Genomic DNA, 144,179 nt, shown 5'->3' with positions numbered 1-144,179 from the left:
TTATGGCAATAGTTGCAAGCAAAAATTTAACAAAGGATGTGCTGGGATGATTGGTTTTCACAATCTGACCTATATCTTTATGCATATTTTTTCAGGAGTCTGTATGCTATTGGTAAAGGGTGCAAACGGTTGAAGTCTCTTACCTTGAATGATTGTACTTTCTTAAGTGACAAAGGCTTGGAAGCAGTTGCAGTTGGTTGCACTGGGCTCACGTATCTTGAGATTAATGGCTGCCACAATATAGGGACATATGGACTGGAGTCTATTGCAAGATCTTGCACGTACACTTTTCTCCTCGTGCTTTATTTTGAATTTCTTTTCAACCTTTGTGTTGAATTTTAGTTATTGAAGGCAAAAAGACCTAGTGCTTACTTTTCCCCTTTCTCCTTGTTCTCTGAATTCAAGATAGATTCTTGTAAACTGCTTATATTTTTAAGGTCGTATGCATGAGTGGTTGTGCATTTGGGGAGAGTATTTAGCATGAGAAGCACTTATGTGAGTATCTAGTAAATGTTTAGAATTACATTTAGAGGTTTCAAAAAAAAATAAGCATTAAAAGAAGCAGCTCAAAATTGGTGCTTATAGAACTACTTTTGCACCTAAGATTTTAAGCGCCATGTTAAAGGAAAATATGCTATTCTATCAAATAGAAATGCTTGCTTGAGTTTAATTTGTATAAATTAAACAGAAAAAATGCTTCATAGAACAATTATAGCAGATTATGGAGGGAGTGCTTATATTAGATTTTTAACGTGATTTTCTTTGAACGCATTCTCTAGCAAAGTATTGTACTCCCAAGTTGGACCAAATTGAGTTCTCTGTTATTCCAAAGCTCATGCGACAATCATGTTATTCTATTTCTGTCAGTATTACCTCATGAAACAAAATGCTATACTTTTCCAAACTCCAGGGGATGGTTTCATCCATGTTTACAGCCAGATTTCTGAATCTATTGAGTTAGATAATTAATGCGGAATGCATATAAGTTCCACCACTTTCAAAGAGGCTTACAGTAGGATGTAGGCTGATCTAGTATTAGAATTTGATAGATAGAAGCGTGAAACTACCTTTTAATGTAGGATAATATGTTGAATCAGAATGGTAAATTGCAATTCTCTTATGTTTTATTTTGATTGCAGATTTTAATTTCATCATATATACTTCCTTTGAAAATGATGTTATTTCTTTCATGAAGATGTGGGCAGTAAATTTATGTTTGTGTTCATAGACGATTGGCAGTAATTTCATTGTCTTTAATGAAATCCTGTCTTTTTTCATTGTTTAGTGTCCTCCAATTTCTTTCATCTCTTTTTCTTTAAAAATGAAGACTGAAAACCTAATCTATTAGGACTAGCAAACTGTTGAATGGTAGTTGATTGGTTTCACTGATAGATTGATTACTGCTATTTATGTTATGCTTGGCTCATCTTATTAATACTCCCTCCGTCCCATTTTATGTGAGGTACTTTGACTCGGCACGGAGTTTAAGAAAGAAAGAAAGACTTTTAAAACTTGTGGTCCAAAATGAATGATAGAAATTTGTGTGGCTGTAAATCGTTTCATTAAGGGTAAAATAGACATTTTATAGTCAAATTGTTACTTAATATAGAAATGTGTCATTCTTTTTGGGACTGACTAAAGAGGAAAGTAAACACATAAATTGGGACAGAGGGAGTAATACTTATGAAATTCATGAATTTTATCCATTGCTTGACCTGATAGTTTGTACCCCTCTAAAATTCTGTCCTGGTCCTATCTTGAGTCTTTTGTCCTTCCTTTTTCTAAGAAGTCAAAAGGTCCTAATTTGAGTTTTGGCTTCATAATGTAGGCATCTGTCTGAGTTGGCCTTGCTGTATTGTCAAAGAATTGGTAATTTCGCATTGTCCGAGATTGGCAAAGGATGCAAGTTCTTGCAAGCTTTACATTTGGTAGATTGTGCAAGTATTGGGGACGAAGCCATATGTTCTATAGCCAGAGGATGCTGCAACCTCAAAAGGCTCCACATCCGTCGATGTTATGAGGTGCTTTAATAATTTCTCTCCCTCATTACTTAGGGATTTCTCTCTTGTTCTCTAGTGATGTCAAAGTTACACGATATCTTTACATGCGGAGGTGTTGCATATTACTGGAGGCCTATGCATTTTTTTGATCAGTAAAGATTCAAAGATATCATTAATTACCAGCACCGAGATGGTGCTGCACATGTACTCTAGGGATCCAGAAACATCAGCAGAACTTTTCTAATACATCAGCTGACAAAAGCAAGAGCATTCCTCCAGTTCTAGTGTTTTACTATGTACACAAATCAGATACTAGATACCTGAAGGCACTGAATTAATCTAAGAGACTAACTTCATCTGATATGAATCATTCTCCAAACATAAAACCTCATCCGACATGAATCCAACTTTACAACAATACGAGAGTTAAAGACAAATAGTTGTATTTGATTTTGCTAACAGATTCTGCTTTATTCGTGAAGCACCTTAAGTTCCTTTCCTTCCATATTGCCCCATGTAGTGCACGCTGGTACTGTAGTTCGTACGCTTTTCTGTTTCTTATTGATGCCTATTCCATTCCTACTGAGTGGAAGCTCCCTGGTAGTTCTTGGCATTCTCCACATAAGCTTAGAGATGTGCAGGAACATTACTATAGTTGTGAGAGTAATATGCAATGTAGAAAAATGTGACAGTTGTCTTCCATCTCTTTCTTACAAAGTTAGCACTTGCTGCACAAGTTTATCTTCTTTTTTTAACTAGCCTCATATGCTGCCACGCGAGTCAATCTTCCTTCAACATTTGAAATCTGCTTCCAAGGCCATCTCAGGTTATGTTCACTTCCTGCCCTTTAAGTCCCTTTAATTGAACACATCACTGTTATGTGCCTTCTCTGTAGACTATATTACCATAGCATTCAAGAGACCTGAGTAGTCCATGGGAGGCCTAACAACACTCCTTGTTTCCCCTTTTTCATTCTTTCCGATCTATTGTTAGTGAAATCTGATTTGTGCTGTTCCCTTTGCACTTTATGCCCAAAACTCAATTGTTTTACTTGATAATACTGCTCTTTTCATCTGATTTGAAGGTTGGAAATAAGGGAATTATAGCTGTTGGCGAGAACTGTAAATTTCTTACAGACCTTAGCCTCCGATTCTGCGATAGGTACATGATTTTCTCTTTCTCAACTAATATTGCCTTCTATTTTTTTTTGTTTCTCAATCATCAAGTCTTGGCTGATAAAATTGTCAGACAGTCTCTTCCTTGCTTGCATTACTTCCTTGTATTGTCCTTTAAATTTATACTTGAATGCTCTTTGAGATGAACATTTATCTTTGTGTCTCTTTTCTTTTTTGATATGGGAATTGTTGTGCTCCTTGTGGCGCCTTTGGTGCTGCAAGAGGTCGCTTGTCCATTTGAAGATGAAGATTGCCTAGGCACAATTTTCTCTGCTTCTTTAAAACTTCCTGGCCCATAGTCTGACGGAAAATGTTCTACACTGCGAGATCAACAAAAAATTGTGTCTAGATGGTTATTTGCTTTAGTAACTTCTCCTTTATGCGTATTGTTGATTGCTTATATTTTGCATAGCATATACTTTGAACTGCTTCTTTATCAAAGCTTGCTACTTAACTACCGTATTACTGGTAATTTGGCTCTAAGAAGTCTTAGCCTCTATTTGATTACCAGAGTAGGGGATGAAGCACTTGTGGCTATTGGTGAAGGTTGCTCTCTGCATCATTTAAATGTCAGTGGCTGCCACCAAATTGGGGATGCTGGAATAATTGCCATAGCAAGAGGATGCCCTGAACTCAGTTACTTGGATGTGAGTGTACTCCAGGTGTGTCCACTTATACTTGCTCTTTTTATAGTGGGATACACATTGTATATGATGCATAGACGGTATGAATATGCTTAACATACCAAGGTTATTGGATAATTACATTAAGGTGATTACGTAACAACATTAAGTTATATTAGAACTACTTAGTGTAGGTAGAGCTTAAAATGGTTGCTTCCTCCTGAATCCTCCGGTTAACAAGTGCATTAGGAACCCCATATTATAAAGTCCCATATGCAACACACACACACACGTATTGCTCCCATATACAAGATGTTTGATAGACCAAAAAATTGTACTTTTTATCTCCATTTCGCACTGAATACTAGCGCATCAATTTTTGACAGGATTTGGGCGATATGGCCATGGTGGAGCTAGGTGAAGGATGTCCCTTGCTGAGGGATATTGTGTTGTCTCACTGTCGTCAAATAACAGATGTAGGTTTAAGTTATATTGCTAATAGGTGTACCTTGTTGGAAACTAGCCACATGGTCTATTGCCCTGGTATCACCGCTGCTGGAGTAGCCACGGTGATTACGAGCTGCACAAATATAAAGAAAGTTCTTGTAGAGAAGTGGAAAGTGAGTCCAAGAACCAAAAGGAGAGCAGGATCCATCATCTCCTATCTCTGTGTTGATCTGTAGATCTTTGTACACGTATTAGTGTAATCTATTCCTTGCAGCCTCCAATCGAAAGCAGCAAGGGTAAAACAGACTGTCGTTGTGGATAGCCAGTTTAAGTTGCAAATTACCCCGACATAGAAAGAGGGGTGTCGTGAGAGCTTGTGTTGCACTTTTCTTTTATCTGCTATGTTCTTTCAGTGTTTTGTTTTTTGTCCAAATCTCACAGTAATTTACTAGTAGATCGACTTCATTTTAGAAGGTGGGGTGTCTTGTTTCCCTCCCGATGTGTAGGAATATGCTCGTTGATCGTCTTTATTGGGGAAAGATAGCAAATAACCAGTTCTTTTACCATCAGTTAAAGCTTTAGCCAGCATTTCAGAATTATTCAAAGTTTCAAGTGCTTTTTAAGGCGGAAATAAAATTTGGACAAAAACTTTAGCGAATGTTGGAGATTATAACTTTTGAAAGAAAAATTTCAAGATGATGTCTGAGTTCAAATTTGAAATATCTTTACATGTGAACGCTTTCGTCTATGTCATCCGTTTATATTATAGGAAGAAGGTGAATATCTATGTATGTTCACCAATTGTATTCCTTGCCAAAACAATAAAAAGGCTCATATTTGCCAGTTGCCCCTAAAAATGTTCATATTTATCTTCAGTTATATCTTTTGGTCATATGTACTCGTATTTTTGGGGTCATATTTGTCCTCGTAATTATATGTTGTCCAAATATACATTTTGTAACACAAAGATATAAATAACGTATAGCGGTAAAGTTGACAATTTTTGGTAAATACAAGGAATATTTTATTTTTTTCTTAGCTACAGGAAATATTCTTTCACTCTCAACACATTTTTACACACAATTACTGAGATGACACTCAAAATTATTGAAATGACTACTCAAATGGTATAAGATAGTTAAACTTCAACTATAGAGAAGAAAAACAAGATTAATCTTGAAATGTATATTAATAATATTATAAGAGTCGGATTAAAAAGTAAAGTGTGCCACATAATTTGAAATGGAGCACGTACTTACATACTAATTTCTCTGTCCCCATTATTTATTTTATTTTCTAAATCTAATTATCTCAATTTATCTGTATTAATTTTTTTAATCTATTTAAAAATGAAATCTCTCTTTTTTTTGACAATTTTTTAATTTTGACTTTCCAAAATCATGAAATTAAATGACATTTTAGTACATTCTTCCCATATTTAATTTACAATCAGAAAATTCAACACTTTATATACTTTTTAAAACTTCATGTCATGTTGTTGTTTGGTGTGAGGTATAAAATATAATAATAGCAAAATGCAAGATTATTTAATTCTGTGTTTGATTGAAGATTTTAAATAGTAGGTGAATTATTAATCCCACTATTCATATTATAGTGATATGGTAAAACTAATGGCGGAATAGCTTATCTCGATAATTGATCGTGAGATAACTTGATGTTTCTAACCAAAGGAATGTTTAGTTTGATGGAGCTCCATTTCAGCGGGGCTTCTTTAACGCAACCCGACAGGACTCTATTTGGAAGACCCAAGAGAAGGCACTTCCCTTTTCCACCCGAGAAATGTCAAAATTGATAGCATCCTCCTTCCTTGTATCTCTATTATTCCTACTTCAATTTTCTTCTCCAGTATTCTCTATCAGGAAGGATGTTAGTCTTCAAAGCACATCTACCTGTAGAACTACCGTTCAAGGAAGATATTTGATTGCCGATGATATGGGTCAAGTCTGTGATGCACTCTCCATTGATCCCCATTCTCGCTGCTGCCGTGGGAAATCAGAGCGATTCTCTTGTAATGGTTGCAATCTCGTTTTACAATGTTGCAATTCCTATGAATTTTGTGTTTCTTGCTGTTTGAATCCGTCCAGGACACAAAAGGATCTGGCTGTTAATGTGAAGATATCTAAGCCGATAACAGCAGGGATGTATTCGAGTATTTTTGATTTTTGTACGGGAAGATGTCGTCATAATTCGGAAAGTGTGGTTCATGAAAATGCTTATCTTAGTGAATTTCATCATTGTTTCTCTATACCGTCTTATTCTTCTTCTGGCGGTGCTTCTGGTGTACAAACTGAAGTGAGGTTGGCTGGTATAAATGTTGTGATAGGAAAACAAGGTGAATCGTGTGATTCGGTATGTAAATCAAGTGGTCAGTCTTGTGTTCCTAATAAATTTGTGTTGCTCAATCAATGTGAAACGATGCATAAGTACTTGAGCTGTAAAGGTGGATGTTTGGCAAGTGTTGGAGCTGATCAGCCTGCTGAAGTAGTTGATGATGCTCCCAGAGATCTGAACCCTGGAGCCTGCTTGTACACCTCGCAAGCATCAGTGCTATCTTGTGATGGTTCACATCAGCATACCAAGAGGCTGTGCCCCTGCGCATAGTGTGGTGAATTTCCCTCTTCCAGTTTTTTCAATTTATGTGTCTTACTGTTGTTTCAGTCTGTTTCGAAGACGATGTCACTTTATATATTTAGTAATTCTTTAACTCCAGCGTCCAACACAATATATTTAAGACCACAAGGTTCAAAAGTATTAGTTAGTTTTTGATAATTTTGTACCAGTCAAACTAAGACACATATAATTCCTTAGGTTTATGAGAAATTAGTGAGGAATCTCATTATAGATTGTTGGATTTCCTTATCATTAGACTCAGAGTTTATCCATGACTAAGGTGAACTAAGGACGGTGTACTTACTGTTGCCCTCAGTTAAGTTTCTGAAGCTACAATTTCAGATGATTCTCTGCAAGGCGTTGGCTATTTACAGTTTCAAATATTTATGGACAAGTTAGTTGTTTATTCTAGTTTTCTTCCATATTTGGATTTATTTATTTTTACTTACCAGCAGCTTATATATCTTAACATTTACAAGCTTGGGGATGATCGTAACTTCTACTTTCATGTAAGCTTTTGTAATGTACATCTACATTTGTGAGGCCCCCTCCTTCCTTCCATATTGTCCACCAAATGCATGTTGGAGTTGTAGTTCCAAGTTTGTGCCCCTTTCTGTTTCTTACTGATGCCTCTTCCATTCCAACTGAGTGGAAACTCCTGGAAGTCCTTTCTTTTAGGAGATTATTGAATGATTGGGAGGTAGTAAGAGTTACAGAGTTCTTCAAGGGTACAACTGATGATGAAGATTTCATGTTTTGGAATAATTATGTAAGAAGGGATACACAGTTAATTCAGCATACAACATATTAAGCTCTACTGAGCAATAAAATACATGCTGGCCTTGCAAGAACATTTGGAGAGTCAAAGTTCCTTTCAAAGTGATATGTTTCTCCTGAATGGTCAGAAAACGTGCTTAACTTGTGGAAATCTGTAAAGAAGGGGAATCTAGTTAAGCTCAAGATGCTTCCTATGTCAAGAGAATGTAGAAAATAGTAGCCCTTTACTTTTGCACTGTGAAAGTGACTGACAGTTGTGGCAGATCTTTTTGAGTATGACTGGCCTGAAATGGGTCATGCCATAGTCTGCACGTGAAGCTGTGCCGGAGCAATGTGGAGGGGGGGGGGGGATAAAGGCAGAAGAAGTGATGGAAATCGATCCCAGCTTGTATATGGTAGATGTTTTGAAAACAGGAGCAGATCTATATAGAGAATTAAGATGTATTATATTCAGTCTTTGTATTTTTGGTGTAAAGCAAACTATGTAGAGAATACTGAATCATTACTAGAGTTTGTAGAATCATTGTAGCAATCTTGTAAACTTGTAAGCAGAACAAGTTTTTTTACTTATTTTAACTGTAAATATGGTTCCCAGCTTTTCCTTAATGCTGATGAATACAATACCATTTTCTCAAATAAAAAAAAAACTGGAAGTTCCTGGCGCTGTCCACTTCGGCTTAAAGAACATTACCATAGCTGTAGGGGTACTATTGCAGTGTAGAAAAATGTAACAGTTGTTTTCCATCTCTCTCTCAAAGGTAGCACCTGTTGCACAAGTTTATCTTTAGTTTTAACTAGTCGCATGTGCTGCCACTCAAGTCAATCAACATTGAGAGGAACATGTGAAATCTGCTTCCGAGTCCATCTCAAGCTATGTTTGATTCCTGCCTGTCGGATCCTTCAAAAAAAGTGTATATTTTTGGAGGTTCTGACACGGTGCGGCAGTATTTTTGGAGAGTTCGAGCAACATTGCCTGTAAATGTATTTTCTATGCCATTCTCTTCTTCTGAATAACAGACCTGCAACAGCTCCATATTGACCTTATAACTGGTATGATTAACTGAACACATCGCTGTTATCCTCTCCTCTCTTTAGGTTGTTATCATAGCATTCAAGAGACTTGAGTTAGTCCATGTTTAGCATATTCTTTCCCCTATATTCCTTCTTTCCAATCAATAAAAATATCATAACTGACTAGAAGTATTTTTTTGTGAAATGTGTTCTTCCTCGTCTCTGTCTCTGTCTCTCTCTGTTTAGAATCCTTAAGAAACTAGAGAGCTCTCGTTGACTGTTGGGTAACATTTGTAGAAAACCATATTCTTGTGTAGGTTCTCTCCTTTCTGGTATACGGCTTGTATATAGGAGTTTTTCCACAGTGATAAAATAGTTTACTTTATAAAAAAGAAGAAACACTCATGTTGACTACTCTAAAAAAAAAAAAAAAGTACTGACTGGATTGTAATTAAAGTGGAAGGTGACTTGATATTTCTTGGTGCTAGACATGATTTCTGAGTGGAAGATATAGAAGAAAACCGCGGAGGAATGAACCGGAAATAGGGGCTGATTTGTACATCGAGCATTTTTTGATTGGAAGTAGTAAACCAGGCTTCTGTTTCTTAACTATCTTTCAGAAGAAAATAGAAGCACTTGAATCAGAGAGAGAAACCCCAGCCATACATACACAAAGAATAAAAGAGGATGATAGTTAAGAGATGATGAAGAATGCAGAAACAGTTTTACGGAGAAAGACTGAAAAGAAAGTAATATGAACATTTCATATTTTTCTTAGTGGATGTCTTTGTTGCTCTGTAGATGTGTTTGTTGGTTTCAACTTTCAACTAGTTCTTGATGCTATTGTTTTCTTTGAGAACAATTTTTATCAGTAATGTTGTTTCAAACATTTCAATGTTTATGCTTAATGAATTTAAAATTTCTGAGTTTGGAGTTGCAGATCATTTTTAAAAAAAAGGGTTGCAGATCAAAGAATTGAAATTCAGGCTTTAGAGTTTAATCTAACATCTATCCTTTATATTTTGGGTTAACGATGTCGTTCAGTTATTTTACTGCTTGTAATTTCCCCATCAGATGGTGAATCTTTTAGACAGGCTTTATTGTGATAACCTTTTTTGGATAACCACTTCCGCTGTGGAATGGGGTTTCTTGAAGAGGCGGATACGATGTGGAAATCAGTTTTTCTTTCAGCAGCTGTTAATTGTCCCTAAATGATGTAATTTCTTTTGTTAGTGATATCTGGCTTGTGCTGTATCCATTGCACTTTATGTCCAAAAACTAAGTTGTTTTATTTGATTCTGCTAGTCTTTTCATCTAATTCAATAGCGTTTGAAATAAGGAAATTATAGCATTTGGTATGAAGTTGACCGATCCCTGGAACCACATTTGTTATACGTATATGTGGATAAATAGATAGCAATTCTTCCTCTCGATGATGAGGGACGGACAGAGAATCTGCTATCATCGGAATATCCGCTTCAGAATGTGATATCGAGGTTCAGATTATTTGGAATATAGGTCGATCTTAGGGGAGAACATTCGAATGGTTGAATTGATGACTTGTTTAGATCTCTTCGACTGGAACCTAAAGGATACTTTGATGCTCTAAATATCTTACAGACCTCAGACTTTGATTCTTTTTGATAGGTACATAATTTTCTCTTTCTCACTAACATAACCTTATATTAAATTTGCTTTTCAATCGTCAAGTTTTGTGCTGATAAAGCTGTCAGACAGCCTCTTCCTTTCTTGCATTACTTTCTTCTTCTGTTGTTTTATAGATTTATATGTGAATTCTCTTTGAGATGTGTGCTCCTTTTGGAGCCTCTGGTAGTGTAAGAGGTGGCTTGTTTATAAGAGGATGAAGATTGTCTAGGCATAATATTCATCTGCTGCTTTAATGCTCCTGTCCCCGACTCCAATGAAAAATGTTCTACACTGCAGCAAGAAAATATATGTAGTTGGTTCCTTGCTTTAACAATTTTTTTATTTCTTTCTTGGAGCAACTTTTCTTTTTATGTGTAATGTTGACGGCAGATACCTTGAACTGTTTTTTTATTTAAAGCTTGCTACTTAGGTACCGCTTTATTGGGTCTAAAGAAATCATTAAGCTCTATTTTATTTGCCAGAGTAGGGGATGATGAAGATTGCTCTCTGCATCATTTGAATGTCAGTGGCTGCCACCAAATTGGGGCTGCCCTGAATTCAGTTGCTTGGATGTGAGTGTTCTCCAGGTATGTCCACTTATACTTGCTCTTCTACCGTCTGATAAACATTGCATTGATGCAATGCCTGTGCACGTAAGCTAAACATATCTAAGTTCATTAGGCAATTACATAAATTGATTAGGTAACAACTTTAGTTTCATTACAACTATAGTACTTAATTAATATAAGCTTAAATTGGTTGATTCCTTACGAATACCAGCAGTTGATAAGTGGATCAGGAATCTTTATATAACACATGCAAATATTGCTTCCTTTTAAAAGAATTGTGTTTTAATCTTCATTCAGCACTGAACACTACTACCTATATTTCGATAGGATTTGGGGGATATGGCCTTGGTGGAACTAGGTGAAGGTATGTCCCTTGATGATGGATACTGTGATGTTGCTCTGTCGTCAAATAACAAATGAGTTTAAGTTATTATGTGAACAAGTGTACCTTGTTAGAAACTTGTCACCCGGTCTATTTCCCTGATGTTAATGCTACTGGAATAGCCATGGTGATAGCGAGCTTCACAAATATATACAAGGTTCTTGTAGAGAAGTGGAAAGTGAGTCCAAGGACCAAAAAGAGAGAAGGATCCATCATCAATCATCTCCTATTACTATTACTACTTTTATTTATAAGAGTCTAGAAGCAGGCAGCACTTGCTCAACATGCCTGCTTCTTTATAAGGGCTATTTTAGGTACTCAATAATTATAATGCCTCATAAATATTGTACCAAGTTGCTTTAGAAGCATACATATTTATTTTTTCCCAATAAAACCAGCTTGTTTGGGTCTAATTACATATTCACCCAGCAAAAGAATGCAGCTTTTTTTTTTACCGTGGGTCCCCATTGCCACATAATTGACATACCTTGGTTTTCTTTTCCATTTAAAACCTTAAAATAGCAAGTTTAAATATATTAAATAAATAATTTTTATTTTGTCTAAATAATAAATCTCAAGTTTTAATTTGTCTAATTTTAACTTCATAAAATTTAAAAAGTAAATAATATTTTTAACTTTGTGATCTTAAGTTAAAATAAATATGTATCAAAATATTTTTTAATTTTGTGATCTTAAAATTATATACAAAAATTAAAATTAAAGAGTCAAAAATTAATGTTTAATTTTTATATTTAGTGTGACCTTAAAATCACGTGAAAAGTTAAAATTAAAAATAAATAATAATAAAAAGAGAGATATTTTTTTATATGTTTAAATCATTCAACTTTTCATGTGAACGACTTGAAATATTAATTACTCTATTAAGGAGTAATATTTTCTCTACAAAACATAATAGAGGTAAAAATAGTGAACTAGAGTTATAATATACTATTTTTTTAGCTGCTTCTAACTTAGGGCATTTATATAATTTTTTGTTTTCTGTTGGATATTTAAAAATTACGTGATATTTTTAATAAATCATGATAATTAAATAATTAAAATATTTAAATTATAAAACAAATAAAGAATTCAATTGTCTCTCAAAATTATAGCGGTGCTACATAAATAGGACAGAAGAAATAACATATATTATTTGAAAATGACGTAAAAATATGATAAATCACAATAATTAACAATTTGAAATATTTGAAAGATATATAAAAATTTGGTTAATCTTGAAATTCTATTTGTGCAATGTAAATTGGGACATAAGAAGTAATTATTTGAAAATTATATAAAAAATTCTATAAATCACTATAATTAAAAACTTAAAATATTTAAAACCCATATAAAAATTTAGATAATTCTTTAAATTCCAACTATATCACATAAATTAAAATCGAAGGAGTAACATATATTGGGTCCGTGCTGGCACGGGCTCCCTTATCTAGTCTCTGTATAGAACTGTACAGACTATTGTGTTGGATAGCCCGTTTAAGATGAAAAATTATCTGCCATAGAACAGTCCTAGTGTTGTGTAGGTTCATACAATTTGACCCACTCATGAAGATGATGAATGTCACCGGATTGTGGTAGTGGTAGTGGAACTATTTCACCCTTAACCACAGGTCTCAGGTTCGAGCCCTGGGTAGCCTCAAATGGGCTTTGCAGTGCGCAATCCGGATTTAGTCAAAGCTCCAATGCGGGCTCCGGAGATTGGGTGGAAAACCAAAAAAAAAAGAAGATAATGAATGTCTGAACGTAATCGTAGCTAAGTAGTAGTGGTGTCATTAGAAGCACGCTTAGGCATGGGAAGGTAGCCCCATGCATTTTTATATTTCTATTACCTCATCAATACGTACCTCTTCCTCTCTCTTTTCAATTTAAAATAAAATAGATGAGATTGAAAAAATGAAAACTTTACTAGAGTTTAAATAAAACAGAAACATGACTATATATATAAACGAGAAGATAAAGGTTCAAAATTTTCTCTAGGAGTGACAAACATAAGTGGTGTATACATATATGCATTATCATAATATATCAACTCACCTTAAATTTTTCAAACTAAACTCTAAATAATTATTAACATTAAATAAATAAGACAAGTAAAAATAGTAGTCCTTTACTTCCGCCATATATTTTTTCAAACCTTTTCCCCCCGCTCACACCACTTTAAGATTATACGAATTTAGAATTTAAACTCGATATATTAAGCATGACAATTCACCTATTTCCCGTCAACATAAAAGTTTGAAACACAACAGTTCCGGCAGCTGGGAATTCATCAATGGTGCAACTCCGCCGTTTCATCCCTAGTGGCTCGACGGCTTTAACAATTCTGGTACAAATCTCGCTGCTGCTGCTCGAACACGTAGTGGACACTGACATCGTCCCCGGTCGGAAAACCTGAACCACCTTCTTCAAAATCCTACCAATGTCGTCCTCATCATAAATTGATCCCACACACTCATAACTGGCGTAACTAAAACCATCTTCCGGCGTCACATGAATGGTAGAGTAACGATCTCCGTCAATCCCATTCATGGAGTATCCACAAGGATCAAAAGCAAATTCACAAATCAAAGCACTCGGAATGATTTCTCCTATTCCGGTCACCTCTGTCATCTGTTTTCCGGTTGTATCTGGATTCTTAAAAAACTTCCGGGCAAGTACCCGGTCGAGATCCGTCATACAAATTTCCACTGTATACCGATCGTTGGGAATTGGAATTGGGTAAAACTTATCACAAGCACAGAAAACATGCCATGAATGTGAAGTGAATTTCGAAGGCATAACAGAGGCATTTCTGTAGCAAAGATGATTAGGTAATTGATCCTGCAAATAAGAGATTCTTCTTTGAAACTTGTGTGTGGGTACGGTTGTGCTTTCGGGAAAATGTAATTTCCTCGAGTGTACATACACTCTGTTATTATAAGTCCCATTTGGCACGCGAAATGGATGAACGGACGGATCGATTTCAGCAACTGGGTGGTTCCACAAGTTTTGATGATTATTTTGGTAGGATATACAAAGAGGCTTGATTCTGATAGTACATAAGAATCAAAATATTGATTCGAAACAGCTGACACTACTGTGCACTGCACAGCATGTAGTACTTGCTCCAAGTAATCAAAATCTAGTTGCCGGAAACCTCCCATTTCGATCGCAGGATCGTCGCCAGAGAAGTGTAGCTCAAGTCTCTTCTCAAATCCTTCAAATCCAGAAGCAGCCATTGATGGAATTAAACTTCCAACCAACTAAAATTAATCTAAATGATTTTGGCTAGAAAACAGGGGATTAGTAGTGATTTTTTTTTTGTAGAAATGCTGCTATACTTTTTATTTTTTTTGAGTAGGAAGTGAAGATGACAAAAACTGGAACAGGGAAGTAAGTATATATATAGGTGAAGAAGATTGTGTGTGGGGGTGGGGGAGATTGAGATGGGGCCATGCACCACGATCAGACTGCTCCATCTTTAATTAGAGGTTTCGAGTTTGAGCCTTTGGTATGAAAAAAATCCTACTAGAAGATTCACTCCCATCAGGGCTGGCTCTATGTATATTTTAATAAGGCATTGGCCTTAGGCCCCCAATTTCAGGGGCTTCAATTTTTACCAAGAATAAATTATGTGTTAATTTTTATAAAAAAAATATTGATTATTTACGATAAAAAGTAGTATATATTTAAAATTATTATTTTATTCTCTTCAACCCCATTCAAATAGAAGAAATCAAGAAAATATTGTTTTATTTTCTTCCACTCTCTACTAATACTCACATTATTTTCTTTTTAACTCCTTTTACACTCTCTTCTTTAAATTGTTGATAAGTTAGAGTAATATTCTGTCAAAAACATCAATTAATAGTCGAAAAGTATTGAACAAATTGAATTGTAAATTCTTTTTCCATTTCTTCTTAGATTTTCAAGCATTACAACAACCATAGTAAAATGTGGGGTAACCAAATTATCAACTTCATCAAAGCTATGGTTCTAACTCTTATATTTATTTGAAATCTGTCAACTTATTACTTGTAGAACTATGTTAACAATTCATAAAATGATTGCCCAAGTAAAATAATATTTTTCAACGTTGAATTAATAAAATCTTATTTAAAACTAATAATTGAAAAAGAAATCGAATAAATCATTTATATATAAAAAAAATATTAAGTAATACTTTGCACTTAAAAATGTAAGAAAAATAAATTTTAAATAAATGCATGTGAAGTTTATTTAGATTTTAGGTCTCTAATTAAGATTTCGCTTTAGGCCTTCGATTACGTTGAGCCGCCCCTGACTCCCATAATGGGTTCTACCGTGTACGATTTAAATTTAGTCGAAGCTTCAACGTGGACTCTGAATACGGAGTGAAAAAGAACAAGGAGAGATGGAGGGCATGGTGATGAGGCAACCAAGAATAATGATCTTAAGCCAAAAAAATGAATACAAGATGATGGTTATTTTTTGCGTGAGCGATCTTTTTTCAGACAACATGAATCCATATTTTTCTTGTTCCTCTCTCATATCTTGCGTTCAATTTTTTTCTTTTTGAAAGTACCTCATCTGTTGTCATGCAGTTCGCGTCGCAATTAAAAATAAAATAAAATTATTTCTTAGTGCTAAAACTTCAAATATTTGATTAAAGTGAAGAAATTTACTCATCCAACAATAACCCTAAGTAACATTTTAATTCAATTTTATTACTTAGGTACATTTCCATCTCTCAACTTTTCCTTTCCCGACAAACTATTTGGTAATAAGGTTTTGATTAGATATTAGAGAAGATTTTGATTTTGATTGCTTTCCTAAAAAAAACAAATACTTCATGTGACGATGTGGTATGTAGTGGAATTTCACTAGATATGTTGTTCTATTTGTTGATGAGGAACAATTGGAATTTTTTTTACATTCTGTGAATTTGGACACAAAAGCTTTAAGTTTCTTGAAATAGATTCTATATATTTGAAAATCACATAAAAAGTAATATATCACAACAATTAACAACTTAAATATATCTAAGTAAAGGCATATGTAAAAAAAATCCGTTTTAAAAGGTTTTAGTTGCCTCTCAAAATTCCAATCATACTACATAAATTGAGACAAAGAGAGTAATATTTTACTAAATATTATTATTTCATTCATCTCAACTTAGTTTTTGGCAATATTTTCTTTATAATTCATTCTAAAAAAACGTTGATAACTTTCTAAATTTAAAAAGTAAAAACAAACTTTTCATATAACCCTTTACGAGAAGCTTATACAGCTAAAAAAAATATTCAACAAACCTAAGATCACAAATTTTAAAAATCATATACTCGAAAAAGTAAAAAGATCAATTACGATGAATCAACGTTCCACCTATAATTCAAACAATTTATATTAGAATAGGTTCATATACTATGTCACAATATTATAAATATAATCTTTCGGAGTACAAATAGAAAGACAATTGTTCACAAGTCAAAATACCGCAACTGTTGTACTTCACCCCTGCATTAAAATGAAAATGACTAGTATAGCATTATTAACTATTCTTTAAAGATAAATAATTTTTTTTAAAACGTACATGATGATATATATCTTCAAAAAGTAAAATTAGAGGGGATTTGGTTATATCTAACATATGGCAGTATAATAAATAAATATATTTGGATATGGTTGACAATTATAGAGAGACCAAGGTACACTCGTAAATCACGTGGTGTCTTAGAAGAGAGGGACACAATTATAAAAAAAAAGTGCTTGAATATGTGACAACAATTATTGGATATATTAAGCTATGCCAAGGCATGCAAAGCCTTATATATTAGATGTTCTCAGGTGGACACACGCAATTAACTTGGGTTCGGAGAATTCAGTAGCTTATCTTTAGATGTTATATTTGTATTAGAAAATTAAATAAATATATATGTATATTAACTTGTGAAGTCCCTAATAAAATTAATTGACGACTCAATAATAAGAAAGGGATAATGTAAATGTTTTCGACACTAATGTTCTGGATTCAAAACTATTTTCTCTTCTATTCTAAAATTTAGAACCCCATGCTCTGCCTCTAGTTTCTCCTTTCATATTTAATATCTTCTTTTTGTAGTACTATCATTTACAATTTGTCTTTTCTTGAATAACCATAATTAAAAAAATTGTTCTTTACCAATTCAATTTTTTTATATAATCAGATCATTTTAAAAATAACTATAAATAGTTATTATATTACTAGAGTAATTTGCTATTTGCTTGTATTTTGTGATTTATAACTTACATCTTATCCTATATTAATTTACACCCTAATCTCTTTCCTTCATTATAAAACCATAAAAAGATGCTTTTTCTAACAATATACAAATTAAAGGGCATGGTGGGTGGCATATACCCATATAATAGTGACCACATCCAGCCACTATGTTGTGCATGCGCACCAACAAACCTCCCTTACAAGTCTCATACATCTACACGTATTACCCATCACCCACAACACACTATAATATATACTTAGCTTATCTTCCACCAAAAAGTAAAGTATTAATTAAAGAAAGAAACTCCTCTATATATCTCTTCCAGAAAATTAGAAACCTTTTTTTTCTATTTATTGTTTTATAATTATACTAAATTTAATTAAAGACAGTGTAGGTTTTTAAAAAAAATTTAAATGGAGATGTCTAGATGTCTTTGTGCAGAGATGTGAGAGGTTGGTCATTGATGGTTTTAGGAGAAGTAGAGATAGATCAAACTTGGGAGAGGTAATTAGATATGCAGTTTCAGCTTATCAAGGACATGATTTTAGATAGAATGTTGTAGAGAACAGATTATAGTAGAATGTTGTAAATAGAATGTGTTATGTCTTGTTATTTGTCCATATTGATTATATTGCTTCGGTAGTTTCTTGTCTGTCGATTTATGTTATGTGTTGTTGCTTGTAATTTGACTATCATTACCTCCATTGCTTTTTTTCTTTTGGACTTCTTTTGATAAAAAATTTTAAGCCAATAATTTATCGAAAATAGTCTCTGTACGTTATTGTTATTCTAGTATATAGGTTCTTTTTAGGTACATATATACCTGAGAGGAAAAAATAAATGCGACACAGATTGTGCATTGTACCACGTAAACGAGACATCATCTTGACTCTAGTATATGTGTGTCGACACACTACATAGCCCACCAATGGTCATATATAGGGAACCTTTAATACTACAAAGTGCATGTTTGTTTGACCATAATCGGAGGCGAAATTAGAATTTTTATTTTATAAATTCTAAATTTTATAACGGCAATTTTAAATACTCGTTCAATAATAGTTGTTTATTATATTATTTTGAGATGTCTAACAATTTAATATAAATACATTATTTGAGTAAAAATTATTAAGTTCGATTAAATTCATACATGGACTTCTAGCTTAAATGGATAAGGAGACAATTACATGAGTTTTGGAGATCGAAAGTTACTTTAGCTGCCGTATGTAATGAATTCCCCCTGTCCAACAATATTTGTCTATTATTGACTTTGCACATTATTTAAGAAATTATAAATAGAAAGGTAATTTTACTATATCACCCTTTGAATATAATAAATACAGTGTTTTGAAAAATGTAATAGGGAAATGACTATAACTGGTGATAAGGATAAATTATGAATTAAATGTAAAATTATCCATTGATTTTATAAAGTAGACAAATATTATAGTGGACAACTGTTGTTGAATGATCGGACGGAGGGAGTAATTGCTGCATGCGCAAATTTTCCCACATTTATGTATAACAAATATTCATATTTGACATAAGATTATATTAAAAAAAAAAACAATTGGGTCATTTTTTATATTCAAGCACTATATTCAAATATAGAAGGAGCAAGCATCAGCATTTTATGAGTACTACCGTTCCATGCGCGCATATTTTGTGCAGTGGTGCCCACACTCTTTCGATTGGCATGTGCAAATAAGATTAATTTATTTTCTTAATTAAATTAACTAATCTAATTAAAATTCAAAATGAAAACTACGTAAACATGATTAAGTGATAATTATGTTTATGAAAAACTAAATCTCATATTTATTGATTTAGAGTACGTTTGATTTGACTGAATTTAAGTGGTAAAAGAATACTTTTTAAGTGTTTGAGCTACCTAAATATATTATTTGTTGGAATAAAACTATTTGACATGAAAATAATCCCGTTGATGTATTTGGTAAAAAAATATTAAGTGTTAAAATGACTCAAATATATTTAATACTAAAAATGAGCATGTTATTGTCATATTTTAAAATTTAAATCAACTCAAACACGAATTAATTTGTGCACGTTTCAATTTAGAATTGATTGTATTAGATTATTTTTGTTAAACATGAATTATTTATTGAAAGAACATATAATTAATAATATTTTGATTAAAGTTAATATATTCCTCCATATATAGTTTAATTTCCATTTCCGTTCTGATTTAGTATGATAATTTTGAAGTATATTGTGTGAAACGAAATAGTAGTGTAATCTATGCCTAGTTAGTTTATTTTGATAACACAAAATTTAAAAGTTTAAATCTCGAGAATTTAATTATGTCACGTAAATTGAAATGAGAGGAAAGTGTAATTGAATTGACATGCATTCACAGTGGTGTAGCTACATGGTTGTCAGGGTGTCCAATGCACACCCTTCGTTGAAAAAGATATCGTATATACAAGTAAAATGATATACGAAATTATTAAATAACATATATAGAACAACCTTAACATAATAATTTGTTGTAGCTTCGTAATTTCATATGCTTGGAATGAAGCCGTGATCGTGTATTTGAATCTCAATTGTTATGCATATTGTCATGCTAGACACTATTGGGAACCAGATGCAAAATTTTAGGAGTTTGAATTACACAATTGACACATCATTAAAAGTAGACTCTATCCCCATAACTTTTCTATATAACGATATATTGATATGATTGTTAGAAACGTGGTAGATTTATCGAAGCAGGCAAAGACATGTTTTGACCTTTCAAGTAGTATTGATATTATATTGTCCTTAATTTACAAGTACAATTTTATTTCTTCATTGTCCCCATAGACATGCAAACAACATCATACTCTTTGGGTCGTTTGGTGGTATTAAAGAAAATAGTATACTCCATGTATTTAATTGTAATATTATGTAATTCCTTATTTGATAGTATTATCAGGCTATTTATATATTTTGTTTGTCTTTCGAAAACAATATCTTTACTTTTATGAGGTAATGATAAAATCTGTGTACGGGAGTAGATTGTTCGATAGCTTACCCACGAAGATGGATTTTATTCTGGTCGGCCACCATAGTACTAAGACTGAAAGCCTGCTAGGCAGTCTACACAGAAGGGAAGTCACCAAACGTGGGAAAGAGTACCTTTTTCTTACTCGAAGGAATCGCTACCATAGGATTTAAGACAAGGATGCCTTATTGTTTGGACTTTCATTAAGGATAGACCTAGGATTGAAAGAGTCGTATTCAAGATTTTGAGATGATAGGTGCACTATTACAAAAAGATTGATCTAAGATAAATTTGATCGGTTTGACATTTAGGTTTTTACTACTGAAAACGTTAAAATTTTAATATTATAGGTCTTATATATATATATATATATATATATGTCACGCCCCGAGCCTACACCCTAGGCGGGACTGGCACTCGAAAGCCATTGATGGCCCCAAACGAACCCTTGACCTGGCTTACTTAACTCAGTGGAAGACAATATTCATATCTATAATGAGCAATGAACTTAACTGAACTAGATAATAAAATAACTGAGAATGCTTTCAAGATTAAACATTCAACTTGGCCAAAAGTGGCAACCCAGGTCTTAACAATAAGAAATGATAATGAAAAGACTCAAAGGACTAACATCTGACTGTCTATGAAGCCTCTAAAACAACTGAGATGAATGTTGGGACAAACCCCACAACATCCTAATGAACTAGCTAGAAAGCATAGATCCTCCGGAATACAATGAGGCTCACCGACTGACTTTGAACTTCCCACTGGATCAACGGTGCGCTGGGATGCCGTGCCGATCCTAGTTACATGTGTTTGCATCATAAGACGATGTAGGCCAACTGACATCAGTATATTGAATGTACGAGTATGCGAGTTGGAATGCTAAAACAACATAGGCTTGAAAGGGAATCTGGAAGAAACACTTACCTTGGCTCTTCTCAACTCATGAATACTTAACTGAACTCATTTCAATATAAAGCAGTTTAAAACAAGTGCAATATAAAGAAAAGTTGTTTATAAACATGATGTCAACTCTATGTATATACAAGGATACAACATAACTCTGAAATGTATGTAAAAATACAATAAACTGATGTATATAAAAATACAATAACTTCTGTGGGAGTTTCTCTAACTGACAACCATCACATAAGAGCTATAGTGATGATACAACGAACTACCTCACACTGCCAGTGTATCCTATACCCGGCCAAAGGTATAGGACCTGAACTACTAAGTGGATCCACTAGTCTATTGTGAAAAGGGTTCATCTAAAAAGTATGACCCTTTTCTGCCCATGGTGGCTACATGGTTTTATAGAGACGTGAGTTATCTGAACTCATGCTCGCCCCCAATTCGGTGCTCAATACTACTCCCAAAATATACTAGCTCTTATGTTTAAAAACATACTTCTTCTGTGATTTGAGATTAGTGCTCAAAAACTTAGCTCAAAGGCTATCTTGGAAATCAAAGTTTCCCTTCTTGTTTCATTTAGAAAGCGATTACTTTTTCTGAAAACTAGCCCAAATGCTCTTTGGAAATCTCAGTTTCCGATCTTATTTAAATGTGAAAATATTTTTAATCTCTTTGGGATTACTTAGTCCCCATATACTTTTGAAGAAATGAACTTCTACTTTACTCTTTACTGAACTCAAAACTTAAGTCTTAAAACAAAGTTAAAACGTTTGCAAAAGACTTTTGGAAAACTCTAAGAACTTCTCTTGACTTGACTCTTACTTCTCTTGACTTTGATCCTAACTTTCCTTGAATTGGATTATGGATTCAAGGTTCATGATCTCATGTTTGTGGATGATTTCATGATGTTTAGATGTACCTTAAAGTGTTGGAATCAACTAGAAAATATAGGTACATTGCTAAGGAACACGTACGAAAAGGTGGGGAACAAATGGGGAGAACTGACGTCCCTAGCGCTCTGAGAGGAGTGGGGTGCCAGCGCTCAACATTCAGAGACCAAGTTAGGGTGCTCTGGCTGGCGCGTCGCCCCAGAGCCCCACATTCAGGGACTGCTTTGGGGCACGCTAGCTGGCGCGACGCCCCACCCCCTTCCCCAGGTGTTTGACGACTTTTCTTCTCCGTTTTTCAACTCTAAACCCTATAAACTTTAATGGTTCTTTCCCCAAACACATTTATACCCTCAATATATGATAGATTTAAACTGAAATTTCACCCAGAAACATGAATCAAATCACAAGAAACTTCAATAGCACAACCCACAAGAATTCAAACGAATTTCATCAAGAACTCGAAGGATTTACTTTCAAATCACACATATTTTGCTGAATTGAATCATGATTGGTGCGTGGGTGAACTAACTCAATGCTATGTGATCTCACATACCTTGTAGGGATCACCCCCGACGAATTCCACTCGCAAAGCTTGAACGTTCTTGGCGATTTCTTGATTTCTCTCCTCTTTTCTCTTCTTTCTTCTCCTCTCCAAGCCCTAGCGTAAATTCTAATTTTCTAAACTGAATAAAGTCTTGTTTTACCCCAATTAATTCCTACAAACGAAATAGGCAAATTAGGTAAGGAAAAGACTAGTATACCCTTCACATATTCGGATTTGGACTTTCCTTAATCCAACAGCCCAACTTCCAAAGGGTATAACTTAGTCATACAAACTCGGAATCGCGAAAACTTAGCGGCGTTGAAAAGATCATTCCAAGAACTTTCCAACCATATCTGGAAGTACACCTAGTTCATCCTGAGCTAGGAGTTATGGCCATTTGAAGTTGACCAAAAACTCACTTTTCCTAACTTAAACAATTTTCCAGATTAGTCACTATTTCCAAAAACGATTATTTCAAGTTCTTAGCTTCTTCCTAGCTATTTCAAATTGTGAGATGTTACAATATATATATATAATGCTGAAAGTGCTACCAATTATCACTTAGAGAAGTGTTATCTAATTTTAGAAAGAAAAATAAAACAAGATAAATATAAAATTCAAATTTCTAACTTCACGTAGAGAAGTGCACCTAGTTATAATTATCGCATTATTTGATACTCCGAGTGTGGGTTCACATATCGATATTCCAATATTTTTAAAAAAATATAACATACTATATATGATCTCGGGAAAGGAGCATGGGTTCACGTGAACCCGGTGACCCCCCCCCCCCCCTCCTTGGATACGCCTCTGGTACTTTCTATCCTCCCAGACCTTATTTGCCGGACTTCACTGGGTAGGTTGTTGTTGTTGTTATATATTCTATTAAGTATTATTTTAATACCTAATAAGTCATGACATTAACAATACGGGATATTATTTTTATTATAATACACCTTATTTAATATTATTCTTATATTCTAATATACATCCTATTCATTTAATACAACAAACACGACCAATTTGTCAATAAAAAATAATATCAACATTATTAATACATTTTATTCAATAATATTATTATTAAACATCCCTGCCAAACGATCCGACACGAATAAAATATTTTTTAATCTGATTTTTTACTATTACTTTAATTTGTAATTCTAGTACTACTAAATGATTCCTCTCTTGGCTTTCTTTCTCTATTAGGCCCCTAGTGTCATTAGTGGAAACAAAAAGTAATTAAGAAAATGTATGTGCTAGCTTTTCAATTTGTTGAATCATATATATAAAAATTAGGTTTAGCATCGACTAGTTATAGGCTCAAGGCATCAAGGCATGCAGATAGTTCTCGATAAGAATGTTCACGATTCAATTTATATATAGCTACGCTACTCCATGTAGAGGCAAATATCTCTCTCTCTCTCTATATATATATATAAAGGAGGAAATGGAAATCTGATGTGTCATAGTTCTTTGATCAGAATTTCTAACTATCTTTTTCTCATATTTTTGAGAATTTTCTCTTTATTTTAGGATTTAAAATATTATATTGAATTAATGTTGATCTATTTATATTATTCTTTATTATTACTATTGATATAACTGTAGCAATCAATGTAATAATTATTGAAAATTAGTTGGTTTCTTCTTCATTGAAATATAAGCGTTATTTTCTTTCTTTAATTAGACCTAATTATGTGATCATTTAATTAATTAGTAATCAGTTTTATTCTTCAAATTTTTTTCACCTTTTTAATACGTGTATAGACAAAGCATACATACCCATATATAGGATATTCTTTACCATACTAATTAGCTCTTCTCCTAAAATTATTTTGGTTTCCTTGTATCGTGTATGTTTCTATAAGGAAATGTAGAAATTAATGTAGTAATTAAGAAATTTAAAAGGTAAGTTTCATTGCAAATTAATAAATGCAAAAATGTGAAAAGTCATTACATTTAATGGCATTTTACCATACAAATTATTATGCTTTGTATTTACATCTTGTTTGCACATATAAATATAAGAAACATTGCAAATGATGGAGTAGCTCAATTAAGGTTGGGTGATGGTTATATTTGAGTGACTATTTTTGAAGGTGAAATTATCTATTTTATTTTATATGAATTGATGGTAAGTGTATCAATCGTCTTTTATTTATGCATTTTTCAAGGGAATTTATTAAAATATATGAGCGTTTATAAAATGTGAATTATGAAATATGATTTTATATTTTGCAGGGGCAAGTGTTACTTGGAGTCTCAAATCCATTTTCTTTTATATGAATATTTTTAAAGGTGAGATTATCATTTTCTTTTATATGAATTGATGCTACGAATATCTATCTTCTTTTATTTATGCATTTTTCACAAGGAATTTATTAAAAGATACGAGTGTTTACGAAATGTGAATCCTAAATTATGATTTTATATTTTTTCGGAGAAAGTGTTACTTGGAGACTCAACTAAAAAGATTGCTACAAAATTCACACATACAAAAGAAGTTAGAATATCTATTTTCTTTTCTATATACATTTTTCAGAAGTAGCATTCTAAAAGACACGAATATTTATAAAATGTGAACTATAAACTATAATTTAAACTTTGCAGGAGGAAGTGTTATTTGGAATCTAAACCTAATAGACACATTTTGAAAGTCAATAACAAAAAAAGGTTGCTAAAAAATTACACATACCAAAAGAAAGTGAGAGTATCTATTTTCTTTTCCATATACATTTTTCATAAGTAACATATTAAAAGACATGAGTATCTATAAAATATGAATTGTTAACTATAATTTTATAATTTTTAGGAATAGATGTAAATTCAAGTTCGAAGGAAACGTTTTAGAAGCTCATAAACAAGAAAATGTTGCTCAAAAGTTCACACAGCGAAAGATGTTATTTGTTAATTATGAAGTGCTTTTAATTGTGCATTTATCTTTTATCCTTTGTAATTACCCGAGGAAAAGGAAGTCATATTTGGGGGGAAAACAATGTGAAGAAAGAACAAGACACCAAAGAGTTTGCTTCAATATTTTTTTTATCATATAATTTCATAAGGCACAATGCATATGATCATAATGAGAAAACTTAGTAGGCATTAAGCCACTTTCATTGTACAATTTTTTTTAAAACAATTGTTATTTTCAAAACGAAAATAATTTATGAAAATTAGAGTTTTGTAATGCAAGTTCTAATTATTTTTTACATTTTGTCAACAATTTGAAGTGAAAATACATTTTGAGTTGAATTTTAAAACTTCGTAGTCAATATTTTTTTCGAAGTTGAAATTCAAAAATAAAATAAAAATATTAATGATCAAATGCCTCCTTTAATAACTTATGATTGGATAGGCATGAGAGAGATATTAATTTGTAAAGAAATGGAAAAATATTGATAGTTTAATTTTTTAAATTTCCTACCGGCCGTATGATATACATTAATTATTTTTCTAACAAAAATTTAGTTTCTTATTGTTTGTAGTTTTTCTGTTTCTTTTTTAAATTTAGTCATGAAAACTTAAAATAATAGAATGGTCAAATGAAGGTCTAATGGTCAAATAAAAGATATAAAACTTAAATACTAATTATAAACTTAATTAAAACTTGAAATCTGAAATATTTAGTCATTAGGATGACACTACAAATATATAGAATATTTTAAGTACTTAATTATTCTAAAAAGTTATTTAGTGACAAGAATAAAACCTACTGATGAGTTCAACTTGTATTAATGTTAAGTAGGCATGTGGAGCGACGTCATGCAAGTCACGCTTCATTAGAAATTCCAAAAAAAAAAATCAGTTTTGTTGTTTAATCACAATTAATTATACACCGATTATATTTATTTATAAGACAATAACCATAATTTTACATTAATACTAATAATACTTCTATAGTCGACTCGTCGCATTGGTGATTAGAGTTGAATAAATTAACTTGTTCAAGTCGGCGTTCGTCTTTGAAAATATGAATTATTTTAGTCTGTCAACTACTATGCATGTAAATACTAATTAGTCCTTTTATTATTGTCAAAACTCAGAATGAAAGCAGCGAGAACCACCATTAATGGTGGATTCTAGAACCTACTGAGCTCAAGATTAAGAGAGAGCTAATTGAGAAAGGCACATTTCTCATTTCTGAATTATGAAAACTAAATTAGAACTAGATATAGTGAGCTGTATATATACAGACTGAAAACTGGAAAATATCTAACAACTAGGACAGCTGGCAAACGGAAAGCTAACTAACTACAAAAGCTGTTAACTAACTAACTCTGTGAAAGTAACACTGTTTTATTTTAAAATATAAATAAAAGAAAAATGACTGAATTTTCCGAAAAATCGATTAAACTTATGGCTTAAGAGAAATCGAATTTCCAAAAGATCAGAGTTGCCACTTAATTTTTAGTAAAAAATCAAGAAAAAAAACTGTAAGGTTTTCAAAAGATTTAAACAGATAAAATCAATTGAAAGTAAAGGGTTCGAAGTTCAATGTACATTCCGAGAAGGTGTTAGGCCCTCGGAATGCCTGTTAACTCACGGTTGACCGGCGATTTGACCAAAACTGATTTTGAAATTTTAACTAAGTAAAAGAAAACTCATTTATTTAACTAATTTTTGAAATTTTTAACTGAGTAAAAGAACTAATTTATTTTAACTTATTTTTAAAAAAATTTATTAAGTAAAAAAAAAAACTCATTTATTTTAACTTATTTATTTATTACTATTATTATTATTATTTTTATCAACATTATTTTTTATTAGTGTCATTTTAAGTATCTTAAGGGGAAATGAACCAAAGGGAAATTTTTTCTAAAGGGGAATAACTAAGTGTTGACAAGACTAAAAATGGAGCTGAGTAATAAATAAAATATAAGAAAAGAAAAAATATTTTAACTTTTGAATATAAAGAGAAACGACTATCTTTGGGGAATTAATTAAATTAAAATCGGATCAAAGCAAGGTTAGTTAACACAATAAACAAATAAACAAAGAAATAAACAATTCATATTTGGGCCCTTGCCCAAATTCAAATCTGTTGGGCTGGCAGGCCCAACTTTTCTCCTCCTTTCCCAAGTCTAAAATTTGATCCTGCTGAAAATTCAAGTGGACTTCAGCCCAATTTGATTCTTCTTCAACCTACCACTTTAATTATATTGGGTTTTGGCCTATCTTTCACCCTGAATCAGCCGTATACAGTTACTGTATATCTGTGTATATGCTGTTTTTTGGGCCAATTTTCAGTGTATATCGACGGTGTATACCAGTGTATACAAGCTTCACGTATCAGCTTCCCTCATGTATATCAACCTTGCAACCTGTATTCCGAAGTTGGGCCTCATATTCCGGCATTTTAAAACCCGTATCACCACTTTTTGCCATGTATACTAGTGTATACCACTGTATACATCATGCATACAACCCTCTTTTGGGCTTTTTTGAGACCTGCAACCTGCTCCAGCCTTATACATTGTCCTCACTGCCCTGTTCGTCGGTTTCACTGACCTAGTTGACTCTGTAAGGGAAGAAATTGGCCTTTACGGCCCTCTCGAAATGCAAAGGAAAGAAAGACGGAGTCCAAGATGAACTCAAGACGAGTTTCGTGCATAGAAAAAAAAATAGTAAGGCAACATTAGTATTTGGAATAAAGAAACAAATGGGACATAACTTAATTCACATGAGAACTAATTGCATCAACAAAGCAAACAATTTGGCATTTAACCATAACAAGAATCGACGAACAAGGCCATTAAGATTTTACATTAACAGGAAAGCTAAACAAGGATGTAACCAAAAATTGGATAAGCAAACAAAAGAAAGAATATTGGCATTGCGCTGTTAGGAATTCAAACACGTAAAAACACATATGCACACAAATATGCAATTCAATGTGGGGTAAACATGGATGTAATAAGAGCGAATTGTATCATAATATATAAGTAGACAACAATCAGGTTGTAACTTAAAGTGGGTATAGAGAAAGTTCTAGGCAGCAACTGACAAATGGCAAGCGTTTTCGACGAGATTTTAAGTTAGATGAAAGCATAAACTTGAGTCAATCATGCTCAGCTAGGCAATAGAACAAACAATACGAATTCAGCTGCATTCCAGCAAGCATACGAGAGGAAAAATAACAAAGCAAACTCGAATAGAGAAACAGAGAAACGATAGCATCAAATACAAAATGGCATAACATATATCGTCATTAACACTAGATTATGAAAGCGCATTAGAAACATAAGCACAACATATTCAAACTACCAAAATCAACGACAATCCACAACACATGACCACAGGATGACGACCTCACAATACTAGAAAGAAACCGTGTCAAAATAGAGAAAGATGAAGGGAATGTCATAACGGAGGAGGCGCTACCTTCTTTCGGGCAGCGTGTCGGGACGAAAATGAGCCGACGGAGAAGCTTTCACCACACAAAACTCCAACAGACAGCAACAGATGGAAACCTCAAAGGTAAAACTCCTGAGCTCTTATCGTTAAGAGCCTATTTCTATGTATTTTGATCGATTGAAGCAATGTATGCGTAGTAATTTTTGCTCTATCTTTGTTCCTAATTCCAATAGTTTCGACTTCTATTTTTCCTTCTATGAGAATTGTTCCCAACTTTCTTCCTAATCTCTCCCACCCCACACAATGAAGAAGAAGGGGAATTTATAGGGGGAAGCTAGGGTTCGAAAATGGGGGGGAATGGAGGAAAATCTGGATAAGAAAGGGTTCATTCCCAATTCAAATTTCAAAATTCTTTCACAATTAAGGAGAGACACCTTTTCTTGCAATTTTTGCCCCATTCTGAAAGAGGAAAGGGGAGAAAATCGTGCCTCTTTCTCTGCTGTACCAGTTCTGGGTTTCTTGTCGCTGGAGGAGAAGAAGAACAATAGGGGGGGTCATTTTGGTCATGCTGTACGTTGTATTTGCTGTTGTTATTTGGAATTGTATGTTGGGGTGCTTATTACAAAAGAAGTGGGTATTGAATTTGAAAGTGGGTTGTTGAGAATTGTTATGAGAATTGGGCTGGCTACTGGATGTAATGAATTGGGCTAGAAATTAGGCCCAAAATTGGACTAAGAGGAGTTGAAGGAATTGGTTGGATTGGAATTGAGAAATTGACCAATTAGATTAATGACTTAGCTAAATTGAGTTAATTAGTAAATTCGACTAATAATTAAATATGACGAATTAATATAATTAATTAATGAGATTCTTAATCTTAACGAAATAAAATAATTAACTTAATAAACTAATGATTCAAAAATATAAACTACTAATTAACTTAATAAAATATTTAAGTAAAAGTAAAAATCTTTTTAAACGATTTTTGAATATTCCTAAAATAAACTAATTATATACATAATTAAGTAAAATATAATAATTGTCTAAAAATTATAATAAGCGACAACTTATTTAAAATAACTTGCAAACTATTTTTATTTTTTATTGAAATTTTAAAAAACAAGTAATTATCTTAAATCGTTTAAAATTGGAGAAGCTCAATGATCAATCTATATTGGGGAGGGTCAAAATTGGGTGTCAACAAACACTGTTTAAACTAACTAACTAATTATGCATAAACTTATTAATCTCAACACCCCCCTCAAGTCGGAGGTGAGGTGAACACTGCCAACTTGTCCATCATAGTAGAGTGTTTGATTCCTGTGAGAGCCTTCGTGAGGATGTCGGCCAATTGATCACCAGTGTTGATGTGATGCAATGAAATTAAACCTTCTTGAAGCTTGGATCTAACAAAATGGCAATCGACCTCTATGTGTTCGGTTCTCTCGTGAAAAACTAAATTCCTAGCTATGTGGAATGCAGTCTGACTGTCACAATATACTGGGGAAGGACCAATTGGAGGAACAGTCAACTCAGTGAACGATCGTTGTAGCCAAACCAATTCTCCAACAACCTTTCGTAATGATCTGTACTCAGCTTTTGCAGAGGATAATGAAATGGTCTCCTGTTTCTTAGATTTCCAGCTGATGGAACCAATGGTGCCAAGTTATATCAAATTCAGAAAGAGATCAATGATCTCATTCAGGGAGTTCTGGATGTCACAGCCTATTACACTAAGATGAAGAAACTTTGGGAAGAATTGAGTAGCTTATGCATCAAGAACCACTGCAGTTGTGCATGTAATTGTAGAGTAAAGGATGTCATGCACAAGGTTGAACAGGATAGACGATTGATTCAATTTCTTATGGGTCTTAATGAGGTTTACACAATAATCAGACGTAACATTTTCATGATGAGTCCACTACCATCTATGGCACAAGTTTTTGCCCTATTAATACAGGAAGAAAAACAAAGAGAGTTTAAATCAAACAACCAATTGTTTGTTAAATCTATCTCTCTTGCTGCTAGCTCTTTAGGGACCTCAGGATGCTCTTTAGCTGTTAATGTTTTAGGTACTTCAAAAGGTCAGATTTTCCAAACAAATTACTCCTCTGCTTCTCCAAATCATAGAGGAAGACCATTCTGTGACCACTGCAAGAGACCAGGCCACATTAAGGAGAAGTGTTATCTCAAAGGAGCAGTATGGACAACTTGCCTACCTACTTTAGCAATTTCAGGCAGAAAATTCAGGCAACATGCAGACAACAAATCCTGCTGTGAACTTTGCAGGTATCATTGCATGCACTTCTTCTATAGTTTTTGACAAACTTTCATGTGAATGTTATAAAACCAAAACTGACTTGTGGATCTTAGACTCAGTTGCATCACACCATATGACATTTAACAAACTTCAACTCACCAATATTTTACCATTACCTGAACCAATGTTAGTTAGATTACCTAATGGCTATAAGGTAAAGGTCACAGAGGTTGGAAATATGCAACGAATTTCACAGATCACACTGTACAATGTCTTATTCATTCCCTCTTTCAAGTACAACTTGATTTCAATCAATTCCTTAGCTCTACATCTTAAATGTGTTGTTTCTTTCTCTAACACATCTTGTCTCTTGCAGGCCCCTTCACTGAAGAGGCCTCTGGAAATTGGTAAAGCTCATGATGGTCTGTATCTCCTTTGCTCAGACTGTCTGCAAAAGAGCAAACATTCCACTTCATCTGAAAATCCTACTACATGTCTTTCACTTCATAGAACTTATAGGTTGCATTGTCAATGTAATTCTCATTCATGTTTACCTCATCAAAATGTAATAAACAGTTCATCTGACAATAAAGACAATCTTATTTCTGTTGATAGCAATGTTATTACCACTGGTGATGATACAGACTTGTTGTGGCATTACAGACTTGGTCATGTTCATTTTGTTAAAATGAAGAGTATATCCTCAATACCTGTGGTTTTCTCATCTAAACAGCATTTCTTTTATTCCATTTGTCCCATGGCAAGGCAGACTAGACTACCTTTTCAACAGAGCACTCATAATAGCACTGCTATTTTTGACTTAGTCCATGTTGATTTATGGGGGCCATACCAAACACCCACACATGACAACTTTAGATTATTTCTTACCCTGGTAGATGACTTCAGTAGGTCCATTTGGACACAGTTACTCAGTCATAAAAGCAATGCCCTACATGTTATTAAAACCTTCACAACCATGGTTGAAAACCATTTCAAAACTACCATCAAAGTAATTAGATCAGATAATGGGCTTGAATTCACCAATACTGAGTCCATCCAATTTTTTCAGTCCAAAGGTATTATTCACCAAAAGTCTTGTCCATACACATCTCAACAAAATAGTGTGGTGGAAAGAAAACATAAATACATTTTTGAAACAGCTAGGGCACTTCTTTTTCAGTCCAAACTCCCTACAAAATACTGGGGAGAATGCATTCTAACTGCTACCTATATAATTAATAGACTCCCTTCTGCACCTCTTAATAACAATTGTCCATTTGAAGTGTTGTATGGGCTGAAGCCTTTTTACTCACACTTAAGAAGTTTTGGTTGTTTGTGTTACCCAAAGATCTAAATTTGAACCTAGAGCATCTCCACACGTTTTTGTAGGATATCCATTTGGTATGAAAGGATACAAGGTCATGAGTCTAGCCACTAAAAGGTTGTATGTCTCCAGAGATGTCATTTTTCATGAAGCAATTTTCCCCTTTGCAGTGACTAAAGATCCTACTCTCTTCCCTTCTTCTCCTTTCCATCATCACTGTTTTACTGATCAGTCTGCATATCCCACTTCTGGTTCATCATTTGATCTTACTATCCAGTGTGATCATGAGACGTCAACTGACACAAATCCTATTTTACCTCCTGACCCTTCTAGTCCACAACATCATCCTTCTCCTAGCAACACCTCAACAACAACTCCCTAACAAATTTACCAACCTGATATGACAACCAGGAAGTCTCATAGGACTCACAAATTGCCCACATACTTGTCAGACTATGTTCACTTATACCTGTTTCACAACCCACAGACAATCACACACCAATAACTCCTACCACATTAACTGCTTGTTTTTCTCTCAACCACCATATATCTCCTGCAGAATTGGATCCTAATAGTCAAGTCTTTGCTTTAAATATTGTGAGCCATCTAGCTATGAAGAGGTTGCTCTTGATCCTGCCTGGCAAACAACCATGACTCAGGAATTTGTTGTTTTGCATGATAATAACACTTGGTCCCTTATGCCTTTGCCTATTGGTAAGAAAGCTAGTGGTTGTAGATGGGTTTATAAGATCAAACACAAGACAGATGGTAGTGTGGAAAGATACAAAGCAAGGTTAGTGGTTAAAGGGTATACTCAGCACCTTGGCATAGACTATACAAAAACATTGTCACCAGTTGTTAAAATGACAACTGTAAGAGCTTTGATTGTTGTTACTGCAAAGAAACAGTGAAATATTTACCAGCTTGATGTTAATAATGCTTTTCTCCATGGAGATCTGCATGAGAAAGTATACATGGATGTCCCTCCAGGTCTTACTGAAACAAGCAAGCAGACAATGGTATGAAAAGTTGACCGCAACTTTGAATTCAAGGGGTTACACTCACTCACTATATGATTATTCATTGTTCTATAAGAAAATGGGTTCTTCTACTGTTTTTCTAGGTGTCTATGTAGATGATATTATACTTACAAGAATTGATTCTGAAGAAATTGTCCATCTCAAAAGTTTTCTCCATGATCAATTTAGGATCAAAGACCTTGGGAGACTGCACTATTTCTTGGGTTTGGAAATATTATATAAGGATAATTGAGTCATTATATCGCAAAGAAAATTTGTACATGAGCTTAAGGCTCATGAGGGCAGACCATTAAGTGATCCTACCTTATATAAAAAATTGGTAAGAAAGCTGAATTTCCTCACTCATACCAGACTTGATATTGCCTATGGAGTTCAACATTTGAGTCAATATATGCAAGATCCCAGGGAACCTTATCTTCTAGCTGTTTTTCACATGTTGAGGTATCTCAAAAATGATCCCACCTTGGGCATCTTCATGTCATTTTCTCCTGATTTTGAGGTTCAAGCTTTTTGTGACTCCGACTGGGCAAAACTGAACTAGAACTAGATACAGTGAGCTGTATATATACAGACTGAAAACTGGAAAATATCTAACAACTAGGACAGCTGGCTAACGGAAACCTAACTAACTACAAAAGTTGTTAACTAACTAACTCTGTGAAAGTAACACTATTTAAACTAACTAACTAATTATGCATAAACTTATTAATCTCAACAATTATCATGATAAATATTCAAAACTCGTTAAAATATTTAAGGATTGATAAGTTCAATTTTTTTAATGAGATTTTGGAGCAATATGTTTTAAATTTATTTGTAGAAATATTAATTTTTTTGTTTTATTTACTGTTTTAATAATGAAGTTATAAAATTAAAGTTATATGAGACGTCTCGAGCTTGAGGTTTTACTCCTCGGTCCTAAAACATCACACCTTGTCTCCGCTTCTTAAAACATTGACACGGCCTACATTTCAATTAGTTTACCGATTGAAAATTTAGAGCCGTCAATATGGGCTAGGGCCGTTGGACCAGCCTTTCCTAACCCGTGATTTAATAGGGATGGGCTGCGATTTTTGGAGCACATTTAAGAAAAGGGCTTTTTAGCCCGGTCTGAATAAGTCTGTCAATTTGTGGGGCTTGAGAAAATATGGATAGGGTCGGCCCGTGGGCCAAATAAAAATTAATTAAAAAATAAAAATAAAATAGAGTATTAAAAATAACAGGAGTGTACATTCAAAATCCGTTTAAAGTTTGAATATTATAATTTAAATACAAATTATATTTATAAAATATGTACTACGTAAAATAAAGTTCCTAAAATTTCTAGGGAATCACTACATAGGCCATAACCTATGGAATATTATCATAGCTTTTTGTGTTTTATTATGATCATTGGAAAACAATTAGATTAATATTTTTATTTAGCTATTTATGTTTTTACTTGAAATCAAACTTAATAAATATTATATAGATAATTTTATTTGTTTATTTGATTAACAAGTAGTAACACTAGTCGATATTTATGATAATATTTTTAAATTATAATCTAATTTAAAAAATTATAAAAATATATTTTTAAGAAAAGAGGGCTGCCCGGCAAAGCCCGTAGCCCACGCACTTGTGGGCTGGGCCGACCATTTCCTGACCCCCATAAAAAATAGGCTAGCCCGGCCTGACCCATCAAATTGCAAAGCTTGTATGGGTTAGCCCGGATAGAGTGGGCCAGCCCATATTGACAGCTCAAATATATATCAGTTAGCTTAACAGTACATATTTACTAATAATAACAATAATTCTTAATTAAATAATTAGGATAATGGTTATATTATATATTATCCTAATAGAAACAGTAATCAAATTTGATTAATCACTCTCTCAGTCTCTCGTATGTTCAAATCTGATTAAATCATCGTGTAAGATGAAAAAGGTCAAGATATTTTGAAGAATGTCAAAGTGTCAAAGTTGCATAGAACAGGTCATATCAACATGTTCCAAGCTAATCCAAATCTGACTGGGAGAAGGTTTTGGAAATAAAGTAGCGCTTTATAATTTGTTAGGAGTTCTACACGAAGCAGGAATACTACGCGTGAGCTTCTAAGTTTCAAGAGGAAAAGGAAGCAGAGCACAAATAGGAGTTCCAGTTGAAATAGGTTTTGGATTCAAGTCCAAATCTATAAATAGGGCAATAATTTCTTTGGAGAAACTTGCGCACTTACATTGAGAGAAAATAAAAACACGATCAAGAGTTTTGTGAGAGTTTTGATATTTACTTGAGAGTGCTGCGAGTTGAGAGAAAAAGTTGTAAGATTGTGATCAAGAGTTTTTTATTATAATTAAGTGGTGTGAGTAGGTTTCGTTTAACAAGTTTGAAGAACGATAGAAGACTTAAACCTGGGGGTTTTTGTCTTAGGTAGTTAGGAATTAGAGTTTATAATTTCTTAGGTTACATAGTTGTGTAATCGTTGTGTTATTTGAAGGTGCAATAAATAATGCGAAGTTTTGAACGAGTTATTATATGAAATCATTTACTGCTAACTTTAAAATAGTGAGGAACAAGTAGTAAGTACATGTTCCTTTATAGAATTAAGGAGGTCATAATTCCAACAAGTGGTATCAGAGTGGGTTATCTTAATCAAGAGTCTAATAACTCAAGATAAATATCATTGTGAGCTCTGCACCTCCTCTCGGACATGATCAAGGGCAACACATCAACAGACCACCATTATTCAATCGTCAATACTCCTCATGGTGGAAGACAAGAATGGAGGACTTCATCCAAGCTGAAGACTATGAGCTATGGGTTAGAATCATTGATGGGCCTTTAATCCGCACTGTTAAGGATAGTGAAGGAAAAAATGTTCCAAAACCTAAAGAAAAATACGGAGAAGCTGACTACAAGATGCTGGGAAAAAATGCAAAAGTTAAATGCATTCTTGTATGTGGACTAGGACTTGATGAGTTTAATCGCATCTCAAGTTGTACCTTCGTGAAACGAATATGGGATACTCTACAGAATGCTCATGAAGGTACAACTCAAGTTCAAAAATTCAGAATTTCTAGGCTATGCTCTGAATACGAAGCCTTCAAGATGAAATTCGGAGAATCACTTCAAGACATGATCACCATATTTACTACTGTAGTAAACGAGTTAATCTCCTTGGAAAAAATATCCACCATTGAGGAACAGGTAGACAAAGTGCTTAGGACCTTGCCTAGATCATGGGAAATAAAAGTCACTGCAATCAGAGAAGCCAAGGATTTTGCCAATATGACTTTGGATGAACTGGTAGGTAATCTCAAAACATATGAGATAAATGTTGATAAAAGAAGTGAGGGAAGCAAAGAAAAAAAAATCTTGGATTCAAAGCAACTGAAAGTGATGAATCAGATATAGATGATGAAGACTTAGCACTGATAATCAGAAACTTCAAAAAACTCTTCAAAAGAGGCATAATTTCTGGAAAAAGGCACCAGCCACCAAAGAGAAGAGTACAGAGAAACCACAAAGTGGAGGATGCTTCAAGTGTGGAAAAACTGATCATCAAATTAAAGATTCTCCTATGTGGGAAGTAGAATGGAAAAAGGAAAGGGCTGAAAAGGAGAAAAAGAAATTTTTAAACAAAGAAAAAAAAACAAAGAGAACGAGCAAGCTATGTATGCAGCCTGGGGAATAGGTTCACAGATGTATGAAGAAGATGTTGATGGCATTGCCCTGATGGCCATAGAAGAATCAGAACCTGAACCTGACTCAGACTCTGAAGAAAAAGAGTTAAGCTTTCTTGATCTCAAAGATAAGGTAAAAAAATTCTCTAAGAAAAAAATACCTTTTCTAATGCTCACATCTATAGATACAATTCAGGAATTAGTTAAAACCAAGAATCAGATACTTGTTGTCCTAACAAGTTTAAAATTTGAGTATATAGATCTTGAAAAAACTCAATGTTGACCTAAAAGAGAAAAATAAGCTTTTATCACAAAAAGTTCAACAACTAGAGTATTGGAACATGTCCAATAAAACTGAGATCCTAAAACTTAAAGAAACAGGTAAGGACGAAATCTATGATAAGTCAAAAGATGAACTTGAAATTAAAAGGCTAAAAAACGAATTATGTTCTTAAAGAGAAAAATCAGCAAAAATGAGACTTGAACTAACTAGGACTAAATATGAGCTTGAACAAGCAAATAAATGGACTAACTCATCTATGATTGTATCATATCTGGGAAATAATCACTAAAATCAAAAAAATTGGAATAGGCTTTGATCAGCCCAAAATTGATAATCCTTTGTTGTGCATCATCTATGGTAACTCAGGTCACTCTAAGATCAATTGACCAAAAATACAGAGTCACCATTAACAATAAAACAAAAGGCACATTGTTAGGATCCAATTTCGAAAACTAAGGTTTCGAAACCAATTTCACAACTTTGGCAACTTTGTACATGTTTTGAAAAAATGAGTTATTTGGAAGTCGCCACTTAATTTTTTAGGAAAAATTTAGAAAACCCTTTAAAAAGGATAATTTTTAAAAGAAAAAAAAACATTTGAATAAATCAGAGTCGGGTAAGGTTTCAAATAATTCTCTAAGGAAGGGTTTAGGCATCTTAGAGAATCCGCTACCACGCGGTTGACCGACGGATTTAAAAATTTGGCTAATTTTTATAAAATAAAAGAATTACTTATAAAAACTTTGTTTGAAACTTAAATAAAAAAAAGAAAAAAAAATCCTTTGATGCTTGTGGAAATCTCAAAAATAATTCTAACTTGAAACTTTTATCCATGGTCATGTTTTGAACCATACAATTAATTCAAACTCATAAACATGGATTAAAGGACTTGTTTAACAACTATGAAAGGATATTAAAGATCCATAAGTCGTTCATACAAAATCCTAAGTTAAATTAAAAGACGACTAATTTATTTTAAGAAACTTAACAATTTTATCCTATTCAAAAAATTTGAACTAATTAAAAAGTTAGTTTAAACTCATGAACATGGATTCAAAGCTTTTCAACAACTATGAAAGAACATGAAAGGTTCTTAAGTTATTCTAATAAGCTTAAATTGTCTAACTTAAAATGAGTTTCGAAATTTGAAAACTTGAATAAAAATATTTCCTCAAGGATTCATCTAAATTAATAAAGGTTAGTAAGCAAATAATATAATAGATAATAACGCATCCAATATGATAAGAGTGATAAAAATTAAAAGAATTTGGACTTTAGTCCAAAAGCAATTGGCCGCTCATGCTTAGTTCAACTTGAACTTTTCAAAGTCCAACTTTAAACTTTTCAGCCCTTTAGGCTATTGATGCTGCTGTCTTCTTGGGTTTTATCCCAATAATAATAGCTTCCCGCGTTCCTGCCTTTTCAAGGCTGCTGGTGCTGCTAGTTTTCAACATTTTTACCGATTTTGCTCCTCGTTTTTCTGCCTTTTAGAGGCAGCTGCTGCTGCTGGTCATTTTATCGAAATTTTAAGTCCAGAAACTCAAACTTCAGCCCTTTAGGACCATTATTATTTCTCTACTAAGTTGCTGCCTTCGGTTTGGATTTTAACTAAACAATACTATCTTCCCTTTCACGATTCCAATGGAGGTTGACTCAAGAAGAGGAATATGCAAGAGAGAGGAGTCCATTGGACTCAAGCGGGTGAGTCATGCAAAGAAAAACAAAGGATGCAAAGATAAGTAGATGAACAAATTCTTTAATAATTAAACTAAGAGATAAGGTTTAAATATATCAATTCGGCAATTTGTCCTTCACCACAATTTGAACAATTTGCCTTAACATGTTGGAATTAGTCATAAGGGCATTAAAATTATAACTAAAAAAAACCAAAGAGAATTTAAAAAAAAATATAAGATGCACTTCTCATAGTGAATAAAGGAATCATAATATCCAATTACTTCATAAGAGGACCATTTAAACAACAAACAACACTTTGATACCACATGGTAAAAGCAATAAAATAGATTAAAAGTTTGGGAGACTGCCATACATTTGAGCAAAAGATCAGAAAAGATAAGGAAGGGGATAATTAAGTATTAGCCATAAAAAACTTAAGAAACTTTAGAAATAGTTAAAGTAACCCTCTAAGATAAACAAGACTACCAAACGCATACATAGCTATTTTAAGGCATTTCAGCATATAGAAAGTAAGAGGAAAACTAGATTTGAAATATGAATTCATACATCATGAGAACCGATTAGATAACAATCATATCTAACTCTCGAGTGTTAAACAAATGGGTACTGGAAACAGAAGAAAAATGCCTCAAGAAACTATGGCAAGCTATGACCAAACAGAGAAAAGGAAATGACCTTGCTATAAACAAAATTCTGGGAATACAAATAATTAACAGGCTGATTCAAGCATTTAGACTTCAAACAAATGAAAGCAAACTAAAAAGAAACAATCAAAATATCACAAGCCTTTGAAAAAAAAAGTGACAAGTAAAACACTTTAGACGATCATAACAAAAGTTGCACCTTTCAGCAAGACTAAATACACAATAGCAAAATGTCATACAAACAAAAACTTAATATGATTTTGAAGAGAATAATAGTTAGGAAAAAGATACAACATACTCATACTAATCAAAATAGTAAAGAACATGCTGAGAAATTGGAACAAAGGCAACATCTGGAAACAAAAATAGCATGGACAACATACTCGGGTTAGAAAATCAAGACGAAGCAAACTTGAATATAGAAAACGGAGAGGTAACTAAGCTAAATCGATAATAAACCTCTTTCAATCAGCATTAAGACTAAATAAAGGTATCCATGACGCAAGAAGATACAAAACTCCATCGGGAATAACAACACTTTAAGAGATTTTCCAAATCGGACGAACAAAACAATCACACATATCAGCTTAACGACTAAAATGCATGAATACAAAAAGCATAACTCTAACCCTATTCAACACCGATTATTCTTATCCGGAAGGTATAAATATATAAATTAATCGAGTTCAATGATAAGCAATTTTACTAATTTTAAGCTACTGGAAAGATACTTAAACAGTTAATGCCAAACACAATTTCAATGAACAAGACATAATAAAAAGCCAACATAAATACCAAAATAAAGAGAAGACTACCTGGTTGTGGGCAGCAAACCGGACGACGAGTTTGACGGAAGCGATTCCACCACCTCTTTAAACTCGAACAACCACAAAAAGCCACAAAATTTTAAACTATGGAAACCAAGAATTCTCAAAACTTTTAGAGTACTCCTTGGTCTCCAAAAATTCCCCCCTTTTGAACAGTGAAAGTGGTGGGTATAAATACGTCAACTTCTGGGTCGAAATTGAGGGGGAAAACGATATGGGAATAATGCAAAATCAAAATCCAAAATTCCGTAGCAGATAAGATTTGTGAGTTGGAGGAGGTACAAATTCGTACCAAATCAAATGGTTGAAAAGAAGAATTTGAGAATGGATGGATAAGAGTCGCGTGGCTCGTCTAGAAGCTTCTTGGAACGCTATCTCGTGATGGGCACGCACATCGTACGAACGAGACGAGGGAGAAGATGAAATTGAGGGGCGATTGGGGAATTTGGAGCTCATGTTTGCTATTCACGTTTTGATTGTAGTTGGAGTTGTGTTTGTATGCTGGGTCGGTGGAATAATGAGATTGTGGGCTAAAATGGGTCTTTTGGGCTGAAAAGTTGAGGTACCAATTGGATTTCAAAGAATTTCAAGAGGTCACAAGTGTTAATAGAAATTGATAGAGATGGGGAACAAAATGAATCACATATTTAATTAACTATTAAACTTCTTAATCATAACAATATAAAACAATTATTTCAAAATAAGACCAATACGTTGATTAAGTCTATTATTTAGAAAAATAAGAATATACTTGATTAAAACATATTTTTGGCATAACAACTTTCCTAATCTTTAATAAGTAGTAAATATATAAATCTAAATATTCATACTCATATATAGAGATGTAAAAAATTGATTTGAAGATGATTATCAAAGTATTTTTTATTTTCAAAAACAATTATTTCAAATTGTTTGAAATTGAAGAAGCTTGAAAATTAATTATAATTGTGGAGGACTAAAATTGGATGTCAACACACATATAAGACACCTCAAAGGAACTGGTATACTCAAAAGAAATCTAATCTACCTAAATGGATACATAAAGATCTTATTCATCCTTTTGATTCTAGTAAAGGACCCAAGTTAATCTGGGTGCCTAAAACTAACCTTTGAAATTCTATCAGGAAAAAGTGAGATAAAGCAAACAACATTGGTACATGGATAGTGCTTGTTCGAGACACATGACTGAAGATACATCACAATTTCTCTCACTTAATGAAGGAAGAGGTGGAATGGTAGCTTTTGGTGGAGGAAAAAAGGGTCAGATTAAAGGCATCAGAAAGATAGGCAGATACAATGAACACTCAATAGACAAAGTTTATCATGTAGAAGGTTTGAAACACAACTTGTTAATTATATCTCAATTGTGTGATAAAGGAAACGAGGTAATTTTCTCATCAACTGATGTTAAAGTTATTAATCTCAAAACACAGAAGATTGTTCTGACAAGAAATCGAGATAAACATGTATATACAGTAGATACCTCAAGGATATATGATGAAAAGTTAGTCTGCTTAAGTGTGATCGACAAGGATCCTTTGCTTTCGCACAAACGTCTAGGTCACGCTATCCATGTACAACTAAATAAACTCATCTCTAATGAACTAGTTATAGGACTTCCTAAAACAAAATTCAAAGAGCCAAAAGAATATGAAGCATGTACTCTAGGAAAGCAAGTAAAATCATCCTTTAAACTCAAATAGGCCACAGGTTCAACCAGATCCCTTGATCTAATACACATGAATTTATGTGGTCCCATGAGAGTCAAAAGCAGGGGAGGGAAAAAATATGTGTTTGTTTTGGTTGATGATTACTACAGGTATACTTGGACACTCTTTTTAGCTTCTAAAGATGATGCATTTGAAGTTTTTTGCTCCCTTATAAGAAAACTCCAAATAAGCTTGCAAAACAATTGATCTCAATTAGGTTTGATCATGGTACTAAATTTGAAAACTAAAAATTTGCTCAGTACTTTCATGGAGTTTATCATAATTTCTCTGCTCCTAGAACTCCACAACAGAATGGTGTAGTTGAAAGAAAAAATAGAACCCCTCCAAGAAATGGCTAGAACAATGATGGTCGCTAGCAAAATCATCAACCAATTCTGGGCTGAAGCCATCAATGTTGCGTGTTACACAATAAATAGATGTATGTCACGACCCTTGCTAAATAAAATCCCGTATGAGCTATTAAAAGTCAGAAAACCCAACATCTCACATCTAAGAATATTTGGATGTAAATGTTTCATTCATATTAATGGAAAAAACCTGTTAGAAAAATTCTATGCAAAAAATGATGAAGGAATTTTTCTAGGCTACTCCACACATAGCAAAGCCTATAGGGTACTGAACAAATGAGCCATGTGTGTGAAAAAGAGTATTCATGTTGTATTTGATGAGTACAATACTATGTCTAACCAGAACCTGCAGGAAGATGATGAAATCTCAGAGGTACCCGCTGATAATGCAAATGAACGGGAAAAAGAACCAAGTCTCCCCCACGAAAATGATGAAATCAGCATCCATACTCTTTACGACCAAGAAGGGAACTTAGAAAGGGTGCCTGAAGAAGAACAAGTAGAGCTAAATAATGGTCAAGATACAGAAACGCCAAATTTGGTCGTAAAAGATTACAAATATCAAGGGTCACATTCTTTGGACAACATACTCACTGATCTCACTTCTGGAATAACCACCAGATCAGGGATAAAAAATCATTGTGCCTTCAATGCATTCTTGTCTATGATAGAACCAAAGAAGATCACTAAATCCGTTCAAGATGCAAATTGGATAATAACCATGGAAGAGGAACTGAACCAATTCGAAAGAAGTAAAGTTTGGAACTTTGTACTTAAACCATCAAACAGAGCAATAATTGGTACAAAGTGGGTGTTCAAGAACAAGTTAGATGAACATGGTACAATAAATAGAAACAAAGCCCGGTTGGTAGTTCAAGGGTACAATCAAGAAGAAGGGATAGATTATGATGAAACCTTTGCACTGGTGGCAAGGTTGGAAGCAATCAGATTACTCATAGCATTTGCAGCACACATGGAATTCACCTTGTATCAAATGGATGTAAATAGTGCATTATTACTAAAAGAAGAAGTGTTCGTTAAACAACCCCCTAGCTTTGAGAAGATTGACTATCTTGACCATGTCTACAAACTTGAAAAGGCTCTTTATGGGTTGAAACAAGCTCCAAGGGCATGGCATAATAGATTGTCAAAATTCCTTCTAAGCCATGGATACTCAAGAGGTAAAATTGACAGCACATTTTTTTCTCATAAACAAAGGAAAAGATCTACTGATTGTATAAGTGTTCGTTGACGACATCATCTTTGGAGTAACAAACAAGGCACTCACAAACGAATTTGCCAACCTTATGAGCAATGAGTTTGAGATGAGCATGATTTGAGAGTTAAACTACTTTTTGGCGCTTCAGATAAAGCAAACATCTACAAGTACATTAATTCACCAGCAAAAATATGTCAAGGAACTGCTCAAAAGATTCAAAATGGAAGATGACAAACAAATAGACACCCCAATAGCCACAACCACTAAGTTAGACCTCGAAGGAACAAGTTCTGTTGTGGAACAAAATTGTATAGAGGTATGATTGGTTCACTTTTGTATCTTATTGCCAGCAGGCCTGATATTGTGTTCAGTGTGGGCTTGTGTGCTCTATTTCAAACCAACCCCGAGGAATCTCATCTCCAAGCTATTAAAAGAATTCTCAAATACTTAAAAGGAACAACTAATCTAGGACTATGGTATCCAAAAAGAATGAATTTTGGACTAGTAGGATATGATGATGCGGATTATGCTGGTTACCTAGCAGACAGAAAAAGTACCACAGATATGGCTCACTTCTTAGGAGCATGTTTAATTTCTTGGGGATCAAAGAAACAAAACTCGATTGCATCATCCACCGCAGAAGCTAAATATGTAGCAGCAACCTCATGTTGTGCTCAACTATTATGGATTAAACAACAGCTTAGTGATTGTGGTCTTAGTATTGAGCGTGTCCCAATCTTTTGTGATAACACAAGTGCAATCAACATTGCAAAAAAATCCTATACAACATAAGAGAACAAAACACATTGATATTCGTCATCACTTTCTAAGAGAATTTGGAAAAGGGACAAATCTCCATGAATTTATGTGCCACTGAACAACAAATTGCTGACATCTGCACTAACACATTTGCAAGGGAACACTTTGAAAGGAACAGGAAATTAGTGACTCAAGGGATCAAGACTTCAAAGGCTATCATCTTACAACTAAAGATATGTACACTACACTTCTAAAAGAGGACTAAGATATGATGACGTGTCTCCCTACCCGTTCCCTCATTAAAAAACTTTGTCTGATATATATGATGTAAACCACCAAAAAATCAAATCAATCACTCCAAACTATCAAATCAATTGTATTTCTCTCTTCCTCTTCTAAAACCCTTCCACTTCCCAATACCAACTTTCCAAAACACATCTCGCTTCTTCTTCCTTCACAAAAACCATATTCTCAATTATCTCTCAAATCATGACTTCACCATCTGAAAACCACAACCTTGCTTTTATACCATATGAGTATCAAGAAAGTCCATTCATCTTGCCCGATGTAATGCTCATTGACTCTTTTAGTGTAACACATCTTCTGTATCCCCTCATGGAAGACGCTTCGATTTAGGGGGAACAAAGATATCAGAGTTTAGTGTCTGACATTGGAGACAATACAGATTCATATTGTAAGGGGGAACTAAAATCATCCAAGGAATAGGTATATACCACGTATAGCGACGACGATGATACTCTGTTGGTTAAGCTGATCCCAAAACAACTTCGCCGAGCATCTGGAAAATGTCCACCCTCTAAGCCATCAGTGGCGATTCCAGTACAGGTTACTAGGGCGGTGCAACGTGATTTGGATGCAGTGCTACTCACTAAGTCAACCAAGAAATCCCATGGAAAGAAAAGTAAGTTTATCCCTCCAAAAAATCCTATTGATGTTCTTGACGATGTCATTGTAACTAAGAAAGATAGGAAAAGAAAAAGAATTGCGTCTATAGGGCATTCCAAGGAACAGGTCACGTTGTCTAAATCAGTACAAACTTCTAGTCATACTGATGATTCTGATGGTGATATTGTAGTTAAAGTTGAAACTCGTAAGGCGAGAATCTTGGCATTTAAGAAAAGAACTGTGATTAGGGGTAGGGTTGTTACAGGAATTTGGGGAAATGAAATGGGGGAATAGCTTATAGTGTTACAGGCACAAGGTTGGAGTGCTCTGTTTCTTAAGGGTAATAGAAGGCGTAAAATGGGTAGGAAAGAAACTAGGGAGTTTTATATCAATACGGTTGGGTCTGCTTTCTCTATTACGAGTAAGGTAGGAGGGATATCTTTCACCTTAACAACTGAGGTTTTGTCAAAAATACTGGGTGTACCAAATGTAGGATGGTGTCGTCAAGCGAACATGGCCTCCCTTGAAAAGACTTTTATCAGCTCTTGAGATATCGCGTAGGTTTGCGCATGATCTTCTGCTTGAGGTTTACACTAGGGTGGAAATGAGTCATGTTTCCTTTACATAAGCTCTTTTTTTATATAGTGCATAAGATCAATCTTCTTAGATCACAGAAGCGTACATTCATAGGATCTGTGTGTATGATGATAAAGACCATGGGCTTGGGTATGGATTTTGGTTAGGATAAGTGTTTGAATATTTTCACATTCCGGTTAAAGATTGTCAAGAACAAACTACAAAAGATGTGTTGGGGGAAATAGATCATGTTGTTATACCTGCTACATCTAGAGGGGATAATGCTCTTATGCAACGCTTGAAGGCATTGTTGACCACAAAGAATGTGGAAATTGATGCTCTTAAGGTCTCTCACTCAGCTGCTATGGATCAGCTGCATATTAGTTATGGGCTTGAGCATGCTGGGTTGGTCGAAGAAAACTCTAGACTCAAGGAAGAATTGGCTAAGACTCAAGCAGCACTAGAGACAGAGCGAACTTCAAACTCGGCTCATCTGAAGAATCTTGTTGATATGTTCGCTAAGGGTTTTCTGTCCTCATCTTCTTGTGTGCCGCCCTCTGTGTAACTTTGCCAACCTATGATGTTTCATGTGTTTTGAGTCCCATTTTAAGTTGTAATGTGCTTTACCAACTATTGTGGATGATGACTTTTGCTTCTTTCTTCTTTTGTGTAACTAATGACTAAAGTTTTGTGGTTTTCCTTGTTATGGTTTATTGGGTTATTACTGCTTTGCATGTTTTTGTCTGATGTCAAAAGGGGGAAAGCTTGGCTTGCATACACATACACATGTTACACGTACATGTTATTATGTTCAATGCAATACAGATTTAATACAAAGGATTGAATAATTTGCCATCGTTCAAAAGGGGGAATTTGTAAGATGAAAAAGGTCTAGATATTTTGAAGAATGTCAAAGTGTCAAAGTTGCATAAAACAGGTCGTATCAACATGTTCCAAGCTAATCCAAATCTGACTGGGAGAAGGTTTTGGAAATAAAGTAGCGCTTTATAATTTGTTAGGAGTTCTACACGAAGTAGGAATACTACGCATGAGCTTCTAAGTTTCAAGAGGAAAAGGAAGCAGAGCACAAGTAGGAGTTATAGTTGAAATAGGTTTTGGATTCAAGTCCAAATCTATAAATAGGGCAATAGTTTCTTTGGAGAAACTTGCGCACTTACATTGAGAGAAAATCAAAACACGATCAAGAGTTTTGATATTACTTAGGGAGTGCTGCGAGTTGAGAGAAAAAGTTATAAGATTGTGATCAAGAGTTTTTTATTACAATCAAGTGGTGTGAGTAGGTTTCGTTTAACAAGTTTGAAGAACTTGAAGAACGATAGAAGACTTAAACCTGAGGTTTTTTGTCTTGGATAGTTAGGAATCAGAGTTTATAATTCCTTAGGTTACATAGTTGTGTAATCGTTGTGTTATTTGAAAGTGTTATAAATAATACGAAGTTTTGAACGAGTTATTATACAAAATTATTTACTGCTAACTTCAAAATAGTGAGGAACAAGTAGTAAGTACGTGTTCCTTTATAGAACTAAGGAGGTTATAATTTCAACACATCGTGATTCGTGAGGTTAGATGGAAGTAAGTCAGTAACCGTGTACAGTAAGTCAGTAACCGTGTACAGGATTCCGATTGACTTTTAACTATACATCTTTTTTACCCTATATTTTGTTATTCTTTACTATTTTAAAAAATTACAAAAAAAATTATTTTCCTCAATTTCTTACATTTTTTCGGATACATTGGTATCACTAATTACCTCCATCACTTCATTTTTGAATTTCAAATTTTTTTCTCTTTCCAGTTCATCAATTGCAAGTTATTGAAAAGATAGTTCTTCTTCGTCCATTTTTTTCTTTTCGGTTCATTAGTTATCGTTTTTTTTTATAAAAAAAAATTAGCATTTTCATCTACAATTTCCTAATACATATGGATGATACTCCATCTTTTGGTATTGAGATTACCCAATTAGTCGAAGAAGGATGTATCTTCGACTTCAAAATCGACTGTGGAAAAAACACCCAAAAAAAGGTCGAGTTGTTGTTGGCTCCAATAAAGGCTTTGGGTCGAGATTCATGGGTGATGTCATTGTATAAAGTGAAAAAAAACTAAAGGAGTTGATACAAAGCAAAGGAGAAAGTGTAAAAGAATTTCTTCATCATTTATTTTTTCTTTCAACAAATCAGACAGTTGGTCAATTTTTTGTTGTTCATCTTTTTCTGATATATATGGGTTCAAATTTTTTAGGTATCTAGTTGTTTTTGTTTCTTAAATTAATGTATAATGTTTTCGTTTCAACATTATGATACATTATAATTTTATCATGCACAATGTATCGTGTTTAAATATTAGTTTTGATACATAACCTTAATTTATTGAAACACAAATTAGTATGTATCATATTCATATACCCCCAGAGTTATTCAACTAGAAGGCTATGTATCTGTAGACATTATCAAATATTATTATTGATACATAAACACTAATGTTTTATAACAATATCAGTTTGTATCATATTCATAGTTATGTATATGACACAAAATTGATAGATTAACTTGTTGATTTATTTTTTTTGATTTTTTGTTGTTAATCTTTTCCTGGTACATATGAGTTCTAGTCTATTTTCATATCTAAATGTCTCAACAAAATAGATATAATCATCATGTATCAGCTACTATTTTTGACTCTTTGAATTTGCTATGATTTGAGATAGATTTGAGAAGAAAATTCGAAATTTGAATTGTTTGAATTTGTTATGATTTGGGAGAGATTGACATCAATTTGATTTGCGTGATTTGGGGAACTGACGTTCTCAACAGAAAAATTGTCTAATGTATCAAAAGTTATGTATCCGGATGAATGAGGTATCCAAATGACACAGATTTGAAGGGATTTTTGTAAATTATAAAAGGATAGGGATAAGACGTAGTTTGTTGCTTACACTATGAGATTCCTAAAAATTAATCATTTTTTTAATAATAAGAGTGAATGGCTGTGTTAATCTATCTTTTCATCTATATATCGTTTCTGTGTGTATTTTATTTTATAATAGGAGTATCGTGTGTGTGAGAGAGAGATCAATAATAAACGTGTGATATGTGTTCGCAAATAGATTTTTATAATTAATCATAATCAATTAATATACATTCCTCACTTCATAACAGTGAAGTATATAAGTTCATGATATTATTTTGGGTAACTATCGAATGTGAATAAGTATGTCGAAATCGAGTTGAAGGAATTTCTCTTTCTCCTTTTTACCAAGTCATGAAACCTCTTCCAACAGTGTGTTATATAGCCAAAATAACATGAAACAAGAAATAGCACATGCAACAGGGTTAAGAATGATCTCTGTATGTTAGACCATTTTAGTATGTTCTAACGTTATAGATGTTAATTTGGTTTCTAAAAAGCACAAGCTAACTATATATATATATAACAAAACCTTACAATATGTCTAAATAGGAAAAAGAATGGATATCGAAAGTCGATAAGCCGACTCCAACTAATTTGAATGAAGGGTGGTTGATCCAAAGATTAAACCTTTCGTCCGCTCTCAACCCCCCCTCCCCCCCCCCCCCCCACCTCACTCCTATTTCACCCTCTCTTCATAGAACTAGTTGAACTAACTATAAAGAAATGGAAGTCGGATGTAACTCAACCTCAAAAGTTAGCTTATGAAGGAGAATTGTTTAATTTCATATAAGAAATCCATATTTTCCTCATTCCACCAATGTGTGACTTAACACCTCACTTTATGCTTAGGACTAAACATTTAAATGGAGCCTAACATCAATAAATCATAAATGGAATCCAACATCATTAAATCATGTAAAAATGGTGGGATGAATCTAACTTTAATACCATATAAATATGGATCTTGAGTCTAACTCAATCCAGCCCAAAAGCTAATGTATGGATAAAGAATATTGGTGGTGAATATGAATTGAAATGGTCTTGACTTTGATGGGACAACAGATATAGCATATGGGACTAGCTCAATCTCAAAAATTAATTCATGAGAAAAAAATTGTCCAAATCAATGAGTAATTACTTCTATTTATGCCGAAATTTATGTCTATGACCCTTTATGACGTGGGTTGACCTCTAGTCCCACATCCCCAAGGGTGATGAAGCCTATGGGGGCTCCCATGCCATTCTCACCTCCACATAGTGTTTCTAATGGATCTAAGGGAGCTATCCAATTGTGCTTACCCAAATCATGAAGGATGTCATTTTACTTTGAAAACTCAAAAATTGGACTACGCCACTTTTGAGAATTTGAAAATATTTGAAGTTTAGATTTACGTCGATAGACGAATAATTTAAATAAAACCATAACAAGTAGTAAGCTGTTGATCACTGAATATTAGTAGTATTTATAAGTATTATCTTACATTTTACAAGAAGAAACTGAAATGTTCCTCTTTCAACATCATCTTCAGTCATCTCTAACACCATTAACAGAGCAGCACAACATTCTTATATACTCATCTTCTTCCCCTCCAACCACTTTACTAATTCTCCCATAATTATTCCCATTCCCAATATTTTATCATATAGTACTATATATATATTACAATATTCCATTCCCATATTACAACAAAACCCTCCCAATATTGATCAATAAAAATAAATTCATATCTTACAAAAAATTTAAGAAAAATTAAAAATATATAATTCTTTTTCTAAATTTTCTCAAATTTCAGACCTTTTCATCTTCTCCACATGTCTAAAAAAAATCATGGAGAAATTAAGATCCCGAAAATTCGATAACTTTTATCGATATTTCCTCGATTCGGGTCGGATCATTTTCAGGGAACGTCATAACCGGATCCTCCTAGTGTTCCAGCCGGAGCAAGCGCCTCAAATCTCTACTGGCAAAGTCATCAGACTTGAAATCTTCTTGCTTTTTGTTGAAAAAGGAAGGCAAAGGAAGAGCTCTAGGCGACGGCGAATTTGAAAAAGCTGAACCGGCGTAGACGTCGGCCGACGATAACCCGACACGGATCTGCTCGTGCACCATTTCGGGTTTACCCGGTCTGGTTCCATACATTGAGTTCAGAGAATCCAAAGACTCGCCTCTCCTCAAAATCGTCACCTGTCCCATCACTACACCACCGTTAAACTTACCGGCGTTGTGAGTCGGTCTCAAATCCTCGGAACTCGCAGATCTCCTCCTCATCAACGGCTCAGGTTGGTTTTTCACCTTCTTCTTCTCAGATCTTTCCCTTTCCGTTCTGACCACCTGTTTCCGGTTCCCATAAGAAGACCTAGGGTTAAAATAGTCATTTCCGTTACCAAAGTTGTTTCTCCGACGATAACACGCCGACGGTGAAACTCTGAACCGTTGAGTTAATATATCCTGTGGCCGCAAAATCTCTGTTGCCATAATTTTTTTTGGTAATAATAAAAATCAAATCGTTCAAAGCATGAAGGAGAACAAACAAAGTCAACAGAGTTGTTGAAAATGGGTTAACAGGATTGAAAAAAAAGAAGGTTGAATAATTTCTGATTTTACCTGTTCCTTGTTGTAAGGGAAGGAGGGAAATTGTTTTTTGTGTATTGTTATTTATCTCTCTCAATTGTCAAGGAAAAGGGAAAAACAGTTATCTTCTTTTGGTTGCTCGGTTTTGAATTTGAAAAAAATTGTTTAGAGGACAGAAGCTTAAATACAAAGAGGAGAGAGAAAAAGGATAGAGAAGATGTGGGGGCGAGGGTAAAGGGGTTGTTTTATGGGGAGAATGGTGTATGCTTTTTTTCTCTTTTTAAAAAAAAGTTTTAAAAATAAATTCCTAATTTATTTTTTAAGTATTTTTTATAAGTAAATGAAACTCTCTAAAAAGAATCATACATAAATATGTCATTTAATTTGATATCATTTTATATTTATATTTTTCAATTTTGAATATGCACAAATAGATACACAAAATTGAACAAATATATGCACAAGATAATAAGGGTGGAGACATGAGAGTTAACATCCCAAAGGCAAATATGTACTCAAAATTAGATGATAAGGATAAATATGACGAATGATAAATATAACTCTTTTCTAAGAGTACAAGAATATGACATTTTTTTCATTTTAAAAGTATCTACTTTTTTTAATCACAATTTATATGATTTATTTTTTTAGTCCCAAAAAAATTGACTCGATTTTATATTTCATTTTACTTTCAAATAAATGATTTATAGCTACAAAATATTTATAACTTATTTCATATTACAAAGTTCAGTTTTCGAAAGGATAATACTTTCACCAGAAATATAATACTAATATCAACAAGACAAAGGCTTGATGAAATATAATACTCAATAAGATTATTTTTTGTTGTACCTCGTATGAAATGGTACTTCAAGTGATTCTATTAGTGCATGATACATAATTTGTCATGTATAATTAATTGATAATATTCATAAATTAATAAACTAAAATAGTTGGTTGCAATTTGTGTTTAGACAAATATCTTTCATGGTTGTAATGGAAAGAGAAAAGAGAGGGTGGGTTGTTTGTGGAGCTCAAATTTCTCATTGAAGGTGACGTGTGTTCCATTCCTTGAGGCTCTTGTCGATTAAATCTATAATTTTTGTTTTTGTTGATAATATCTACCACGTCGGCGTCTCAATGAAATTATTGAGTTTGAAATTTAACATATTGTAATAAATTGTGAGGTGATAGCACTAACGATGTAGTTAAGGAAAAAAATCCGAGTTTTTTCCTAAATTTAATAGAGTAGTTGTTATTTTCATGCACGTAGGTTAGGGGACAAAAAGAAATCATGCACGTAAATATGGAGAAAACTCCGAATTTTGCTCATAGAGAGGAGGCAAGATTCAGGTAGACAGCATGACAACCACTATTTCCCTCTCATCTCCTTCAATACTTTCTCTCTCATTCATTTTTGGTTTCTCTGGAAGAGGTTCCCATCCCTTCTCCCCTGCTCAGGCCACTCGGGGTTCAATTTTTGTTTGGTTAATTCATCGTCGTTTTCCCATGAAAACTACTCGTGAACCATGTGCTGCCCCATGGTATCTTCTATTCTGATCGATTTTAGTTTCCCTTGGTATGATTTTTGATGAGGAAATGTTGTAGGTTATTTTTGTATATTGTGTTAAGAAGTCCCACATCGGTAGAGAGATGGGAATTTGGTCTCCTTATATGGACTTGGACAAACCTCCCCTCATGAACTAGCTTTTGAGGTTGAGTTAAGCTCAGGTGCCATATCTTTACATGGTATCAGGGTCAGGTTCATTCCAATTTGTTGTTCACCGTTGTTGGTCCCCCATTTAGAAGTGTTCACGCTCGAGTTGAGGTTTGGGCATGCGGGGGAGTGTTAAGAAGTCCCACATCGATAGAGGGATGGGATGGGAATTTGGTTTCCTTATATGAACTTGGACAAACCTCCACTCATGAGCTAGCTTTTGAGGTTGAGTTAGGCCCAGGTGTCATATCTTCACAGTACCATAACAGATAGGTTGCCAACGTAATTAATTTTGTTTCTAATGCAAGATGTATACATTTGTGTCATTATGATGCAATGAAATATGCACACGCATGGTGGATAATATGAATAAAAACTTATTAATTTTCATTAGAAATGTTTTTTTGTTGTATATGCGTGAACAACAAATGTATTTTATTTTATGGGACTGCTGTATTTACAACTTCGGATTGATCTTTGAGTAGTGCTAAGGGGGCTACAGATAGATCGAATTCTAAAGCATATAGATGTAAGAGAATAGAAGCTGAGAGGATGAGTTGAGTACTGGCCTGAGATTTGAATGAAAATGGACAAAGAAACCATTAGCTTGATGTTTCAACAATTGCCCTACTACAATATATGTGTTTGAGTAAATGACTTGTCGAAATAACTGATAGTTCTAACTGTGTTACAGTGAGAATCCCTCCAATGGAATCACGGAAAAGGGGCTCTCGAAGGTGGGGCAAAATAAGCTACTTTTTTGTGCTTCCATTTCTATCTCCGCTGAAGGTAAAACTATATTTCTTCACCTTGGATGTTTTTTTAGATCATACTACTCATCTTGATCTGTTGATTAGTTTGTGTACATGTTTATCTTTGTAATATGTAACATGTCATCATGTTATGCTAGAATTGCGGTGTCTCACTGTGGGTGAAGGAAAAATAGAAAAGGATTCAACTGAAGAACCTCTGGACAAGGTTCAATCACGAGATGACGTAGCTGAGGAGTCTATCAGAGATGCTTCCGAAGATGATGCAGAGTCTACAACTTCAAAGTCCAGCAACACTTCAGATTCAGATGGAAAATTTCAATCCCAGTGGAAAGGATTCATTAAAAGACTAAAGATAAGTTCAGTCATGCATTTGCATACTTTCCATCCTAGCATACCTTCGCTGCCTTCTATTAAGATGCTACCGAAATGGAAAAGTAAGAGTACAGAACAGAGCATTCCAATGGCGTCTTCTCCTAATCTAGATACTGATTTACGTCACTGTTTTCAAGCGCACTGGAAGAATTTCCCACTTTCTGATCTTCAGAAAGCTACCGGCAACTTTAGCCATGGTATGAGTTTCTTTGTATCTCTGCTATTTCGTCTTTAGACGATTTAATTTTTATCCAAATATCTGCATCTAAGGCTGCCAACTTGAAAGAAAATATCACTTTGAACTTCAGAACAACTCAATTTTTCCAACTTTCAACTGCTTGTGCATGATGAGCTTATTTGTATCTCCCAAATGTTTAGTTAGTACTTTTATTTAGCAAATTACCATATTAAATAGCATATTGTGGTGCTCATTATTGTTTATGTCATTCTCAAAGAAAACCTGATCGGTGAGGGAGGTTCATCTGAAGTATATAAGGGACATCTTAAAGATGGCCAACTGGTGGCAATTAAAAGGCTGATCAGGGGAACTCAAGAGGAGATGGCAGCAGACTACTTATCTGAGCTCGGAATTCTGGTACATGTCAACCATCCCAACATTTCTGGTGTTATTGGATATGGAGTTGAAGGAGGGATGCACCTTGTCCTTCCTCTGTCTCCACATGGGAGCTTAGCAAATCTGCTTAATGGTCTGTTCATCATTAGCTTCTTTTGAATTTATTTCTTCTGTAGATTCTTAACCGTTAAATAGTTTTCTCTATTATGCATTACTCTTTTCAGGTGAAAAGGGTAAGTTGTCTTGGTGTTATAGGTATAATATCTCTCTTGGCACTGCTGCTGGCCTTGGATATCTCCATGAGGGTTGCCGGAGGAGAATCATCCATAGAGATATCAAGACAGCTAATATTTTGCTGACGGAAGATTTTGAAGCTCAGGTATCTCTTTGAACAAGTACTTGTGAAGTTAAAAGGTATTGTATTATGTTTCAGAGTCGCTTTGTTGTCAGGCATTTGAACACCTTTCAGTAATAATTGAATGTCATTTGTAAAAATTCCTCTCGTTCAATACCTAATCTCTTGATGGAACCTTTTTTTTTTACTTGTCCCAAACATGAAGTTTTCTTCAAACTGACATAGCTCAAGAACAATTTAGTGCATTACTGATAAAATACAGTGTTATTTGTTTCTGTTTTATTTTTTCGCTAATTAAGCTGTACTCTTCCCGTCAGTAGATCCACAGTCCATGGACTTCTATTAAAACAAAATCTACTTTGCGGCATTTTGATGTTCAACTTTTAGTTTTCTGCAGATATCTGATTTTGGACTTGCAAAATGGCTTCCTGACCAATGGACTCACCTCACTGTATCTCAGTTTGAAGGAACATTTGGGTCTGTGGATCATAATCTCAACCGGAAAAAACTTATGTACTGTAATGATCTCCCATAATGATATATCTTTCTAAATTCCATGACAGATACCTCCCTCCTGAATTCTTCATGCATGGTGTTGTGGATGAAAAAACAGACGTCTACGCCTTTGGCGTTTTGTTGTTAGAACTCATTTCTGGACGTCCAGCTTTGGATGAATCTCGTAATAGTGTTGTGATGTGGGTATGCAATTATCTCAATTGTATGTCCTTTAGTGGTTAGGAGGAAGATGTAGTATATTAAAATTGCCACTTCTTCTGGCAATGGATCATACTAAAACTTACTATGATAACCCCATGTTGCAGGCCAAACCAATGCTGCTTAGTAAGAATCACAGTGGGTTAGTTGATCCATCACTTGGGGATGCCTATGACTCAGAACAGATGAATCGGATGGTTATGGTGGCCTCTTTATGCATACAGCAAGCTTCAACAGATCGGCCTCAAATGAGCCAGGCACGTTATCTAAAATCTTAGGGGGCACATAACCAGTATGAATCATAGTAACTAGAGCTTTGTCCAACTGTGCTTGGAATGTTAAGCTAATTCCAAGACAACTTGGTTCCTTATTCTATAACATTAACATACCATGGCACAAGAAAGGAGAATATATATATATGTAATTTTCACTAATTTGATGCATGTCATATGCAGGTTCACGAGATGCTAAAAGGTACCAGAAGCATTCTTGAGAGAAAGAAAACATTCCAACATACAAATCGTCAAGACGATATATACCAAAAAGTGAATTTACTGCTTGACATGCCCTCACCAAAGTGTAAAGATGATCCAAATTACCAGCAAAGTCAGGCAGAGTTGGAGAAATATAATGTTAATCCCTTGTTACAGTGAAGATCTCTCATGTGATCGATCTGAACACTCTGGACAAACATCTCACCACCATGGAGCTGTCGGAATTCACAACACAGATGTCAGGTTATTCGTGTTCTATTCTACCATAACTGATTGAATCACCGCATCCAGGTCGAAATCTACTGAGAAATCCAAAATGAAAAGTGCGGCAATCAGTGTTTTCAAGTTTTGAAAGGTTTAGCAGGTTTGTTTAGCGACGTTGGCAGAAACATGTTGGACCCTACTATACATTGAATTCCAACATATTATATTGTGCATAGCAGACCCTTGTTCTGTTTGAGTGCATCCAGAAATAGGTTCAACCTGTGCGTTTTGACATGGCTAGCTAAGCAGTACCTGTATTATTTTGTATAGTACATGTTTTATATCAGCAAGTGCAGATTACTTTGTTAATAGGATTTAACTCAAGAATTGAAAGGCAAATGTGTTATCATTCAATGGTTTTTAGCCACATTGTTTGAACTTTCTAAAAATGTTGACAAATGCATATTGGATCTTTCAAATGTATATTTTTGGGGGTCCACATCACCACATGTATTCATTGATTAAAAACTGCTTTGACACCGGTATGACATATTTTTTAAAAATTCGAGCAATAGAGATTTCTGCGAATATAAATGGTTAGATTCATACTAAAGATTTAAATCAACCCCATTGGAAGTTGGAGTAAATGATTTATAGACAATAAAAAAGTTGGAAAAAAAATAAAAAAAGAAGAAGTTAATTTGAAGTGTTAGAGGACTACTCACAAAATTCAATGGTAGTAGGTCGGTTGCTTCAAAGGTGTTGAACAAGAGCGTGACGATAATGACGATGAAAACAAGTCATATAAGAAGTGCTTACTTTTAGTAAGTCAAGTAAACATTCTAAACAAATTTCATATACTTAATTTAGAGTCTAATGTGTTTTATAAGACCATCTCCAACCCCCACTCTATTTTACTCTCTATTCTCTATATTTGGAGAGTAAATGAGAGAATTGGGTCGCCAATCACACTCTAAAAAACTCTCTATTCTCTATTTATAGAGAGGTGAATAGTATTTCTCCAAATTTGAAAAATTATATTCGCCTCTCTATTTCATTTTTTCATTATTTTAATATTATTTATATTATTTTGTAATTAACATATTATATTTCATATAAGACTATTAATTAAATTTCTAATATTTGTAATTTTTTTTAAATGTAATACAACATTTTTAAAAAATATATTATTTAATATATGTTACTTTCATCCCGAATTAACAATATTTCAAAAAAAAAAATCAATTTTCGTCACTTTAACTGAAATTTGATATTATTATTAATTTTCACTGTAAAGAATGCACAAAATTTAAATGATAAGATGAAAATTTTAATTTAAAACTACAATACATAACATAATAATTTAAATACAAAATAACAATATAATACATAACATAATAATTTTAAAAATCACAACAATAATTTAGTAATCCGCCAGGTCGTTTTCATATTTAACAATATTCGTAAAAAAAATTAGTGTATGATCCAGAGAATTATTGTACTTGTGATTATGGTCATGCTTGTTGATTTATTTTTTCACTTATTCGTAGTTGTTTTTTTAAAATTTTAAATAAATATAATTTTATATTAAATAAAGAATTTGAAAAAAAAAATTATATTACATGAAAATTATATAGGGTGATTAGTTTGAAAAAAGAAAGAACGAATTTATATTATGAAAAGAAAATGAAATATAAATAGAAATAATAATATTATATTGAAGAGAAAAAAATATTCTTTTTTAAATAGTAAAATAGAAAATTGGATTGGAATTGGTTGTTTGAAAAAAATAGAAAACTTTATATTTCAAAAGTAAAATAGAGTGTAAGGTTGAAGATGTCATAATACTCCTTTTGTTATTTTTATTTAGATATTAATAATATGTAAAAGTATTTTATAATATTTCTAAAATTAAAAAATTTAAATTGACTGTATAATTTTATTGTCAAGTATTACGTATTCAAGTTAATTTGTTATGAATTTAAGTCCATTTTAGGGTGTGTTTGGTAGGAAGGTTTTCCAATTTTCTCATGTTTGATTGGGTTAAATGTTTTGGAAAGTATTTTTCAAATCAACTAATTTTTCTCAAATTTAAGGAAAATGACTTCCCTTCAAAACTTAAGGAAAACATTTTCCAAAACTCTCTTCCAACTTTCAATTAAAAAAAAATTGTTGAAAAAATCAATTTATTTGATCCCTACTCTCAAACCAGCCCCCTCCCCCTCCCCCCGCCCAACCACCCCTAAGAAAAAAAAAATTTAAAGTTTATTTTTAGATTCAATATTTTTACCCCACCCTCACCCCTACCCCACCCCCTACCACCACCCCTCCCAAAAAAATATTAAAAGTTATTTTTAAAAGATATTTCTAATTTCAATTTTTTATTTTTTTACACCCCCACCTCCTACCCTCGCCCCCCCAGCCCCCTATCAGCCCCCCACTCCCTTCAAAAAGAAAAAAATTTAAGTTTATTTTTAAAAAATATTATTTCATTTTTTCACCCTTACTCTCGACCCCCTTACCCAGCCCCCACCCACCCCCTACCAACCCCCCCCCCCACTCCCCAAAAAAAAATTAAGTTTGTTTTTAAAAAATATTTTCGACTTCAAAATTTCATCTTTTCACCCTTACCCTCGACCCCCCCCCCCCCGCCCTACCAGCACCCCACCCCCAAAAAAAAAATTAAGTTTGTTTTTAAAAAATATTTTCGACTTCTGAATTTCATTTTTTCCACCCCTACCCTCGACCCCCCACCCCCTACCAGCCCCCCCCCCCCCACCCCAAAAAAAAATTTAAGTTTGTTTTTAAAAAATATTTTCGACTTCAAAATTTCATTTTTTCCACCCGTACCCTCGACCCCCCCACCCCCCACCCACCCCCTACCAGCCCCCACCCCCCAAAAAAAATTAAGTTTATTTTTAAAAAAAAATTTCGACTTCAAAATTTCATTTTTTCACCCCTACCCTCGACCCCCACCCACCCAACCCCTACCAGCTCCCCCAGCCCCCCAAAAAAAAAATTAAGTTTGTTTTTAAAAAATATTTTTAACTTTAAAATTTCAATTTTTCACTCCTATCCTCGACCCCCCACCCCCTACCCCCCAAACAAAATTTTAAGTTTGTTTTTTAAAAAATATTTTTAACTTCAAAATTTTAATTTTTCACCCCTACCCTCGACCCCCACCCACCCCCTACCAGCGCCCACCCCCAAAAAAAAAATTAAGTTTGTTTTTAAAAAATATTTTCAATTTTCAACAATTATTTTTTACTCTAGTAAAAATAAAAGAAATTTTTCAAAAACATTTTTTATTCATAAATCAAACACTAAAAATCTTTTTCGAAAAAATATTTCTACTCACCAACCAAACATGAGAAAATAAGTCAAAAATCAACTTGTTTTTCCAAGAAAACATTTTCTAGGAAAACATTTTCCTTCATACCAAACACACCCTTAACCTTTTTCCCAAATTCAACCGCAAGCACCACATTTGTCACCTTTGTTACAGTCCCTTGGGTATCTTGTGTCAGTTTACTGCTTCAAGTCAACTGAATTTAGATTTACAATTAGAGAGCAAAATTGATCTCACAAATTTTGTTGTAGTGCATTTTTGCTAGTGTGAATTCATGAATAACTCTTCTCAGCTGGCGAGTTTCTTCTTCCTCATCTTCATCATAGCGTTCATACACGAATCATCCAGCTCAGCGATCATCAATCCATCTAAGTCCAAGCAAATTTCATGGAAACCTAGGTATTTTTGCTTCTACTACTTCTTAATTCCCTGTTTGTTGTTTTTTAATGGATTGATTTTCGACTGTTTACAGAGCTTTTGTATATGAAGGATTTCTTACGGATGAAGAATGCAATCACTTGATATCACTCGTGAGTTCTCATTTTCTCTTTTTAATTTTTTTTGGTAGGAGATTAAAGTTTTTGTGTGTGGATTTTTTGAATTTGGGGATTGTATTGTAGGCGAAATCGGAGTTGAAGAGATCTGCTGTGGCAGATAATGAGTCTGGAAAGAGTAAGCACAGTGAGGTTAGGACCAGCTCTGGAATGTTCATTTCCAAAGCTAAGGTTGGTTTTATGTATAATTTTGCCACTTTACTATTTTATCTTTAAATGCTGTGATTATGCAACTCATATTTTTCAATGTGCACATGCTAGTCTTTGCAATTTTCTGGATCTTCAGTTTTTGAGCTTTGATTTAGCATTTTCTATCACTTACATGATCCTGCGATAATGGTTTTTGATCTTTGACTATTAACAGTGGTTGCATATGTTAGTTTTCTCATCTCTGTATTCGAAGAAAACAAATTATGTTGTGTGTCCGCGTTTTCTTTTTGGGATGCAAAGTACCTTAAACATCTGCAGAACAAGATGAGGTTCCGTTATGTATCACATCATTCACATCTTTTACTAATGTTGAATGATACGGATTCAGTTGGCATCAATCCTTCTCATTGATCCACTTTTCCATACCCGCCCATCTCCAACATAGTTATTGTTGTTTTAATCTGATAATTGATGATTGCTCCCTTTAATGATTAGCATATGACTTATTACAGGCTTCAGATGATATCACTTGTTTTAAAGACAAACTCACTGCTTCATACTTGATAACTTCCGCATCTTTGATTTTGTGAAATCTTTTCTCATGCCACAGGATCCTATTGTCTCAGGGATAGAGGATAAGATAGCAACTTGGACCTTTCTACCCAAAGGTGTGGCATCCCCTAAACGATACTTCTATGTGAATTTTGTCTGAACTCATCAATAGTTAGTTGCATATTCAAGATTCTCTGTAATATGTCACCTATCAGTCTTGTCATGTACAAAATTAACTCACTTCAGTAAAATGTTTATAGTTGTATGTACATTAAATGATAATTCCTTCTTTTATACTATATATCATTTGACAAGTCAAACTGTAATAGGTTTTGCAGATGTTGAGTTTCACTAAGCTTTAAGACTGAGAATGACACAATTTGGTGTCGATTAAAGAGTGCAACCTACTAAAAGAGATGAAATCGATTTGGTTTAAAATATTATTTGTTCTGTTCACTGTTTATTGGTTTACAATGGATATATTTTTATTCAAAAAAACCTGATATGCTATATCTGCTATACTAAAAGTCTAAAAACTGTTAACTTTTCAACTACTCAAAGACTTAAGTTATTAATTACCTATATTTCAAGAATATTCTCCTTGAATTAAATTATGAACAACTTTTTTGACACTCATTCTTTGTTCTATCCATTAAGTTTGTCACTGTATCTGCTGGTTAGAAATATATGGAGAGACAACATTAAGTTACCCCAAGTACGTGATAGTTATTTCTTATTTACAGAAAATGGAGAAGAAATACAAGTACTACGATATGAGGAGGGGCAGAAATATGAGCCGCACTATGATTACTTTGTAGACAATGTTAATATTGCTCGAGGTGGACACAGGTTTGCCACTGTACTTATGTATCTCACAGATGTTGAAAAGGGAGGTGAGACTGTCTTCCCAAAAGCAGAGGTTAGTTTAGGTTTTATCTACTGTTGATTCCATTTTTCTGCTTCAATTACATTATGCATTTTGCTTATTGTGTTATGAGGAGCGCATTTATCTTTTAAGGTGCCCATTGTTAGCCTACCTTTACAATAGCTGCATTCTTTTATTTATGTGGTGGGTTTAAATGTAATATATTAATTTTGAAGTAGTGTTATTGAAATTTTGGAAGATTAAATACTGGAGGGTAAAAATATGCTGAATACCAAACCAAGATAATTTTGGGAACCAAGAGCTTTATAGTGTCACAATTGAAGGGCTCATGTGTGCACATCAGAAAACTGAAAAAAAGCATGGAGGTCCATTATAAAATGCTGAACTTCTGCTTCCAACTTCCGTTATGGCTTATTACGTTGCAGCGAGCTATACTATTAAAGCAGTGGTCTGAGCTTGGAAAATGTCGCGTTTTTTGCTTGGATATGTTTGGCTTGATTCTCTAGTTTGTTTAGTAGAGAAGTCTCTTTGTTCTTCTCACTATAAATTGAATGGTACTGATGAGATGGCATTTGCAATTTAGCTTCACAAAATTTATATACAGTCTGCTCTTGGCTTCTTCTTCTTCTTTGTTTTTAAATTTGTTACTACACATTCTTTACTCAACAATTATTGGAACTTTCTACAGGAATCTCATCGACGTAGGTCAATGGCAGCGGATGACAGTTTGTCTGAATGTGCAAAGAAGGGCATAGCAGGTAATCTATACGATTTCAAAATCTCTCAGAATTGTTGCATAGTTGTATTTGCTAAAACTTATTGTGCATCTTTCTCTGCTTTTTCGTATTCTTGGAATTTATCAGTGAAGCCACGGAAAGGAGATGCCCTGCTTTTCTATAGTCTCCATCCAAATGCCACTCCTGATCCTATTAGCCTCCATGGTGGGTGCCCTGTACTTCAAGGTGAGAAATGGTCAGCAACAAAGTGGATTCATGTGGATTCCTTTGACAAAACTGTGGGTATCGATGGAAATTGCACCAATGCTGATGAGAATTGTGAGAGATGGGCTGCTCTTGGCGAATGCACCAAGAATCCAGAGTATATGTTGGGAAGTGCAGGCCTTCCAGGATATTGTAGGAAGAGCTGCAAAGCATGTTAAATCAGTATGCTTCTCTCTCCCACTAAATTAGTGTCCAGAGTCGAGACAGTGACAGTACTTTGGTTTAGTTGTTTGTATTGTATGTTCTCAATCCAAAACAAGTTTTCTTCAACTTCCTCTTTTCCTTTTCGCCTGCTTGGCTTATTGACGTTTGTGCATCACATTGCATATTCTGTTTTGATCTGCTTCCACATACAGGTGCAAGCTTGCAAGAAACAAAAAATTTAATATAATATGATAGCTAGGACTAAGATATTTATATCATGATTTGGATTGACAAACATTGATAATAGAAAATACGAGCTTTTGTATTTTGTTTGATTTTAGGAGAAATAAAAGGATGGAGGAAAATGGGAAGAACACCTTTTGCGCAACAATGAATTGCATACCAATGTTAATAGGATCAAGTATGTTTGATTTTCCTTCTGTTTGTTTGATCATCGGATTTATTATTTGTATAAAAAGAGAAGCCGATAACAGAACCAGAACGTGAACATTATATGATTTTGATCGTACCTTTTGTTTATGAATTGGATCAAATCCTAAGTGGTCATCCACAAAATGGAGATTCATTTCTAGGCGCGGATTCATGATTTAAGCTCTATGGGTTCAACCTTAAAGATTTCTCATTGTATTTTAATCTTATGGGTCTGAACCTACTATTTGTTGCAATTTTAATATATTTTTACACATAAATTTATGTTCCACGTCAAAAGTATTGAGTTGATATGAACCAGAAAAGCCTTGCCTTATTGCTAAATGCTAATAGCACGGCAGGAAATGCAGTGCAGGACTATTTTTGATTTTATGTCACGGAAACGTAATGAACTAAATGCAAAACACTAACAAACTTTTTGAAATTACAATATAATCTCAGAAGTTGATCATATCACACTGATCAACAGAGCTACAGTTCCACGCTCAAATTAGATGATTCAGAATGAATATGATCTTATTATATGTATACATTTTTTTAAACATATGTATACATAATTCAAACATAAAACAAGATTTAGGCATTTACGACTCTACAGTTCTTCCTTATTTCTCCTTCACCACCCGCGAGGACTCTAATTTCTCCCATTTTCTTCATTGAACGACCAAAAAATGCTAAGAAAACATGTGGATTTTGCATCTTTCTTACAATCAGAGCAGAAAGGGAGTTGGTCATTAACGCAGCATCTGATCCAAGTAAGCCCATATGTTGATTCAGAGCCTCAAAATAATGGCTATCAAAAGAGAGAGAACTTTTGGGATCCATTTCTAGAATAGTTGCTCTATTAATAGGGTTAGGACATAATTTCCTCAAAGTTGTAGCATACTTGGGATTCAATGAAGGATCAACATCACCCTTTCCTGTGAAATTATAAAGTCTTCTAGCAACCAATGTGCAATGTGTTACTCCTATTGTATGTGCCCCTGCATATCATAATTAATTCATCATTAGTCGGGGTTGTTTGTTAGCTCGTTAGAGTTATGCAGATATTTTTAGTTATGAGTTAATTTATATTTAATTTTATCCAAGAGATAAGTTACTCATGTAGTAGTTATTCCGCCTTCTATCCTACATAAAATAAACATAGATTCTCTCATAACTTAAATATGTATTAGTTACGGGTTTCTAAATTGTAAACCAAACGTCATATTAATTTTAGGGTAACTTACAGAAATCTCACTAATTTAAGAGCTAATTACTTAAATTCGCGCTAGTTTGCAATATTACAAAATTTATCAGATTTTGGACTTCGGTTACATGTATCTGCTGCGTTCAGATATTTGAGATCAAAATTAGGTGTGTTCAGATACGTTCGGATATACATTGTATTCAAGTGGATTCACATGTATCTAACTCTCTCGCTCGCCTCCATCCCTGTATCTGGTATCCCAGATACATGTATCTAGTGTGATTCACATGTATCTGGGATACATATACTATCTCACTCGCCTGATCTATGCTTATTTTAGTGTATCTGGTAGCAAAAATACATGTATCTAGGTGTATTTGACTTGAAATCTCGTATGAAATTATTAATTAGTGAGAAAATATGTAATTATATCAAACTATAAGGAGAATTAGTAAATATGATAGGAATTTTTGTCTAATTATGTAGTTTTTCCTTAATTTTATACATGAATAACTTATTTCCAATCTACCTATCAAGCGTCGTATAAGTCATACAAAAATTAATACATGAATAACTTATTTCCAATCTACCTATCAAGCGTTGTATAAGTCATACGAAAATTAATACATGAATATCTTATTTTTATCTAGCTACCAAACGACCCTTTGAGACCCTCACTATATTTAAATGAAAACACACATGAAACTTTCACCACCACTCACTTAAAAGAAAAATCTTGATATTTTTATATATTTAACGAACAAAATTAAAACATTCATTTATTTTCTTAAATTTTGTGTCAGCAAGTATTACTACAAAATGATACTACTTTTCTTTCCTTAAAGAAACCATGCATGTTAGTGTAATTAATTGGAGAGAATAATTTAAATTAGTTACTAACCTGACAAAGTGATCAAATCAACAATGTCCAAGTTGTTGTCTTGAAATTGTCCCAAAAGAGTGGAAAAGTTTGCAGAAGCAGAAGGCAAACTGTCTAATGCTTCCGATGCAATCGATACCCTTCCATCTTTCCTCCCTGTTGGAACTTGCCACATTGATCTCCCAAACTATTATTAACAATATAGTAAACTTTAATTAGTACTCTGTTTTTTCTATTTTATACGGCACTCTTTCTTTATTTCTACGTATTTAATATAATTGCTAAAGTACTTTTCTTGTGTTAAAAGTTTTTTTTTTGTAATTTCTTACACTTATCAAACACCAATATATAATTCGAGAGAGTACGTCAATGCTCACCTTTTACTTCTTTGCCTATTTATTAATAGAGGCGAAATCTTAAGACTTGAAATTTATGAGTTTTAAATTTTAATTTTTTTAGTTACTGAAATTCCAAGCTAATAATATGCACATATTTAGGCCGAACATGTAGCCAATACTCCTAAATGTAGTGCTTTAGTTATGGATTCATCCGAACTCCGAGCCTAACATTGTTGGCTCAAACTTGGTATATATTTGTTAAAAATTCATTAAATCAAATATAAATAATATATTTTGAACTTAATAAATCGAATGAGTTATGATAAATTCAAACACATAATGTTAAAATTGTGAATTGTATATATGTAGGTGCTTACTTGGTATGAAACAACATCTCGAGCTGCCAATGTTAGAATATCAGCACAAGAAACTTGATTTGGGTAAACTTGTTCTACTTTCTTCTTTATATCATCGATAACCTCGTAACCTCCTACAGATTTATTTGGTATTGCTGTTTTTTCTCCACTATTAGTTGGAGTCGCGTCTAGTAGAATTGATGCATCACATCCCTACAATAATATTTTCAATGTATAATCTATTACGTATGTGCATTAATCAATGTAATTTAACATGTTATATATTTTTCAAGTAACTCGTTACACTTATTATGGACGAAACCATAAAGCACATATTGTTATCTTTAAGATGTTTTTATGGTGTAATATATATCGCAAATGGTTATAGTATAGAAGTTAAACTTTGCTTTCAAATACGTGATGTATATATAATAATTAACTCTCGGAGAAGGTCTCGATAGAGTTAACAGAAAAGATCAGCGAAAAATGTTATGGAGTGGTAAGTATAGTCTTCATTCTTAATCAAAGACTTTGTATTTGAATCATGAAAATGATAGTAATATTTTTTATAGGAAACAATTTAATACTTCCTAAGTAGGATAAATGACTAATCAAACCCCAATATAGATATCAGATTCGAACCCCCTTAGACAAAAAATTAATATTATTTATACCTGATTAAAAATATTTTTTAGGTATATATAACCCCTTGAACTTCTTTTGTATGTCACTTTTCATATTTTGAACCCTTTGGTAAAATCCTAATTTTGTCACTGAATATATATCGATAGGAGAAGGAAGATACTTACCCTAACAAAACAGTCATGATAGTGAAGTCGAAGTAGCTTTGCAGCCAAGGTTGGATCAGCAGCAACTTTGCTCCATGTTATTTCCTTAACAATCTTTTCAACTGAAGGGCAACTTTTGTGATAATAATTCATCTTCAGCTTTTTATTATCTGCATTGCAAATCCCCAAACACATTACACTAATAAATAGAACACAAATAATTGGCTTCATTTTTTACCCTTCAATTTCTTTCTATACACAAAGAGCTACCCAATTAATGTATACTATATACTAACTCAAAAATTAATATGTTATTGTTGGTGTTTGAATAGGCTTCTTTCAACTATATTTATAGGATGATTATTTCTATCTTCTTTTTATATTAGCTACTTCTTTGCACGATTTTATATACATAGCAAATAAAAAATTGATACATGTAGATAACTGAATAGTTTTGATATTCATGTGCTTCTTAATCATATATAGTTCATTGAATTATGCATGATAATTTAATTTCTTTGTATTAATTAATCGTTGACCCAAGAAACATATTTTTTATTGGACAAGAATATATAGAAAAAATAAATGAGTTTTAAGTTATATATGAGGATGCTGTTACCTAGTAGTAGAGTTGTCAAAAAGGGTCGGTCCAGCCTAATCCGGTCCAGGGGCGGCTCTAATAAATCGGTGACCTAAAGCCAAATCCGAATAGAGGCCTTAAATTTGAATATATATTTTTTATGAAGTTTATTATAGTCAACTATTTGATCTTTCTTGAGACATAGTATTCATAATTTGTTAAATTTCTATTACTTCTTTGCTCTTTTATAAAAAGTTTTTATTTTCTACAAATAATACTCGATATTTTTTTAAAAAAATACTTATAACCTATTTATTTATTTTTTAAAATGAGGCCCCTTAAATTTTGGGGCCTAAGGCAATTGCTTTTTTTGCAAAGCTGTAGAGCCGCCCCTGATCCGGTCAAGGCATTGCGGGCCAAGAAATTTGATGAGCTAGGGCGGACAGGCCTTTCATATCGAAAGGCCTGAAAATGCTCAACCCAATCCAACTCTAGAAGGACCAAGGGCTTTTTTTTTCTTTTTTTGATCTTTCAAACTTAAAATTCTATAACATCAAGAAAATGAGAAGATTTTCAAATCAAATATGGCAAACAATGGTGTTGTTTCAATAACACTAGCAAAAAATCTAGTGTGATTGACATATATCTAGGATATTATATGTTGAAGTAACCCATATCAAATAATACACGGAAGGAAGACAACCAATACTAGAAGAAGCACATAACAACACAATAATGTGTGATAACCAAAGCATAAGAAACAAGCAGTAGTAACTGAAATGACAATTAAAACAGAGATGCTACATGATTGTCAAAATCTATTAATTCATTATATCTTTATTGCTAGAATCTTAGTTTTTTTCCCAGAAGCAACAGAAATAAGGGACTTAAAACAGACAGATCTTACATGATTATCAATATACTAATTGCATACATTTATAAAACTGATAAAGCTTGGTCATGTCAGATCAGACACTGGCTTTTACTTTCACAATAGTTTCTCATGCAATGCAAAATGTTTCCATGTTCAAGAGTTCAAATTACTACGAAAACCATCCATCAAGTCGTCACTTTGTAAACATGAAAGGGGCGGGCGGTTGGCGCGCAGGAAAACAAAACGTTGAAAGTCGAAACAGCAATCAGTTGTGCTATCCAAGTCACTTTCTTGCAGTGTCCAAATTCAAGTCCTGGAGGTTAAGCAACAGATCGTACAAGTATTGTTTGTCAATATATGTAGTTCGTAATATCCATATATTATCACTACATATATAATACTATTCAAGCAGAAAAATGGCAAACTCGAACAGACTAGAGTTCGGAGGAATGGTGGGCTAGAGTGGGAGCTTATGCATGAGACAGAAGCAGATAAATGATAAGACTGAAGCAATAGATTAAATTAAACAGAAGATGTCAAGAGGGGAACTCTATTGACCTGAGCTCTGATAATATAGTACTTTGTTTATTTGAATACTAGGTTTCAATGGGTTCAATTGGTAAAGAGTTAATACAAGGGTCCATAATACAAACTCATATACAAGTACAGGGTCTATCAAACCATTTCGCCTTAAAACTAAGAAGGAACATTATTTCTTTATTAACCGCCACAAAAGGATCACCAAACAGTTTCAACTAGCAAATGGATTGAGAGCTTCTCTGACAGCTTTAGCTTCAGGAGAACTCTCCCAAGCTCTCTTCGATCTACAGTTACCTTATCATCTGATTCAAAGTGGATAACAACGCATGCATAGGTTCTAATTGAGCTGGATTTACTTGATGAAATCTAAATCAAAACCAGATGAAAATGTATAGGAAATTAAGTGAAAGAAAAAGAGAGAGAAAAAAGGATAGTAGTGATACAAAAATCAGTTTTGATGATGAATAACAGCCTAGCCAACCGCAATTTTGAGGTACCAATCCAAGAATTTCATTTTCGTCCCTTTACACCACCGCCCTAATTTCTGCAATTCAAGAATGGACACACAAGTCAAAGACTACTAATTTGAATATTTCTCATTCCATTGAGCTATGAACTAAGAAGAATTACACGCCAGAAAGTGAACAGGGGTGCAATGATCCTAAAGGAACAAATACACTTCCTTTAGCCTCATTTGCACTTTTGTCCGCCGGCTGTAAGTTCAATTTTTTGCATCATAATTTCAATTTTTAAGGGCCAAATAGCAAGGGGAAGTTATAGTGATACAAAACACTCTAGTACGTAACTTATCATATTTCTGTGCGTCCAGATACGTTCTCATATACATGTGTTTGAGGTCAAATTTGCTAAAGATAATACATTGTATTCAATTGGATTTTTGCATGTATTTGGGATACATAATAATTCTTGCTCGGCACTCTCGCATGTATCTAAGATACACATACCTAGTATCTAGGATACATACTAATCTCCCTACGTCCCTCCCCAATCTCACTGGCCTCTTGCTCGCCATGTATTTAAGATATATAATATACCTAGTATCTGAGATACATACAATTAATCTCGTTGCCTCCCTCCCCAATCTCACTGGTCTCTTGCTCACCACTCTTACATGTATCTAAGATACATATACCTAGTATCTGAGATACATACAAATCTCGTTGCCTCCCTCCCCAACTGGCCTCTATCTATATTGTAGTGTATCTTCCTCAATACATGGAAGAAACTCTTAATTAGTGATAAGATACGTAATGGATTCTTTCGAGACAGTGAACTTTTATCAGGCTAATCACGTGGTCAGAACTTTGAGTTCAAAATTTTTTTACTACGAAATCCTTCCAAATGTTTTCGCCTTCCCCAACAAAGATTACCTGACCTCAACATCACTGTGCTTAGTTTTAGCCTAGGAAAAGATTAAAACTTTATATGTGAACAAAGCTCTTCATTTGTAGGCCGTCTTATTGGTATGAAATTTTTATTTTTATTTCAACACGGATCTTTTGAGATTTGTATATCAACATGGTGTGGATTTCATGCGCCAAAGCTCAGTAGCATAAAGGAATAGCCAAAATAGATATACATGTATATCTTTAGATTTAATTGCAGGATTCGGCGAAAACAAGACAGCTCACGAGGCTTCCTCTCTGATGAAACAGAGTTCTTTAATTAGACAAAGTTCAATATTGCAAACTGCATCATCTTCAACTGTAAAACACAACCAAACGAGATAACCCTAATAAGCAAACTAGCTGAGGTTCTAAAGTTTAGTTCAGTCTCAAGCTTTCTTTGAAATGAGATCCTCAATCAGGTCTGCAGCATCTTGAACTGTTGCAATACTGTGAGCACTGTCTTCTTCCACGGAGATGCCAAACTCTTCCTCAAGTCCCATGACAATCTCCACCTGAACACGAAAGAAAATTCAACATAAATGATTTAGCCAAATCAGTGAACTTGTATTGACAAAAATTACAGATTATACATTGCATAATAACATGAAAACTATGTCCGTTAACTTCTGCAGTCATAAATAAATGTGTTCAGATATATAATCGAGTGTCATGCCCCAAGGGAAGGGCCATTGAGGCATAGTTACAGGAAGAGCAACAAGAGAACATTTCTGCTGTTAGTGCTATCCCTTAAAGATTATTAGTATTATTTTCTTGGGGGAGAACTCACTAGATTGGTACATTCAACATGGCTTATAACAATTAAATAGCCGTGCCAATATGCTAAGCGTAAAGGTCAACACATCACTAGGGATATCAAGGATGCTCCTTTTTTTTTTTGAATTGGTAATTAAGGATACTCCTTTTGTCCAAGAACTCCAGAAACAGTGTTTAAATATCGTCATACTTGTTTTTAATCACAGTAATGTATGAAACTATATCATATGGAGGAAGGACAAGCCTATAGATCTAGCACCTTGCGGCGATTCACTACTTTTTATCCCTTGTAATCAATTTGAATTCCTCTAAACCATATACAGGGAAACAAAATGCTACATTAGACATAACGACATCAACCAAGCCTTGTAACTAATTTGGCTGAAGCCCAAACTGAAATTAGTTTATTGTTCTAACCATTTTTGCGGAAAAGACTACAATGCATTGCAACAAATTGCCTTAGTGCCAAACTACATACCGTATCAAGAGAATCAGCACCAAGCGCAGCAAACTTTGAATCTCCACAGACTTCAGTACCAGCAGAAAGAGCCAGTTGTTTCTTCACAATGTCACACACTTTGTTGACAGTCTCTGGCTTAGCCTGCAGAGATACAACTCTCATTATTTTTAATAACTTGCATATGAAAAAGAAAAAAAAGCTATATTTTGAATTACAGACCACAAAATTCCATGTCACATGTAGAACAGGAAAGTGAGAAAAAAAAAAGATAATCTTTAGGATGAAGAGGTTAATCACAAAACAGTCTCAATAAATATAGTGTCAGTACTGATGAAAATAGTTTGATTTAAGAGACGTGAACATAAAATGTGCACAAATGCTGTAGATCAGCTAAGCAGAATTTCCTGCTTTTTCTTGGGCAATAGAAAATTCAATTACACTAAATGCACCCTGAGATCTGAAATATCACAAAAAGTCCTGTTAAGTTTTTGTTTAACAAAGCCTTTCTTCCCTTAATCGCTAGAAGCACACCCCCTATCAGGAGCAACTAATATCCTTCTCTCAATTTTACATTTGTTCCTTTTATTGCTTTTCTTAGGTTTCTGTTAAAAATTTATTGCCCAAGGGAAAAGTGGGCAAGTAGCAAAAATGAACAAATGGAGGATGGCTGCACAGTATTGATGAGGGAAGGATCCTGGTCAGTTTGCTTATGTTTTAGAAAGAAAGTTCCTTTTCCTTTATTAATTTAGAAATAAAATAATTTTAAAAGAGAATTTCCAGAATGAAATATGGTTTGTCACAACAAACTATCTCTTTAATTATTCCCTTTTTTCCCTAAAACGAATTCCTCTGTTTGTGCATTTATCAGTAGAAGAGTAAGAAACAAACGATCAAAACAAAGCCACAGCTAAGATACTACCAGGAATAAGGAAACCTACCATGATAAGATACTAAGTCGGGTGGTATCCACTTTATTTTAATTTACTCATTCTATAAATTTATAATAGCTACTTACTGATTAATTAGTGATCTCCACAAAGCAACTTAAGATAACTTAGTATCTAATTCACAAATTTAACCACTAATTGTTGGTGCTTAAAATAAAATACAGTATCAGTTTTGCTCATAGCAAAACAGGCCGTATTGCAATGAATCACAACAATTATGGTTAGAGGTCAACTAGAAAACACATTTGCACAAAAAAGAGAACACTCGGTTACAAGACAATACCGCACAAGTAATACTGAGGCGACGAGTGGCTGGATTCACTCTGATGGAAGAGTAGCTAATCCCCTTGAATGAAAGAGAAGATGTCTTCAAATTCGAGACACGGTTAAGTTCCTGCATAAACAAGAGAACAAAATGTTTAATTATTTCCCTGACACAGATTAGGGGGAGAGTGGGAAACTGGTTCTCTACTCTTTTAGAAGCTCAAATATTTACCTGGAATGACGGACTTAATATATGGCAAAGAGTTAAACATTTTTTGTGTTTCATTGATTACTTCCTCAAAATAAAATTACATGAGAATTTTGGTTCCTCATCCTTTCAATTTTCATCAGCCATAGAATTAAAAATCCCGAGAGAAACAATAGGACAAGTAACTTCAAGAAACAAACAAATTGACAGTGAAAATCTATTGTAGAGCTTAATTATAGATACAACAATATTTACACCATCAACTAGTCTTTACATGTTGCAGTATGTAGGGATGTTCATGGATCGGTTTTTGATTAAATCCAAAATCAAACCAATTTAATCTATTTTTAAATATCTAAAACCAAACCAAATAGAAAACATTGGTTTGGTTCGGTTTTTCGATTTACAACTAGCTCATGATAAATTGATAATAGTAAAGTAACCGAGACACAAGACAATTGTTTCAAATGAACATTATGAATCAATAAGTTTCTCTCTACTATCACAAAATGAATACATCCAAATCTTCTATTATTTTTCAACATTATTCCAAACCTTTAGCATGTTTAAATTGCATCTGTAGAGACAATATACAAAAATAATATCCTATTGAGAATATCATTAACTAATAAAAGTGTGTTCTCTATGACAGCTTAAGTTTTTAAATGAGATGGTCACACACTTCAACGTTATACCACCTGAGATTGAATCTCACCGCCACCCAAATTAAAAAAAAAATCACGTATTTGGCCCATGAAAAATATTAAGGCCCGCAAGTGAAGGGCGTGTTGACAATATTATTAACTAATAAAGTGTGCTCTCTTTAACCACTTAAGCTTTTAGATGAGGTCACACACTTCAACCCAACTTTAGATCCCAAGCCATTGAAGGGTAGACAAATCAAATTAATCAGTAAAAGGTATAAAACATTTATAATTATTTATGAAAATGTTCGGTTTGGTTTTTTATAATTATAAAATCTATGTATATAATTCATCAGTTTGGTTTTTTATTGATTGTTTTTTAATTAAAAAAACAAAACCAAACTAAATATTATTGATTTTTAAGTTTAAAAACAAACAAAATGTCCATTTTTTAAATAGGTTTGGTTTGGTTTGGTTTGCGGTTAGCTTTTATTTTTTCACCAAACCATGAACACCCCTACTAGCAGTAAGCAACATATCTTATTTTCATGATTTCAAATCTCATTATACAAAACTTAAAACTCATGTAAAATCAACATGCCTTATTCACAAAAATCATTCAAAGACCATCAAATTCCAACAAAAAGTACTCCAGAAATTGAATATCAGATGCACAAAACGAAGAGTTCCGAAAACGAAATCGAGAAAATCATAACATCAAAAGAGTGAAGGATCGGAGAAACTGATCGAAAGATATAACCTGATTTACCTTGAAGGAGCAGGACATGGCGGTAGCTGATGAGCCTGTAATAGAAGCCATTGATGGATGCAAAAGAAAGAAAGAGAGAGGAATAGATCTGAAAGAATGCAAATAGAGAAGTGGCGGAGAGCACAATGAGTGTGCCTAAACAGTGAGAAAGAATAGGATTATTTTTAGTGACCCCCTTCTTATAGGTTTTATTTAGTTGGATGGTTGATGCATAAATTGTATCGAACAATAATGTTTGGACAACTAACCCTATGGTATTATTTACTTTTAAAAATACTTTTTATATTCTTTTAACTTTGTATATTTTGAGGAATTTTAATGATAATTTTATCTTTAATCATGTTTATTTTTGTATTAATAGCTTTTATATTACTAATATCATGATTTGATAAGTACAAAAAATCATAGTATCAAATACGTTAAACATAAATTAAAAACACTATTAAGTTAAAAAAAATCAATATTATTTTCTCTACTACGTTCTACCAAACGGCCCTTAAAAAGTTGTTCTCTTTTTTTTATGGGGATAATACATAAATGTGTCATTTAACTTGACTTCAACTGATTTTTTGCTCTTAAATTTTAGGTGTGTACAACTACTATACACACTTAAATTTGTATAATTTGAATAAGTAAACATATATGTCCTACGTAACATGATACACGTAGGATGCAATGTAGAACATAAAATTATCATGTATGATGCTACGTGATATGAATGTGTTAGTTCAATTTTATATTTAAGAGTAGGGGCAAATTTATGGATTAGGCCTCTTTTCATGTATCTATGTGGTTTTATCACGATGATGCCCTTGTCAATCTCTAAAAATGATCTGTGTAGCAAAAAAAAATATTAAAATCATTTCCTAAAGATATTGTGTTCAGTTATTTTTTATTTTTAAAAAAATATTGTGCTCAGTTAATTAGTTCAATAATTGCGATATTGAGTATTAACCCATATTTATTTTTCATTGAGAGTATTATTAAAAATTGGCACATATTTTGTATTATAATTATCAGGGGTGTTCGTGGTTCGATTTGGATCGATTATTGATTAAAATCAAAACCAAATTAGTCTAGTCAATTTTTAAAATTTCTAAAACCAAACCAATCCAAACGAAAAAAATAATTGTTGGTTTGGTTATTGACGGTTTGGTTCAGTTTTCCTGATTTTTTCGGTTTGAAAGTAATAAATTTTTGAGGACATACGTATCTTGATAGACACAAACACCTAATACAGTAATCCATGAACAATCCATAGAAAAGTTATTGTTGGTTCAATTAAGCAATACTAGAGTTATCATTACACGAGCAAAGTGATTCAATTAAGAGAAATTGTGACTATATTATGAAAGATTTGGTAGGTAAAGACTAAAGTAATAAATTTTGATGAATTTGGACTTAGGATTGTAATAGTTGGGCTTGAGAAAATGGTAAAGTTAAAGACTTAAGTTACTTAAAATTTAACAAAATATTTATATTTTATTTATGAATAATATATAAATAATTATAAAATTTATATATCTAATTTGCCGGTTCGGTTTGATTATTTTTGCAGTTGTTTTTTAGTAAAACCAAAACCAAACCAAATAGTATTGGTTTTCAAAATTTAAAACCAAATTAAACCAAATATCAATTTTTTTAATTGGATTGCGGTTTGATTTTTTAACCATAACCATGAACAACCCCAATAATTATGATATTATCTGATCTAGTTCATATAAAGGGTAGATATAATTCTAGAATAATTTAATTTAAATAAAACAACCGCATAGTATCATTTTGGCGTACTCAAATAGAATGCAACACTACCATTTTGGCGTACCTACCTTAAGTTGGCGTTGCACCTACTATCGTAGGTTTGGCAAAAACTGAAAAAATTGTATATCCATGTCCACAATTTTCTGGTGAAATTAGGGTGTTATTAATTCGGTTTTTTGATAGGCTATAATTTTTTATATCACATTAAATTTCTGTATTACTTTATTTTATATAATTAAAATTAGATTTTTTGAAATTGTTTCAATTATCTGTATTTCTTTTTTATATTGCAAAGTTAAAGTGATTTATGGTATTTGTTTTCTAACCGTCATGCAAGAGTATGGGTGCATCTACAATAGGAATTTGGCAAAAACTTTAAAGACATTTTTTTATGTTTAAAGGTGATAAATCAAAGAGAACATGAAAAAGGGTCAGAATAGGGTCATCTCACAACTTTACGAGGGATTGTTTAGTATGTTGGGCAAGTATAAATTGTCCTATGATATAAATTTGAGCAAACTACATAAATTATATTACTTTAGATCCTAATTACTAGTATTCACGATAGTTTTTTATGCTACACATTGTAATCCCCTTCTCATTTTCCCTACTCCAATTTTATTTTTATTTTTTTAAAAAAAATATAGATCCTTTGATGTATATTTTAGTTAACGTTTTAAAATTATCTTTAAAAGTAAATATAAACCAAATTGTGGAATTTATGAATTTTCGAAATCGATTTCGTTGTTCAACTTCACGTAAAAATATAAGAATTAAATCCATTTTTATGGGGAAAAAAAAGAAACATATACAATGTCAAAACAAATAAAAGAAATCTTGAAAAATTATTAACAAAATGATCCATGCTTTTATGATTAAAAATAATTTATCTTAGATTTTAAAAATATTATTTAGTTAAGAATAAATTAATAGATTAATTAACAAAAAAATAATAAGTCTTTATAAAAATACCAAAGAAAATGTCATAACCTCTCATATTTATTTATACACGTGGCTTAGCTACTTCTACTACAGTACTATTTATTATTAAAAAGTAATTAATAATTAGGGATAATTTCAAAGACCTCCCTCCAGGTTTCACTCTATAGCACTCACCTTCCCTGTGATTTACAATATTACGTCTACCTCCGTTATTTTCATTTTCTTGTAACCATTCTTTAAATCTATTTAAAATAAATACAAATTAATTTAGATTTAACAATTTTACCCTTCTATTTATTAATTTCTTCATATTAATAAATATTATATAAAAAAAATAGATCATTTGACAAATACTTTTAAAATAAATTTTCTTAAGAATTAAAAGTCATCTTCTCTTCTTCCACTTTATCAGTCTTGTTCAATTTTTCTCCATTCTTCTTCACAAGAGTCAGCCATCTTCCCTGCAAATGGAAGTTTGAAGAGAAGAGGACTTTTAATTCTTAAGAAAATTTATTTGTGATTATTTACTTTTTAAAGTATTTGTTAAATGAGTTATTTTTTTTATATAATATTTATTAATATGAAGAAATTAATATATAGAAGGGTAAAAATGTCAAATCTAAATTAATTTATATTTATTTTAAATAGATTTAAAGAATGGTTACAAAAAAATGAAAATAAGGGAGGTAGACATAATATTGTAAACCACATGGAAGGTGAGTGTTGTAGAGCTAAACCTGGAGGGAGGTCTCTGAAATTATCCCTAATAATAGAGAAGATCATTCCCATGTTTTCGCAATTTCAACGCCATTTTTATATTTCTCTTAGACTGTCACACTAAATCACTTTATTTATTTTTTCTTTTCACGCCATGACATTTGATGAAAATGAATAATAAATCAAGATATACACAAGCAACTCATGTTGATTTAAATCAGCTAAAAAATTGTAAAGATATTGGGAGTGTTGTAGATATTGAAAAGTAAGGACATAATTGGAATTCAGAAATGAGGTAACAATGCGATAACACAAATGAGGGAACTGAGGGAATTTTCAGTTATTATTCTTCAAATAAATATTAGTAATAAATCTGTTTTTGTGTCATAGCTTGTAAATCATACAATATATATAATTTGTACTTAGTGAGATAAGTGTACTTTATTGAAAAGATGTTGGCAAAGAGAATCGATCTCTAGCCTTTTTAATAGGATACATGGTTGTATCAGCTCAACCACTTTTATGAGTATCACTTATTGGAAAACATATGTACAACGAAGTATAACAGAATCATGTTGCTTACATGAATAATTTAAAACACATACGTTTATGCTAGAACACATATGATCATGCTTGAACACATAAACTTACTAAAATTCAATTCGATGAATACCTCTTAAAGCGTGAGCATCACCTTCAAGCGAATCCACAAGTTAGACTGCAGTCTTCTACGATAATTCCAAGTTCACAGCCGAACTCTCTTAATACTTGGGGGTAAGTATCATATAGAAAACCTATTCCTTCTCTGAGTTAGAAGAATCCCTACTATAGAGATTTCTTCCAGTCTAAAAGAGAGAATCAAAACCAACGCGCGTTCATTTCTTGAATAAGAAAAGACACATTGTTTTCCTCCTTTTTACTTAAGATATAGGATTCTGAGTTTTAATTAAATATGGATACAGTAAGGACCACAAAATAATTATTGAGTCTTCCTACTATGGAAATAATTTCAAAAATTAATTTGAATTATTCTTACATAATAAATTGTAAATCATTCCGGTAGAAAATTTATAATTGCACTCCTCTATTTATATGTTGAAATTCCCTATTAAACGCTTATGTAATTCCTCATGTTAATATTACAGTTACTAATCAGTAAAAAAATTAATACTGACGAATTTAATTCAATGATTAATTTCTTTTAGAGCACTGCTCAACTTATTTCATGTTTCATATTCATAAATCTACTTGCAAGGTGCGACACAATGGAAACTTACAAGCTTCTCAAAAAGGCATATCATCAATCTCTATATCGAGACATGGATCCAATCAGCTAACTTGTTATTTCACCAATATATACGATTATCATCCAATCTACCAGACATATTGACTCATCTGCGAATCTCACATTTTAATGAATCAAAACGATAATTAACGTATACAACTCATAATAGTTATATTAAGATTGAGAATATAAGTACATTTGATAGTTTAGAAATTATGTTTTTACCAATCAGTCTAAAACATCTATCTCTACTCGGTCTCGTTCAATACATACAAAATGCACTAGTTCAAGAAGTTGGAACAACATTGTCTCCACAATTAAGATAAATTATATATAATCTTATGTTTCAATCATGCCGATATTTGTCCAATTTTCATCTTAGATTGTAAACAAAAAACATTATACTTATAAGAACCGTTGATTTAATCCTCTATGTATAAGCTAAAACTCTATACACTCAAACATCTACTATATGAGTAAACAGATACATATATGAACATATGATCTATTAAATCTTTTATTACAATTAAATAAACAATTGTTCTATAATAAATACTATATCTAAATACATGATTAATAGTATATATATCGCAATATCACTATCATAATTATTTCATCTTCTTTTCTAAAATTTCTTATAAATCTTATGATCGGTGTTTTCATGAAACGACCCCAAAAATGCTCGAAAATGTGCTTCGGAAACACCTATAATTGTAATTTCCATATATCTCAAAATCCGTGCATGATTTCGGAAATTCGACTTCATATTCTTATTCAGGGGGTCAAATTGAGTGGGAAATGAGTCTAACCCGAATTTTAGAACAACCGTATCAAAATTCGAAAATCGCAAAAAAATGCGATTTTGAGGGTCAACTTTAAAGGGGCATATCTCTCAGCACACAAGGAACTGGAAGGAGCTCAAACTATCAAAATTAAAGCTCTGTGAGTTAGCTTTCCAACGCAATTTGTTTCACCTCATTCCGAGTTAGGATGAAGGAGTTATGACCATTTTCGTAAAACCTGTCCGGCAGAAAATGCAAATTTCAGTAGCCGAAAACACTGTTCACCCGCCTCAATTTTTTTTCTAAGTGTTGGGACGTTTTTATAAAAAGGGGACATATCCATACTTAGTCATTTAACTTCAAAACATCCAAAAACTCTCTCTAAACCCTCTCCAAAAATTCCACCAAGATCATCAACCAAATTCAAGGATCCCAAGCTTTAATTCCGGATTCAAGATTCAATCTCAAGCAATTCTCCATTCCAATCTTCATCAAGAATTCTCCAAAGTTGAGGTATGTGGGTTGATTGTGGAAACCTTCCTTTCCACAAGTCCAACCATTTATCCTCTATTTTACTTCAAGTTTATGGGTCCTTATGATCATTTATGAACTCTTGAATTATGGAATTATTACTACACATCCTATTATGGTCTATTTTTGTATATTATCATGAAATGGAATGATTATATGATGTTTATGGTTTTCATGCCTCAATGATCAAATTATGAAGGTTGTTATATATGTATATATATATGTATGTTGTTGGGGGGCTGTTTTATATGGATTTTGAAATTGGTTGGACTTAGTACTCTTGAAACACATGATTTTATTTACATGAACAAGTAGCCCACCATATGTTTGATAAAATGTCATTTATAGAATTCTTATGAAATGGAAGGTCCAATGTACGTCCTATGAGTCGGATGATTATATAAGTATTGAAATGATGACGAAATGGATACATGTATATGATTTTCTCTATATAGTGTGTGAGTCGATCAAGCCTAGCTCGGGGGGTTGTAGGCCCGGGTAACCGTATCAAGGGGTTGGTACCTTGATTGCCTAGTACGGGGGGGGTAGTAGGCCCGTATAACTGTATCGAGGGGTTTGTACCTTGGTTGCCTAGTACGGGGGGTAGTAGGCCCGTATAACCGTATCGAGGGGTTTGTACCTTGGTTGCCTAGTACGGGGGGTAGTAGGCCCGTATAACCGTATCAAGGGGTTTGTACCTTGGTTGCCTAGTACGGGGGGTAGTAGGCCCGTATAACCATATTGAGGGGTTTGTACCTCTTTCGCCTCTCCAAGGGGGTGGTAGGCCTTGGAAATACTATATTGATGGTCACTCACTACACATATATTATGTCCTACTAAATATGATTTTTATATAAGCATCATTATACATATCATCTCATTAATATGCTATCTATCGGGTACGATTATGCATTTTTCCTATGATGTCCATCTATTGTAGCATTGCATTGCATCCCACATACTTAGTACATTCAAACGTACTAACGCATACTCTATGCCTACATGATGTCACCATGTAGGGACCGGAGCACCGCTTGACCATCCTCCTCCGCGTGGCTAATACGATTTCCTATCAAGGTTATTGGTGAGTCCTCCATTCCGGGGACGTTGCTCATGATCTTTTGCTATGTATAAGACTTTTCTTTTTAGTTATGTTTTGACTATGAGGGTGAGCCCGGTAGTTTGTCTTGGCCCCCGCTAAGTACTCATGTTTAGAGATGGTGTTGGACAAGTTGTGTATTATGCTTGAGCTTGACTCATCTATGGTATTTATGTACCATTTCTTTTTTTTTCTTGCTCCCTTAGTCCCGATTTCCCCCTTGATTATGCTTATCGCTTATGGTCATTTTAATTGCTTCCGCGACCAATGATGTGTAAGATACGCTATGAGGCTTGTTTGGGGTTCCTTCGGGTTCCCCATTCGCCGGTCACGTCTAGGCCCTAGGCTTGGGTCGTGACATTTCAAAAACGTTTTTTTGGCGAGTCCCAGACGAGCGTATCAAAAATGCTATGGGGCTCAAATTGAAGACATAGATCCATAGGGCATAAGCTCTATGCATAAAAATGTAAACCCTAGGCGTAAAAACGTACCCCTTGGACGTTTTTTTGTTTGTTTTATTTTTTTAACCTTTTTTACTTTAAATCATATTTTTTTTATTATTGGTGTCATGATATTTCTCAAATAGTAATTGTACAACTTTTTTTCTTCATTACTAGTTTTAATACCTTTTGTCACGCCCCGAGCCTATACTCTGGACGTGATCGGCACTCGAGAACCATTTATGGCTCCCAATAGCGACCCCTCGATTTGGCTGATTACTTAGCAGAAGATTTGACTCAAGCAAATTAAAAGCTTTAGAGAGAAACATATAACTTAACTGTCTCAAATACTCATCTAAGCAAAGTATAATATTCGCAAAACACTTTAATGAGAGAAATTCTGAAAATAACTCCACTCTAGTTATCTACGAAGCATCTAAGGTCAACATGGACGTCGGGAAAAGACCCTCGATGCCCCATAGTAAATACTGAAATGAAAAATGTGTCCCTCTGAAATGCAAGGAGGACTCACCAAAACTCTCAAAGGGGAAGTGTGAAGTGATCTCAACGAAATATCTGTTGATGATCATGAACACATGTATTTGCATAATAAAAAAATGCAAGTCGAATGACATCAGTACATTGAATGTATGAGTATGTAATATAGCCGAAGCGAAATAACTGAAATAAAAGGGATTGCAACTGATAAAACAATACTCAACTGAATGTAAAGAATAAAAGAATGAAATCATTTAACTTTACAAAATACTTACTCAACTCTGAACTCAAGGTAATAAGTGATATAGTAAAAATACACATTAACTATATTTAAGATGAGCTACGTGATGATACAACGTCTCGCCTACGCTGCTAGAACTGTCCTATACCGTACCACGATATAGAACCTCTCAACTAAGTGGATCCACTAAACAATAAGGATTCATCTAAAAAGTATGATATTTTACCCATGTTGGCAAACATGATTTATGAGGATTTTGAGTTGTTTGAACTCATCCCCATATCGGTGCTCAATACTATTCCCAATAATTATATACTCATATTCAATGTTTAAAAACATTCTCTTTCTCAATTTGAGGTAATTACTCAAAAGATCCTCTTAAAAAAGGCAATGCTCTGGAATATCTTTGAACTCATAAACTCATTTAGAAATCAAAGTTTCTCTTTTCTCACTTTAAAAATAATATCTTTGGGAAATACTTAGTTCCCTTATACTCTCTCTCAAAACATCTCTTCAGACTCTACTCAAAGCTCTTCTTCATTTTTCTCAGAAATCAATTTAAGACAATGATTGGTTAAAAGGATTTATCAATAAATAACTCAATAATAAGGTTCATACTGGAAAATAGACATGAACAATCAATTCAACAATCTCAATACATGATATACAACAACTCAACAATTAGGAATAGAAATTTGGAATTCAACAATACTACTTATCTCAAGAATACTCGAAATTAAGGACAAAACCCTAGACTACTCTTTTATTGAATTTAGACATATGTAGGTCATGTGGACGAAATAGTCCAACACAATGTTAGCCTTACATATACCTGGAAGAACATAGTTCTTGGCGAAATCGACAAAAACTTGAAGAATACTAAAAAATTCTAGCTCTTTCTCCTCCTGGAACCTTGCTCTAATTCTTTTAAGTGTTCATGAACATAAAAAGGGTTTTAACACTGAATAAATCCTTAACTAGGCGTAAAAGGTCGGGGTTAGTCTTAGAAGGGATGGAAAAAGTCCAAAGTATCTTTCATTAAAACAACTGAAGTGGTCTACAATTCCAACCTAAGGTTCGTAGGAATTTCTTCGGCCCGTACTGGTCAGCCGATGAACCACTTACTGGGGCCTTAAAATTTGAACAATTCCTACGGTCACTACCTATTACCCGTAGAAACTTCTACGGTCACTAGAACCCTCCCGTAGAAATCAACTCGAGCTCTAATTAAGTCTGGATCATTTCTACGAGACTCATTTATGGCCTGTCATTCACCCTACGGTCCGTCCTGTCAATGCGTAGAACAGTTACTAGAACTCAGAAATCCTTACCCTTTTCCATAAGACCATTCTACGGTCGTGGACCAGTCCGTAGACCCCAATCTTTCACCTCAGAATCTGATCAAGTCCAAACCAATCCTACGGACACTTCCTATTGCCTGTAGATACTTCTACAGTCCGTAGGTATTTCCCGTAGAACCAGAACTCAACAACATTTTTCTGCAAATTTTTCCTTTCCAAGTTCCGGGATGTTACACCTTTCTCAAAATAAAAATCATAATAGTGTTTTCTATATATTATAGGTTATTTATTAAAATTTGTATGTAAAATAATTGAAAGTTTTACTTTTGCTTATTTTTCTTAGTAATAAAATTATAAAATTGAATATACATGACTCATAAGACTATCCTCATAGCTAGATCCATAAGACTTACGCTCCATGTCTCAGACTTATGTTCCATGTCTCAGACTTACGTCTCACCCCATACTGCATAAAATATCTCGCTTCACACCCCTGATCTTTTAAAACACTGCTCAAGATTAATAAGATATATTCCCACATCATTATCATTATTATTTCATCGTCTGTTTTTAAAATTTCTTATAATGTGTATCTTCAAGTTAATCCAACTAATGAACACGTTTTATTATTTTAACTGATCCATTTATCTCCACTTCGACCAGTGCATAGATGGCTGCATACATCTTTTTCTAGGAAAGAATTTCCTCCATTATTATTTTGTTCATAATGAGTACTTTTCAAATTTCAATAGTATAGTGAATGTAGGCCAAGTATATAAATAATATAAAATGAGTAACTTTCGCATATAGCCACTTAAAATAGCCTAATTTTTCATAGCTACAGTTTGCTAATTATGATTCATAGCTACGTGTTATAGGGAGGAGAGTGGTGAGAGAGATTGGGAGAGGGAGGAGAGAGGCAAGCGAGATTGGGAGAGGGAGGAGAGAGGCGAGTGAGAGAGGGCAGAGAGTGGGAGAGAGGTGAATTGTATATGTATATCGGTTAGATAATTGTATATTATACATATGTATTTGTATATTCTGACGAGCGAGATTGGGGGAGGGATGAGAGAGGCGAGCGAGATTGGGAGAGGGAGGAGAGAGGCTAGCGAGAGAGGGCAATAATTTATATAATTCACATCTCGTTTGTATAATTCGCAGGTACGTTTGTATAATTCGCGTGTTTTTGTATAATTGAGTAATATAAAGTCTGGATTTATACAAATATGATAAAATTCGAAATAACTAATTGATACAAACAAAACATATGAACTTTAAACAAGTATACAAATTACATTATATAAATTATATTATACAAAATTCGAAAACTACATGTTTATACAACCTTTAAAAAGTTATACACAAAAAGATTGAATGTATATGATGACAAAACTGAAAAACCAATGGAAATCATCGTCATATACAAATACAAACCATCATATACAAATAGAAATCAAACGAAAAATTGTTAGTTGTGAATACATGTGGCGAATTATACAAACGTGGCTAATTATACAAACTCTAAGTCAACTCATGTAATTAATGGTTAATGTTAGTCGTGAGTGGTAAGTAACTTTCCCTTATAAAAATTAAGGTTATTTTTTTATGTATTGTTTATAAAAAAATAATTCCTTATACTAAATAATATTAAACCCAATATATATTGACTGGTAGATTGGCTCAGGCCATTGAAGGTGGTGGGAAGCGGATGATCTTTGCTATATGTAATTATATAAAACAAAGACTTATGCATCCCATTCATATTTGGGCTATGACTGTACTATCAAGTCTTAAGACTGATGGTACATTCAACCAAGAACGTCCGTTGCAATATCTAAGACTTAAAAGACCGAAGTCTTGTTACTCTTTTGATTTAAAATCAGCAACAGACCGTTGGCCATTGAGTGTTATATACACCTTAATTGAAATGATTTGAGATAGTACTTTAGGATCTTCAATAGTCAACAGTTCTTTGAATTTTATTTATATTTTAATTAATATTTTAAAATTATTTTAAAAAGTAAATATAAACAAAAATTGTAGAATTTTTGAATTTTCGAGTTTCGTTGTTTACAACTTCACAAAAGAACACGAGAATTAAATCCATTTTTATTTTTATGAAGGAAACAAAAAAGAAGAAGAAACATATACAATATCGAAACAAATTGAAAAAATCTAGAAGAATTATTAACACAATGATCCAGGCTTTTACAATTAGAAATAATTTATCTTAGATCTTAAAATATTAATATAAGAATAAATTAATATACAAATAAATCTTTATAGAAGCACTAAAGAAAACGATCTAGTCTCTGATATTTATTTATATATATATAAAATAAAAATACACATGCCCTACTCATGCAATATTATTAAAAAGTTAAATAAAAATAAAAAGGAGAAAATCCTTTCCCATGTTTTGTCAATATCAACGCCATTTTTATAATTCTGCAAGGCAGTCACCAAATGACGATAAATAAAAATACAAGCAATTTTATTTTTTTTTGGTTCAAAACAGAGTAATATTTATAGATTACGTAATATGCATTATTACATTGTTACCAGCAAGTGGCAAAACAGGACACCTACTATTGGTGTTCTGGGGAAGGGGCATACTATTACTAGTACCACTATTACTAGTACTATTACATGAGTTACTTGCAAAAGATTTCTTAGATAGTCTAACAAATGGAGTTCCTTCTTTATCTGCTTCTAGTTTCTTGGATACAAACACCGGAGGAACTTCCATGCACAAAAAAGAGTTGATATGATCCATTTTAGCGTCTTCCTTTGCTAGAGCGTCTGCCACTTAGTTTGTTTCTCTAAAGTCGTGGTGTATTGGGGGGTTCCCCAGAATTTGAAGTAGATCCCTGCAATCAGTAAGAATATTTTCGTAAGTGGGGTGTTCCCCTTGAATGAGGGTTATAATTTCCTTGCAATCGACGTTAACTTCCAATGGTACTAATCCTCTTTCTAGTGCTATTCGAATTCCCTGCAAGAGAGCTATCAATTCGGCTTTCATGTTATTTGCCATATACAGGTTTCCCATGTATCCCACAATCCAGTTGCCCTTGCTATTTCTGATAACTCCACCTGTTCCTCCTTGTCTTGTGCTGCCCATGGACGATCCATCGCTATTGAGCTTGTAGCCCTGGCTGGGTGCTATGCATTTAAGGTAGTTGATAATATTTTTTTCTTCCGTGTGTGTATTGTTTGTAAGAGCAAAGTATTCAACAACATGATACAATGCCTTCTCTGATGAAATATTTTTTGTCTCATTATTATGATAGTTTGAGTTTGTGGTTAGCCATATGTTCCATATATAAAAGAGGAAAACTTCCTTCCAGGTTACGTTGTATGACTTTTATGTTAATGTTGAGGTTTTTTAATAGTGTTAGCCAATCAGAACCTTTGTTATTTGTGAACTGGATAATGGTGTAAATTGCTCCCAGTTCCCTCCACAGCTGCCTTACATTCGTGCATTCCACGAAGATATGTTGATTGTAACTCATGAAGTTATAAAATCAGCTAAAAAAATTGTAAAGTTATTGGGAGTGTTGTGACTTGTATGTATGGAAAAGTAAAGACTAAATGAAATTCTGAAATTAGGTGAAAACATGATAATACCAAACATAAAATGTTATTTTTCATTGTTATGTAAGGATGAATTTAATAATATAATATAAATAATATTTTTAATAATAACTAAAACAAATATTATATGTATAGTAACAATACAATAAGTAATAACGATTCAAACAAGGTATATAACTAGTAAAATCTTTATAGAAGTATATGATATTAAGGTTCATTTGATATGCTGGATAAGCATAAATAATCCTCGAAATTGTCTTATTTTTGTTTGATTACTAATCCTAAGATAAGTTATATTATATCATAATTAATAATTAGTATCGAAATAAATTATTCTTGTCAAAGAATGAAATAATAGTACCTAAATTAGTCATCTCGACATAAAATAATGAAAATGACAAAAACACCCTTGAGGTTCTTTAAACCTTTTTTCCATTAAATAGGTGAAAGATATTTTTATAGACAAACGTAACTTCTTCAATGTATATTATTTTGGGAAAAAGGACGAATTTACCCCCGAACTTTGATAAATGGTACGTCTATGCCCTCCGTTATACTTTGGGTCCATCTCAGCCCCTGCCGTCCAATTATCGGTACACACATGCCCCTCTCACTAACGGCCCTCTCATCATATACACGTGTTTTAATCCTAATCAACTACCCGTTTGATCATTATTCTTAACCCATAAACTAACAACCCGCCCCATAAACCCATACCCACCCGATTCCCTCTAAAATATTCAATTAAAAGACCCAAATCTTCCGATCATCTCCTCCGCCGCCACCGGCGACGAGTTTCCGATGACTAGCTTTATGTCCTCCTATCAATTTGATTGAATTATTCATTTAGAAAAATCAAAAGCATTGATCAGCTTATTGTCCAGATTCATCAATACATCGGCATCCATATATTCAGCCAAAGTACCATATATTTCAGGCATAGTTATATTTGACTTGACATTCGCAAAGTCAGGAATCATATGTTCTTGAATCGGAGAAAAAGTATTTAGCTCCCAATTGTTCCTGATTGCAGAGTCCCCACAACCAGTTAGAAGTCCAACACAGTTTGTATTATTGGCTTGAAGTTCCGAATATGCATTACAGTCCTCATTAACATCAACAATAAAACCTTGCTGCAGGTGTACTGGTTCCTTAGGCAGATTATTTTCTGGTATTGTGTTCTCAAATTCCAAAACACCATTTCCTTCACCAGCAGCTTCTTGAATTTGCACCTCAACATCATCAACTTCCATCGCTGGATTTTCAAATAGAGCATTGATCTTCTCTTCATCTGATGAAGACTCTTGAATTTGCAACACTGGTTCAACAATATTGATAGGAGTGATCGCCTTATATTCCTGATCCATCCGCGGCTCAACAGAATTTACCCCTGAAATCACCTCTGTATCCAACTTCTGTTCATCAGAAAAATCCACATCAGTTGTACTCACATTACTACTTCGAGAAGGATTAGCAGAATTTTTCGTTTTTATCGCCGGTGGCGGCGGAGGAGATGATCGGAAGATTTGGGTATTTTAATTGAATATTTTAGAGGGAATCGGGTGGGTATGGGTTTATGGGGCGGGTTGTTAGTTTATGGGTTAAGAATAATGATCAAACAGGTAGTTGATTATGATTAAAACACGTGTATAGGATGAGAGGGCCGTTAGTGAGAGGGGCATGTGTGTACCGATAATTGGACGGCAGGGGCTGAGATTGACCCAAAGTATAACGGAGGGCATAGACGTACCATTTATCAAAGTTCGGGGGTAAATTCATCCTTTTTCCCTATTATTTTTAATACAACAAACCAAATAATTACTACTCCCTCTGTCCCAATTTATGTGGCACTTTTCATTTTTCGAGAGTCAAAAAATTTAAGTTTGACCGGAAATTTGCGCATGGAATCTTCAATTTTTTTGAAATGAAATTTATATATTTGTAAACTACGTAAAAAGTATTATAATTCACAATAATTGATAATTCAAAATGTTTAAAAGATCTATGAAAAATTTACGGTCAAAGATAGACTTGTTTGAATCTAGAAATCCGAAAAGTGCCACATAAAATGGGACGGGGGGAGTAATAAAGAAGTAATACAATGACAAGTAATCTATCATAACTTTGTTTGCTTTTGTCTACCATCCATATTTTTTTAAGCAAGTTAATTAAAAAAAATGAGAATGAAATATTTGGGAAGATTCACTTAGATATCTCCCATGAACCTATTTGTCAGGCTGTCACAAAGTGCGTTAACTTCCACGCTATTACTTTGTACTAACACGTGATTAAAAAAAAAAAAATAGACGTTGATAATGGAGATCCTCATTGTTATTTTCAACTATATATTATGTGTCTTTTGCCCACTTAGTTTCATATATCTTGTGTCAATTTCAGAATCCTTTTCGTGTCGTAATTTCTATCATTTTTTATTTAAAAAAATATTTTTGCAAGAATATATATCATATAGTTTTGGATTTCGTTGGCAAAATTAAATTGCGAGAACGTACGTACGCAAGTGTTTATCTAATTTTTGCACGGATGGCTCAAGAAATAGTAAAGCCCGATAGAGAGGTAATTATCTAATGTTTCAATAAGAAATTAAGAATTAATTTCAATTATTCTTTCACTTGTTGTATTATTAATCATATTTAGGAACTCTTAAAGTACTTTCTGCAAATTTAATATATTATTAATCTGCAGGATGTTGTTATTGCTGAAGAAATTGGTCGTGTCGGAGTGATTACGATTAATCGGCCAAATCAGTTAAATGTCATTTCAGGCAAAGTGGTATATATGTTATATTATTGCCTTCCTTTCACCTGACTAATCATATACAGTTTAAGAATGAAAGAAAGACTGACTTAGTATTACGATTATCTACTTTTGATTTGGTACGGATTTTAAATATTAAAAAAAAAAAAAAGACTTTTAAATCTTAAATGTATCAAAATGATCTTTAATCTTGTGGTCAAAAACATTTTATGTGAAAAATTATTATATATTAAAACCTGTCAAGATTAGAATCTCCAACTCATCATATGCTTTAAATTCAGACTTTGGTCGTCAAACATGCCATGCATCTCATCTTATATTATATACGTAATTGTTTAGGCATTATTGCTGGGAGAGAAGCTCGAGAAATTAGAGAAAGATGATAGTACAAAGCTTGTCATCATCAAGGTATGTATATTACTAATAATGAAGCAAATGCTAGCTCAACATATATAATTATATATACATATTTGATCAAGATATGGAGTTAATTTTTGTGATGTAATTAAATAGGGAGCAGGAAGAGCTTTTTCTGCTGGCGGGGACTTGAAAATGTTCTATGATGGTCGAAAAACAAGTAAGCAGACCCTTTTTGAATTTCAAGGTTCAAATAAGTACGTATTTCTTGATAGTAACTTTTTCATATATATGTTTAAAATATTTTAAATTATCAATTGTTATGACTTATAGTACTTTTTATAAAGTTTTTAACGAAACTTAAAGATTATATGTCTAAATTCACTATCAAAATTGAACTGTTTGACTCTCAAAATTTGAACGATATTACATAAATTAAGACAGAGAAAATAATTCGTAACAAGGAAGTTATTAATTTAGTTATTATTTTTTAAGACTATTGAATTATTACAAATATTGAATAATTATATATATTTCTCAGGGGATTCGTGCCTTGAAGCTACTTATCGGATGTATTGGCTTTGCTACCACATTCATACATATAAGAAACCTTTGGTACGTTCTATTTTCTCATGCTATTCTTTAAAATAATATCCGTTTTATTTTATGTGGCGGTATTTAAACAATTTTTTTATATTCACCCAATTCTTTGGAAATTACAGTAAATTTTTCTATTTAATTTATCATTGATGACCGATCTGTAGGTTGCTCTTGTTCATGGAATGTCAATGGGCGGAGGTGCATCTTTGATGACTCCAATGAGATTTTCAGTTGTCACTGAAAAAACTGTGAGTTAGGGGCGTAGCTATGCTACAGTCAGGGTATCCAATAGACACTTTTTGTCGAAAAATAATATCGTATGTATAATAAGTAAAATGATATACAAAGTGATTAAATAACATATTATGGACACCCTTGATAGAATAAGGTGTTGTAGCCCAGTAATTTTAGACTCTTTGAAAGAGCCCGTGCTTAGGGTGCTCACGTGTTTGAATCTCACCAACAACAATTTTTATTTTATTTTCACTTTTTTTTACCACCCTCTGTGAAATTTATGACTCTGTCATTGAGTATAATATATATACATCTCCAACATATGTGTAATTCTAATTAATATTTTGATTTTCGAATCTAACTTAATTTTCTGTAAAATATTATATTGGTAGGTATTTTCCACTCCAGAAACACTTTTAGGGTTCCATCCAGATTGTGGTTTCTCATAGATGCTTTCTCGACTTCCTGATCGATTAGGTAATTAAACACTTTAACTTTAAAACATACTATTTAATTTATCAATGACATTCTCTTATAATATATACAAAACATATAAATATCATGACATACTAAGACTTTTTTTCTTTGTTTTTAAATTTTTTGTCCAGTCAAACACTAAACGCATATAAATGTTGTTTTGTATATATAGGAGAATACTTGGGATTAACAGGAGCAAGGCTAAAGGGTAAAGAGGTTGTTGCTGCAGGACTTGCCACACATATTGTCCCTTCTCAGGTTACTACTACTCTAACACTTTTTTTTTTAACTTTTGACTTACAAGTAATATTCATAAATGACAAACTATACTAATATGATTTTCTATCCAAGCTCGTATATTAACGCAACATAAATATATATATATATATATATATATATATATATATATATATATATATATATATATATATATATATATATATATATATATATATTCTAATAAATTATATTCACCTTTTTTTTTTGTTTACAGAAATTGGTTGAGCTAGAGAAGCGTTTATTAAGCTTAAACAGTGGTGATGAGAATGCCATTGAATCTGTTATCATGGAATTCTCGACAGATTTTGAGATACAAGAAAATAGCATCTTGAATAAGTAATATATATATTCTATGTCTGAAATAATTAATGCAATTTGTAGTCTATAATTTATATAGATAGATATCTTAATTTAGACACTTCAACTTTGACGATGTACATCTAGACACCTCAACTTATCTCTACTCATGTGTCTGTTGAACACTTCAACTTACAAAATAATCATCTAGACAAAACATAACAAGTGGGGATGAGTTGAGGTGTCTAGATGTACATTCATAAAATTAAAGTATTATTTACTTGTCAATTATGATTAAGTTTAAGTGTCTATCTATGTATTATGCCTTTTCTTCGATGTTATCGTTACTTCGATGCAATGCAGGATGTCCATAATCAACGAATGTTTTTCCAAGGATACTGTCGAGGAGATATTGATGTCATTTGTAAGATCATCAATAATTATTTTTTGGTGGTGTAATAGCATAATTAATTCAACCATCATGCATTACCATAAATTATAACTTATTATTATTATTATTTTCAGGAAGCTGAGGCACATAAATCAGGAAATGGTTTGATTCAACCAGTGCTTAAACACCTAAAGAAATTATCCCCAACGGGATTAAAAATAACACTAAGATCGGTAATTATATTTAAGATCCTGTAATTTCTACACGCCCTATATCAGAAGATACAATAATTATGTGTTTTCTAAGTGGAACTATACAGTTAATTTCACTTATAATTGTTGAAATTTACTTATAATGTCACAAAAATATTTTTGTCGCATTAAAGTAATGGACTATATATATTTTATGTTTAAATACTATAACAGTAGTGGACTATAACTTATGTTTTAGTACTATAACTACATATTTTTATACTTTAAAATTACAGTGTCAAGACAAAAAAAAATATTTAAATTGTACACTAATGTTTAAAATTATTATGTAGATTCGAGAAGGAAGGAAACAAACATTATCTAAGTGTTTGAAGAAAGAATTCAGAATCTCGAATAACATATTAAGGAGAACAATATCTAATGATTTTTATGAGGTATGTACGCAGGTCTTCAACTTTAGTTTCAAATATATAGAAATTATTTTAATTTTGATTGCAAATAGTTAACTTTGAAAAACACTTTGGTACTTTTGAGTTAAAGCTGATTCTATTTTTTTTTGTTAATTATAAAGGGCATAAGGGCTATTGTCATTAGCAAGGATAACTCTCCCAAGGTATTATCCTTTTCTTTCCATGTGTAATAATTTGTACTCTTTCATAGTTTTAATATATATGTATGATAGTAACAATTACGTCTCAATCTCAAATGTTAAAATTTGTTATATGAATTATATTGAATTCTCGATCCAAATTCAGTGGTGGCCTACAACTCTAGACGAGGTGAAGGATGAGCAACTCAACTTGATTTTCAAAAATTTCGAACAACATTTGGAGCTTCAGATTTCAGAAAACAACGAGCACAGGTTCAGATGGATTAATTTTTAATTTTTCATATATGATTTCTTCTTTATATATTTATGTTATAAGTATAAAATCGTCTATACCTAAGTAACAATGTTGAGTAACTTTAAATATTTTGCATCTCAACTTATCAACAGGTGGAAAGGAAAATATGATAATTCACCTTATTATTATCATATTAATCAAGCTATGAAGATTCAAAAAGTGTTGCCATCAACAGCTCCTGGAATTGGTCTTATACAATCTGCCTTGTGATATAACTAGCAAAAGTTGCATCATTGAAACATAAATTATCAGCTAAAATTAGCCAAGAGATCCATCATTTGAAATCGATATACATATTGTCGCTAAAAGTCGTTGTAGTGTGGTTGTATTGGAAATCAATATAACAATTTTGAGAGGGAATATGTCAAGATGGGTGAAAGAGTGTGTACCACAAGTGCCGAATAACTTTGTCTATTTTCATGTATATATGTTGAGAATATAATTAAATAATAAAAGTGTTCTCTTTGACAGTTTAAGCTTTTAGATGAGATGATCGTACTCTTCAACCTGATAAATCTGAGTTGTTTCCATTCTTTTTCTTCAACATTTAGACCCCAATTTGAAAAATTATTTCAAGAGTATGGAAAAGTGTTGGATATTTCATCAAAACCAAAAAAACAGTACTCCTATATCCTTAAAGGAAAATGACATTTTTAATTCAACATTCAAATGAAATAGAGTTTGATCAATATATTCAAAAAACTTTTTCTAGATAAGACAGAGAAATACACGTAAACCTATATGAAATTGTCAGCTATACGGTCGTTTGGTAGAGTGTATAAGAATAATGTTGAATATGATGTATTAGTAATGCAAGCATTAGTAATGCAAGCATTAGTAATGCTTGCATTATTTCTTATACATTGTTTGGTTTGATGTATTGGAAATAGCAAGCCTTGTATAAAGACTATTAAAAAAAATATTTGTTTACAAAAATACCCCCACATTCTTTTACCAAAATAATAATAATAATAATAATAATAATAATAATAATAATAATTATTATTATTATTATTATTATTATTATAATTATTATTATTATTATTATTAGAGGGTAGTTTTGTCATTAGCTAATCTAATGCATGCATTAAAACCATTGCATTGCTAATACCTAGAAATCCATGGTATTAGCAATGCACACCTTAATACACAATAGAGTGTATAACTAATGCAAGCATTAGTTATACATAGGTTGGAAAAGAGTACCAAACAAGGTACTAGTAATACACAATGCTAATGCATGCGTTATTTTTCCTAATACACTCTACCAAACGACCACACACTAGGGGAAATACTAATACCCCTCTAAATTTACTTTTTCATAAACTTATTTTTACATATTATTTATCCCTTCCTTGAATTTATTTAATTTTTTTTGTATTTTTTCATTTTTAATATCCCTTCAAAATATTCATGTTCCGTTAATGTCACTTTTTTTTATATATATAAATGAGTCTTTTTTACCCATTTAACTATCCACTTTTAAATGGGTAATATGAGTTTGATTCATTTTTTATCCATTTTAAATGAGTTGGGCACCCAATTCCAACTCATTTAAGATGGGTAATTTGAATGGATTCTCATATAAATTACCCATTTTGTCATCCATATATATATAATCTTGCATTGTTCTACTAATTCTTACTGCTTTCTCTTCGAGAGAGAAACACATCATAAAATTAAGATAAAAAGATTTCTGAGCGGGATTTTGACTCTTTTCCGTTTTTTAGAAGAGGAACTTTCGCATATAGCCACTCAAAAGCCTAATTATGCTCTATAGCTATAGTTTGCTAATTACGATTTGTAGCTACATGTTATAGGGAGTAGAGTGGCGAGCGAGACTAGGAGAGGGAGGAGAGAGGCGAGCAAGAGAGGCCAGAGAGTGGGAGAGAAGCGAATTTTGTATATAGATGTATATCGGTTAGATAATTGTATATTATACATATGTATTTGTATATTCCGACGAGCGAGATTGGGAGAGGGTGGAGAGAGGCGAGCGAGATAGGGCAATAATTTGTATAATTTGCATCTCGTTTGTATAATGCGCAGGTATGTTTGTATAATTGAGTAATAAAAAGTCTGGAATTATACAAATATGATAAAACTCGAAATAACGAATTGATACAAACATAAACATATGCACTTTAAAACAATTATACAAAATATATTATACAAACTACATTATATAAATTATATTATACAAAATCCGAAAACTACACGTTTATACAAATTTTATAAAGTTATATACAAAAAGATTGAATGTATATGATGACAAACTGAAAAACCAAAGGAAATCATCGTCATATACAAATACAAATCATCGTATACAAATACAAATCAAACAAGGAATTGTTAGTTGTGAATTATACAAATGTGACGAATTATACAAACATGACTAATTTTACAAATTCGAAGTCAGCCCACGTCATCAATGGTTAATGTTGGTCGCGAGTGATAATTATAGCAAATTATAGCTATGATGAATAATTAAGTAGTATAAGTTTGGTTAATCGAGTAATTTTCCCTATTTAGAATGAGGTGGAAGTGTAACCTTCCAAATGGGACTATGGGTAGCGTGGCCCAAGTGAAAGAGTGGAGGCCCAGTAAAAGAAGTTGATTTTTGCTGTGAACAGCAATATTATCTCCTCTCGATTATCCATCCATGGGCACCATTACATTTACTACTACTGCTTTTGCTACCAGAATTGGCTGCCATCTTCAAACCTCCAACTTCAACCTCACTTTCTTCCCTTCCAACCTCTCAACCTCCGCTCTCCTGAAGCATTCATCACCTACAATGTCCGCCAATTCTCTCCAAGTCAACGCTTCCTCCGCCATTGGTACTCGAATTGCAGATGATACGAATTACGATTTGTAACTACTAATTCGCTGATCAACAATTGCTTTTAGTACTGAAAAAAACTAGCTGTTGCTTCTACTTTTTTTCTTTATGCGATTGAGTTTCATTTGCACAACTACTGCTGATGAGTGATGTCACTGAGTGCTATTTTGATGTATTTGATACCATTAGATTACTAAATTCTGAGAATATTCGATTAATTTCTTAGCAATCTGATTGTACGAATTGCGACAGTGCCTCCAGCGATCATAACCGCAGTGCGTCTACCAGATATTTACAGGCTGTTATCCTCGCTAATTAGATCAAATCTTATGGAATTACTTAGTTTTGTTAAAAAGAATTAATGTAATTGTGGCAAAATAAAGTTGTCTCCCACTAATGTTTGCATTAGGATAGACTACATCACATCCCTTGGCTCCGGCCCTTTACCGAACCTGTGTGATGACGGGATGTTTTGTGCACCAGGCTGCTTTTATATTTTGGGCAAAATAAGTTGTTGGCAATGTTAAGTATACAATTGAATTCAAATGCTGATGACTTTATGTTTAGGAAAAATGTTTCATGTTTTACTCTTAAGTCCTAAGATATATGCATCTCTTTCTGAAATTGTCTTCTCTTGTTTGATTGATGTTGTCTGATTTATTGGTTATTGAAGATGTTCCAAGTGAAGAATTGGGGGCTTCATCTAGGGGTAACATTGGAGCGAACGACCTGCTGATTGTTGGACCTGGTGTGCTTGGTCGTTTAGTGGCTGAAAAATGGAGAGAGGTATTGTTCTTTTAAAAGAAGGAACATAAGTTTTATGTGTGTGTACACCAGTTCAAAAATAGCATGATCATAGCCAACCATTTCTTGCTTGTTAAGTTGGGTTTGTGTTGGAAGCATATATTGTATGTAGAGCATGAGACTCTCGCCTTGTAACTGTAACGAACCAGTGGATTTCTGTGCTGCTTATGGAATGTGCTTTTTGAAATTAGATGCTAAGAGTTGTGGATCCTTAAATGTGGCAGGAATACCCAGGCTGTCAGATATATGGGCAGACAGTGACGACCAATCACCATGATGAACTCATTAAAATGGGAATTAATCCATCTTCCAAACAAACCAAGCTGACTTACAAGTTCCCTTATGTTATATTCTGTGCTCCTCCTTCTCAGACTGAAGACTACGCTGGTGACATTAGGTAAGGTTAATAATTGGTTAACTCCCTATCTATAATGGCATTATTTGATATCAAGTTTCATTTTTTCTGGGGCGTATTAGTCATGCTGATATCAAAATCTTTCTTGTAAAAAACAATAACAAGGTGGATAGTTTCTGTAGATGTTTCATGATGAATAGCAGAAACTGTGTTTCTGGCTTTTTGTTAAAAGGGAAATTTTATTTGGTGAACTATATATACCAACTAGTTGGTATTAAGTTGTGTTACATGTCATAAGGTTTAGGGATAAAACCGCTTTTATTTATGGAATAATAAATACCATCTCTTTACTAATAGATATCTTCATTAGTATGAGTTACTCAACCTTTTTGCTTTTCGTCTTCTGACTTGCTTAGGTGATGTTTATCAAATTGATCATGTAATGTGGTTTAATGTAAAGGCTCAATGCTACCAGTAATTAAGTTCTCTTTTTGCATGTGAAATGAGCAGGGAGGCTGCATTAAATTGGAATGGTGAAGGTTCCTTCCTATTTACTTCAAGCTCTGCACCATATGACTGCTTTGACAATGGAGCAATAAACGAGGTGTTAAATCTTATAAAACATTATTCAAGTAACAGTTTCTTGTTCTGATTGATTAACTCAAGGTGGGATGTAATGTATTAAACATTAAGATATAGGGTGTGTTTGGTATGAAGGAAAATGTTTTCCATGGAAAATGTTTTCCTAGAAAATGTTTTCTTGGAAAACAAGTTAATTTTTGACTTATTTTTTCATGTTTGGTTGGTGAGTAGAAAATATTTTTCGGAAAAGATTTTTTGTGTTTGATTTATGAATGAAAAATGTTTTTGAAAAATTTCTTTTATTTTTACTAGAGTAGAAAATAATTTTTGAAATTGAAAATATTTTTTTAAAAACAAACTTAATTTTTTTTTTGGGTGGGGGCTGGTAGGGGGTGGGGGGGGGGGGGATCGAGAGTAGGGGTGAAAAATTGAAATTTTGAAGTTAAAAATATTTTTTTTTTTAAAAAACTTAAAAAATTTTTTGGGGGGTGGGGGGCTGGTAGGGCGTGGGTGGGGGGGTCAAGGGTAGGGCTGAAAAATTGAAATTTTAAAGTTCAAAATATTTTTTAAAAACAAACTTAAATTTTTTTTTGGGGAGTGGAGGGGGCTTGGTAGGGGGTGGGTGGGGAATGGGTAGGGGGGTCGAGGGTAAGGGTGAAAAAATGAAATAATATTTTTTAAAAACAAACTTAAATTTTTTTCTTTTTGAAGGGGGTGGGGGGGGGGGGGGCAGGGTAGGAGGTGGGGGGTAAAAAATAAAAAATTGAAATTAGAAATATCTTTTAAAAACAACTTTTAATATATTTTTGGGAGGGGTGGTGGTAGGGGGTGGGGGTAGGGGTGAGGGTGGGGTAAAAATATTGAATTTAAAAATAAACTTAAAATTATTTTTTTTTGGGGGGGTGGTTGGGGGGTTGGTTTGAGTGTAGGGACAAAATAAATTGATTTTTTTAACAATTTTTTTTTTTAATTGGAAGTTGGAAGAGAGTTTGGAAAATGTTTTCCTTAAGTTTTGAAGGGAAGTCATTTTCCTTAAATTTGAGGAAAATGAGTTGATTTGGAAAACATTTTCCAAAACATTTAACCCAACCAAACTTGAGAAAATTGGAATCCTACCAAACACATCCATAGTGTTTTAAATTGCCTTTTTAGAGGAGCTAATGCATTTTAATTTATGAAGTTTATAACTTAAAAAAGAATGTGTCATGTGTTATTCCAGCGGTATTCCTTTTTTTGGCTTAACATATTTTCTATGTCAATGTATAGGATGGCCCCGTAGTACCAATTGGGAGGAGTCCTAGAACCGATGTACTTCTCAAGGCAGAGAAAGTAGTGCTGGACTTTGATGGCTGTGTAGTTAGATTGGCTGGCCTTTATATATCCTTCGTTACGTGCTTCAGTTGGCATATGTCCTTTCTGTGGAGCTTTTAGATCTTTATTGTTTATGTGCCTACCTTAACCATTAACACAAAGCAGATAGAGGTGCACATATATACTGGTTACATAAAGGGAGCTGTGATATTCGCCCCGACCACATCCTCAATCTTATTCATTATGAGGTGACTATGCATTTATCTTTTACATCATGTTCAGTCCGGAGGTTGCCCTTTTGTTGTGCTTTCATGCTTGTATAATTACACCAATATTGATGTTTTGGCCTGTCTTTTCCAACAGGATGCAGCTTCATTGTCAGTTACCATCTTGAAGAAGAGACTTCGTGGTCGGATCTTTTTGGGCTGTGACAACCACCCTGTATCCAGGTCATTCCATTTAAATACTCTCCGTGTTTCGGTCAAGTAATTAAGATATTCTGAATTTCTGACCTATGTTGTATTACCTTGTGCTTATCGCAGGCAGGAAGTGATGGACTTAGTCGAGAAAAGTGGAAAGTTTGATAAGAAGTTTGAGGGTTTCACAGGTAACTGATTCTATCCTTTGGCTTTATAATTACTCTTATTTGCCTAAAGAGTCATGCGTGAAACGGTTATGTATAATTTCTCTCAGGAACTAGTGATCCTTTAGGGAAGAAGTTAAACAACTCAAAGACTCGTGCTGAACTAGGATGGGAGCCCAAATATCCAAGCTTTGCTCAGTTCCTTGGAGTTTCAGAATAATTGCTGCTACATCTATAACCTCTTCGAATAATTGAAGAAATTAGGTCCATTTTCACATTTACTTTTTGATGCAGCATGCATTATGCTGCTTTCATATTCATACTAAAACTACAGTATCCTTTTTTTTGTGTATTTAGCTACAATCTGTGACTAGTATATATAGCACATTATGGGATTGGTATCTATGTACAGCCTCTACTGCAATTTTTCATTCCAATAGCTCAAATTCAAAACTCTAATTAATAATGGAGGATCCTATTTATCTCAGCATAACCCGTGGTAGTAATTGGATCCATTATTACTCATAGTTGAATTAGGATGGAGGATCCTGAAAAGAAAAAAAATTAGGATGGAGGATCCTATTCATCTCACCATAAGTCGTGGTAGTAAATGGATCCATTGTTACTCATAGTTGCGTGATCCTTGTAAATTTTACGTACATTAGTATTGCGCTTTTCTCCCCTGTTTCATTGATCATATAAAAATAGTGGTCTTGGTGGTGAACAAACGAACTGTAACAAATACGATATTCATCACATTACAACCATTTGCAATTTGCAAATAACATATAAAATTTCATTTGAAACCTTTTGATGTACATTTAAAATGACACTCAAAAACGTTAGCATGATAGGGATAAAAATTTACAAGCACATGGTATTTGCACCGAATCAATAAATACATGATACCTGTTTGCATATGCATATTTCTCATTTATTCATGGTTAATTAACATTCATTTTCACTTCATTAAATCACTTAACCATTGTAATTTTATATAATTTGGGAGTGTAAACTTAGCACAGTGTGAATTTTATCATCTTGTCAGCAAACATCAGCTATAAGACAATGCAAGATCTTTAGAGGGCCAGAAGCATGTGTACAACCAAAAAGCTCCTTTATATAGTACATATTCACAGTGATTATAAATCTTGTGCATGTTACGGTAAGCCCTTTCGGGGTTCGAAATGGTTACATGAATTGTAATACCTTCATCCACTTGGCAATCTTAACACAATAGCTCTACAATGTACTTCGTTCTGATACAATAATTATGCATTCTACATGGTATCAGATCAGTTGGATTTTCTACTCCACATCATTGAAGAAAGAATAATATGATAAATGCATCCGCTATGCAAGTTGAGTTGTGTTGCAAAGGCGGCTAATCATGTAGAAAGGATTGAAAAGAATCACATTTGGTGAAGATCACACCACAAAGCATTCTCTTGTTACCTGCCCACCAGGTTCCAGGATGCAACAATCAGTTTTTTTCCAGTAAGAAAATTGTTATTGAGGAAGAACTGGAGATGCAATCATGCGGGTGTTGTATGATTCACAGTGTCGGCATTTCTGCCCGATAATGTGGAAGGATACTTCGGTTGTATCATTACAGTCATTACATAGAATCCAAACCTGCAGATTGATCAAGTTAGATGGGTTAAGCATAGTTAATGTAAGAAGCAAAGATGTGCCAAGGATGACTAAGATTGAAACGTAAGGTGGTTGGTTCAGTATGGACTTCAATTATTTCTAATATAAATATAAATCAGTCAAAATTCTGCATTTATCATATCTTCATTTAAGCTAAAAAGTAGGTACTGCAGAGCAGAACCTTAAACAGTTCAGCGCCAAAAATATGGGATTAAGAAAAAAAGCATGATACCTTCTTGTCTCTGAGATCTTCAGGCATGACTGTCTCTTCAATCTGGAAAAGAAGATTTTGAAGTTCAGGCAGAATATGAGTTCAACTGAGTGTACACGATTCTTGAAAACAAGTTAAAAATAAAATTTAAGCAAAAGCTTAGTTAATTTAAAAGTTTTCAATTCGCAGAATCCTCATTTTAGAGTGAAACTGCAATCTAACGGAAACAGCATGTCTAGCCTGAGATGAAAATGTTTCAGCTCAGTTCACAAAGTAAACAAGGTCATTGACGTGAAGGAGTGCCCCGCAAGAACAACCAATGTAGAAAGAACATAAATAATTTCAGAAGTAGCAGAACAATTGAGTATGCAGAGAATTTTGAAATATGTGTAGGAAAAGTAATCAACCTTCCCTAAGCTTTAAGTATGCAGAGAATTTCTACAATAATACTGCATCCTCAAAAAATTGGACCCAGACCAACCTCGTACAGTTAAACTGCAAAACTAATGTTCTACGTCCTATATAAGTTTGATCCCTTCAAAAACAACAGCAATTAATTTAGCATGCTTAAGAGGTAATCAACCTTGCACAAGTTTGTTAAGCATGGAAATCTTTTACATGATAATATGCATCCTCTGGAAATTAGACTCCACCAACCTCCTAGAGTTTTATTTGCACCAGTTCAAAAAACCTACCTCCTCATCCATTCTTCTCCAAACTCTCGACATATCTATGATTGATTTGGAACATATGGGACAGCAGCATCTGAGTTCCAGATAGAATGATACTCAGATAACATAATTTTTACCTTTTTATGTAGTAAGAACCAAACAAACAGCATAAATAGATAAGATTAAGTGATTACTTGTCACGCTTTATCATCTCGTGGTAGCACTCAGTGTGCATTGTGTGCCCACATTTCATTACTGTTGTGTCTTTAAGAGAATCAAAGAGATACTGCATTTCAAAAATTATCGCAGCATGAATTAAAATAATTGGTGGCAGGATCCACAGCAAAGGTATAACAGTTCATATACAATACCTCATAACAAATGGGACAATGATGCCGCATGGAGTTCTCCACACACGAGTGGTTATTACGTAAATTAACTGAATAGCAAGAGCCTACAGAATGAACAAGATAAGGTGAAGAAGCTACAACATTTTTGGCAATGAAATGATAGAGATAGAAGATGTCACAACATAATATGAATGTCTACTGTTGAGAGAATGGATATCAAAAAGAGAAGGAAGAAAGTAAGAGATTCAGTTTATTTGGAAAATTTCCTATCTTAGCAAGCAGTATGTCTGCCAACAGGTCAATAGGGACAGTCTGGTCTGGGACGAACCAACAGGAAGGGGGACAGTGGGTTCGGGGTAGGGGCAGTCAGATGCTGGATAAGGAGGTCAGGCTGGGGGCGGGTTTTTGGGAACTTTAGTGAGACCAGCCCACCCTACGACCCCTTAAGTGGGCCTGACTTTTTCTTTTTTACTTCAAATTTAACTCTAAATGTTAAATACAAAAGAGATTAGAATTATTTTTAAAAAAAAAAACTCACATTCTTAAGCTTTAATTTGTTCAAGTATAACTTTGAAATACTATATATTTTTAATTGTGCAAATTGCTAGTATGTTTAAAAAAAAAATTAAAAAATCTAGTTAGGGGCGAGAACTGGTCCAGCCAGCCCCTCCCACACCCGTAACCCTTCCTCCTAAGCCCGACCCCTTTGGTCTTAACTCTTAAGTGGTCCAGTCTGGTTCGGGTTTAAGTGGACCAGCCTGGCCCATTTGGCAGCTATAAGCAAGAGAAAAAAACTTGAAAAGCTGTCAACTGTTCTACCTGCATTGGCCAACCAAAACTCACCTGCATTGGCCAACCAAAACTCTAGGAAATACTTAGATAGAACTCCAATATTCCACACTTCGAAAGGGAGAAAAAGACAACAACAAAAAAAGAGTACATCTATATAAGACCGATGAACCATGCATGTACAATGTGTTCACAACTAGTATAGAATGTGTAAATAAAATCTTCGTATTGACTGTGATAATTTACAAGTACATAAACAATGAAAGTAAAGACAAAGTACCATGCTTGTAATATACAAACACATTCTGTAATTAAGAAACAGGATTGAAGCATCCATATCTAGTATGTCTTTAAGACTACGATCTAACCAAAGGAGAACTTATCTATAAACTGCCCAATTGATGTTAGTAAATAGTAATTCTTTCTTCGGTCCCATAGAAGACAAGTCGACAACAGGAACAAAATAGAAGAATATTTTAAAGGACGAGAGATCCAATAGAGTCCCACAGTACAGAATCACCAATGCATTCACAGTTAAGTAACATATAACAAACTTAAGAAAAAAGAGAGCAGTTTCCATGGAGTCTCAAATATAATAATAGGAAATTGTAATGCGCACCACACTTCTTGCAGTGAAAAAAGTTCTGACGGCCACCGACTCTACACAAAAGAAAATATTCTAATTAGCAGACTTCAGAAGCACCAAAGTACTCTCAATAAGCCACCAATGCAACGTGTATACTTACCTGCAGATTCCACAATCATCACAATGAAACTGCTCTTTGTCTGTCTGTAACAATGGAGTTATAAAAATAAATACATTGATATAAGTAGTCGATAAAATCCTAAAGAACAAAGGACATTGAGTTTATATGAGGCTAGGGGCAATGAATGAATCTCATTCAGCAGAAGCATAGGATAATTACATCATCGTCATAGAATTTGCACACTTCACAGAAGTATTCTCCCATATTTACACCACAATTTGTACAAACATGAGCAACCTAAATTGAAATAAAGAAAGACATTAGAGACTCGATTCCATATATCACCAACCAAGAAAAAAAATCAAATTCAAATAAAGGGACACTTACCGGCTGTTCTGTATCACAAACTGAGCAAATGACCTGATATACCAAAACAACACACACTTCATGTAAGAACTTCTAAACCATAACACCGAAGAATAATAATCCCCAAAACAGTACCTGCTTTACATCATGTCGAACCAGTTCGTGCCGATCATATATATTGCGCAACAAGCTCTAATCAAACAAACACAGCAAAACAAAACACAACAAATCATCAGATTGATAATACAACAATTAACAGTGAGTAACTTCAAGATCATGAAAGGGAATTCTCTAACAAAGTTACCGTTGCTTCATTGTGACAATGACGACAATCAAAGACCTCATTACAGCAAGGCGCCCTAATCCTGCATCTTCTCCTATAGTGCTCACATCTATCACATATCCACAAATCAATTAATTTAAATCCCAATCAGACACTAACAAAGTTTCAATCTTGAAGCTTATACAGATAACCCCACATAACCAAACATAAAATCAAAGTTAACCCACCAGCTAAAAAAGGGCATTTCATCATTTAGTTCACTAATCAAACAGTTAAGATGCACATTATCCTAAATCTGAAGGTTAACATGTATAATACACATAAAAAAAAATGCATAAATATACGTTATTTTTCCATACCCATAACCCATTTTGCCAAAATAAAGGCGTTCATTGCAGGAGCGTTCCATATTTTTGCAGGGAAACAAAGTACACCCACCACCCCCGGTACCAAGATAGCCGAAGGAGGAGGGCTGAGGAGACAAAGGGGAATGGGCTGAAAACCCAAAATTCAATCAAAGTGAATATGACATTTCGTTATAATAAGGGACAAACGATCTTTATATGCAGCCATGCCCCATTAAGATATTGCAACAATAATTGTGGTTAATACTATACCATATATGGAAATAATTAAGGAAATATTCACTCCGTCTCAAATTATCTATTTTGATTTTTATAAATAGTTATTTTAAATTATTTACTATTAAAGATGATACAATATTTTTGAAATTAATTACGTCTAAGGAAACATTTATTGCATTAAGAACTCTTCACAATTTTATGGTGCATTTCGAAAAGACAATCTCAAAACTTTTAAATACCATAAGAAAAGTAAGAGATAAGCTTCAATTAGATTTAAATTTTAACCAAAAAACGAAACACAGTAGAATTATATTTCACTAAATTGTCTTAAATATAAATTTGTACTTTTAAAGAATGATTAATTTATAATATTTATGGGACCATACGTTTTATGTAGGGGTCTTCTAAAAATATATTATCTTATTATCCTGTCGAAATGAATAATTTTTTCCATCGACCCAAGTTGAAATCGAAGGAAAATATTATTTCAGAGGTTATTAATAAATTGAGTATTAATTTAGTGGGATTTTATTGAAATAACAAGTAAAAGTAAAATTTATTTTCTAAATATTGAACAAGTAAATGTGGACTGAAAAATAATATTTGAAGGTATAAATAAGGGTGGGGTGTGGAGAGGGAGAGAGGATAAGATCTAGTTGGATGGGTGGGGCATGGGAGAGAAAAAGGATAAGCACCGTTATAACGGTGTTATGGGCATCTATAGTTGGTTGACAGTTGACATTACGTAACTTTAAAAAAATGATTTAACTTGTTATTATAAAATGAAGTGAGATTACGTGTAATTTAATCAAGTAATAAAAAAATACAACCAAAACGCATAATTTTGTATGAGCTCTGAATGCGACTAAATATTTTTCTTAGATGGTTCATCTATATTGCTAATGATTTATTTTTATTTTTCCTTTTTTAGAAGAGAGAGATGGTATATATTGGGATTCGACTAAATTTAAATTTATGTCAAAAAATCTCACAGGGAAATACGTCGCTGCCTAACAAAGTCTATTTTGTATTTATGGAATTCAAACCTGAAACCATTAATTAAGAATGAACAAGTATTTACTATTTCACCACGATCCTTAGTGATCGTTCTTGTAGGTTGATCGGAATATGATCCGTCTTTGTTAAAACCCCTTTAGCTCCTCCATTGGACAGGTGCGGAAAATGATGGATAAACTACCGTAACACTGATTTAGAAATTTTATTTAATATATTTTTATTAAGAAAAAAACTTATAATATTTTCTTTAAGAGACAAATTTACAGAATTTTGAATTTTATGTTGTTAAATGTTGGAAAAACAAATAATTAAGGGGGTAGATTGGAGAAGAGGCATCACTAATACGGAGTAAATTGCGCTGGAAGTTTCAGTTATGATTCCTATAAACATGTGAGTTCTTGTCAACTTATTTATTACTAGTACAGATTAGTGTGTGCTAGATGGTGTCAATTTATATTACTCGAAGCAGCATAAATATTTAAATTATATTCCCTACTAGTACTTGATTAAAAAAATAAAACAATGAAACACAAACTCTGTGATGGAAGAATTGCACTTCTAGTCACTCATTATTGGTAAAATTTCATTTCAAGTTTTCAACTATCATATAAACCAACTAAGCTCTATGTGTATTAGTAATACTGTATTTTTAGAATCTTTACTATTCATTTAATTAGTCCCTTTCTTGAGAAATATGTTACTATATAAAGGTCATTTTAAGAATCATATTATCCTCAAAATAAGAAGTAAAACAACCATATGGTGTAAAATATGAATAGTTACGGTACGAAATGTTAATTCTTACTAAATAATGATAGCATACTACTATTTTAAATGTTTATTGTAAACTAACACTTTACATCATATAAGGATAATTCTTGCCAAATTATACATGGCACAGTTTGATCTTTCGAAAACAATCTCTCTGCCATACATAAGGTAGAGGCAAAGTCTGTGTACACCTCACTCTCGCCAGACCACCACTTGTTATATTGTTGTTGTAGTATTATATATATATATGGTTTGTTGAGTTGTGCAAGCTTTCTGATCAATAATTAACTTTTGGCTAAATGAACTGTATTGATAATACTTTCACTTGGTCACTTCTGTTTCAGAGTTGAACAGTCACACTATTCTCACTGGGTTTAGTTAATAACAATAGTAAAAAAAATTATTTACATAAATGTTATGTACAAATCAAAAAAAAAAAAAAAACTAAAATACATGATCTCCCCAGTGTATGACCAAACTGCACAATTGATTGGGATACAGCTCAAATTTAGCCTTACCAGGGACCTATATTCACCTCCCCAAAAAGCAAGAAAATAATCCCAGAAAACCTCTATATTGACCGCCCTTCCTCATTAGATTCAACATTCATCCTCAAAACAGAAGCAGAAAAATCTCTGGATAGATTGACATTTCCATCAACATCAACTTTGCCATATGCAGCAAGACGATCATCCATCACAATTTTGCAGAATCCTGATTCTTCACCTCCCAATCTTACACCATAATACGTCAGATGATCCTTAATACTTCTACCAGCTACTGACCTGGAGTATTTTAGAAAATTAGCAAACAGGCCAAGAGCACTAGCAAAATTCCGCGAGTTCTCCACAACACAAAGGACAATCAGAAAAGGGACGGGGGCTAGGAAGGCCTCTCCTTTGGTAACCGGACATGTTTCACATGGGTGTATAGCGTCTGGCCATGAGACAATTCAAATCAATATTGATATCATAATTCCTTTGGTAAGAAGAAAGTGGAAAAAAAACAGTTCGCTTCTCTCTAAGAATATTTTTGAACTGCCATCTCCTAACTGATTTGTATGACCAAACTTCAGTTCAAATGGGGTGACTTGATTAATCTTCAGTTTTATCTTTGGATATTGGTGCATTATTTTCAAATTATAAAGGTAATAGGTTTATAAACAAGACCAAACACAAATAATTGAATCAAAGAATGATAAAAGAGTAATTGAAAAGATCATGGTGAAAGCAGAATGTTATCTACTAGATATATAACAATTAGGTCAAACAAAATAGGAATGAGGAAATTTCTTTCTAGAATTTGACAGTGAGAGGCGTAAAACAGTTGTACTTAGAAAAACCAATTAAGCTCTTACACATATGATTGTTCAACAGAGAAACTACAACCTTCCGTCTTTTTCCGTAATTTAGTCGGACAAAGTACCAACTCTTTTATTACTTTATGTCCCCTTTTCTTTAATCCAGTGAACTTTTTGAGCTTAGAGCTTCACAGAGATTTTACAGTTTTATTCTACACAATTGTGTGGAACGAACCAAACCTCCTTTAAATAAAGAAGGAAGCCGCATAGTGACAATGATGCAGATTGCAGTGTGCCCTTTACTAATACCAATTTACTATAATGATTTCTCCTCTATATTTTAATCTGACCAGCACAAACTATGTTTAATATACACCAATTTGCAGTTCTCTTGTAAATTGATTACAGATAAGCCCATGACAGAGAGAAGTTACCTGCTACAAGAAGGGTCTTCCCCAGAATCATCACAGACCTTTTCAACTGTATAAGAAAGAAGTCCAAAGCCTAGGTTATGGAGCCACACCTGCAATATCGGAGATTTCAAAAACAAGAATAAAACCAACGATTAATTTATAACAACAGCCATTAAATTGATGAAACTCACATAAAAAATGACAACATACTTTCAATTTATTCAGGCAGAAAATGGGATTGCGAGCAACACACAACAATGTATAAAAATATATAATTATCTTTAACGTATAGTAAGAGCTCAAGTACAAGTCAACATTCTTCAATTTGTTACACTGTTTTCTTCAATAAATAATTTTTTTGAATAGCTAAATCACTGTACTGAAGATATTCACTACACAGAAGGTTGCTATTTCATTCCTTACAATTTTTCCAAGTACTGAACTGGCAGCTGGATTTCAATCAGATTAAAATTAGGCACAAAATATTTGAGTTATGCTTGTAGAACAGTTACCTCCCTAGGAAAATGATGATAAGTTTTCTGAGAGAAATAGTAATAGTATGGGGGCAAATGAGGGACAATATCATGTTCATGTGTGACCCGAATTGTATTTGGCACCCATTTGCTATAGTAGGACGCAAAAGCAGCATTCCCGATTCGAGGTTGTCCAAATGTCATAACTGAAACATTCCGCGAGCCATAATTTACCTGGAATAAGCATACATAAAATAAGTCAATAGAAACACTAGCTCATTTTTCTTTTTTGGGGGAGGATGGGGGAGGGGGGAAGCCTAGTTATGTCACAAGATCCATCAAGCATACAGTTCCACCTTTTCTAATCATAAGTATGAACATCTACAACTGATAAATAGAAAATATTAGTAAAAGAGATATAAAACGCATCTTGTCAAATCATAAATTCATGATTCATGAAGCAAAGTGGGAAACTGAAACATGTAACTATTCGTCAGGGAGTGCAAATGCAATAGAGCTTACAAGGTTATTCTATAACCTGAACTATCTAATTGGAAAAGCAGGTCAAAATATATAGTCGATGGAAAGTCATAAAATAGCAGCAAGTTTAAAACATACTGTGAGATCCAATCCACAAAAAGCAGCCATGGCCCCTCCCATTGAATGTCCTGTCACCATAATGGGAATGTCTCCATACTGTTCTTTTGCACTTTCAACAGCACTTAGCACTCCAGGGCGTAATGTTGTGTTGTGGTAAGCAGAATAAAATCCATGATGCACCTGCAAGATGCAAAACTGACTTTAATCTTCCTGCAGAAAAGATGATAAATACACAAAACAAAGCAGAATAGATTCCAAATATTGTGCACTCACCATTGCATCTTCCATTCCAGGATATTCTATATCAAGCTGCTTCCAGTATAGATCTGCTATCCAATTCTGTATGCTGTATCAAAAAAGCTAATGAACTTAGCCATCCATATGTTGGAGATGCATACTACTTTATATGAACAGATCCACCAGTGCTTAGTGGATTTTAGGCATAATCACAAGGCAAGATAAAAAAGAATCTCTTGAGCTACATTTCACAACTTATAGCCTGCCTGACCAAAGCTTCCAAAATCTGCTTATTCTGAAAAGTGCTTTTGTCACAAGTGTTTTTCCGAAGAAGTACATTCAGAGCAACAGTTTGTGTTTGGCTAATTAATTTGAAAAGCACTTTAGGCAGTGTTGCAACACCAATTGTGCTTGGCCAAGATTCCAAAAATCCTTCTTGGGAGAAGTTACAACATTTACTACTACTCAAACATACTTAGTTTTTTCATGAAAGCTTGGCCAAGCATCTCAACTCTCTAAAAGAAGCACTTCCCTAAAATAAAATAAAAACACTTTCGGCTTCCCAAAAGCTTGGCAAAATAGGCAATTAGACATGAAAGGTCTGGTCAGCTTCCCAGTCTCTCCACTATCACAATATTTTCCTCCATTAAAGAAAGAAAGCTGAATTACTTGAACTTTCTGCCTACTTGAAAACCTAAATGCACTTCCTCTACCTTGAGCGATGACAAACTTATCTTCCCAATCATCTCAAGCTAATGGCAAAAATTTCAAATGCCCACCTAACCAAAAACTCCTTCACTTTTTATGTGGCCCTTTTTCTTTGGCTGAGTTTGATTGGGAAAGGGAAGGCAACACGGGTGGAGCTACAAGCCCACGTACGGGTTCGGTTGAACCTAATAACTTTAATTCAGACCATGTATTTGTATTAAGAAATTTACTAAGGGTGTGCTTGGTATGGAGGAAAATATTTTTCAATTTTCTCATGTTTGGTTTGGTCAAATGCTTTGGAAAACATTTTCTTTAGGAAAATAAGTTTCTTAAAACTGGGAAAATGACTTGCTTAATGGAAGTAGGGAAAACAAGTTCCATAAGAGACATTCCAAGTTCATCATCTCTTCCCTACTCACCCAGCACTCCCAACCCCCACCTCTTGACCATCCCACCCTCCGCCACCCTTGAAACCCCACCCCCACCCCATCTCACCTCCATATATGGTTTGCTAGATTACATATAATATATTTTTGAGATAATTATTTTTTACTTACTTAACAAGCACTAGAAAATATGTAAGAAATCCAATTGATTTCCGAGGAAATATTTTCTAGGAAAACATTTTTCCTTCATACCAAACACACCTTAAATATGTACAAAAATTAAATTTAAAACCCAATTACTTTATCTATCCTAGAATTTGGAACCCATCTATCCTATGGATATATGGATATACCAAACACACTAGATGATTTCTTCCCATCTATCCTATGGATATAGTTACCTGGTAATTATTGTTGGTTGGAAGTGACAAGTATATCGTGGAATTAGAGGAGGAGTGCTCAAGCTAGCGCGGACACCACAGTTATCAGAAAACTAATTATTATTATAATATTGAAAACATAAAAGAATTATATCATGGAAATTGAAATTTTGCTCAAGGGTACTAATGGTCATTTAAGAGCATATTTTGCATACCTTATCCAGTTCAATGGCCTTGTTAACTAACATAAAAAGTAGGGGAGGTCTCTGCAACAACATGTGAAGCTAGAGGGGTGGTCCGTATTATTTCTCAAACTAGAGAGATTCAATTTACTTTAATCACTGTGATTCTTTAAGCTTGATAAAACAAGAGATAAGGTCCACATAATTCAACCAGAACATCAAAAGAAGCCACTGCTCCATAAAATGTGAATGTTCGAACAGCTCCATCAGGTGAGAATCCACATAAATAGCCAGCAGTCTCCCCCCCCCCCCCCCCAACCCCAAGACAAAGTTATTGTACCAAACAATATCCACTTATTGTGATCACTGACAGCTGTCAAACCTATAAAAACTTTAGCATTGATAAAATTCTCTTTCAACCGTTTCTTATTTGTTAAGACCAATGTTTAAAAGGCAAAAAATATGCAATGAGGCCATTCACTTGCAACGATGCAAGTGATATACGCTGAAGCAAACGATGAATGCTAGTACTGATTTTTTGGATAGGTAATGTTATTAGTAATATTAATTTTTAAATGAGACTGCCTTGAAAATAGAATCAAATTAAAAGGAACTTACCAAAAAAAAAAATATTAAAAAGAGATCCAAATGAGACCTACAAATATGGGAAATTTTATGTTGTTACCCTCAATCTCGTCTATTCTGTAAATCTTTACACAAGATTCATTCTTCCCAAAGATCAAAAAGATGGTTTGGGTTATAAAACAATACCTACTGACTAAATTAACCCTTTTAAGCATTTCGACTTGAATTTGCATTGGAAAAAATGATATGCGCTTAGTACGACTAGCTACATGGAAAAGAACTAAGGACCTATCTACTTCTTGTACATATTCACTTTTACACCAAAAGACTAAGAGAGCTAAATTTCTATGTTTTTTGAGCAGGACTTATGTACAACAACTCTGATATGTCTACCAAGATATCCATCTCAATAAACTAGTCAGACTTCTTATTTGCAAAATAAGACATTTTTTATTCACCATACAGTCAAATTAAACATGAGACCACATGAATGATGAGCACAGCCCGGAGTAGAAATGAAACCTGGTTCCCTGAGTGCCTCGGAAAGCAATTACAATGGCATTAAGATCTGGAGCCACCCCCACAAATGCCTGAAATTGATATCAATAGTTAGAACCAAATTAGCACCTCAAAATGAGAGCACCACATGCTTTTGTGCTATTTGATTTTCACCTGTAGACATCGCTTCACATCAACAATGAGCTCTAAAATTTGAAACCCCTGCACAGGATGAAGGCTTGGACAAATTAATCATATAAGAATAACACAGGATGAAATTTACACAAGGCTTCTCTTCAAACTGAAGAATATATTCACAACAATCCAAACAAAATACCTTCGTCAAATCATTACATTTTGGGCATGTCCAAGTAAATAGTTCTGTCAAATCTGACACATAGACCTACAAATACAGAGGTCATATTTGTTATACTCTAGGTGACAAAAGTCCAGCAAGAACATCACAAGTATGGATATAATTGGTTCCCTAATAAAACAGCTTGAACCGGTGAAGTATGGAATATATTAACCACATTACCGCAAATCAAATGCAGCAAAAACGAGTGAGAAGAGTTCAAGGAATATAGAAATTAAAACTACACAGAAAGAAATTGGAAATTGGGATTTCAGTCCATCGTTTATTGGTAAAGTCCAATTTTGGCCATCATGATATCCAGCCATATCATAAACCATATATCAGCAAATGTAAGCAATTACCCTTCAATTAAAACATTTCTGACCCTACTTGCTTATTTAAAATGTAACAAAAACTGACCGATGCAGCATATTCCACCAATATGGTGGCAAGAGTGTGATTGTAGATTGTCCCTTGATCCTTCACTTTGAGTTCTACAGCCAAAAAACTTAACCGTAAGTAGCTATCCATAAATCAGTTGTCATAACCAACCATGCCAATTACCAGTTTGCAAATATAAGGCATCTGTTGGGAATTTAATTTTGCACACAAAATATTACATATAAATACATAAAAAGCAAACAATGCCTATACAACCTTATCTAGGTTGCTTCACTTGAAGCTTTAATTTCCATTAGTCCATAAGGATAGTTCAAAGTATCCACAGATACCACTACTTATCCGTTGATACATAGTGCGAACTACCTTGTCCATCTCGGTAACTCAACACAACAATAAGCTTACAGAGTAATAGAGACTTGCCCAATGTCTCAGATGAAACATCCATATATGGCTGCTTAAAATGCTATCTCAGCTGAAAATATCAGTCTTGGTCATAAACTTCACTAGATTTTTGTCTTCCTCTCTCATCCTAAACCATTCTTTTCCCAGTCATGAAATAGTGTCATCTTGGTTAAAAATGCACTACCAAGGCCGAGAACAAATCCAAGTATCCCTAATTTAAGCCCGAGGAATACTTAAATGTGTATAGACCTCAATTATCAGGCTAGGCAGTCCAGGTATGAGCAATGAAAGGCAATATAAACCTTTGGTCTAACAGCAACTGTTTGAAAGGGTCTCGATTAGAGTTTATACATCAATCCAGAATAATCAAGAGAGAAAAAAAGTTGATCAACAATTTATATAGAAGCTGTTCGGCTTGACAAAAGCCAGAATCTCAAATTCCACTTGCTACTGTACTGATAAAACTTCAAGTGTTTCCATGTATTCAAATTATACATGATCTAATACAGTACTTCCATAACTTTTTGCAAAATCAAAACAAGTAGTAGTAGTATATGGCATTTATAATTACCTCTAGCAGTTGAACAGGCAATTAAGCACATAATTATAACACCCTGTAACAAAATTCTTCCCTCCATAACCTATACGGAGAAAAATTCAGGGAGTAGATTAGAGCGGAGAAAGAACGGGGAAGAAGGGTCAACAAGGACAATTATTTTAGACCCAGTAGGCGATGGGTGCTTTTCGTGCACTCCTGGATTTCCTCTCTTCTTTATATATAATTTAAGAGAAGGAAAAACCAAAAAAAATAAAGATTTCCCAGTCGGGTTCGTAAAAAGACGTGATGCGGTGGTAAAACCATAGAATGTTTGCGTCTTCCTTTACCGTTTGGTCAGGGTAATTTTCTTCGAGGATAATTCCAGAGATACCCTATAAATTTATTATTTTGCAATACTAAATTTTCCTATAGTTTAAAAATATGTTGTTATTCTAAATACAAGGTTTGTTTTTGAATATTATAATACTCATTTTGTATAATGACATTTGGTGTCGTTAGCTTAATATTTTCTTTTTTTAGGTTTGTTTTTGAATATTATAATACTCATTTTGTATAATGACATTTGGTGTCGTTAGCTTAATATTTTCTTTTTTTACTTATTATTTAATAATTTTATTTTCTCTACATTTTCATAGTAACTCTATTACATATCTTACAATTTCTTATAGATTTATCATTAGAAAACTATGACAATGTGAACATTATGTAATGATAGAGAAGTAATAACAATATAATTTATCCAAACATTATATTCATTTAAACAATACAATACGACTCATTATGAAACAATACATAACAGCCATCCAAACAAAATGTTATTAATTATGATATTACTCTTGAGAAAAGACATAAAGTAACATATGAAGTTGTCTTGAATTTTTAAAAAGACATTGTAACTATGAAGGTGTCCTATTACCCCACAAAAGTATTACATACCTTTGTAAATAGACCATTTTGATCCATTTTCTCCCTATGTTTGTTTTCACGGAGATGACGCGCGTGAATAGAAAATTTTACTTTAAAAAATGCCACATATCAGTTCTTTCTCTATTATTTAATATTTTCCTTTTTAAATACATCATCTTCCCCAAACTCTTTAAAAAGATCATCTCTCTTGAACAAATCATCCCAAAAGAAGAATAAATTTATCACTTCTTGTTTATTCTTCCTCTTTAAAAATAGCATAAGTTGGATTAGTCTCTCCTCTTTATGATGAATTTTCTAGTTGAAGCATCTTTCTCTTTTTGTTCTTTATGTGGCTCAACACTCCTCTATGTATTTCTGCAGGCGAGGTGCATCAACAAACAACAATTCGAGTTACTGAGTTAGCTCACTAAAAGTTGGTGATTTTTTTGATAGATAAGTGGCATTAAGCTCTTAAGGAGATGCAAATGTATCTCTTACTATTTTTTTAAAAAAATTGTACCAAAAAGTTGTAAATAAAACAAGTTCCACCTAACATACCCAATAGTGAAAGTCCATTCAAAATGGACGAGGGAATCATAATCGGAGAGAATTATGGCGATTGAACTTTTTTGACAAAATTTCTAGGCAACCAACAATGCTAAAATGAGCACTGGAATGAACGAACACAACACAACAAATGGTCCCAATCAATAAGCTTCCTAACAAGTCGAATTCATAAATTAGGGTGAAGAATAAACAAATTATGGAAGTCTTAGACGAAGAAATTCAAATGCAATGTTTAGATAATTCTTAAAGCCATCAGGTTTATGATTGTGACCAATGGAAGTTTGAATAAGTTCATACTATTGAAGTTGAAAACTCAATGTTTCGGGTCGGGTTAAATCATCATCTTATTAATATTTAAATTAAAATACTTAATTAAAAGAGAGTGTGCTTCAACGCATATTCAAAATCTGAGATTGATGAGAAAACAAGGCAAAATGGTCTATTTACAAAGGTATTTTAAAGTTTTGTGGGGGTAATAGGACACTCGCTTAGTTAAAGTGTCTTTTTGAAAATTCGAGACAATTTCAAATGTTACTTTATGTCTTTTCTCTATACTCTTATAATTTCTTATTTTTGAGTTTGACTATTATTTAAACACATCTAAACACGTCTTTAAAAATTTAAATTTTCAATTTTTGATATTCAAAAATCTTCCACAAAATTCATGATCAAGAGTAAGTGCGTATAATTATTCCGTTTCTGTAATGCTAAATAAGAATAAATATAGTATAAACCCGTGCCTCAAAATAATCCAATTTGTGCAGATCGCCCGAAACCTATCAGACTCCATCCCAATACCAAAAGGCGCCAAATTGCAGATCACCCACAACTGGCGGGAACTCTCATTTTATCATATATATATATATATATATATTTATCAACAGCAAAATCACCCAATTGGGTTCTTTTAGCAAGCGAAGTATATATTCCAAACCTAACAACTCGCTAGTTAGTCGGCGAGTCCCATTTACGACTCCCAATTGAGAAACCCTAGCATCGTCGCCATGGGGAAACCGTCGAGAGATAGATCATCATCGGAGGAGTCTGTATCGGAAAGTTCCGAGGAGGAGCAAGTCCAAGGTCAGGTCAATGACGAGGAAGACGAAGAGGAACTTGAGGCCGTCGCCAGGGCCGCTGAGGACTCCGACGAAGAGGAAGACGATGATGCCCCTACCGATGGAGCGGACCAAGAAGACGAGGTATGCTAATGGCTGTTTCCGTCAGTTTTGATCAGTAATTTGTTGTTCGGCACAGTAAAGCGGCTGATCTCACGTGTTTGCTAGAGTTTTTATGGTTATTCAAATATTAGGGTTGCTTTTCTCTGGTTTTCGTTGTTCTGCTGAATTAATGCTCAATAGCATGTCGCATTTTGCTAATGCCTGGCCAAGCTGGTAATGCTAGGGGTTTTAGTCATTTAGACTGAAATTGTTCAAGCATGCGTGCATGTTCTGGGAGGAGCTTTTGAATCAGAGAAATCGAAGTTAATATGAATTGAGTCATATTTTTTCTGGCATATTATAGTGAAACACTGAGCAATTTCCTTATCGAATTACTTAGCAAACTATAACGATGTTTATTTTTTAGCAGCTTTCATGTTTTGAGAAGTTTTATGACATTTATTTTGCAACTCACTAGTTCTGCTATACTACCTGTAGGAAGAGGTTGCAGTCAATGAAATCTCAAAGCGTGAAAAGGCCAGGTTGAAAGAGATGCAGAGGATGAAGAAGCAGAAAATACAAGATATGTTGGATTCACAGAATGCTGCCATTGAGGCTGACATGGTATCTTAGTGAGAATACTTGTTGGTGCCCCCTTTCTTTTGTTTTAATTGTTCATAAAAGGTGTACTCAATGCTGATGTATCTGTGGCAGAATGTCAAGGGACAGGGGCGATTGAAGTATCTCTTACAGCAAACTGAGTTATTTGCACATTTTGCCAAAGGTGAGCAGTCCACCGCTCCAAAGAAAACAAAAGGAAGGTATGAGTAACTTCGTCTGACATTTATTTGTTAGTTTTTTTTAATGAAAGGCGGATATTGTGATCCTAGAGACTTATAGAGCTTAAATACTTTGAGCAATGCATTTTTGGCTAATCTGCTGGAATTTCTTTGTTATTCAATAGTTGATGTTAAGGTGCATGGAGTGAGTGATATGGAACTGTGGTTCAAGCAAGAGGAAAAAAATATTAAGTTTTTTAAGATTATCTATTTGATTCTTCCTTACAATAGAATGAGATCTTCTTTGCCTATCAATGGGACTTTAGTGCAAGTGTTCGCAATGTAAAATCAACACAACATACATACACATTGCTATTTATATAACTTGGCAAGGACTTCCATATTGTTTGCTTGTTTCTTAAGTTGCTTCCTTTTCTTGATATAAGTGATGCTGAGAATTGAGATATTGACGGGCTTCATTGACAAGTCATCTAAAAAGAGAGGCATGGTTCCTCTTTTCTACATGTTCTGCAGTTCCTGGCGTTGTAGTGTGAATATCGAATAAAAAGCTCTCCTTAATCATAATAAGATAAAGTTATATACTGAAACCCTGAAGTAACAGTCATATACAACTTGATTTTAGAGTTGGATGGCACCGTGTTATTTCAGATGATTATTTGGGTGGACGTGCTTCACCCAGTATGCTTTATGTTGTTCATATAAAGGAGAAATTTTTTCCACTTACCAGAGGTACTTCTGTATGTGGATTCGTTATGGGCCATTTGATGACCTTTTCTTTCTTTAGGGGTCGTCATGCATCAAAGGTAACTGAAGAGGAAGAAGATGAAGAGTATCTCAAAGATGAAGATGAACTTTCTGGGAATACACGACTTGTGGCACAACCATCCTGTAAGATATATTTTGATGCAAGTGTATTTGTTAATATGATGTTACTGAACCGTGTATCATGAAGTTGTTACTAAACTGGTAGGTCCATCCTGAAAAGGCTGAGATCAGATACCCAAGCGTAGATCCTACTTAAAAAGAAGTTACTTATGCAATAATCCTGTGAGGTGTATAGTTTGAGTAGCTCTGTGCAAGGTTCTTTAGTCAAGTTGTTGTTACAAGTGATAGTGTTAGTTAAACATGTGAGCAACTGATTGATGGCTGCACAGAATCAAGTTATTTTTGTTATCATTTTATTTATATAAGGTGGCTAAAGAAATAAGCGAGTTTTACAGGGGTGGAGATTTGTCAATACCTCTAAATGAGCATCATTATTGGAAACTGTGAATTTAAAGAAAACCAAGTTAGTGAGGTTTCACTTGTTGAATTCTCCTGTACTTCTTTTATATGAAGCATGGTAGCCCTGCTCAAAGGTTTGAATTTAAGCGTATTTCGGAAAATAACGTCATATTGAACAGTTGAAGTTTGGGATACATGCTTCTATCTCATTTTCTCTGTTACTCCCTTCATATTTCATTCTTCTTTAAGCACCTGAATATCACATCATAAATACTTTGTCAGGTATTCAAGGGAAGATGAGGGATTATCAACTTGCTGGTTTAAACTGGCTGATTCGACTGTATGAGAATGGAATAAATGGAATACTTGCTGATGAAATGGTTAGTATGGTCATATGCAACTGTATTGAGATGCTCCCTTCTCCCTACATTTTGCAATTATGACTTTTAAGGAGAAGCATCGTCATTTAATTCTCTTATTATTGCATAGGGTCTTGGTAAGACGTTGCAAACCATCTCCTTGATGGGCTACCTACATGAATTTAGAGGAATAACTGGTCCTCACATGGTTGTTGCTCCAAAATCCACGCTTGGCAATTGGATGAATGAAATCAAACGTTTCTGTCCTGTTCTACGTGCTGTTAAGTTCCTTGGAAATCCTGATGAAAGGGTAAGCAACAACTTATATTGGCTCTTTTGCTTTCCTCTTTTGCACATTGTAATGCCTGTTCAAACCATTCTGTTGTTTTTTATTTACAGAGATACGTACGTGAGGATCTACTTGTTGCAGGGAAGTTTGATGTGTGTGTCACAAGCTTTGAGATGGTTATCAAAGAGAAATCTGCTTTACGACGCTTTAATTGGCGTTACATCATAATTGATGAGGCACATAGGATCAAGAATGAAAATTCTCTTCTTTCAAAAACAATGAGGCTCTACAACACTAATTATAGATTGCTTATCACAGGGACACCGCTTCAGGTGATGCTTATTTTGTTATTTTCTTTGTAATGTTGGCCGTAATTCTGGATTTTTTGACTTTTATTTGCATTATTTACTCCAGTTTCCCTAAATACAAATTACTTATCTTAATTTTTCAAAGTAGCATTATATAATGCCACTCCCAACCTTTCAGATTTCAAATATTGCTCCTACCAAAGAATACTTGAACTATTTCCAACTAATGTTGATAAATAACCTGATTAATACGTATGTCTTTTAATTGTGCTAGTCAAGCCTTTTTTCCTACTTTAAAAAAAATACTATTTCCATCTTTGCGTTTTTATATTAGCACTTTCAGTCTAATTGATGTTTGAGTTCCATGATATTACACAGAATAATCTTCATGAACTCTGGGCACTGCTGAACTTTCTGCTGCCTGAGATCTTTAGCTCAGCTGAGACTTTTGATGAGTGGTTCCAGATTTCTGGTGAGACTGACCAGCAGGAAGTGGTCCAACAGCTTCATAAGGTGTGTTGCTTTTTAATAGTAGTTTCTATAATTGAGACCAAGCAGTACATGCGGTTTGAGCCCCCCTTCCCCCTTCGAAAAAAGAGGAAGAGTATAGGACAAGGTTTTGTTTGAAAGGATGAACATAGAACAATAGTTGCTCTGTGATTATTTTTTAATTTCAGCTTTCACTGGCTTTGAACTTTGAGGGAGAAGCCTTGTAAACATAAACTGACTTTTCAACTTTGGTTGCTTGGGCAGGTCCTGCGTCCATTTCTTCTTAGGAGGCTGAAGTCTGATGTGGAGAAAGGTCTGCCTCCCAAAAAAGAAACAATTCTTAAGGTCGGTATGTCCCAGATGCAGAAGCAGTACTACAAGGCTTTGCTGCAGAAAGATCTTGAGGTTGTCAATTCTGGAGGGGAGCGCAAGCGTCTTCTCAATATAGCAATGCAGCTACGAAAATGCTGTAACCATCCATATCTTTTTCAAGGTGCTGAGCCAGGACCTCCATATACAACAGGAGAGCATCTTGTAGAAAATGCTGGTAATATTTTGATATCTTTGAATGCACATCTGGGTTGGTGTGTCTAATTTCCATTATCTGTATCAGTTTTTACATGCCTTATAATTCATGTAACTTGATGCAGGGAAAATGGTTCTTCTAGACAAGTTGCTTCCTAAATTGAAGGAACGTGGCTCAAGGGTTTTAATATTTTCACAGGTTTTGCCCTCTAATTACCTTCATTTTCTTGTGCCTATCCAAAGTTTCAACAGCTTTCTGGATCTTCAGTTTTCAGACTCAACTCTTTCTTTTGATTTCCTAATTCAGATGACAAGGCTATTGGACATCCTTGAAGACTACTTGTTGTTCCGAGGTCACCAGTATTGCCGGATCGATGGAAATACTGGTGGTGACGATCGTGATGCTTCTATTGAGGCTTTTAACAAACCAGGGAGTGAAAAATTTGCCTTCTTATTGTCAACCAGAGCTGGTGGTCTTGGTATCAATCTTGCTACAGCAGATATTGTTATTCTTTATGATAGTGACTGGTGAGGATCTTAACGTTGTAGATTTGTAAAACCCAGGAAACATGCTGGTTTCTGAATCTCGTCTTTACATTGATGAAATTGCAGGAATCCACAGGTTGATTTGCAGGCTCAGGACCGGGCCCATAGGATTGGTCAGAAGAAGGAAGTCCAAGTGTTCCGCTTCTGCACTGAGGTTCAATTTCTTTCCCTAATGTGTTCATGCACTGAAAAGATGCTGCTTTGGGATCTTCTGGTGGTATGCTGAGACATGCTTTTCAACTATTCACGCAGTATACCATTGAGGAAAAGGTGATTGAAAGGGCTTACAAAAAGCTTGCACTTGATGCATTGGTTATCCAGCAGGGGCGGCTAGCTGAGCAAAAAAGTGAGGATATTTTTGCATACAAATTCCTTCTCTTGATTACTTTTGAGATGCATATGAAATCACTAACTGAGGATCATGTGATGCATAATACAGCTGTTAACAAGGATGAGCTGCTGCAAATGGTGCGCTTTGGTGCTGAAATGGTTTTCAGTGCTAAAGATAGCACCATTACTGATGAGGATATAGATAGAATAATAGCTAAGGGAGAAGAGGCAACAGCTGAACTTGATGCTAAGATGAAGAAGTTTACAGAAGATGCTATCAAGTTTAAGATGGATGACAGTATGCACTTTATTTCCTGATTATTTCTGTTTGACTTTTGTAACTTATGTACATCTTTAACTATAGATTCCTGACTTTATGCAGCTGCTGAATTGTATGACTTCGATGATGAGAAGGTAACATTGCTTACTTGTTCAGTTTTCTGGTGACTTCTTGCTCAGTAGCTACTTTTTCTGTGTGTTTTAACTTGCCTTTCTGCCTTTGCATTGCGTCAATAAAGGATGAAAACAAGGTGGATTTCAAGAAGATTGTCAGCGACAATTGGATAGAACCTCCAAAAAGAGAAAGAAAACGCAAGTATGTTTTTGTGTTACTGAATTTTACCTTTTATGTACTGAAACTTAGTTTATCATCAGTTAAAACATGACTCTCCTTTGTGGTTAGTTATTCAGAGTCTGAATACTTCAAGCAAACCATGCGTCAAAGTGGCCCTGCAAGACCTAAAGAGCCTCGGATTCCTCGGATGCCACAGCTGTAAGTCTCTGTTTGCACTTTTTTCTATTTTGTGTACTAATTTTGTTCTCTCCTGATTCTGTTGGGCCATATATATTAGCATCTCAAAGTGAAGGTTCTGTGACCATAGGTCTCCTGCAACCGTAGTACTTTTTTCCCTAACCACAGTTCTGGTTATCTTGCCATTTGTAGGCATGACTTTCAGTTCTTCAATACACAGAGACTGAGTGAGTTGTATGAGAAGGAAGTGCGCTATCTTATGGTTGGTTAAGTTTTGGATTTCTCAATTTTTCCCATTGCTACTCTTTTGTGTTTTTTTGTTGGCTTAGAAAGGTGTTAATTATACCAACAGACACACCAGAAGAATCAGGTCAAAGACACTATAGATATGGAAGAACCTGAAGGTTTTTTTTTTTTCTACCATTTTAAACAGCTTAATTTTTTCAAAAGAATTTCTATATGGGAAATAATTGGGGTCTGCTTCTTCTGAATATCCTCAAAGTTGTTTCATGTATATAGATGCAGGAGAGCCTTTAACGGCTGAAGAGCAGGAAGAAAAGGAGCAACTTTTGGAAGAGGTAAGTGTATCTACTAACTCATCCTGGGGTTGTAATTACCTTTATTATAGTTGGAGGTTGACAAGTTTGATATGTAGGGATTTTCAATGTGGAGTAGAAGAGACTTCAATACTTTTATCAGGGCTTGTGAGAAGTATGGCCGCAATGACTTAAAAAGTATTGCTGCTGAAATGGAAGGGAAAACAGAGGAGGAGGTTGAAAGATATGCACATGTTTTCAAAGAAAGATACAAAGAACTAAATGGTAAGTGTCAGTGGGTTAATTTGTGGTTAAAGGAACAACTATTGGTTATACCTAGGGGTGGCAAAATGGATAGAATTTATGGGTATCCATTCAATTTAACCCATTTTGAATGGGTCGGCTATCCAACCATTTAAAAGTGGGTCAAATATGAATCAACCCATATTATACATCATAAAATATGGATAACTCATGTGTATCCACCAATTGCACTCCCCTTAAGTATGTATGGGTGTAGGAACTTCTAAAAGTACACTCACTAAGGGTGTGTTTGGTATGAAGAAAAATATTTACCAATTTTATCATGTTTGGACTTTGGTTGGCTTAAATATTTTAGAAAAATATTTTTCAAATGGACTTATATTCCTCTAATTTAAGAAAAATGTTTTTCACTCGTATAAAGTATGGAAATATTTTTCAACTTTCCTTGAACCTCACCACCCGAAATGGGTCCAGACCTAGGATCTGACTCTCGACCCCAACTCAACACCCAAATTTTGACCTCCCAACCTCGACTTAGGATCACTCTTTTTTCAGAAATATATTTTCTAGGAAAACATGAAAATATATTCCAACCAGGTGCAAACAATTTCTGAGGGCCATCGGACTGGGTAAAACCTGAATTAACCGTGGTGCACTTGCAGGAAACTCCTTGCCGAGGGCCTGTGCACCCCCGGGATTAGTCAGGGCTCAAAGAGACTCGGACACCCGGTGCAAATCAAAAAAAAAAATAAAAAAAATATATATATTCCAACCAAATAAAAAGCTAACAATGCAACATATTATATCATAAAACTAGCACTGGCTACCATATAATTAATTCCATCTCAACTATGAATATTGTATCAATTCATGTGAATTGCATGCATTTAGACTAACAATGCATTGTGGCGTAGCAATATTCTAGTTCTTTTTGAAATTGGTGTCCAGACCTATTTGCACATATCTCGACTATCCCACCGTGTACCTGCTACTTTCCACCAACAAGTACTGGGTAACTCTATCCAAGGCTTTAGTAGATGTAAAGACATCACCTAGTGATATTTTACTGCCGATGAGTCTTGAACTGTGACTTCATGGTTCTCTTTCTGTTTCACTGACCACTTGTCCACACTCTTGGTGCTAATATAAAAACCTAGATCTAACAAAAAGGTAAATGGTTATTATACACCTTGAAACAATAGCAAAAGATGAATGAATGGAAGAGAAGTATATTGGTCACAATGAAAAGGTGGGAAAACTAGATGAAATCTTTAGGAGGGGTCGAAGTTATGTGTTGATCAGTTTGTGGCAATCGGGGAAGAAAAGGGTTCTTTTGAAACATATTCTTTTTGTTATTGAGGGTTTCCAAAACCCAAAACTTGATTTTGATTTCTGAAGAAGCTATCCAATCCAAACACCATTGAAAAAGAGAGCTTGCATTGCATAGAGTAAGTGGGTCCAGTGCAATTGTTTTGTTCTAGTATCATTTGATTTAGTAGTTACTTCACCTTTTAAGAAAGTGAACACTGTTTAGGACAATTAAGAGTACAGAACTGTAATTTGAGATGTGAGTGTATTAAAAGGTTTGTTTGTACTTTGTCAAAAATAAAAGGTTTGTAATATTTATTTTCTTGGTTTAGGTAGAGAAGGCTTTTAAAAATATGCCCTGCTGATTGATGATGTAAAACTAGGATTAGAAAACTGTCTAAAAAGTTCTTGATAATTGGGTTACATGCAAAATTAGGCTCTTACAAATAATTATAATTATTTACGGGTTAATATTTCCATACATGTTGAGCGTGTAGCATTTGGAGAATTGTACTTTAGTTTAATGGATATTAAACTTACAGATTATGATCGGATTATTAAGAACATTGAAAGAGGAGAGTCTAGAATTTCGCGGAGAGATGAGATTATGAAAGCAATTGGTAAGAAGCTGGATCGGTATAAAAATCCATGGTTGGAATTGAAGATCCAGTATGGTCAGAACAAAGGAAAGCTGTATAACGAGGAGTGTGATCGTTTCATGGTGAGTGGACTGAAATTCAAGGTTGAACATATAGGATTTAATCCACCATCAGGTAAAATGATTGTCGTGGTTATTTTTATAGATATGTATGGTTCACAAGCTTGGCCATGGAAATTGGGATGAGCTGAAGGCTGCATTTCGCCAATCAACCTTGTTCAAATTTGATTGGTTTGTGAAGTCTCGTACCACTCAAGAACTTGCCAGAAGATGCGATGCACTTATTCGGTTGATTGAGAGGGAAAATCAAGAATATGATGAGAGGGAGAGGCAGGCACGCAAAGAAAAGAAGCTTGCGAAGGTTAAATAGCAACCGCTTGACTCATGTGTTGCAGGTAAATAAGATTGATGCTAATTGTTTTTTATTTCAACAGAACACGACCCCATCAAAGCGCACTCTGGCAAGACAGGCAGCCGAAAGCCCCTCTGCTCTGAAGAAGCGGAAGCAATTGTCAATGGATGACTATGTCAGCTCAGTAAGTATTTCATTCTTCTTCAGTATTGTTTATGATTTCCAGATATGTGTATAACCATAATTTGTTCCTTTTTCCAGGGAAAGAGGAGAAAATGAGAGTCGAAATGGAGTAAAAGGATGAGGTTAGCTGGCTGGCCGGCCGGGACCTCAAAATGGAAGGAAATTTTATTCATTTACTGATCTAATCATCTGGTATTTTATCCAGAACGTCATTTGATGCTGTCTTTTGCCCTGCCAATCATGACTCATGGGCATTGAGATTTTCTGTCCGGATGCTATCTGACTGGCGGAAGAAGGAAAGATATTTAGTTTATAATTTGTTAGTCCGATGCAAATTAAAAATGCAGGTCATTATTTTTCTCAAACTTCTGAAGCTGTACTGCAACATTTCTAACGGAGACATTCTTAGCAATTTGTTGTTTATAATCCATGTTGGAGTTAATGGAAGCACTACATAGATAGTCATGGCCTCAAGGGTACAGTTGTTTTTAGTTTAGTTTTTGGGATGTAACGTATGCACAATCTGTGCTTTTCTGTCATAGACACACTTACCAATTCTATCACCAATCCAACCTGATAATTGACCCGTCTCTTTTCAGTTCATTTATCGGTGTACTTTATTGCAGTTCATGAGTTTGTTATTGTATCGCGACTTCAGGTCGTCATAGCTAGGGGTGTTAAAAATGAACCAAACATAGGTAATTCGTCCAATCCCGTCAAGAATTTGAAGGGTTAGACTCGAGATAATTTGAATTGGGTTTAATCTCAATTCATTCAAGTCTAACTCATTTTAAGAGAATTCTCAATTGAGCCCAATTCAATTTTCAATTTCAACTCATTTTAAAACTTTTTATTAAGATATGTTTATATATTGAAGGTATGAATTATTATCTATTTAATATCTTTCAAAATTTATCTATCCATTTGTTACTTTTTTAAAAAAAAAAATTGAGTTGAAATTCAAATTGTAATTATAAAAGTTAAATATCATTATGTTAAAATTATTGAGATTAAGCGAGTCAAATGGGTGGGTCAAGACCCAATCCATTTTTAGCCCATTTGATCCCAAAGTAAATATGGGCGGGTCAAGAAACCCGATTTCTATTTTAACCCATTTTAATATTTTCAATTTCAATCCAATCCGTCCATTTGACACCCCTAATCATAGCCAAATCTTATGTTGAAAATAGCTGTCTTTGAGTTTTTTAATTAGTCATCATTGTTTAGTTCAAATATAAGTCAAGATAACTTGGTATTTTTTATGTTTTTGCACAAAGAAAGTTATTGCAAGAAATTAATTACATTACTTGAAAATGAATAAATTATTATACATTCCATTCCATTCAATTTTTATTTTTTATTTTAGAGAAAAACCGATCCAAACCATCTGTTATCTCTTAATAATTTCCTTTTTCTTGGTGGAGGTATATGTCTATCTTATTTTATCTTGAGATGATAATCAATGTCCAATCAAATTCCCACTTATTCGAGCATCGAAAGCACTTCAATACGTATATGTAGCACATTTTGTCTATCCCACACTTGAGTTAATTTTTCAACCATATAAAATGACGAATCATATTATGTACTGTGATCAGATCCTTTTCACATTCTATATTTTATCTTAAAGTGTAATTTTATCTGCCTTCTAAAATAAATAAATTGAGGGAATATTATTTCTATAGATAGATATGAAATGAAACTTCATTGCGAGCAACCAACTAGTAAAATCTGACCTTTGGAAATGTACTAGGGCCATTTATGGGTAGTAAGTTGCCCAAAATTTAGTTCTTTGACCCTTTAGCAGGACATATAATCCGTTTCTCCGAGTTTTTAAAATTAACTTATTTTCAAAAGTAATTTAAAAAAAAATATTTTTGGTGATATGTTGTGCTTGACTAATTAATTTAAAAAAATTACTTTAAGCATCAATTAGTATTTGATTAAGTTTTAAAAAAATGTTTTTAGTGTAATTTTCTTTAAGTGCTTTTACGAATACTTTTTTTTTTAGCTTCTGAAAAACAATTTTTACTAACCTTCAAAAACACATATTTTCTCTTAAAAACTTGAACAAACACTTTACTTTTTCAATCAAATTTAACCTTATTCCTTTGATGGATGTGTTTCTATAGAAGACAAGTGCATGATAAGTGTTGTCATCAACTGTTTAAGTATGTAATAAGTGATTTTTTTACACCATCATATTATTTTGGTATGTATATTTTAATTTTAAGATTTTGAATCTACCGTATATTTTACCGGGTATTTATTTGTTTATTGGATGTCCTCAAAAGAGACAGGCATGTGCTTATCAATAAAAGTGATTGCGAAAATTTTATATCCTCATTCTCCTAATTGCCTTTCTGCTTAGTTGTGTGAAATATCGAATATTTGTATATTGGACCACAGAAATATCCTGATTGGATTAGAGTTTGTTTAAATAGATTTATAGCTTTTGATTTATAAGTTAAGAAAATTATAAATTACTCCTATAAGTTTTAACTTATAATTAATTTAGATAAAAAATCAATATTTAGGATTACTTTTTTATTTTTATTTCATTCATATAATAAAGTGTTTGAAAATTATTTAAATAAAAAATTTATAAAATAAATCAATTCAAACGGGTTCTAAATTCGACTTTAACACATCAGATGCTAATTCGTACTAGATGGATATATGAGTCGCTTTCTCTAATTGGGAACTTTAATCAAGATTTTCCTTATCCCACTTGATTCTCTATACATATTATATTCTCCTTTATTTCATGGCTAATAATATAACCATAGGATAAAAGAAATTAAAAAAAAGACTGAACTATCATAAAAGAGAAATTAAAAACCGTAAAATGGCACGTCCTTTTTCCGTATGCCATAAGAATCTTTTTTTTTTTTTATTCTCATTTCGCATGTGATGCTTGCTTTAGAGCTTAACTAATTTCGATTCATGAAAAGTTTTATTTTAAAAGTAATGCGCTCTATATAAAAGATAATAATTGACATGTAATTTCATATTATAATTTGAAATTATGATCTCGTATTTCAAAATTTTCAAAAAAAAAATTGATCTTCAAATCGTGATTTTAATTTTTTTTAAATGTAGACTTGATCAATAAGTTTGGATTTTATATATATAAAAAAAGACCCATCATTTTTATTTTTTGTAAAATTAATCTATGGTTGGCATGAGATTATTCATACCATATAAAAAGTTATATTAAAGAAAAACTATTTACTATTACTGTTGACAAATGAATCTTCATAAAACTATGTTTACTTGAAAGTTTGTAATCACAAACATTTATTTATAAAAGAAACGTGGAGATATGTCATTTATATATCAGCGTGACGCCTTAGGATATTTTGATATATTGTTTATGAAATATGATTTGTTCATTTGGTAAGATTGTATAAGAATTGATTTTTTTATGGTTTTCACAACTAGTGAGATTTCAATTCTATGAGAGAAAAATACAACTTAATAAATTCAAATTACATGTCCAAACAAAACTTTAACTTCATATTAATCTGATATCATGATTTTATATTACATATCGGGCCCTTAATTTTATTTTTAGAGCTTGAATTTGAAATTTTAGATTAATGATAGAATGATACTAGTTACTCACAAAGGGAGGAAGTCACTAGATTCACATGAACTCATGCTCTTCTTCCGAGATTATATATGTAGTGTTCTATTTTTTAATTAATATTTAAATATATATGTGTGAACTCAAACTCGTAGTATCATATCATGCGATGATGACTGGGTGCACCTCTCTAAGAGATGTTAGAAATCTGAATCTTTTATCTATCTTGTTTTATTTTTCTTTCTAAAATTGGGTAACACCTCCCAAAGTAGTTATTGGAAACACTTTTCGCTATATATATGAGAATTAATGTTGGACTTATAATTTTATAATTTTAATGATATTCAATGATAAGAATCAAAATATCTAACCGATTAAATTTATATCTTAAATTCACATTTTCGTAATAATACACCCATCATCTCAAAATCTTGCCTGCCTATGCATGCCTTTGCTTACTCACCACAATTTTTGATATATAGTTATCATGAGTTAATCGTGTATTGTGAAACTTTTTTATTTTCACATGTATAGTGTTAAATATAAGTGCATCAGCTGAACTAATTCTCTCACAAAATTCTGCAACCACAATCCAAATATCTCTTCTAATTACGATGTTAATTTATTTGTCTAAAAGATGAGAGGGAGTTGCTCGGATGGTAAACACCCCTCACTTCCAACTCGAAGGTTGCGAGTTCGAGTCACCAAGGGAACAAAAGGGGTGGGAGCTCCTAGGGAGGGTAAAAATAAAATAAAATTATTTGTCTAAAAATAGAAAAAACAAATTAAAGGTAACGACGTTAAAATAATATTCATAATTAGGCACCTCGTGATAAGATTATAGAGTCTAATAATATTTGTGCAATATACGTGTAATATATTTATGTCACGACCCAGATCATCGTGATTGACACCACACTAACTCTCCAATGGGAGAACCATTTATACTAATTAGCTAACCAAAGAACCAAACAACTAAGGCATTTAAGTATACGAAAGCAGGTTTAAATGCTAAGGAAAAGATAGGAGTTCCCATAAACTCCAAACAAAAGTCTAACAACTAAACAAATGCGGAAGAAATACGCCTAGAACCTGAAAGTCAATGTACCAAAACATCTAACAAAATCCATAAGTCTAACAAGAAGGGTTACAACCCCAAACTAATGTACTAATAACTAACTAGAAAGTCTAAGTCCGAATTGTGGACATAGACAGAAAGAGAACTCATGGCAGCCCGAAAGAACTGACTCACCCTTGAATTCAAACGAACACTGATCTTCTAAGCGAGGTTTGTCAATAGCCGCCTGAAAATGCCCTGTACTCAACAAAGAAAGAGCAAGTGCAGCATCAGTACACAACCACAGTGTACTGGTAGGATCACACAACTATCCCACTAAGTGCAACATACATAAGTCAAGACAACAATACAATAACATGCATACACTGAACATATACAATATCATCATCTTTTTATGAACAACGAACAATTTCATGATTCGCAAATATCACAGTTACATCAAGTCATTGGTCCTCTCATGGGACCCAATCCCAACCTGTTAGCATACCGAAACGTGGTACCCGATCCAATGATTATGTCGGAACGTGGCAACCGATCTAATAATTATGCCGGAACGTGACAATCGATCCCATAATTATGTCGGAACGTGGCAACCGATTCAAGTTAGTGTGTCGGAACGCAACACCCGATCCATTCAACAAGCCACAATCACAATCACAAAGTACATTCTCATAATCATACAATAAAGTCATGATTCGTGGCATTCATCATTCATTTATCCTCATTTACAATTAATGTGATCAATAGTGCAATATTCACATATATATATATATATGTATCATAATGAAGCAAAAACAAACATACATTACACAATCATAGAATCACAACCATCACATACCTCGAAACAAGCTTAAAACCCCTAAGAAAATTGGATCTTCTTTTTCCGGATTCGTTCCGCTTGTTCTTGGTCTACAAACAATCATAATAACACGGAAATCAATAAACAATCACTAATTACCCGAATTACTAACAATTCTATCAACTCTAGATCATACCCATGATCATCATAGCCAAATTAGGGCTTTTTCCACCATAATTCTCATATCAAAACTCTTTCCCATCGATAATTACCCATTAGATTACGTTCTACGGATCGAAAAATGGATTTGGGGAGTTAAAATCTTACCTTTAGCCTCAAGAATGGTGGAAAATGTTAAGAAAAGTAGAAAAAAACGATTTTAGGGTTTATTTTCGACTTTAAGTCGCGTCTACCCCGCCACAGCGGGACTCACCCGGCTACAACGGCCCCGCCCTGGTGGTAGAAATCCCTCCTCAGCGGCTTGCACAGAACTAGTGAGCAAAATTAATAATTCCAAGACCCCATTTCACAACACACATTCAACCAACGACACTTAGAAACTACCCGTTCACGCCAAGATCAATTCCGGGAGTTCTACTCGCCCGAATTCAATTTTGTAAAGTCGTATAGGTTCCTTAACGACTTATCTATCAACTCATGTGATCAAATTCATAATTAGATCACCCAATTGCTACCAGATTTCCCTAGACTTTAATGACTCCGATTTCGTCCAAATCTGGATTAGATTGGGAAATCTCAAGATATTACGAAAAAGTTTTTCGGCACAAAAAATTTTCCCGTTGACTTTTCTATAACGATTGGAATAAGTCGTTACAGTTTATTATAATGAAAAACCATGCATATGTTTAATTAACCATTTTTTAATTATTATTTTTTTCATAGATATTTGATAAAGTTTAATTACTCCCACTTGAATTATATTCTCTTGTAGTATAACGGCTCTTAAATGATTTATAAAGGTTTTTGGTTAATTGCTCAGATTCTTATACATGAGGGGACATTGAGTTATAGTATTAACTGATAGAGTCAATTGGTTTTGTAGAATCTTTTATAATATATTTATTTTGAGTTTAAATATTTTTTATAAGACTTTTATATTATAAAAAAGACGCGGAAACAATTTTTAAAAAGATAAGCTAGACTAAGGGGAAATGAGAGAGGAGATTACGAGATGGAAAATTGAATTCTCACAAATAAGATAAAAGTTTGGGGAGCTAACCTACTGAGCTACTAAAATTCATCTAATATATAGTATGAAATAAAATATATTATTATTATTATGGAAAAAGTCAAAAATACCTTTAAACTACGTGAAATAAATAAAAATGTCATTCATTTATAGTTCGATTAAAAAATATCCTTATTGTTACTTAATGGATCAAGAATGCATTTTTACAAATAAATATATTATTTTATTTTCTTTGAACACATTCTTTTCCTAATAATATTTATTTTAGCAAATGTTTAATCTACTTTAATTGGAAAAAAATAAAAAACTTTTTATTTTATTATAATTATTTTTTATCACTATCTAAATGAAAATTAATGATGAGTTTACTATGATCTTATATATATATATGATTTATATTATCCGTTAAAGGGGTAAATTAAGTTATTCTATTTTAATTGATAAAACAATATCAAGAAGAAGAATATTATTTCCTATATTTATATTAGTTAAGTGATTTTAAAAGAAAGAAAATAAGAATCAGGTTCATTAAAAGTAATATTCTCGTTGGGAACAAAATGTGTTTAAAAGGAGAAAAAACATTTATTCGAAAAAAAATATATTTTTTAATCCATTTAATAATGGGATAAGAGTCTGAAAAATACCCCAATTTTGGTCGGATTTGCTGTTGCGATACTAAACTTACATAAGGACCTATTACCTCCCTAGACTATTTAATACCGTATTTTTTACCCCTGAACTATTTAATAGTGTATTTTAAAGGTATATATGTGCCCACGTGGACACATTATTATTTATAATTTTGCATTATTTTGTATGTCCACGTAGGCAAATATATATGTTTAAAATATGGTATTAAATAATCTAGGGAGGTAATAGATACTCATGAAAATTTAGTATCGCAACAACAAATCCGATCAAAGTTGAAATATTTTTCAGACCCTTATCCCTTTAATAATCATACATTTTTAGATCAAGCAATTATCAACAATGATATTTTTGAACTAAAGTATTGAAGCTTAGGATATTTTTAGACAAAATAATTTAATAGTAGCATTTTAACCATATATAATTACTTTTTTTTTTTAATTTTTTGGATTCTTTCTGCAAATTAACATGCATGTAGAGTCTATATATATATGTCTCATTGGACCATCTCCTTAAAACTCAAAGTCTCTCAACAAAACTCACCAGACCTCAAAATAACTCCTCTCTCTCTTTATATTTATTTTGTTGATATTTGTAATGGAGAGAGTAAGCAAAATGGTAACTGAAAAGCCAGTTGTGATATTCAGCAAGACTGGTTGCTGCATGAGCTACTCCATAAAGTCTTTCTTCTCCGATCTCGGCGTTAACACCACCGTTTACGAGCTCGATGAGATGCAAAGAGCTGGCCGTGAGATCGAGGCCGTGCTTTCGAATCTCGGCTGCAATCCCACGGTGCCGGCGGTGTTCATCGGCGGCCAAATGGTCGGTGGAGAAAGTGAAGTCATGAGTCTTCATTTACAAGGGGCCTTGAAGCCTAAACTCAAAACCGCTGGTGCTTTATGGGTTTAATTATAAATAATCGAAATGATAATGGTCTCCTTTTTTTTTAATAATAATATATGGACTATTATGAAGTGATGAGTACTCCTTCGTTATCATATTTTATCTCCAACGTAAAACTTTCAAAAGGAAGACAATATATACAGAGTACTGGAGTACTCTTTATAGCAAGAAAAAGGGAAAAAAGAAGTAAAATTATGTGTGTAAGAATTTTACTTACATGCACTACTAACGATGTGAAAAATTGTTGTATCAATTGTCTATTATTTTATTGTAATTTCCGTTAAGCATTTACTTGCTTTTTGTGTTTCTATGTGGAAATTGGGTTGGTGTTCAAAAATAATATTTGACTAACTTTTAAATCAATATAAATATACTCTTAGGGTCAGTTTGGAAAGCCACTTGGTAATTGGAATTGGTGTAATTACTTGTGTAGTAATTATCAGCCTAGTAATTACACTGTCTAGTAATTACACTGATCTGTTTGGTTGCCACAGTGTAATTACACTGTAATTACACATGTCTTGTTTGGATGCCACAGTGTAATTACATATGTTCTGTTTGGATGCACAATTACAATTATAAAATTATAATAAATTTTAAAAAATAAAAATTTATTATTTAAAATTTATACTAGACAAATAAGAAACTTTATAAATGACATTAAATGAAATATTTAAGATATATATTCTTGTTTGAAAATATATTGATTAATAAACATATTTTCTGTAACTACTATTATGAAAAAATAATTGATTTATATTTTTTCAAATTAATATATTTCAATTGAATTGATCGTAACAACTAAAAGTATAAAGTTTCTACGAATATCGTAAAATGCATGTTTGATTAAAAGAATAATATATAAATAAAATGTCATATATTATTAAATGTTTGACAAAAATATAATCTATCAAGTCTAATTAAAAAATGGCGTGCAATGTAAATTCAATATTACTAAAATAAATGAAACTAAAAATACTACATAAGTTATAAATTCAAAACAAAAAATTTAACATAATACTCTTATAATAAATTTCAACATAGCAATAATTATGATTTATTTTTATTTTTTCTTAATAAAGAAAACGTAAGTCTATAACCTTACTTAACAATAAATTCTATTTTAATTTAAAAATTAGAATACTAATAAAATTATGCTAATGAGAAAATAAGCATGGCATAAAGAAATTAATAATATGAGAAAATTACATAGAATCATGTAAAGTAAGGTTGAGAGCAAGAAGAAAATGAAATATAATTATATAAAATAAAAAATAAACTTTTACAAATTTTTAGAATAATAAAAATAAAAAAAGAACTTAAAATAATATAAGTAAAAAAAATTAAAACAAAAAAATAAAAATAGAAATTAAAAAAATAAATTAAAAAAGTAATCAGGTGGTAATTACACCATGTAATTACCAACAATTCACAGTCTCTGCCTGTGAATTGTAGAGTGTAATTACCTCCTGCCAATTACACCAATTACTTGCTGACCAAGTAATTACATCTCCTTCCAAACAAGACAAGACAATGTAATTACACCAATTACACTAAATTCAATTACCAAGGTGTCCTTCCAAACATGCCCTTAGTCTTGACAATTACGTTAATCAAAGAAAATTTTGTCACCACAAATACAAATATCAGTGAACGATGAAATATTGAAACTTTATTTTGTAGTTAAATTCTGTGAACTTTAGCCACTATTTATAAGTACTTATATTTATCATATGGACACTTCTTTTCTTTTTTTGATTTTATCATATGGACACACCATTATATAAAGATTACTAATTTTATTGAATTAACACTACGAGTTGGAGCAACTTCAGAAAAGCTTTCAACTAGCATGTCACGCTAGACTCGAGTTATTCACACTCATATTTAAAGGGTCTTTCAATTTTTTTTATCAAGAGATTGACTATAAATTATTTATGAGGTTATTTTCTTCTTAACTAGAGGTTTCGATTTTGAGTCCTAATATGAAATAATTTTTTTTGATTGAGAGCACTTTCTTTGAATAAGTCTTATATTATGCGAATTTAAATTAATTAAATTTCAGTGTGAATATTGAACACCATTAGGTGAGAAAATAAAAAATAAAAAAGATGTTTATACAGTGCTTTGCCCAACCCATTCAAAAGGGGAAAAAAAAATTCAATTGTTTTGGGTTTGTATGACATTTTTTGAGTTTTTCATTTTAATCGGTTCTAAAAAATATTATATTTTTATTTTTCTAGTAATTTAAGTTTTTTCTCTTAAAAAACAATTATAATTTATTTTAAACTATAAATTCTTACCCAACCAAATAACATTATATAGGAAAATAAGAAATTGGGTGCTGGTTATATAGAAAATGATCAAAATGGTCATTGATAGGGCTGGGCATTCGATAATTCATTTTTTTTCGATCTTTGATTCTTGTAATACGTGTACCGAACACCGAATCAAAATAATTCGATTCGGTTTTTCTTGAAAACAAAAAATAATCACAATATAAGTTATCTACTGGAGTGCTGGTCGCCGCCTTGCCGGTCGGTTGCTGCTGATCGGTTGCTTTTGGATTCTGGTCGCGGCGGTTGGCGCCGAAAAGTGGGAAGTGGGAAAGCGGTCGGTTGGATGTTGGCGATGGGAGACGGAGGAGTAAGGAGTTTGAACTTCGGAAAGTGTAGTGTGCGGGATGAAAAATTGAAAATCGAAAACTGAAAATTTTGAAAAGTGTGCGGCGATGAAAAGTGAAAACATAAAAAATTTGAAAAGTCTTGACCTAATTTACATTTTTCCTATAATATTTAATATTAAGAATTAATATAATAATTTCGGTTAAACCGAAATACCGATAAAACAAAAATTACATACCGAAAATTGAAATACCAAAAAAATTTGATTCGATTCGGTGTTTCGGTAATTATGCCCAGCCCTAGTCCTTGATGTATTGGGGTTTCTTTATTTTGGTCTGAAATATATTTTAGGTGATTCAAATAGTTCTCCATGAATGACAAAATGTATTCAATTTAGTCTTTTATTATAAACTTAACAATTTACCCCAATAACTATTAAATATAATTGTGGGGCCCACATAACTTACAAAAATCCACCATTTTTATTAGCTCAAAAAAAGAGTTTTATAAATTCTAAAACACTATTTTTTCTAACATCTAACCACACAATTATAAAATAATTTTTATAAAAAGATTGAATGAAATGGATCGTCAAGAATTTGATCCGTCAAATAAAACTGGATTAAAATAAATAACCCGACTTGAAATTGTGTCTCTCTTATGGACTCCAGATTTAAGGAAATTGCCACTGCCGTTGCCCGGCAATCATGTCCGATATGCCTCTGCCAGCTACACCATCGGAGCGCGGCGGTTGTTATCCCATGTATGCACGCCTATTGCATCGTCTGCATCCGCAGATGGAGCGATGTGAAGAGAAAATGCCCTCTCTGCAACGCCGACTTTGATTCATGGTTCTCCAGAATCAGCTTCTCCTCCCGGACCTTCCAGAAAGAGAAATTATCAGCTCGTAACGAGACTAAGAAGTTACCCTCAGGTTTTGTCCCCTCTAGGCTGGGAGACCGATTGGCGGACCGAAGGTTAGTTTTTTTTGTACTCAAATTAACTATCAGTTTTAGCTAATTACCGAAATCTTACTACTAACTTTTAGTGTTGAAGTACAATTGATTTGAAATATCCCTAAATTGCTCCGAATTATCCCCATTGAGTTTGTGATTTTTATGTTGGACAGAGCGATTAGGAGAAGGAGAGAAGAGTTGAATACTTTTGGCTCCAGAACGAGGCCGTTCCCAAGGCGGCGATCCTTTGATCACAATGGAGCTTTAAATCCAGATGATATTACTAGGAGAATCATTCTCTGGCGTTCCAGGTACAAATACCTACTAATTATTTGTAATTTCTCCTTAATCGCCGCGGTTTTATGCTATTCCATTTATATATCTATATGTGTCTGAATTTGGTATCGAAAATCCTAATAGATGATATTTATTTGACCTGGAATTGTATACTTTGTTGCAGCATTTATGAAGAGAGATTGCAGGCTGTTCCCTTTTCATCTAAAAATTGCCTCATGCAGGTAATGCTTAGCCCAATGGAAATATCCAATTCACTAAATAAGGCTATTGTTATATCTACTATCTTCATAATAAGAACCAGATGGCTAGAAGTTGTCAGTCTTAATTGATTCTGTTTGAGATGACTAAATTTGGTTCTAATCTTTACTGTGTTTTAATTTATAGCACATGGATAATAGGAGTACCAGAGAAAAGATGTTACAGAGAATAGAACTTTGGATAAGAAGGGAGCTGCAGGCTATACTGGGGGATCCAGATCCATCCATTATTGTCCATGTTGCTACCTCACTTTTTATCACTGAGAATACACATTCAACACAGAGGTGCGACAGAAATGATTTTCTTGCTCCATTGCGGCCCTTCTTGCATGAACGTGCAGAAGTGTTTTGGCATGAACTAAGGTATCTCTCATTCTACTTCATTGAGTCTTTACTTTAACACACGAAGGTATATTTTACTTATAATTTTATTACATTAAGCAGAGGCGGATTAATTTCAGATTTTTTTATAATGGTGATGTGGGACCTAGCTTGAGCACAATCCGACTATTACACTGGATACTTGCTACCCACAACTCGCACATGTACATACCCATCAATGTTTAGGCACATGCGAAGTGATCAGCGTTTTATGTATTTGCTGAGATTTGAATCCTGGTCTCCAGGATTTGCATCCACCTCATTAATCACTGACATACCCTTTTCGGGGTAAACCCACATTAGACTTTGAATTGTTGTTTTTCTTTGTGCGCTAGATTTATAGCTGTGAGAACCAATTCTGTCAACTGTCTTAGGAAATGTTTATGAACATTGAAGACAGTGGATTATGTCTGCGAATTTCCACCTTTGAATACTGAGATGGCATCCATGAACTAATTTGTATAGTTCACTTATTGCCACCACAGGCAGGAGGCTTAGGATATAATATAATTGGCTAATAGAAAGTTGTCTGACCTGCTGGCGTTAAGCTCGTCGCATTGAATTCATCTCCTAGACAGAAAGGGAGATAATTCATCAAGGTTTATCTGTCAATTTTTTTCACTAGAACTTTTATGGGCAAGCAAGCGCTCTAAATAAGTCAGTCCAGGTTAGATACCGGCAGTGCCATATTTACCAACGATCTATCTGGAATTAGAAACTGCTATCCTGGTTTGAAGTTTGAACTAACTGCCGGAGCTGCAATTGTAACAGTAGTAGAACAGGAAAAGTGAAATAGATATTCTTTTGAAATGATGTCCGCTATTTTCTAAGCTGCTCTTTTTGTAGCTATTTTCAACTAATGTTCTTGTTCCTGTTGTTTTATTTTGCCTTTTGGTTTCATTCTTCTTTTTTAAGTAATATTTTGTTGTTTTATTTTGTTTTTCCACCTTTTGGTTTCATTCTTTTTTTAAAAAATAAATAAATTTGTATGTATAAAATTTTAGTCTCTTTCTGCCCCTCGATCTCTCTCTTTAAAGCATTGCTGTTCATACCACATTCTTTTTTTTTTGGTAAAGCATACCACATTCTTTGACCTAAAATAATGTTTCATTGTAGGTGCTTTGCCGAGAGCCCTTTGTCTATGCAAACATATGATACTGTGGTGGAGTACTACTCCTTGGACTAATTCACTAGTACCAATCATCAATGCGTTGGCTACACTCCTGGGGGTAACAATATATTGAGAGGGATAAGATAGGGTTGTGATCCAGCGTAGTCATCTGATCATATGGCTATAAGGATGTTGGAATCTGAATTCTTGCGGCAAATGGAAGAGCAAGCCCCCAGTTTTTCTTCCTCAATAGCCAGTTAAGATTAGTTGAAGAGCCCACACTATGCACTGTTCCTTATGGATGAAGTCTTGTTGCCTTGGCTTTGTCTAGGCAGGGATAAGCATATTTGTTGTGCATATTCATTGACCTTTTTTGTGAAGTCCAAGACACAGGAGAAGATGACTACTTGTGATTAGTAATCCATTTGTAGGAGAGGCTGGAGAGATCTAGAATGCTTAAATTATATTTCTGCAGTGGTTAATCAAAGCGTGACAGAAGTTCCTGAGGAGTTAGCATTTGGTAGACGATGTGCTAGCGACCTGTTTGAGCTCAATAAGACACTGTTTGAAAAGTATGATTCGACAGTCGTGGACCTAGTTTTTCCAGTTATATCCTCTGTGAAGTCCGCATTTTGAAGAAGAAGAACCTTGTGTTGATAGTTTGCGAAGTGGATGATAAGCCTTTCAAATAGAAACTGTACAGGGTTGCGAATCTCTTGTGTGAAATGCACATCGTTGGAAAGGTGTTAACTGCGCTGTGTCATGTACAAAAATTAGATGGTACACATGTTTCGATATTAAATTATGTCGTGAAGATATGCGTGACTCTGGAAAAACTTAACGTTCTACATAGGACCAAAAGTTTATGCATGCATAAAGAGAAAAACTCATTGCAATCCCAAATATAAACAAAAAATTATGTATGTTTGCCAGTCACCAAACGTGACATTTTCCATTAATATAACTGTCTAAATATATATTTTTAGCTCTTATGAGGCTTCTTGTTTTTCTTATTCTCATTCAATAACTTCAGAATTTCGTACTTAATCTGAAATCTTATGTGTTGCTGCAAAAGTTGATATGATTTTTATATAAATAATAATACATCAGTTTGGTTTTTCAATATTAAATTTCTCATGAGCAATGCAGAGCACAATATCGTAAATTAAAGTTGTTGATATCATAGACGACTCCACCAAAGTGTTACGTATAGTTATCCTCTGATCGTTTAATTTCCTAAAGATTTACGAGTTCAAACTTTGAAAACAAAAGAAATTCTATTTTTCTTTTATGTTGTGGAATTTAAATTAGATGGGTATATAATCAATTTGAAGTTTCAAAATGAGTATCTAATTAGTAAGCAACCAGAAGAGGAGTCCTTGCAATTTGATTTATAGTCTGTTTGAATTGTCTTATTAAAATAATTTTTATAATGTTTGAATAAAAAATAAGTTAAATGTTATAAATTCATTAGTATTTTTTAAGTTTGTAGTGAATAATAAAATGAATATGGGGTGTGGGTTTAATTGCAATCGTGATAGTTGTTATTGGAAACCCGGGATAAACCCTACGACTGGTGACCCTCCTGGATCTGCACCCAAACGGTATGGTCGTTTCTCATTTTTATCGATTTTGATTTGATTGCTCAGAACGAAGCAGAGGGTTTTGGGTTCCTTACTTTCATATGCCAATAGTTTTGCTGATGTAGTTTCTATGGTGCTTTCCAAGTAGTATTCTAGTTCCATGGGGAAGATAATTAGATCGAGATTGGAGACTGATCCTTTATCCAGGGCGATTTAGTTATCAGCTTTTCTACTATATTATTTATTACTTACTATTATCTGCAAAAGCTGGAACTGTAAAATTTCAATTAGAATTTTCTTGAATTCAATGTGTTTATAGAAAACACACACATTCTGAATGCATAAGTTTGTTAGGTTAGGTTAATTTGGTTCAACTGATTGTTCAGACTAAGGATTGAAGTGGATCCTTGGTGTAACTGGTAAAGTTGCTGCCACGTGAAATGATGAGAAGGTCACAAGTTCGAGCTGTGAAAATAGTTTTTTGCTGTGATGCAGGGTAAAGGTGTGTGTACAATAGACCCTTGTGGTCCAGCTCTTTCTTGGATCCGCACTTAGTGGGGGCTTAGTGCACTGGGCTTCCCTTTCATATTTAGAGGAGGATGTAAGGATTGTGAGTTAGATAGAAATTCTAATGGCTTATGATTTTGTTGGACTTCCAATGAAGCATATGGAGCAAGCTCTTGAAGATAATATGTTCTTAAGGATGATTGAACTCTTTCAGTTAGTACCTATAATATAATCAAATTTTTTTTCAGGAGTTAGTCTAGGGTATTTCTTTTGGATTGTTTTTCATTTTATTTTCTATGTAGAGATAA

The 144,179-nt window shown here is 33.4% G+C and overlaps 13 protein-coding genes and 3 pseudogenes across 16 annotated transcripts in view; 10 read left to right on the top strand and 6 right to left on the bottom strand.

Annotated features, from left to right (window-relative positions):
* The window catches only part of LOC125838203 (F-box/LRR-repeat protein 4), a 9,236-nt gene extending 4,424 nt beyond the window's left edge, over positions 1–4,812 (top strand). Inside the window, exons 4-8 of the mRNA XM_049517280.1 lie at positions 96–281; positions 1,829–2,021; positions 3,085–3,161; positions 3,687–3,837; positions 4,185–4,812. Of these exons, the coding sequence (XP_049373237.1) occupies positions 96–281; positions 1,829–2,021; positions 3,085–3,161; positions 3,687–3,837; positions 4,185–4,481 (904 nt within the window). The 3' untranslated portion in view covers positions 4,482–4,812. The remainder of the gene's footprint in view (positions 1–95; positions 282–1,828; positions 2,022–3,084; positions 3,162–3,686; positions 3,838–4,184) is intronic.
* A 1,138-nt stretch (positions 4,813–5,950) lies between these two features.
* Positions 5,951–7,282, top strand: LOC125837996 (uncharacterized). The gene is given in 2 exon segments (XM_049517056.1): positions 5,951–6,019; positions 6,022–7,282. Coding segments are annotated over 2 exon segments (915 nt in total). The 3' UTR covers positions 6,868–7,282.
* Positions 7,283–13,488: 6,206 nt separating this feature from the next.
* Positions 13,489–14,498, bottom strand: LOC125838224 (S-adenosylmethionine decarboxylase proenzyme 4-like; annotated as a pseudogene).
* Positions 14,499–51,301: 36,803 nt separating this feature from the next.
* On the bottom strand, positions 51,302–52,141 carry LOC125838247 (uncharacterized). Its single transcript, XM_049517328.1, has one exon. It carries the CDS (start codon positions 51,892–51,894, stop codon positions 51,343–51,345), a length of 552 nt encoding a protein of 183 aa, XP_049373285.1. The 5' UTR covers positions 51,895–52,141; the 3' UTR covers positions 51,302–51,342.
* A 1,112-nt stretch (positions 52,142–53,253) lies between these two features.
* LOC125838205 (receptor-like cytosolic serine/threonine-protein kinase RBK2) lies at positions 53,254–57,265 on the top strand. The gene is made up of 9 exons (XM_049517282.1): positions 53,254–53,534; positions 54,402–54,496; positions 54,618–55,049; positions 55,308–55,559; positions 55,651–55,805; positions 56,179–56,258; positions 56,345–56,480; positions 56,603–56,752; positions 56,951–57,265. Exons 1-9 carry the CDS (start codon positions 53,353–53,355, stop codon positions 57,146–57,148), a joined length of 1,680 nt encoding a protein of 559 aa, XP_049373239.1. The 5' UTR covers positions 53,254–53,352; the 3' UTR covers positions 57,149–57,265.
* A 3,443-nt stretch (positions 57,266–60,708) lies between these two features.
* LOC125838229 (probable prolyl 4-hydroxylase 4) lies at positions 60,709–64,016 on the top strand. Its single transcript, XM_049517306.1, has 7 exons — positions 60,709–60,941; positions 61,015–61,072; positions 61,163–61,267; positions 61,857–61,914; positions 62,542–62,717; positions 63,373–63,442; positions 63,548–64,016. The coding sequence occupies exons 1-7, from the start codon at positions 60,817–60,819 to the stop codon at positions 63,841–63,843; spliced, it is 888 nt and encodes a 295-aa protein (XP_049373263.1). The 5' UTR covers positions 60,709–60,816; the 3' UTR covers positions 63,844–64,016.
* Positions 64,017–64,855: 839 nt separating this feature from the next.
* Positions 64,856–68,061, bottom strand: LOC125838227 (peroxidase 24). The gene is made up of 4 exons (XM_049517303.1): positions 67,852–68,061; positions 67,064–67,255; positions 66,370–66,535; positions 64,856–65,262 (listed from the first exon to the last, which is right to left on the bottom strand). Exons 1-4 carry the CDS (start codon positions 68,059–68,061, stop codon positions 64,856–64,858), a joined length of 975 nt encoding a protein of 324 aa, XP_049373260.1.
* A 3,366-nt stretch (positions 68,062–71,427) lies between these two features.
* LOC125838252 (acyl carrier protein 1, chloroplastic-like) lies at positions 71,428–75,489 on the bottom strand. 2 transcript variants are annotated; one of them, XM_049517335.1, is made up of 4 exons: positions 75,300–75,489; positions 73,698–73,808; positions 72,486–72,608; positions 71,428–71,745 (listed from the first exon to the last, which is right to left on the bottom strand). In XM_049517335.1, exons 1-4 carry the CDS (start codon positions 75,348–75,350, stop codon positions 71,620–71,622), a joined length of 411 nt encoding a protein of 136 aa, XP_049373292.1. In that variant the 5' UTR covers positions 75,351–75,489; the 3' UTR covers positions 71,428–71,619. The 2 variants fall into 2 exon arrangements, with proteins under 2 accessions (XP_049373292.1, XP_049373291.1); XM_049517334.1 differs by having other exon boundaries at positions 75,291–75,433.
* Positions 75,490–91,026: 15,537 nt separating this feature from the next.
* Positions 91,027–95,258, top strand: LOC125838263 (3-hydroxyisobutyryl-CoA hydrolase-like protein 5; annotated as a pseudogene).
* Positions 95,259–97,641: 2,383 nt separating this feature from the next.
* LOC125838222 (uncharacterized) lies at positions 97,642–101,841 on the top strand. Its single transcript, XM_049517297.1, has 9 exons — positions 97,642–97,857; positions 98,533–98,645; positions 98,888–99,060; positions 99,529–99,622; positions 100,867–100,978; positions 101,071–101,159; positions 101,275–101,360; positions 101,454–101,518; positions 101,605–101,841. Exons 1-9 carry the CDS (start codon positions 97,680–97,682, stop codon positions 101,712–101,714), a joined length of 1,020 nt encoding a protein of 339 aa, XP_049373254.1. The 5' UTR covers positions 97,642–97,679; the 3' UTR covers positions 101,715–101,841.
* Positions 101,842–102,599: 758 nt separating this feature from the next.
* On the bottom strand, positions 102,600–107,137 carry LOC125838234 (E3 ubiquitin-protein ligase MIEL1). The gene is made up of 12 exons (XM_049517312.1): positions 106,884–107,137; positions 106,546–106,633; positions 106,377–106,433; positions 106,263–106,295; positions 106,095–106,172; positions 105,915–105,958; positions 105,788–105,828; positions 104,401–104,483; positions 104,224–104,315; positions 104,054–104,123; positions 103,380–103,421; positions 102,600–103,129 (listed from the first exon to the last, which is right to left on the bottom strand). Exons 1-12 carry the CDS (start codon positions 106,931–106,933, stop codon positions 103,004–103,006), a joined length of 804 nt encoding a protein of 267 aa, XP_049373269.1. The 5' UTR covers positions 106,934–107,137; the 3' UTR covers positions 102,600–103,003.
* Positions 107,138–109,434: 2,297 nt separating this feature from the next.
* On the bottom strand, positions 109,435–116,607 carry LOC125838220 (lipase-like). Of its 2 annotated transcripts, XM_049517295.1 has the most exons (10): positions 116,389–116,607; positions 115,434–115,507; positions 114,996–115,061; positions 114,833–114,880; positions 114,683–114,750; positions 111,956–112,028; positions 111,701–111,862; positions 111,122–111,316; positions 110,631–110,719; positions 109,435–109,681 (listed from the first exon to the last, which is right to left on the bottom strand). In XM_049517295.1, exons 1-10 carry the CDS (start codon positions 116,453–116,455, stop codon positions 109,468–109,470), a joined length of 1,056 nt encoding a protein of 351 aa, XP_049373252.1. In that variant the 5' UTR covers positions 116,456–116,607; the 3' UTR covers positions 109,435–109,467. The 2 variants fall into 2 exon arrangements, with proteins under 2 accessions (XP_049373252.1, XP_049373253.1); XM_049517296.1 differs by lacking the exon at positions 109,435–109,681 and having other exon boundaries at positions 110,627–110,719; positions 116,389–116,585.
* Positions 116,608–118,769: 2,162 nt separating this feature from the next.
* Positions 118,770–128,525, top strand: LOC125838258 (ISWI chromatin-remodeling complex ATPase CHR11-like). Its single transcript, XM_049517341.1, has 25 exons — positions 118,770–119,048; positions 119,505–119,630; positions 119,721–119,827; positions 120,591–120,694; positions 121,313–121,410; positions 121,520–121,699; positions 121,789–122,010; positions 122,365–122,499; positions 122,740–123,022; positions 123,126–123,199; positions 123,308–123,528; positions 123,613–123,700; positions 123,799–123,892; positions 123,986–124,174; positions 124,259–124,290; positions 124,395–124,471; positions 124,559–124,648; positions 124,820–124,889; positions 124,980–125,031; positions 125,147–125,205; positions 125,283–125,448; positions 127,278–127,456; positions 127,539–127,754; positions 127,828–127,929; positions 128,007–128,525. Exons 1-25 carry the CDS (start codon positions 118,854–118,856, stop codon positions 128,022–128,024), a joined length of 3,177 nt encoding a protein of 1,058 aa, XP_049373298.1. The 5' UTR covers positions 118,770–118,853; the 3' UTR covers positions 128,025–128,525.
* A 7,261-nt stretch (positions 128,526–135,786) lies between these two features.
* LOC125838256 (monothiol glutaredoxin-S3-like) lies at positions 135,787–136,492 on the top strand. Its single transcript, XM_049517339.1, has one exon. It carries the CDS (start codon positions 135,850–135,852, stop codon positions 136,159–136,161), a length of 312 nt encoding a protein of 103 aa, XP_049373296.1. The 5' UTR covers positions 135,787–135,849; the 3' UTR covers positions 136,162–136,492.
* Positions 136,493–139,419: 2,927 nt separating this feature from the next.
* LOC125838233 (uncharacterized) lies at positions 139,420–142,587 on the top strand. Of its 2 annotated transcripts, none has more exons than XM_049517310.1 (5): positions 139,420–139,756; positions 139,918–140,046; positions 140,196–140,253; positions 140,417–140,652; positions 141,787–142,587. In XM_049517310.1, exons 1-5 carry the CDS (start codon positions 139,440–139,442, stop codon positions 141,854–141,856), a joined length of 810 nt encoding a protein of 269 aa, XP_049373267.1. In that variant the 5' UTR covers positions 139,420–139,439; the 3' UTR covers positions 141,857–142,587. The 2 variants fall into 2 exon arrangements, with proteins under 2 accessions (XP_049373267.1, XP_049373266.1); XM_049517309.1 differs by having other exon boundaries at positions 139,909–140,046.
* A 703-nt stretch (positions 142,588–143,290) lies between these two features.
* The window catches only part of LOC125837995 (uncharacterized), a 1,922-nt pseudogene continuing 1,033 nt past the window's right edge, over positions 143,291–144,179 (top strand).

This window comes from Solanum verrucosum, unplaced genomic scaffold (assembly GCF_900185275.1).
Source record: "Solanum verrucosum unplaced genomic scaffold, falcon-dt-bn FXZP01000079.1, whole genome shotgun sequence".
Classification (NCBI taxonomy): Eukaryota; Viridiplantae; Streptophyta; class Magnoliopsida; order Solanales; family Solanaceae; genus Solanum; species Solanum verrucosum.
This window is presented reverse-complemented; position numbering and strand designations above follow the sequence as displayed.

Excerpts from the sequence above, each read along its gene's own strand:
- LOC125838247 (XM_049517328.1), bottom strand. The coding sequence starts at position 51,894 with ATGGCAACAGAGATTTTGCGGCCACAGGATATATTAACTCAACGGTTC.
- LOC125838205 (XM_049517282.1), top strand. The coding sequence starts at position 53,353 with ATGACAACCACTATTTCCCTCTCATCTCCTTCAATACTTTCTCTCTCA. Across the intron at positions 53,535-54,401 it reads GAACCATGTGCTGCCCCATG|TGAGAATCCCTCCAATGGAA; the intron begins GTATCTTCTATT and ends ACTGTGTTACAG. Across the intron at positions 54,497-54,617 it reads CATTTCTATCTCCGCTGAAG|AATTGCGGTGTCTCACTGTG; the intron begins GTAAAACTATAT and ends ATGTTATGCTAG.
- LOC125838229 (XM_049517306.1), top strand. The coding sequence starts at position 60,817 with ATGAATAACTCTTCTCAGCTGGCGAGTTTCTTCTTCCTCATCTTCATC. Across the intron at positions 61,268-61,856 it reads TGTTCATTTCCAAAGCTAAG|GATCCTATTGTCTCAGGGAT; the intron begins GTTGGTTTTATG and ends CTCATGCCACAG. Across the intron at positions 62,718-63,372 it reads CTGTCTTCCCAAAAGCAGAG|GAATCTCATCGACGTAGGTC; the intron begins GTTAGTTTAGGT and ends AACTTTCTACAG.
- LOC125838227 (XM_049517303.1), bottom strand. The coding sequence starts at position 68,061 with ATGAAGCCAATTATTTGTGTTCTATTTATTAGTGTAATGTGTTTGGGG. Across the intron at positions 67,256-67,851 it reads ATCATGACTGTTTTGTTAGG|GGATGTGATGCATCAATTCT; the intron begins GTAAGTATCTTC and ends ATATTATTGTAG. Across the intron at positions 65,263-66,369 it reads TGATTTGATCACTTTGTCAG|GGGCACATACAATAGGAGTA; the intron begins GTTAGTAACTAA and ends TATGATATGCAG.
- LOC125838252 (XM_049517334.1), bottom strand. The coding sequence starts at position 75,350 with ATGGCTTCTATTACAGGCTCATCAGCTACCGCCATGTCCTGCTCCTTC. Across the intron at positions 72,609-73,697 it reads GCCTCAGTATTACTTGTGCG|GCTAAGCCAGAGACTGTCAA; the intron begins GTATTGTCTTGT and ends GTATCTCTGCAG. Across the intron at positions 71,746-72,485 it reads GTGCTGATTCTCTTGATACG|GTGGAGATTGTCATGGGACT; the intron begins GTATGTAGTTTG and ends TTTCGTGTTCAG.
- LOC125838222 (XM_049517297.1), top strand. The coding sequence starts at position 97,680 with ATGGGCACCATTACATTTACTACTACTGCTTTTGCTACCAGAATTGGC. Across the intron at positions 99,061-99,528 it reads GACTACGCTGGTGACATTAG|GGAGGCTGCATTAAATTGGA; the intron begins GTAAGGTTAATA and ends TGAAATGAGCAG. Across the intron at positions 99,623-100,866 it reads ACAATGGAGCAATAAACGAG|GATGGCCCCGTAGTACCAAT; the intron begins GTGTTAAATCTT and ends GTCAATGTATAG.
- LOC125838234 (XM_049517312.1), bottom strand. The coding sequence starts at position 106,933 with ATGGAACGCTCCTGCAATGAACGCCTTTATTTTGGCAAAATGGGTTAT. Across the intron at positions 105,829-105,914 it reads GATGATTGTGGAATCTGCAG|AGTCGGTGGCCGTCAGAACT; the intron begins GTAAGTATACAC and ends TCTTTTGTGTAG. Across the intron at positions 104,484-105,787 it reads TTTTCACTGCAAGAAGTGTG|GCTCTTGCTATTCAGTTAAT; the intron begins GTGCGCATTACA and ends TTCATTCTGTAG.
- LOC125838220 (XM_049517295.1), bottom strand. The coding sequence starts at position 116,455 with ATGGAGGGAAGAATTTTGTTACAGGGTGTTATAATTATGTGCTTAATT. Across the intron at positions 114,881-114,995 it reads AATGTAATGATTTGACGAAG|GGGTTTCAAATTTTAGAGCT; the intron begins GTATTTTGTTTG and ends CATCCTGTGCAG. Across the intron at positions 110,720-111,121 it reads ATCATCATTTTCCTAGGGAG|GTGTGGCTCCATAACCTAGG; the intron begins GTAACTGTTCTA and ends CCGATATTGCAG.
- LOC125838258 (XM_049517341.1), top strand. The coding sequence starts at position 118,854 with ATGGGGAAACCGTCGAGAGATAGATCATCATCGGAGGAGTCTGTATCG. Across the intron at positions 124,890-124,979 it reads AGGAAGTGCGCTATCTTATG|ACACACCAGAAGAATCAGGT; the intron begins GTTGGTTAAGTT and ends TTATACCAACAG. Across the intron at positions 127,755-127,827 it reads AAGAAAAGAAGCTTGCGAAG|AACACGACCCCATCAAAGCG; the intron begins GTTAAATAGCAA and ends TTATTTCAACAG.
- LOC125838256 (XM_049517339.1), top strand. The coding sequence starts at position 135,850 with ATGGAGAGAGTAAGCAAAATGGTAACTGAAAAGCCAGTTGTGATATTC.
- LOC125838233 (XM_049517309.1), top strand. The coding sequence starts at position 139,440 with ATGGACTCCAGATTTAAGGAAATTGCCACTGCCGTTGCCCGGCAATCA. Across the intron at positions 140,254-140,416 it reads CTAAAAATTGCCTCATGCAG|CACATGGATAATAGGAGTAC; the intron begins GTAATGCTTAGC and ends TTTAATTTATAG. Across the intron at positions 140,653-141,786 it reads GTGTTTTGGCATGAACTAAG|GTGCTTTGCCGAGAGCCCTT; the intron begins GTATCTCTCATT and ends GTTTCATTGTAG.